Raw genomic sequence first — 143,180 nt, 5'->3', positions numbered from 1 at the left:
ATGCCTGTAATCCCAGGGGTGCAGGAGACTGAGGCAGATCATGAGTTCAAATCCAGCCTCAGCAATGACAAGGCACTAAGCAACTCAGTGAGACCCCATCTCTAAATAAAATAAAAATAGGGTTGGGGGCTGTGGCTCAGTGGTCAAGTGCCCGAGTTCAATCCCCAGTATCAAAAAAAAAAAAAAAAGAAAGAAAGAAAGAAAAGTAAAAGAGGCTTAAAGGCTGGGTGTGGTGGTGCATGCCTGTAATCCCAGCAGCACAGGTGGATTGCCAGTTTGAAGCCAGTCTCAGCAACTTATCAAGAACCTGTCTCTGAATAAAATATAAAAAGGGCCAGGGATGTGGCTCAGTGTTTTCAAGCACCCCTGAGTTCAATCCTCACTACCCAACCCCCAAAAAATACAGGGTTAAACAAAGCAGCATTATCATTTCACTACCACCTCTTTGACCCTGAACAGCTTTGGGACGTTTCTGAAAGCTAATCAGGTCTCAAAGTGGAAACGTTTTGGTGGGTAAAGCGTAGAAGAGTCAACTCTGCAAGGTCCCTTCTTATTAGAGTTTATCTGCATTGTGCTGTTCTTTTTGTGTTGTTCTTCCCTATGAAGTCCTCATCTTCCTCCTTCTAGGTAAGGACTAATAAAACAGTAGTGAAAATAAAATATTCAGCAGTCAGGAAGAAACTTGAAGGATAGTAATGAAAAGGAGGGTAAAAGAACAAAACCTGAAAATTTGCTTCAAAACTTCTTCCTGAATAGTTTGGGTTTCTAGATCTTACAGTAAATAGCTTGCTGGTCTCATTAGATCTCTAGGGTATCCTCCCTGTGGGTCAAGCAAACCACTTTACACAAACCATCTGCCTGGTGAATCTGCCAGGGGTAAAACACTGATATAACTGAGATTGCTTGCATAGTAATACATAATCTCTACCCTCAGCTAGCATGTCCCATTCCACATGTGTAGAATGACATCTCTTTACATTCCCTGGTGTCAAACCTGCCACTTCCTTGATGAATTCTCGGAGTAGGGCTGAGAGAGAAATGTCTTATCCTGCCTATTATTTATAGATCTCAATACCATGATGTTTTTTTGTGTGTGTATGTATTTTTTCAGAACTGGGGATTGAACTCAGGGCCTCAAACATGCTACCACTGAGTTACATCCTCAGCCCTTCTTTTGTAAAGTTTTAACTGACACACAAACCTAAGTCACACTGGAGCAAATTTAGGAAAGAAAACACTAGTGTTTTGTATTGATCACAAAGCATTCAACTAAGTTCATGAGCAAAGAATCCAGATAGCTAACATTTATGACCTCATTAGTTAAATGAAAATATATCAAATGTCATTTTATACATAAAAAAAATTAAGTCTCTCACCTCAAAAAGCCCCTGGGCAGTATTTTTTTTATTAAATATAGGGCTGCCTATGTAGATCTCTGTATTACTTAAATAGTATGCATTTTTGTGGAAAAAAAAAATGAAGATATTTCCATTTTTATTTTGAAAAGATACATAGAAGAGCCCAAAGGAAGTATCTCCAAAGGAGAATATGCCAGAGACCACCAAATTCCCAAATCCATGTCTAAGTATCAAAATTTCTGAGATCAATAATTAAATATTTGCTTTAAACTGTCCACAAAGGAAAAGGGAAAAACAGCACAATTTCTCTAGGATACCAGGATGGAAACAGCTTGATCTGGCTCAATGTGAATGTGGCTATTTTCCTGTATTGTGCTGGGGAAAAGAGCAAAATTTGATTAAAAAAATGGAAATAAAATTATAATCTTGGATTGTTAATTCAATTTGTATTAACCATGCTGGACTCAGTGGCATACACCTTTATTCCTAGTAATTCGGGAGGCTGAGACAGGAGAATCAAAAATTCAAAGCCAGCCTCAGCAACTTAGTAAAACCTTAAGTCACTTAGCAAGACTGTGTCTCAAAAAAAAAAAAAAAAAAAAGGCTGGGGATGTAACTCAGTGATAAAGTACCCCTGAGTTCAATCCCAGTATCAACAAACAAAACAATTTGTACTAACCACTCATTCTTTGAAACTGTTTTCTTTCCCTCCAATCCAGAAATATAGCTTTGATAACTTTTCTTCATTAGCTGGGAAGATCCAAATGCTTGAGTTAAGAATTCTATTATTGGGCTGGGGAGATAGCTCAGTTGGTAGAGAGTTTGCCTTGCAAGTACGGCCCTGGGTTCAATCCCCAGCACCGCGCAAAAAAAGAAAAAAAAAAAAGAATTCTATTATTGATGATATATAATGGGGGTGGGGGGTGAAAGAATGGAGGAACTTTAGATTACATAGAGGGAGGCAGGGTATGAAAAACGGTGGAATGAGTCAGACATTACCCTATGGACATATATGATTACACGAATGGTATGAATCTACATCGCGCACAACCATAGAAACAAAAAGATGTACCCCATTTGTGTACAGTGAATCAAAATGCAGTCTGTAAAAATAAAAAATAAAAAAAAAGAATGCTATTACTCCTTAATCCATTAATAGGCTTGCTGTAATACAAACATTGTAGTATTTTTGGGTGAAAAGTTTAGGATTTTTCGGGAAATCCCTGTGATTTACCAACTAAGTTATAAATAACAAAGCATAAAAGAAGCAGATGACTTCCCTGTAACTTAGGAGAGATGCTATGCTACAGCCAACAGGTGACTTTCACTGCTCTGTGAATACTCTATTTATTTGACTGTTTTCTTTGCGGTGGAACTCAAAAGCTGGGGCCAATTTTAGAATTATATTTTTTCTCTTAGAAAGGACATTCATATCCAAAGAATGAAATTCTTTCTCATTACTAAAATGTGGCCTGCAATTATATTTATCTTCAGACCACACTTCCCTTCCATTAGCCAAGGTGCAATTTGTATGTCACAGACACGTCCAGCACTTTAAGTCTACAGTGCACCTACAAAAGGATTTAATCCTGAAAATCCTGCTCAGTAATTCCAAAACCAATATAAAACATACATTATGAAGTTGAACCAAAATATCATTTAACATTTAATAATTGTAAATATATTTATTACAATTTACAGGTTAAGTTATATACACAAATATAATTTTAGCTATATAAAATCCCAACAACTGGTTACATTTAAATCACTGAAGAGCCAATTTAAAAGTCTTCTAGTCCCTTAATGTCACCTTCCTTAAATTATAAAAAAATAAAATCTGAGTTTTGATTTCAAGTTACAGAGGAGGTGGTGTTACTATCACATTTCATCACTCAGAAGTGGAAATTTTACCTGTCTGTACAAAGCCTTTCACATGCTACATTTACACGGAAAGCACCATTACAAGACTTTAATGTATAAAATGTTCACTTAAAACCTCCCAGGATTTTAAGAGTGGGGGAAGGGCTTATTTACTTTACCTTCTAGGATTGGGATGAAACTGACTTCAATTTTTTTCTCTTCCAGGTCAATATTAAAATGATCCCTCCTGAAGGAGAGCAAATGGGAGAATTCTTAACCAAGCTCTTGCTCATTGGATAGTGAGGGCACAATCCCAAGGAAACAATTTTCCAAAGTCCAATGAATGTAAAGATGTTCCATTATTTCAAATATGCAGAATGCTAGATTTCAGAAACATAAAACACAACCAAGTCGCTGAACAATATGCTTCAGTCAAAAGAATGTCTGCATTGTCACGAAGTCTAGGCAAATGTGCCTGCTTCCCAACTGACAGCTAGTGCCTGACTCTAGCCTGTTTTCATGGCATTATACTGGACTCTGTAATTGCATCCCCCATGGTCACAATTAAAATGGACTGTTACAAATACACAGAATAAGGGCTCTGCAAAAATGGGACCAACATTTATGGTGATGCACTCTCAGTGTGTGTATGAATGAATATGTAAGTACCAACACTGGAGCCAGCTTGGAGCAAACCAGACAGAAATAAATCAATGACCAAGTAGATTATAAACTGAGGTAGTAACCCTGTAAGCACTTCTGTTGAAAGTTCATCCCCACACTGAAGTAAGTTCAAAATTAAGTGATCTTCTGTTCCACTTAGGTTTTTCCATTACCTGTGGTGGGAGGCACATGGCAGAAAAATAGACCCTTTGAGAGTTGGTTAATATTCCTCCAGCCTAACAGATGCGCACCATGTAAAGTCAACCAATCAATGCAAAGACTTCAAAAGTCAACTTAGGCTAAAGATATTAAACTTTCTAGATGTTAAATCTACAGTTTATGCTTTCATAAAAGTACAGGCCTAACCACTGCTTCTCTCATTATTAAAATAGAAAATAATAAATGTGGATATGACCTAAAGTTTGTATTTCATACTTCAAACTTGAAAATTCAAACTGCCCAATCCAAGTTTACAGGTCACCCTGACAGGTTTTTAAAGTGACAGTGCTGAGGCATGATATTAACACTGGTTTTCTGTTGAGAGCATAATATACAACAAAACCAAATTACTCTGAGATGTCTCCTACCTTCCTCCTAAGAAAATTCTCAGCTTTTAAGCTTAAAAAATAAATTCCTGCGATGGGATTATTACTTTCTAGAGCATTTTACAATTCCTACCTGTTGAATGATACAAAGAATCACATTCAACTGGGAACTACAATAACACATTCAGAAACCTCTCCAAAGAACAGTTTGCACAGAAATCAAATATATTAGAGGTTAAAATTTGGCAGAAAGATGCAGCTTTCCCAAAGTAGCAGAGAGTACCACATGTGCATGTTTTGTGGTAGTCCCTGGAAATATATTAAGTAGAACTTTATGGAGAAAAAAAAATCCACCACGCATTTTCCACCAGTCATTTTTAAAGGAGGAAGGAGAATGGAAAAAAGATAAAGTACTTTTTAAAAAAAGACAATGTACTTTTAAGTTGATTATATATACAAGATTATTTTTTTACTGTAAGGCAGACAGGCCAAATCACTGAAATAAAAAAGTACAGAAAAACATAAAAGCCCATTAATTTCAGATGAGGGTGAAAAATATAAGAAAGAGCCCAAAGTATTGTGATGAGCATACAAAATTTAAACTAGAACTAAAAATGGACTTTAAAGCCCTATAAATATTGTTTCCCAAGAAATTAAGTTCTGAAAGTGCAAAATTACAATTTAAAGGTCCCCTTTTCACCTCAAGCAAAGGATGTTAAAAACACATTCAACTATATCAAAAAAGGGAAGATTAAAAAAAAAAAAAAAAATCACACATCCTTCACTCTCAGGGCTGACTTAAACCTGCACATTCTAAGTGGGATATGTTGGGAAAAAAATTTTTTTAAGTCAAAAGACAGCTGCCAGTATTTGTTTTAAAAAGAAACCTCTCAACTAAGAGGTAGTGTATACTAGGCTACAGGCTGTCAGCTCATCTTAACTTTGCTCAGAAACATTAAGTCCTTAGAAGCACATTTCCTGGAGTCTATTAAACATTCTTTCTCTGTGCTCAAATGTCAAGCAATATCCAATAGCATCTTCTGTTTCTTGAATTCGTTTCTGGAATCTGCATCCATCCCTTGCAAGTTCTTCCCAAGGTCCTTTGCGATCCTCATCACCACTTATATAATACTCAGTAACTTCTTCAAGGAAGGTTACCTATAAAGACAAAGAATAATTTTAATAACTCTCTAGGATCTTAAAATCAGCATTGAGGGCAACAGCCCTTTATGCTACTTCTTTCTTAACGCCAAATACCTTAAAGGAATCTTTGTTTCCAAATATACCTGAAGTTAAAAAAGGATCTAAGTAAATGGTGTTTGGACAAAACAGTGAACAAATGCCCTGAAATTTTCCAATGTCTTTCATATAACTACACACACATATACAGTCTCCCCAACCTCAGTCCTTGGCTTTTGGTGTCAAGAAAATAAATCCAAACGGTGAATGAAATTTTTCTGCTATTAATTCCTGCTGTTCTTTAATCCTTAGGGATACACTGTGATATTCTTCCCCCAAAATGACAACATATTTTAGAAAATAACCACTATATCCCTGGAAGTCAATGTTTTTATCATAGCAAAGGCTTTAACAATATTTTTATTTCTACTTTTCCTTTTTCCTTATTTAAAAAAAAAAATCACTTTTTGGTGCTTATCAATTTTTGAATTATCAGTATTTGTATTACTTTTGTAATCAGAATACTGAAAATTAGTAAACAAAATACAACAAAATTAGTACTTTTACTAGTACTAATTACTAAATTACTATGAGAGACTTCGTAGTTGAGATTTTTAAAAACTCTCTTTGTATTCAGTATGTTATCACTGTATTTGCAGGCTGGGTATCCCTTACCCAAAACATTTGGAACCAGAGATGTTTCAGATTTCAGAATTTTGGGATTCTGGAATATTTACATAAAATAAAATTTTACATAAAATTTTATGAAATCCAAAAGATTCCAAACTCCATAGTTTCTGAGTATGATGTTAGCATTCCAAAGTTTTAGATTTTGAATTTTCAGATTAGGGAGGCACAACCTGTACATGAAATTGTATTATAATATACATGATGACGCGTAGTAAGTAACAGTCCCCACTCATTATTAGTAATTTCTATTTAATCTCCACTTAATTTTTAATAAGTTTCTTTTGGGGCTGTGGTGCAGCTCAGTGGTAGAGCACTTGTCTATTGTGCACCAAGGCCCTCCCTTCCTTTGATCCCCAGTACCACAAAATAAATAAATAAAAAGTCAAATGGCATTGTAATGCCTGGTCCTATGTGTATGACATGATTTAAAAAAAAAAAAAAAAAAAGTTTCTTTTTCAGATAGCAAACTCTAGGGCTGGAGAGAGAGCTCAGTTGGTAAAGTGCTTCCCTTACAAGTATAGGGCCCTGGGTTTGATCCCTAGCATCACAAAAAAAAAAAAAAAAAAAAGCAAACCTAAAGATAAATACTTGCTTTAAAGTATAGTTTAACAGTTACATCAGCTAGTCCCACTGAGGACGCTACTTTCATTTCCTTTACATCAGGCCGAGGAATGCCCTCGAGGACAATTAGTTATATGTAACACCTTACTAGTTATTGCATTCTTGTCTATTCATTCATTGTGTCACTAAGTTAAATAATAACAAGTATTTATATAATGTCTAGCATACTCCAGGCTCTTTTCAAAGAACTTCATAATTATAATCTCATTTAATTTCCACATCAACCCTATGTTGTACGGACTATTATCATCCCCATTGTACAAATAAAAAGAGAAGTGAACTAACATGTCCAAATCCGATCACACAGCAGTTAAGTGGTGTAATCAGATTCAAACAGTCTGGCTCCACAGTCTGCACTATATTTTGCCAGTATAAAAGGTATTTTAAACTCTTAGATCTGAAGGCCATCATTAGGCACTATCCTAATTGTAATGCTTTAGAGTCAGGCACTAGCTATTATTGCCATATACCTAAAGAATGGCAAGGAGTCAAAAACTGTTAAATAATTTTATCATATTTAGACAACCTTTTTAAATTTTTTTAAATGTTGATAGATCTTTATTTTATTCATTTATTTATATGCGGTGCTGATAACGAACCCAGTGCCTCACACGTGCAAGGCAAGTGATCTACCACTGAGCTATAGCTGCAGCCCCAAGACATAATCTTTTATAAGTTTTGCATCTAGTTAATATTGACTGTCTCACATCCATTTACTCATTTAATTTTACTCAAGCTAAAATGAGATATGAGATGGATTGGAGCCATTCAAAGGCAAGGCAATGAATTATGAGTTTTATTTAATAATCTCAAAATCTTGCAAAAAATTGGACTCATTCTTAGCCTGCAGGAGACCTTGGGTTGGGTTCCTAGCACCACAAAAACAATAAATCTTCCAATACTTGCAAACATTTATTATCACCATCACATAACTAAGTAGATCAAGGCCTTGAAAGTCAAGTAACTTCCCAGGTCTGGCTGTCTCCCAAATCTCCTGGCCCTAAGCCACTCAGGAGTGGAGCACACAGGTCTCCAGATGCAGAGTTCTCATTCCACTGCCCCACTCTGTTGCTTTCTTTTGCAGTGCTGGGGATCCAACTTAGCCTCACACGTGCCAGGCAAATTGCTCTACCACTGAGCCACATCCCCAGCACCCGCACCCGCCACTTTATTTCTTGTCTATTGGCTCTAAATAGTTCATTTTTGTCAGAGGGGCCTTGGAAGAATAAAGAAAGGACCTTTTATCATGTCATTTACCAAGTATGAACTCAAATTTTATTTTAGAGGTACTAAGGATTGAACCCAGGGGTACTCTACCACTGTGCTACTACATCCCCAGCCCTTTATACTTATTTGCAATCCTCCTGCATCAGCCTCCCAAGTTTACTGGAATTACAGACAGTGCCACTGGACCTGGATAAAATTTAACTTTTAACATGACTTACTCTGCTTCTGCAAATGAAGACATAAGATTACTACCATTTAAAGATATTTTCAGCTGAGCACGGTGGCACATGCCTGTAATCCCAGTGGCTCCGGAGGCTGAGGCGGAAGGATTGCGAATTCAAGGCCAGCCTCGTCAATTTAGCAAGGCCCTAAGCAATTTAGTGAGACGAAAGTCATTGCTAATTAGTATTTCATTCTTAAGAAAAAAGGCAGTATCATTTCCTGTATTTTTTTTTTGGGGGGGGCAGGGGTACTAGGGATTGAACTCAAGGGCACTCAACCACTGAGCCATATCCCCAGCCCTATTTTGTTTTATTTATAGACAGGGTCTCACTAAGTTGCTTAGAGCCTCAGACATTGCTGAGGCTGATTTTGAACTCCAGATCCTCCTGGGCTGCTGGGTCATTTCCTGTATTGTTTTTAACTGTCAATCAAAACCATGTAACATCAAAAAGTTTGATACTGAAATTAGTGTTTTCTTTTGTTGCAAACGACCAGAATAGATACATCTACCTGACTTGCTACTGATATCATCCCTTTGGGCGCTAATGGACAGGCATGAAAACACTGTTGTCATGCAAACAAAATACCACATATAAACCCATTTTAAACCTCTATGGCTGTATTAGGGCCTTCTCAATTTCTAGAAAAATTTAATCACATATACATAAGGTTTAATATTTCTGTTCCCTAAAAGAGTAAAAAGTTGGAAGTTTGTAGGCGAAGAGTCCAGAACCATCAATCAAAATGAAAATAGTGTTTGCCTGATACCAACTAGATACTGCATCTTCCTTTTGAACAGAAACAGTCCTCTACACAGGAGTGGAAGTGGGGTCATTTGAAAATTTCTCACTCCAAGGCTATGAGCTTAGAGGCCTTCCTCAAAAACATGTACAAATATGTCTAAAAAAATAAGTCATGCTGCTACATTTACCTATATCAAAACCAAATAAATTATGAGATGATAAAAGAAACAAACCTTTTTTCTTTTGATATGCATGTGTCTTTCTCCAGAAGGAACCGCACGCTGTCTCAAGTCTGGACATTCTTCTTGGCCCCCCAATAGTTGCACCTTACAAGAAAGTAAGGTGTGACACTCAGAAATGGCCACCATAGACTCGGATGGGCTCTCGGGATCGTGACAGCCTTTCCATTTTTTCCCTGATGTTCGAAAAGGAGCCTTAAAATTTAAAAGGTTGTAGGGATCATCAGAATTACAGAAAGAGTTCCACAGTTGCAGGCTTTCTGCCTCATCTGCACTAGATTCCCAGTCATCTTCCTCCCCAGAATTAGGGTCAGAGGTCTCCGGAAGGACTTCAGACTGGGGAGAATTCCCTACATCACACTTGTCAGACCAATCCCTCCTTGAATCAGAATGGTCTCCAGGAACAATTCTAGCAGCAGTCTGAAGTGTTGCTGTAAAGTTTTGGGGATTATAAGGATCTACACTGTAGAAAGAGTTCCAAAGGTGAAGCCCTTCAGAATCTTGTTCAAAGTCTGATTCTGACAGTGAGCCATCACTATCAAAACCATCATCCTCAGCTTCCTCGTCCCAGTCCTCCCCTTCTGAATCAGAACTTGTTTCCAGATCACTGGATGCACCTCCCAAAATGTAATCTATCAATTTGTTACTACAAGCTGGTCTGGCAGAAACGGGAAGGTCATCTTCTATATCTGAGGAGTCAACCACACTGATCTGGTCCTCTTCAGGCTCTCTCCCCTCAGGTATCTCACAAGATGGACAGCTTCCAGAAGGGCCTTGTTTTTCCAAACCAAGTGGAACCTCTTTAGTCAACAATTCTATCTTTCCCTCAGTGGGCTCCTGGGTTCCAGGAATGGCTCCCTTAAAGGGAACAGGCTGTGTTGGGTCATCCGCGCAATGGTTCCGATCTATTCGGAGAAGGCTGTGTTCCTCCTCCAGGCTGTGGTAGCCATTATCTTGGTCAGGGGTGGGTAACTCTTGGCCTTTGCTAGCTTGCTGAAGGAACTCCAGCCGTTTCATACGAAGATGCTGGATTTCAGGCAAGCCTTCTCTAGACAGAGGTGAGCAACCCTGCCACGAGGCTGCAGAGATCTCCGCACGCAATGGCTGGGGACGACACCGGTCCTCAGAAAGGCAGCTGCTCTCCGGGGTCAGTGCCTGGAAATTAACCAGCTCGCCATTTCCAGGGCTGTTCTGATAGTTGAGCTCTAGCCGGGGAAGGCAGTCCAAGTAGGTGGGGTTCAGCACATAGGCGACGACGTTCAAACTGCCTAAGCGCTGAATGTTTAGAGGCCCGGAGGACGAAGAGCCAAGTTCCCGGTCAGAAAACAGACGGGCTTGAAGGCTACTCGGCAACAGCTCCACTCCCCAAAGCTGCTGCTCCTGGAGAAACGCGAGTGGTGCAGGGTCCAAAGTCTTTCCCTCGGCTTTAAGTTCCAATTCTAGGTCTGAGGATGAGCACTGCCAGAGGATCCCCTCCTCGAGCCAATCAAGGGGACTGGCAACCGAGCTGTCCAGCGGGTCAAGCCTTAGCGAACTCAAAGATTTCTGCACTTCGGGGGCGGCTGTTTCCTCCCGTCCCCTCAAGGCTCTCAGGACGCTGTAGCCTCCGGCGAAATCTAGCCATCTGGTGGGAATCATGCCACTGAAAAGCTGGATCCAAATCAGCAACTTCTGCAGCAAGGTGGGGAGCGGTGCAAGGAGCTGGGAAAGCAGCTTCGCCCAGTAGCCGGTCCGAGCCGCGGGCTGGGAAGAGGAAGGCAGTGTGGGGTCCCCGGAGTTTGCAGGAGCAGAGTGTACCGGGAACTTGGAAAAGCCTGCTTGCGAACGCCGAAGCAAGAAGGGCAGCCGGAACCAGGAGCCCGCCCGAGGGGCCGCCCGTTTCCGCGACCCGTGTGTCGCCGGCTCCATCTTCTTTTTCGTGGCAGTCTCTCGGGTAGGACGGCGGGGTTCAGCCGCGGCGGGCCGGATGGGTTTCGGAAGGAGGCCTAGACAGACTTAGCCTCGCCCAGCGGCGGAGTTGGTGCTCCAGGCCGATCCCAGCGCCAGGAGAAGAGCCACAGAGGGCAGCGGCTTCGGCAACGAGCGGCACACCACAGAGCAGAGCGGCCCGCGCAGGAGGCGACGACTGAGGCGACATCCATCCTGGCGGGAAGGAGGCGTCCTAGTCCGCGCGAGGCCTCTCCACCATAGATAGGGGCCCTCCCGCGGCGGCGACTTTCTCGAAGACACGGATCGGTGTAGAGCCCCGGAGCAGCGCGACAACGGAAGGGCTAGGCAGGCTGGCCGGAGTGGGTGGAAGCGAAGCCCAAGATGGCCGCAGGGCCGGCGCCGGACAGCCAGAAGCCACCGGATGAGACGAAGGACGGCCGGCGTCTACGCCACCAGCCCCATACCGCCCGACGTCATTTGCAGAGCCCTGGGGGCGGGCCTTTGCTCACACTTCCGCGTGGCCGCGGATTGGTCTCGCCAGAGTTCCCTGTCGGCTTCCTTACTCCGTAAAGCAGCTCGCACGCGGGAGGTTGCATCAGCCTGGCGCAGGCTGTACGCATGCGCAGCGAGTCGCCGCGGTCTCCTAGGAGACCGCGCCCTCCGCTCTCTAGGTTAAAGGCTAGGGTTCGCAGAGGTCGGTGAGTTTCAAGATAACCCAGGAATTCTCCGGGGCCTTTTCATGCACCCGGCACACGTAGGCGTGTACACACTCGTTCTAGACTTAGCTATATTGGGAATCCAGTATTGTTGAGTGCTGATTACCATCACCCCCAGATCTCGGTGCATGAGTTGGGCAATGTTGTATAAATACAGGTTTGGTGCTGAGTCGCAAATCATCCAGAGTGAATAATAGAAGTGAAAAATGACTCAATGCATTCCTGTCCCCTTCGCTTCACGGTTTCTAAGTCTTATGTAATGTTGCCTGGAATCTAGGTTTGAGGTCTTTCAGCTTCCAGCTGACCTCTATACCCCTCACAGATGAAAACTCAGGTGTCTTCCTATTGGACTATCATTATAGTGCAAACTGAACTCAGAGGCGGGAAGAGACTTGGTCCCCAAAACTCTTTACTCTTTTTTGCCTCCCAACATGTAACATGTTCAATTCATATTTACTTCCTGAACAACCAGAAGTGCAGTGTACAACACCCAATGTAGGGAGCACAGGTGATCACTATCCTTTGAAAAAAAGTTGGCTGGCTGGTAATTTTAGATACTGTATTTGATTCTCTCTTGTGAGTTTGGTCTCGGTTCATTTCCTTATTTCTGCTAAAACTTTTTTTTTTTTTTTTAAACAGGGGATTGAATCCAAGTGTGCTTAATCACTGAGCTACATCCCCAGCCCTTTTTTTATTTTATTTTGAGACAGGGTCTTCCTAAGTTGCTTAGAGTCTGACTAAATTGCTGAAGTTGGCTTGAACTTGGAATCCTCTGGCCTCAGCTGCTGGGATTGTAGGAGTACCCCGCTGCTAAAATGTTTTGATAGCCCTGAAGTCGGTGGCAATTACAGAGGGGGATAGTAGTTATGAGAACTAGGGACTGCAGAAAGATCTTTTGCCTGCCTAGAGAAGTTCAGCTCCTCCTCCTGCTGAAACCCTGTGTTTTGAGATGAAACTAAATTCCCCACTTCGACAGTTTCCTCTGGGTTTTTTTCTCACAAGAACAGCAGGATTCGTTTAAGCAAGAAGAGATAGAACTCTCCCCCATTGCAGGAGGGGGCCATAGCAGGAAAACCCATTTTGGTGTACCAGTTTAGGAGTTTATATATGGTTCTGGGTAGAGCATGGAGCAAAATGTATGTAAAAGAGGCATTGAAAAAGTATAAAGGCCTGGGGTGGTGGCGCAGGCCTGTAGTCCCAGTGGCTCAGGAGGCCGAGGCAGGAGGATTGTGAGTTCAAAGCCAGCCGCAGCAGCTTAGCAAGGCGCTAAGTGACTCAGCAAGACCCTGTCTCTAAATAAATTATTAAAAAGGGCTGGGAATGTGGCTCAGTGGTTAAGTGCCTCTGGGTTCAATCCCTAGTATAAAAAAAAAGTATCAAAGCTGTTGCTTCCTTTACATCCAGATTCACCCCCACCTTCCCTTTTCTATCTCTGGGACAAAGGAGTTGACTGGAGGTGTTCCCACAGGTGAGCCTCAAGGGCTTTTGTATTTGAACTAGGCCTTGATGTTGCTTAAGATCCTGTCTACGGGTTAGCCTCCTGGTGTGGTTCCTGTGTTTGAATAAGACTGACCATTGATATTTTTTCTTCTTCACTGCTTTGTTAGGCCTTTTGAAAGAACAGCTGCTTCTTTCTAGGAAGCCAAGAGATACTCAATTTCTATTGTTTACCCCTTATTATTATTATATCTGAAAATATCTAGTTTCTCAATTCTAAGAATTTTAGAAAAATGTATCAACAATAGGTGTCAGTTTACATAATAGAAAAGCAATCCAAGCATGCAAATTAATCATGGGCAACCTCAGTGCCTTTAGTTGTAAAGTGGGGCTAATACTGTAATTCAGTGGGTTGGTGAGAGAACTGCATTCTGGTGTTCTACTTTACAATCGTCAATTGTTTCCCATTGCCTACAGAATAAAGACTCCATTCAGCCTGTCCTTCCAGGGTCCTCTCCCAGCCTCCTCTTCCCCTTCTTTTCTTCCTGCATGTTATGCTCTAGAACACTGGCTTCATCAGTTCTCCTGATTTCATGTCTTTCCTGGAGCTCTCTCTGAGCCAGAAAAGCTCTCACCTTGTTGTCTTATACCTACTCATGTTCAAGGTCCAATTTGTATGTCAATATCTGCTTACAGCCTTTGCAGATCTTCTCTGATTGAGTTTGTTGATCCCTCCCAGCTCTTACATTATTATACTTTTTAAGAGAACCTAACACATTACATCCCTGTAAATGTTCATTCCTGCTGGTCCCTGAGCTCCTTGAAGGCTGTATGCTAATCCCTCGCACAGTGGTTCCCAAAGTATGGTGTAGGCACCCTGAGGCTCTTGTTTGGCAGTCCTTTCAGGGGATCCTTAATAGATCAAAAATATTTTCATAATAATTCTAAGCTTTTATTTTCCTTCCTTATTCTCATTTTCTCATAAGCATATAATGAAGTCTACAGGATACACAATATGTGATCTGGCAACAGATTAAATGTAAAAGCAGCTAGATATGGAATTCCTGCTGTTTTATATTAAACCAGATGGTAAAGACATTTGGAAAAAAGCACAACAATGCCACTCTTCCCAATAAACTTTTTTGTTTGAAAAATAATTTTTCATTAAAAATGTTACTTGGGGGCTGGGGATATAGCTCAGTTGGTAGAGTGCCTGCCTCGCATGCACAGGGCCCTGGGTTCAATCCTCAGCACCACAAAAAAAAAAAAAAAATGTTACTCGGCCTGGGGTTGTGGCTCAGTGGTAGAGCACTTGCCTCATATGTGTGAGGCACTGGGTTCATTTCTCAGCACTGCATATAAATAAATGAATAAAAGGTTCATCAATGACTAAAAAAATTTTTTTAAATGTTACTTATGTTAACATGTAGTGGGTTTTTCATTTTTTATTTACTTATTTACTATGGTACTGGGGTTTGAACTCAGTGTTCTACCACTGAGCAACACTCCCAGTTCTTTTTCACTTTTTAAAAAATTTGAGACTGGGCCTTGCTAAATTGCTGAGGCTGGCCTCAAACTTTGATTCTCCTGCCTCAGCCTCCCAAGTAGCTAGGATTACAGTTGCATGCCATCATGACTGGCTGGTTTATTATCTTTAAATTCCTCAGTTTTGAGTTCCAAATTAGCAAATATAGATAGATATAGTCCACATAAAGAAAGTTCCTTGGGGTCTTCAATAATTTTTAAGAATGAAGTACTAGCTGGGTGCAGAGGTACATGCCTGTAATCCCAGCAGCTAGGGAAGCTAAGCCAGGAGTTTTGCAAGTTCAATCCAGCCTCAGCAATTTGGCAAGGTCTTAAGCAACTCAGCAAGACCTTGTCTCTAAATAAAATAGAAAAGGGCTGGGGATGTGGCTCAGTGGTTAAACACTTCTGGGTTCAATCCCTGATAGCAAAATGAATGATGAATAAATAAAAATAACTGGTCTAATAACTGGTCTTTGACTAGCACAAAATAAGTTCCCAGTAATTGTTTAATAAATGGAAGAGAAATACTTTATTTATTAATTTACTTATGTGGTACTAGGGATTCAACCCTGGGATGCTTTACTACTGAGTCACATTCCCAGCCCTTTTAAAATTTTTATATTAAGCCCAGGTCTCACTAAATTGCCCAGGCTGGCCTTAAACTTGCAATCCTCCTGCCTCAGCCTCCTGAGTGGGTGTGCTTACAGGAGTGCGCCACCATGCCGTCAGGGGTGGTAATTTGAATTACAGTCTCTGATTCTCCAGGGACAGGAGCACCCCTGAGCCAAAGCACCAGTGAGACTGTCCAGTTGCTATGGTGATGCCCTGTTCAAAGGAGGTTCCTTGTCATAGGACTCAGTCTTGATCCTGAATTTGGACACCAGGTGCCAGGGGTAGAGAATTATGAGCACAAGATGATAATTATAATTGGGCCACTAGTCTTTGACCTTGGTCCTGCTTGCTTTGAAGAAACTTTCTCACAAAAAACCCTTTTGATGTTAAAACCTGTATAATAAACATGCCAAACTAGCTTTCTCTGTGTGTCTGCTTGTCTTTTCAAATCCCCCCATCACCCTGTTTCTGAATTAATTGTCATGTAGGTTGCAGCAATGCCTTGGGAGAAATACTTTAAAATAGTAGTAATCTTCCTTATAACCAAGATTCTTAAATTCCACTCTCAACTTTTTCATGAAGTGACACCACATGGCCTTAAAAAAATTTCTTAAAATTTTATTGAATGGGCTTCCTCTTCCTCGTTAGTCACTGTCTTCCTTACCTTGGAAGTTGTTCTAGAAGGAAAAATGCAATCATAAAGCATTTGAGGGCCATGTGAATTGGTTGCTTTGCCTTCCCTGTCTCCCTGGAAGATGAAGAGTGAATCAGCCTCTCTGCCTGCTGTCAGCTGCAGGGTGAGGGAAGGCGGCTCTGTGTAGAGATAACAACGTGTTGCCATGGCTGTGTGCAAGCTGGTGAAGACAAGAAGTCCTTGCACTGGCAAGCTGACTGGCACTTTGGCAGAAGATCATTAAAAACCTCAGTTCATTGTGTTTATTTAAAAGATTTTGCCCGGCCTGAGGTAAAAGGTATGTAGCTTTTGAGTATTTTTTCAGAGTTGGCACCACCTCCAAAGTCTGATTTCCAAGTATCCTACACTTTGGCTACCACCTCCTCTTTCTGACTCATTTGCTCCGATCCCTATTCAGCTACTTAACCCCTCAGAGACCACAGACCATTGCCATTGCCACTTTTTTTGTAATCCATATTTGATCCAGTATTAAAACTAACTCCCTGCAAAGTCCTTTCTCTCTCTTGCCCCTCTCCTACTCCAACATTCTTCTCTGGCAAAATTCCAACCCATCTGGGCACCATGGCACACACCGATTGCAAGTTCAAAGCCAGCCTCAGCAACTTAGTGAGACCCTGTCTCTAAATAAAATACATAAAAGGGCTGGGAATGTGACTCAGAGAATAAGCACCCTTGAGTTCAATCCCCGATACCAAAAAAAAAAAAAAAAAAAAAAAATCCAACCCACCACCAAACCAACTACCCAGTCATTCTGCACTTACATTCATACAGTGAATCATTGTTGGAGAAAATCACTCAAGCATGCTGACCAATGCACTTCCCACTATGATCACTAATCCCATGAATGCCAGCCACTCCTACTATAGTTCCCTAGAAGCTCTGCTTCGCCCACACTCTGAGACTGTTTCCCAGTGCCTTATTCTTCAGATTTCCAGCATCCTCCACAAACACACATTCCCAGTTTACAATTCTGCCTCATACTCTGTTGAGAAAATAGACCCAAATATAACCATCTCATCTTTCCCTGGCAAATCCACCTGCATCTGGACCCAAATACACTGTCTTCAATTTCTTTTATTTTTTTAAGTTGTTGATGAGCCTCTATTGTTATTTATTTATTTATTTATATGCAGTGCTGAGAATCAAACCCAGTGCCTCACACATGCCAGGCAAGTGCTCTACCACTGAGCGACAAGCCCAGCCCATACACTGCCTTCAATTTCATCACAAACCAAGAATCTTCCTGAATCTTAGCCCTTCATTTCTACTCAAGGAATCCTGGACTCTGTCATCCCTTCTTTCTGGGAAAGCTTCTCTTTCCCTAATAGATCATTTATATTAATATAGCTTAATATCACCTATCTTAAAACACCCTCCCAGGTATATGCCCCTCCCAGTTTCTGCACCACTTCCACTAACTTTCACAGAGTTGTCTGTGCTCACAGGCTCCACTTTGTCCTCACCTGTTCTCTCTTCAACCTACCTGCTGTTGCTTTCACCCCTGCTACTCATCTGAGCAGCTCTTGTCAAGGCCACCAAAAACATTTTGCTGTGTCCAATGTCTTGATTGTTAGACAACGAATTGTGCCCCCCAAAAGATATTAAAACCCTAATCAGTACTTCTGAATGTGGCTTTATTTGGAAATAAGTTCTTTGCATGTAATGAAGTTAAGTTGCAGTAGTTAGCGGGGGGTCCTAATCCAACATGATGGTATTCTCATTAAAAGGAGAAATGACATTAGTTGCTTGCATGCACATAAGGAGAATGCCTCTGAAGTCCAAGATCAGGGTAATGTATCTCTAAGCTAAGGAATATCAAAGATTGCCAGCAAATAACCAGAAACTAGGAGAAAGACCTGGATCCGATTCTGAATCAGGAGAAACAAACCCAGCTGACCCCTTGACCTTGGGACTTACAGCCTCCAGAGCTGTGAGACAAATTTCTGTTTGAAATCCACTCAGTTTGTGGTGCTTTGGTAAGGCAGCCCTGGGAAACTGCCCGTACTTCTTCAGTTTTCCCACGATGCCACTCACCTGGTTTTCCTATAATTTCAGTGACTGCTCTTCCTCTGAATGTTGGCCTAAGTCCATCCTGTTTTCCTGGCTTCTCAAACCTGAGTGATATTGTCCAGTTCCATGGAATTAAATGTGACCTACGTTCTGATGAGTTCCTTATCTGAACTTCAGACAACTCTCCCTAGGACTTCTGATTCAGTTCTACTACTTCTCGAGCTGGGAATCTATTAGGCATCTCAAACTTACCATGATTAAAACAAAGGTCTTGATTGGGCTTTTCCATGTTAATTTGAAGCCCCTACCTGCTGTACTGTTGAACTGGACTCCCAGCCCCAGGCTCATCCTGACTCCACTTTTCCTTTCAGAAATTGAACCCAGGGTACCAGAACCTGTTCTCAGACTTAGGCAAGCACTCTAACTCTGTGCCACACCCTCAGTCCCACAATGATGTCTTAAAGTGTTAAACTGGGCCTGGCTGTGGCTATACCTGTAATCCCTGCTACTCAGGAGGCTGAGGCAGGATTGCAATTTCAAGGTTAACCCTGGCAATTTAGGGAGACACTGCCTCAAAAAAAAAACAAAAAGAGTTGAGGATGTAACTCAGTTGTAGAAGTACTTACCCAGCATGCTCCTGGGTTCAATCTCCAGTACTACAAAAAGAAAAGTAAATTAGAACACTGTTAACCCTTTCTCAAAACCCAGCAATGGCATCCCCAGTGCACTGGGGTAAAGTCCAGAGGAGTGGTAATTGACTTTATTTTTTTTGTTTGTTCTTTTTTAGATACACATGACAGTAGTGTGTATTTTGACAGTATCATGCACATATGGAGTATAACTTGTAACCTCTAATTAGAATCCCATTCTTGTGGTTGTACATAATGTGGTGTTTCACTGGTCGTGTATTCACATAGGACAGTTATGTCCAACTCTTTCTATTGTTTCCTATTCCCTTCCTTCTCCCTTCCCTTCATTCCCCTTTGTCTAATCAATTGAACTTTTTTTTTGGTGGGGAGGTGTATACTGGGGATTGAACTCAGGGGCACTCAACCACTGAGCCACATCCCCAGCCCTATTTCGTATTTTATTTAGAGAAAGGGTCTCACTGAATTGCTTGCCACTTCACTTTTGCTGAGGCTGGCTTTGAACTTGCGATCCTCTTGCCTCAGCCACTGTAATCTGAGCCACTCAGATTACAGGCGTGCACCATCATGCTCCGCTAATCCAGTGAAATTCTATTCTTCCCTCCCCCTGACCTTATTGTGAGTTAGCATCTGCCTATCAGAGAAAACATTTGGCCTTTGGTTTTTTGGTACTGGTTTACTTCACTTAGCCTGATGTCTCAATGTCTCAAGTTCCATCCATCTACCTCCATCCATCTACCAGCAAATGACATAATTTTTTTTTTTTTTTTTTTTTTTTTTTTTTTTTTTTTTTTTGCGGTGCTGGGGATTGAACCCAGGGCCTTATGCTTGCAAGGCAAGCACTATGACATAATTTCTTAATCTTTGTGGTTGAGTAATATTCCATTGTGTATATCTACCACATTTTCTTTATCCATTCATCTGTTGAAGGGCACCTAGGTTGGTTCCATAGCTCCCCTATTGTGCTTTGAGCTGCTATAAACATCAATGTGGCTGTGTCACTACAGTATGCTGATTAAGTCCTTTGGGTATATACTGAGAAGTGGGATAACTGGGTCAAATGGTGGTTCCATTCCAAGTTTTCTAAGGAATCACCATACTGCTTTCCATAGTATTTGCACTAGTTTGCATTCCCACCAGTAATGTATGAGTATACCTTTCCCCCCACATTCTCAACGCTTATTGTTGCTTGTATTCTTGATACTTGTCATTCTGACTGGAGTGGAATGAAATCCCAGTGTAGTTTTATTTTGCATTTCTCTAATTGCTAGAGATGTTGAATGTATTTTCAAATATTTGTTGGCCAATCATATTTCTTCTGTAAAGTACCTGTTCAGTTCCTTTGCCTATTTATTGATTGGGTTATTTGTTTTTTTGAGTTCTTTATATATACTGGAGATTAGTGCTCTATCTGAGGTGAGACTTTAAAACTCAGTTCAAATATCTCCTTTGTGAAGCCCCCTCTGTCCACCCCCACCCTTTCCCACTCTGCCCATCCACACTGATAGTATTATAATTGCAGTTGTCCCCTGGGCATGGGGTGGGTTTTTGTTCCAGAACCCCCTGCAGGTACCAAAATCCCTGCATGCGCAAGTCCCTTTTATAAGATGGCCTAGGATTTGCCCATAACCTACACACATACTTTTAACTCATCGCTAGATTACTTATATTGCCTAACAGTGTAAATGTTAAGTAAACAATTGTTACACTGCATAGTTTAGGGAATGCTGACCAAAAAAAAAAAAAAGGATGTACTCATTCAATTGAGATGCACTTTTTTTTTTTTTTTTTGCAAGTATTTTTTATCCTTGGTTGATTGAACCTGCAGATGCAGAACCCAGTGCGGACCCATGTTTCCATGGCTGCCTCCCTTGCTACACTGAGTTCCTTGAGGACAGGATCCACACCTTTGTCATCTGAGTAGCCACGGTGGCCTGACACCTCACCTGCCCCAGAGGGCCATCAGTGTGGTCTGCATGATCAGATACCTCAGACAAGTCCCAGCTGCCACAATTACCTATCCACTTAAAAATGCTACTTTTTTTTTTTTTTTTTAAACCTTTGAAATCCAATCTAGTTTTCTCCTCCAAATCCCAACAAGTTGGGTGACTTCATTTTCACTCCCTCTTTGAAGTGAGGAAACCTGGCCCCCTGGGCTTCTTGTGTTTCTCCTCTCCCCAGCAACCCCTTTTTCCCACTCCCAGCTCTTCAACCACTCCTCCCTCTGGAGGTTCAGATTTCTACCCCATTTGGCCGAGAAATATCCTTAACTAAGACTCTTGCCAGACTCAAGTTTTAACTTTTAAAAGATCCACAGGGACTTGTCCAGAACAGCAGTAACACCTCAAAAGCACTTAGAAAATATAACAGGTAACATTTCTACTGTTTACTGCTAAAAAATCCCTTGGAAACTCCACAAAATTCCCCAGCATGAAATAAGACTCCTCACTGGAGAGTTTTAACAACTTCTGGGTAGAATGTTTGAACAAGGGTTACACCTCCTGCACCCTCCATCTGGGGCTTCACTTCTGAGCTAGATTCTGCTCTAACAGCTTGACAGTTACCAGGTCCGCCCAAGAGGTTCCGTTTCTTTTATAAAATGGAGTTGGTTAACCAGCACTAGACAATAAATTTTTTTTTCTTTTTTTTTTGAGTACTGGAGATTGAATCCAGGGGTGCTCTACCACTGAGCCACATCCCTAGCCCTTGTTTTATTTTTTCATTTTGACATAGGTTCTTACTACTTTGTCTAGGCTGGCCTCCAACTTGGGATCTTCCTGTCCCAGCCTCCAGAGTTGCTGGAATTAATAGGCACTAATAGGCACATGCTACTGGCCCACCTGTAAACTTCTTAAAATTCAAAGAATTGTTTTATTTCTGTAACCCCAGCTGCGGATCTGATACCGGAACCAGTGTACAATTCCAGAAGCATCCTCACACTATGTTCTTTGTGAGTGACGGCATGCCACTAGGTAGCACCAGTAAGTACAGAGAGTAAATGTTTGCTGACAGAATTTATGAGCCAAAGCTACTTCCCGAAGTGGCTGTATTAAAAAAAAAAAAAAAAAAAAAAAAAAAAAAATGACATCATGTATATCAAAGCACTTTGAAAACCATCAATTACATCAACTTGAGGGTTTGCATTTCATATTGCCTTGGAGGGGTAGCATAAGGTTCAGAGTCAAACAAACCTGGGTTCAAATTCCAGTTCCAAGACTGACTGGCTGTGTGCCTGGAAGCAAGTTTCTTAATCTCTCCGACCTTCAGTTTCCTCATCTGAAAGATGGGGATAATCATGCCTATCTGATGAAGCACTTCTGAGGCTAGATTCAGCTGACAATGTAAAAATGCCTACAGCAGTGAGCCAGGGCATGGAGGTCACCCTGTGTAAAACCACTATCATTATTCTTCATCTTGTACATCAGATACTTTAATCTAAACAGTTACACATCAATGTTTAAAATGGTAGCTTTGTTTTTCTCAAATGTCATTTATTAGAAAATACAATTCCAGAGAAAGTAGAAGATATAAGGGGTTTGGGAAGTGGGTACAGTACACAGACCTCTTTAAGTCAGGAGCATAGAGTCAAAATAAAATGTGCTACGGGCAAAAAGCCAGTAACATTTATGGTCCATACATCTGGAATAGTTCTACCCCTTCCCCTCCCCCAGTCCATCTCCGCAGCCAGCTTTATCCCTGGCTTTTAAAATGTAAAGCAAAGATTGAAAGTTCCTTGCTGTCCTGTGGCCTCAATGAATGGAGGAGCTTCTTTCTCAGCAAGGGAATGAGTCAGAAAAAAGGGGGACTTTCTGACCTTTGGAGTTGGGGAGGAAGCAGGTAGGGGACAGTTTACAGAATGTCCTCTTTAACTCCTTTTCCCAATCATGGGACACATCCAGCCACATGTGGTTTAAAAAATTAGTATCCAATTCAGTCTCTCCCTCTTTTCTCTTTTTGAAGGAAGACAATCTTTTGGAGAGGAACACAACAGTGAATTTGAAATCCATCTGTTAGGGAATAAAGAGTATGAAGAGGTAAGAGCCCCAGGGTCCCTCCCAGCTCCCGAGCTCAGCTCCAGGGTAACAACCACTGAGCCTCCTGAGCAAGGAAAACCACTGGGAGTAACAAGGGTGTTGACCCCGCCCATGACCCTTCGCTTCAGAGTGGACATCCCTTTGGCTCAAGACTAGGTAGGTTTATGGCCCCACAGAACGAGGGAAATTCTTAGAAAATGGGACAGAAATGGATTTGGGGAGAGAAGCAGCACAACTGGAGAAGTGGCGGGAGATGGGGAACGCTTTCCAGAAACTAAGCAGTGGGCAGCAACACTGGCATCTGCCACTGGAGGCCTCGACCTGCGGCCAGAACACCCTGCGGTGAAATGAGACCTAGGGGTCGGGCAGCATTCTGTCCCACCAGAAAAGAGGGGGAAACCTATGGGGAAGTGCCCCCAGCGTATTCACAGGGACCCCATGGCCCACAGAAGGGCCAAGAGAGTAGAGGGGTGGGGGAAAAGACAGTATTCAGGCCAAGTCCTAACAGAGAAGGGGAGATGCGGAAACTCCCTCCCCCTACAGAGCTTGGGTCCCTGAAAGCAGGTCCTTGGTGGGACCCCATTCGGAAGGCCCTTCCTTACACATGTAGGTATCGCGTCGCTCTCCTTTGGAGGCAAAATCAGAACTGCCCAGTGGCGCAGGCCTCAGTCCAGCATGGGCTGACCTCCCTGTCTCCCTCCAACCTGCCCTCAGACAGGGGGGGCTCTGACTGAGACCCACTGGGCCCCTCCTCAAATAATTCCTATAGCTAGAAAAAAACAACCCAAAAGTCCTAGGGAAAAGTCCAATAAGAACCTTAGTCATACAAAAGTCCCAACAGTCTTCCCCTCTTGCCTTCTGAGGCATATGTACGTCCCTTCTTGCAAAAGCTTCCTGTCCCAGTTAGGACAACATTACTATTTCATTTTTTAAAAATAAAAATAAAGATATCCACCCACCCTCCCTTCAAATGCTACTTCATACAGCCCACCCCACACACACCCCAAACCAGGCATTGCTCCCTTGACACAAGGGAAACTTAAAACTTTGCTGCAACCTCACAGCTTCCAAGGGGCTGCTCAGCACAACCAACTCAAGTTCAGTCTGTAGAGGAAGGGGCGGCCGAGAGCACCTGACTCTCCCTGCCTCCTCTCACGGAGGCCAGGTCCACAGAGGACCCTGCCCCTTCCTGAGTTAAACGGCAGAGCAGGGGAGAGTCCACTGCCCCAGATCCAGTCACCAGCTGGAGGTCCTGGGCTGTGGCTCTGATGGGCTCACAAGGTCCCGTGACCTCGAGACCCCAGAGCGAACCAGCCGGTCTTCTCCTGGGCCAGGTCGAGCTCCCGCAGGCGGATGTGCACCTCCCCAAGGAGGACGTTCTCCCAGAAGCCTTGCTCGCTCAGCACGCTCAGCTGGAGCTCCCGCTGCTGCAGGTCTCCCTTGGGGATCCCATCGTATACCAGCTGCAAACACAGACATTGAGGGGAGGGGCGGGTGGTGAGAGAGGGAAGGTGCAGAGGCCACAGGGGACAGGGAGGTGTGCAGGTCCCTGTGGTGTGATCTGGCTGTGGCTAAGACCACTTTATCTCTCCCCAACCAGCAGAGCCCAGGGGAATACAGGAAGCACCTGAGAACTCTGTTCTCTGTTCAGAGGTCAAGCAGGTGAGGACTTTTTATTAGGGTCACTGTTTATTTTCCACATGGGACCCGCTGGCTCCTGCCCCCCACAGGATAGGGCTCAGACCGCAGTTCTGGAATCCCAACCCTAAGGGTCAGAGGCTACTTAGGTAAAGGGACAGATGGCAAATATTTCTAGGTTTTACAAGCATAGTCTGGCAAAACTACTCAAGCCTGCCCTTGCTAGGTGAAAGCAGTCACAGGCCATGCCTAAATCACCACGTGTGGCATGTCCCAATGCAACTTTCTTTTTAGGAACAGGTGTAGTTTGCCAAACCCTGCCCAGTTCCACCACGTCCCCTACGCACCATCTCATTGTAGGTAGGGTTGCAGGTTTTCCTGGCCACTTTGGTTTTCCTTTTGGTGGTTTTCTGAGGGTCAGGAAGGAGGTAAATCTTCACATAGGGATCAGGGTCATTCCCATCCTGAAGCTGTTGCTATAATTGAATAATAATAATAATAATAAAAGATGAAGATTCTTACAGTCTCTTCCTCACAATGCCTCTGAGAACACCCTGGTTCAGACTCTCCTCTCCACATCTGGCTCCTGCAATGCACACCTAATTTGTTTGTCTGCTTCCCAGTTCACACCATTCTGATCAAAATATCTGCTGTGACCCTGTTAGGTATCTTACTAAAACATCAGTCAGAAAGGAGTGCTGAGGGCATCCCATAAAGTGGTCTGTTTTGAATTTGAGCCATCAGGTCCACTCCTCTCCCCCAGGCATCTTTTTGTCATGCTATTTTGTCATTTGGTCCATTTAACCCCTAGGAGGTGGAGCTATGAGTCAGAGAGATTAAGTTCCCTTGTTCAAGGTCAGCCAACTAGTGATTCACCCATATTAATCCTTTGTGTGTGTGCTGGGGATGGAACCCATAGCATGCTAAGCAATGTACTCCACCAATGAGATATACACCATCTGCCAAACTTGGTCCCTTTACAGCTTAGGTCTGATCATGTCACATCTCTGCCTGAAGCCCTCCAGCAACTCCCAACTCATTCAAGGCAGAAGTCAGAGTCCTGGTGCCCAGGACCAGCCCACCATGCCCTCTCCAACCTCACCGTCTGCGCCTCTGCCCTCTGCTGCACCAGCTCCAGCCACAGGGCCCTTGCAGTTCCTGACCCATTCCGCAGGCTCCCACTCCCCGGAGCATTCCTCTCTCAGGTGGGACCCCCTCTTCACCTTTGCTAGGCTCCTTCCTCCTCACGAGGCCTTCCCTGACCACTCTGTATAAACGCCACTCTCCTCGCCCTGTGCCAGATTCCTCCGCTGCTCTATTCCTTGCCTAGCTCTTACCTCCATCTTACATGCCGTATATTTCACTTGTCTTTTCATCTGTCCACCTTTTCCAATGAGATTGTAAGTTCCCTGAAAGCAGGATTTTGTCCGGTTTTCTCCTGGATCCCAAGCTAATGTGTGAGTGCCTGGTGTACAGCAGGCACCAGACGTTCATTTGTTGAACAAACGAATGAACAAAGGCATGAAAGTGGAAGCGAGGTTCCTCTGACTCCAAAGCTCGTGCTCCTCGCTCTTTGTCCTCTGCCCCAACCTACACAGAATACCCAATGTGGGGGGCAGCACACGGCAAGTATTCAATAAAGGCTCCCCTTCTCTTCCATCATGATGCTCTTAAAATCTGTACCATGTAATGGACTGACAGATCTGGCTCCATGAGAATGTTACAGGCCAGACTCTAAGGGAAATGACTAAACAGACTCCATTTTGCTCCAAGATTCCATGTTATGTAGGAAATAAGCTTCTCCATGGGAAAACCCTGCCTCTGTGCCCATCATCAGTTACTTGGTGTGACATGTTAAATAATATACAATGGCAATTCCTATGTAGTAAAGAATTGCTCTCTTTTGATTCCTATTGCTCCTAAACAATGTACCACGTGAACAGTGATTGTGTGGATGTTAGTAACCATTCTTTAGTTTGTACCTAGGTAAGGGTCATTCTGACCCACTTCCCCCTCTGTCGATGATCTTATGATGTTAATGTGTAATTTCGGATCATAGCAACAGACACTTAAGATTGATGTGATTTTTGGTATAAGAACCCCTACAACCCTGTGGTCGGGGTTGTTCTCCCAATAGTCATTTTTTGGGGCATTGTGTGAGACAGTCAGCTGGCCAGCTTAATAAAGACTCTGAAATTTGGACTTCTCAGTGGTGATCGGTCTGTTTTTAAGTTGCGCCCCATAACAACCAAAAATTTAATAACTCTATACTGCCTTGAGTCTGCTCAAAGGACGTCAGTCAAGTGGCTGCCTTATTGCTACAATGAGGTAACAAGCCCCTCGGACCTCTCCTTTATAATAATCATAATACTCCAAAAGGTAAGTGCTCTCCATGCATTATCTCATTTAATCCCCAAAGCAGCCCTGTGAGGTAGGTACTAACATTATCCTCCTTATAATGAGGCTGAGTACTTAGGATACTGCCAAAGACCACAGCTTGTAAGCCCCTGGGTCTTGACTTGCCTGGTCATGCTATAGGGCTAGCATGGGCAGGCCCCGTGGGGGAAGCTTAGTAAACTTCTGTGGTTACTCTCATGACACGGTGGCAGAAGAGGTCTGAGTCCTCTTAAAAATAATACCAGAAGAAAGATAAAGAACCAAATGAGGGCTGTGTGTGCACTTACCAAGCCCCGAATATGCATCACCATGATGAAGAGTTTGTTGTTCTTGTAGGAGATGGACAGCTTCACCTCCCCTCCCACCTTCCCAACAGGCCGGGCCCATGTGCCATCTGCAGGGACAAAGGAAACTTTGGTCAACAGGCCAGCCGTGTCTCTGACTGGTGCCAGGGAGGTGTTTCTACTTTCTTTTTGAACCCCCTGTGCTGGTCCTTCCATGACTAGGAAGGGGATTAACACTGTGTTATTGGTATCTAGAACATGATTTAGAGGGTGGGATAGGTCTACCAAACCCAGGAGCGTAATTACTAACTGAATATCCAACCTCTGGGGAACCTGATCAAGGAGCTGTGGCCCCACAGCCCGAGTTCGAAACCAGATTTCCTAACCATCAAGAACAGGAACAGGAGACGAGCCAAGGAAGAGGTGGGACAGAAGATGTGACCCTTTGGTGGTTCTGAGGGGTTGACAGGAAGGTCTCAGGGCAGGTACTGTACCTGAGGTCTTAGGGGCTGGGCTGGTGCCTGCAGCCTTCTCATCCCGGGGCAGGGGGTGGAAGAAGGTGTACACCAGATCACACTGGAATGGAATCAGAAAACACCGCCATTCTTCAGTAAGATAATGGCCCCGTAAAAAAAGAAAGACTGTTCCAAATTAAGAGATTTATGAAACTTAACAACCAAATGCACTACACAGTTCTTGTTTGGGCGATGGTTCAAATAAACCAAATGTAAAAAGAGTTTGGGAAGTGACAGGGAAATTTTGAACAGGACTATGTATTGGATGATGTAATGACACTATAGTTATGTAAGAATATATTTTTGCTTTTTAGAGATGCAAAGTAAGTATCATGATGTCTATAATTTGTTTTAAATACTTCATAAAAATAGATGAAGCAAGTATGGCAAAATACTGTTTAGGAATGGGTACATAGGCACTAAATATATTGTTCCTCTACTTTTCTGTATGTTTGAAAGCTTTCATACTAAAATGGTTTTGAAAAGGAAAAAAAGAAGCCAAGCACAACGTAATCCCAGCTACACAGGAGGCTGAGGCAGGGGGACTGCAGGTTCAAGGCCAGCTTTAGCTACCTGGTGAGACCTGGTCTCAAAATTAAAAAACAAAACAAAAACAAACAACAAACAACAACAGCAAAAACAAAAACACTTAAAAAGGACTGGGAAATGTGGCTTTGTGGTAGCGCAATCCTGGGTTCAGACCCCAGCAGTGTAGGGGTGGAGGGAGGAGAAAGAGAAAGAAAGATGGAAAGCAAGGTCACTTGAGGTCAGAATCAGTGTGTTCTTTTCTACACCTGCTTCTTTCATCGACAGTCACACCACTCAAACACAGATGCTTGAGTTAGCCTGGGATAAGAGTGTGATCTTGTTCTGGAGAATGTTCTCCAACTAGGGGAAACAAAAAAACAAAACAAAAAAATCTTAAAGACATGAAAATGACCATTTGAGCATTAAGAGTGGAAAAAAATGGAAATACTCTAAGTTTTCAAAAGGCAAAAGGTTTGAGATATGGAACTGCCGGTCAGTGTACTAATTTGGTACAGATATTTAAAGGCGTGGCATATGCTTACCACAAATGCTAAGGGAAGAAAGTCTAAGAATATAGGTTTATATTTAAGCTATGACCATCATCAAACTGTAAAATTCATGCTTGCATATAGATACATAGGAAGGAAACATGGAAAGCCAAGATAGAGATTTATTGGAGAAATGGGATTCCCAAATTGTAATGTACAAAGCCGCTCCCCCACCCTTTCTGATGCAGCCATTTCCCCGCCTCCCAACTACTGTCAGTCTGTGAACATCCTAGCTAGCTATTGGTTCATCAGTCAGCTTGCAAGTATCCTTCTCCGTCATTGGTCCCAGGAGCCCAGCAGGATTCCTAAAGATAGCTTCACCACCATCTCTTCTCACTTGCTTTTCTTCCTCCTCGCTTTCCACTCTCTCTCGCGCGGGCCCTTTCTCTTTCCTTTCTCTTTTCCTCTGATTTTCTCTCTTACCCTGCAGGGAGACACTCTGTTTGCTTAATAAATTCCCTTATGTGATTTCCTGTGTCCTGCGTGGTTTTGTGGGATTTCCTTACACAAATGACCACATTAGGGCCATTATAATATCATGCGTTAAAAAAAAAAAAAAAAAAAAATCCGGATGCTGGTTGTGGTTCAGTGGTACAGCACTTGCCTGGCATATGTGAGGTCCTGGGTTTGATCCTCAGCCCCACATATCAATAAGTAAAATAAAGGTCCATTGTCAACTAAAAAAATATTTTAAAAAATCTGGGTGGAGATTTATATAAAATCAACCTGCTTAAAATTCTCCTTTTCCTTAAGAGGAACCTCCCTCTCCGCCTTCACAAGTTCTGATCAGTGCAGACACTCTGGGGTCCCAAATGCTGTTGTCTCTGTGCGCCAGGTTGCAGTAACTGTTTTCGGTTTTTGGCACCAGGGATTGAACCTTGGGGTGCTTATCCCCCTCAGTGACTGTGTGTGTGTGTGTGTGTGTGTGTGTGTGTGTGTGTGTGTGTGTGTGTGTGTGTGTGTGATTGAACTCAGGGCCTTGTGCTTGTAAGGCAAGCACTCTACCAACTGAGCTATCTCCCCAGCCCCTCAGTGACGTTTTTATTTACTTGTTTGCGTGCATGACACTGGGAGGCTGGACAGCCTCCTTCTCTGTCCCCCATGGACCCATGCTGTTCTCTGCAGACCCAGGCCACTGGTTAATCCTCCAGCGGACCTTGGAGAGCCAAGTCCCCTGCCTGACTCCCCAGAATGGAGATTCTCCTGCTCCCTCCCACACCCAGCCTCGTGCAGGTGACAGCCGGGATGCAGGAGGCAGGCAGACCCACCTCGGCCACCTCAGGGGCTGCATGGATCAAGTGCCAGATGTAGCCGTTTAACTCCTCCCTCCGTCGCTCTGCCACAGCCTCTCCCCGGGATCGGCCAATCACGAAGCGACTCGGGAAGCTGTCGAGGCAGGGTGGGCAGCAGCAAAGATGCGGAAAGAAAATGAGGCAGCGGGCATTTTCGATTTTATCTGCATTTCTAGTCAGCTCCCGGCAGCTTCCTGTCCCAGGAATCCTCACTCCACTTGACTCCACGCTGGTTCCCAGGTCTGTGCCCAGGTCTGATGCATTCACAGCGCACACTCACAAGGACCCCAAACAATACCAAATTGTTGGCAGAGTCCCATGGCTCCTCAAAAGTGCCCCTGGGGCTTTGGAGCCTCCATTCAGTGTAAAAATGCATTTGAAAAATGAACTGAAGTAATTTTTTTTTTAAATAATGGGAAAACATACACAGCATAAAATTGACCTATCTTTACAATTCCTGGTATGAAGCACATTCACAATGTTGCACAACCATCACCACCAACTCCAGAAGTCTTTTCATCTGGCAAAGCCAGAAACACACCCATTAAACAATACTGCCTCAACTACCATTCTGTTATGTCTTTGTGAATCTGACCAGTCTAGATAACTCAGACAAGTAGAATCACACAGTTTTAATTTGTGACTGGCTTATTTCATTTAGCATAATGTCTTCAAAGTTCACTCGCGTTGAGTTACCTTCTGCAATGTCTTTCCCTTTCAATGCTGAATAATATTTCATTGCCTGTATATACCAAACTTTGTCCATTTGAAAAATGGTCTAACTCTTTCATCGGCTGGAAACTCTGAAACATCTTTAGATTTAAATAAGTCCCCCTGCCTTTGCTGGTGGGCCCAAGCTTACTTTCAAAGTTAGAGCAAGACTGCTGGAGGGTCAGGAGAGCTTGGCCAGCAGGGGGAGCACTTGTTACCAAACCCAATACCAGGCCAAGTAAAAAGCAGGGAGATGGGTATTCCTGCCAATCCCATGCCAGCATCCCTCTGTGCAGGGAGTTAAGGGGAATGTACCTGGGCAAGAGGGAAGAAGGGAAGAGCAGCCGCAGCTTATTGTGTAATTCCTGGAACTCCTCAAAAGTCCGCTGGATGTAAGTGGCCTCATGCGCATTTTCCCGCATCACCTTTACCACGTATATCTGCAAAGTTCCAAATCTTAGAGTCAGTGTGTCAGACCCTCTGCATCCAGAGAAGAGGGTAGGTAAGGGAAAGGAAGGGTGTACGTGTTGGGGAGTGCACTCTCCAGAAGGAAGAGGGCAAGAGAGCCTCCAATGGAGACAAAGACAACAGAGCACACGCAGGAACCTGAAAGCAAAGATTTCCTGCACATGTTTCTCAGAACCCTTGACTCCGAGGGAATTCCCATCCAGTTTACTTCTCTAATTCCAGTAGGTCACTCAAGCAAGGAAAAAGGAAGGGATCGTTCCCAGCATAGGAGGCTCAGTGAAGTCCACTGCCTGGGTGTGAAAATTCGGAATCCCAATGAACCTGGGTCAGTGGGGAGCAGCACAGGGTCAGAGGAGAAAACACTTACATAGCCCTTGTTGGGGTGGAAGATCTTCTCATGCCGGCAGAGAAAAACATCACTGATGCGACCGGAGCTCTTAAGAGTGTGTGTTCGTGGGGCAAAGGAAAGGGTCAGTCGGTCATCTGAGCCCGTGAACTTCATCTGAGCCAGGTTATGGATGAAAAAATTGAGCTTTGTGGCTACACTGCCCAGGCTGGACTCAATCAACCTGTTGGTGCATGAAGATAGGAAGAAAAGGACATGACCTTGGAAGCAAGTCCCCTCTGCCACGACAGAGCTATCAAAGGAATATTCCCTGACTCCTGAGATTAACAGCCATATCAAACCCCTCTCCCTATGGAGTATCCTCATGGAGCACGTAACTGACACACAACTATCTCATGCTGTATATTCATGTGAACCCTAGGATCTTATTTTCCCTCCCTGGTGACCTGAGCCAAAGACAGCCACACCAAGGCAGGAAGGAATTAGGAAGAATACTGTAGGGTCACCTTGTAAGTGTCAAGATTTAGTACAAAGGGACCTCACCAAGAGAATCCAGAGATTTCAATTTGAAAGTGAGGTCCCATGAAGGGGGAAGGGTCTAACCCAGAGAACTACAAACTGTTACAAACCCCCTTTCACACATGCCCCGTGCAGTCTTTGGCTGAGACCTGGTGAGAATGCAGGGAAGAGTGGTGACAGTATCCCACAATACAGGTTGGTACTAAAAAGCAGATAGACACCGAGGCTGGAGACAAGCAATTTGCTGACATCAGAGGTCAACCTGGGAGATCCAACTCTAGGCTCTGCCACCTGAGCCTTTCCCATTTCTCTAGCCTGCTCCTGCCAACCAGGCAGCCTGGGGGTGACGCAGGGTGGGCAGCACTGGTGTGAGCAGGGCATTACCTAGTGAAGTAGGTGGTGGCATTGGCCTCTGTGTCCTGAGGCCTCAGGGCATCATACACATACTTGAGGTCCTCCAGGTCTGAGAGCTCAGGGATCCCACAGGACAGCATCTAAGAGAGGAGGAGAGGGGGTGTCTGTAACAACAGAGAAGTCTTGCTTCTTCCCAACCCCTTGGCAAGATTTTCTATAGCTAGGCTCTCTGTTCCTTCTAGAGTGCAGAAGACAGATGCTGTGGGCAGTGGCTTGAGGGCCACAGGAAATAAGGGACCAAAACGGGTCAAATATCATTGTCCCCAAGCGTAGGTCCCTGCCTTTATCTAGGGCAGACAGGAGCTCAACTGGGGCTCAGAGAAGTGGATCTCCAAGAATTCTTTGAAACAAGCCAGGGCAGTCTTAAAGCTGGCACCAGGTCATAAGGTTTTCAGAAAGAGGTGGAACTCCTCACCAGGCCCAGAAGGTTGAGGAAGAGGTGGGTATGCTTGCGAATGAGGTTGTAGGCTTGGCAGCAAAGGTCAACAAAATCATGGAAGCGGCTGGAAGGCTTGTCACCCCCGTTGATGACATACGCCATATCCGAGGTGAAGACAAAAGGGGCACGGTCCCTGGGCCAAGGGGAACATACAGGCAGAAGGTCAACGTGGAGGAGGAAGCCCACCTGTGGGCTGCATTGGGGGATGGTCTCCCTCATCCCAAGTACGAACCTGGTTAGATGGGCTCTTTCTTTCTTTGCTCCTACCTTAATCTTAAAAGATCCCAAAGACAGATGACCCACATCCTCCACTGGCTCCTTATCCGTGAGCTAGCAATATTTTTCTCCTGGTTATCTAATTATGTTCCCTTTTTCTGAATTTGGGCTCATTTCCCTTTGCTCAGTCCTCAGTGAGGGGAGAGAACAGGTCCCCACCATCTTCTGCAAGGACCTGACCTCATTATGAGTCTTCGCTTCTCCAAAGCTGTTCAGCCCAGGGACATGCTCTGAAGCCCTAACCCTTCTATCACAGGCTGATGTCCACCTCTGAACCATTCCTGCTGACCTCCCTGCCCTTCGCACATGACATACATATGTGGCTTCAGGAGACCACTTACCGCTTGATGTTGCCGAACATCTGGGCATGGCCCAGGAAACGGCCAAAATCTATGTGGAACATGTGACCAGTGGTCTTCAGCATGATGTTGTCATTATGTCGGTCACAGATGCCCAAGACATATGTGGCCACACAGCAGCCAGCACAGGAATAGATGAAATTCTCCACAGCCTGGAACAACGAAGGCAGGGGAGAAGAGAGGACATGAAGCTGGCTTCAGGGGACTTTGGGGTCACAGCCAGACTGAATTCAGCCAGCCCTGGCCTCCATCTCTTATGAACCCCAACAGCACCTCATAACTGCTTGTTTGCCCTTTATTGCACATTAACACAAACAAGTGCACACCCCCACCCCCAGAACCAACTCCATGGAAGCTGGAGGAGATGTTAGGTCTGTGTGCCTGAACTTCAACTTCTTTGGGAGATAGGTTGGAAAGACAGGACTGGTCCAAAAGCCCTAACTTAATCAGCCCAGACTGGGGAGAACTTAATGGACAGAAAGACTGACATTTACAACGTTTCCAATGAGTCACCATGACCCTAACTCAAGCACTGCTACCGAGGAAGCAGACTTAAGGGTGCCTTCCTGACCCTGCACAGGATTCTTCTATCCTTCCTGCACCAAATAAAACCCCCTTCATAGAGCTCTAGGTAACAGCTAAACGCCTAATTAAAGTCACTGCACTCCAAAGAGCTGAGGCAGCTTCACACTTCTAAGGAGGGTTTTACACTTGAAAATCAGACCTCCCTAGTTTGTAAAATGTGTTGGAGATATTTTTGAATTTAAAGAAGAAGGGGGGAGGGGGAGAAGAAGGGGGTAGTGAGGGATTGGGTCTGTCTTATTTTATCTAGTTGATACTTGTCCCCTAATCTTTTTTTTGTGTGTGTGGTGCTGAGGATTGAATCCAAGACCTCACACATGTTAGTCAAGCACTCTACCACTGAGCTACATCCCCAGCCCATTTTTTTTTTTTTAAATTTTGAGTTAGGGTCTCATTAAGTTGTGGACACTAGCCTTGAACTTGCCATCCTCCTGCCTCAACCTCCCTGGTAGCTGGAACCCTTATCTATCCTTGGAGAAAGTAAAAATACGAGGAATCCTTTTTGTGAGGTTTGAAGAATTCCCAAGACCTCAAGGAAAACTTATAGCAGAACATAAGAGCCAGCTAGGAAGGTACAAAATTGAGAACGAGAGAAAAAATTGTCATAACCAACTAGGAATGTATGGAATTAGGAAGGAGAGACAGCTTGCCAGACAAAGAAGACCCGCCCTCACTGCCTCCCTTTGCAAATTCCCACTTGTCCTTCAAGGACCCTCTTTGAGACCCACATCTTTCCAGACCTCCCCAGCTCACACTGGATGCTCCCCCTCTGAGCCCCTCCAGACTCACTGCCACCACTGTTCACTCATTGCTTTCTAACCTCTTCCCAAATTTAGGGATCTGATCTCCCAACAGCTTCTAGGCTGTTCCACAAGACCCACTCTTAAGCCAGCTACTCAACCCACCCCTTTCCAGCTACTTGTCCAATTACAACCAGATGACTAATCCACTGGAGACTAAGAATAGAAAGTTTGTAAAGACATCACAGAACTCATCTTCAGGAAGAAAAAGACCATTTCTAAGAAAGGAAAATCTATGAATGAAAAGAAAGCATTCAAGAAGGAGTATAACCCCTTCACTCCCAGTCTTGACCTTCATCTCCGTTAATCTCTCCCTGTCACAGGAGTCCTTTTTACCTTAAAGACTGCTGGTTTACCAAAGAGCTGTGTGTTCTCGGGTTAATGACTAAACTCTTACTCCCTAAGTTGGGCAGGATGCTGCTGGCTCACTGGCAAAAAATGTCACTCGTGATTCAAAAGATTCTCTTGTAGGATACGGGGTGCTCTGGCTGAGTCAAGAGAAAAGCATTTCTCATTCTTTTTCTACTGGAAGTTACCATCAGAAACGACCAGAGCTGTTCTACCAAAAAGGCTTCGAGAGCCAAGAAGCTACCTTTGAAAGGCTGAGATGAAACGTTAACATGCAAGGTTAGTGTCTGTGTGAGTGTCTGGCTGCTGCACACACTTTCGTCGAATTTATTGCGACTCTTTAGTACACTGGCATGGAGTTATTATAATTCTAGCACCTTGCATGGAGCCTTTTCATGGTGGGTGTTCAACACCTGAAAATCCGTGTTAACATAAACAGCATATGGGGTAGCATGAGTGTCAGATGGGAAGGCCGGTGGATGAGGAGGAGGGAGGGCTGGATCACAAGGGGCTGTGGGCAGGGCGGTGCATGTCGGCTATGCCACACGGGAGCCCTGGAAGAACTCAGAGCAAAGGAGTGGGGTGAACAGGCCTGCACCCCTGAGAAATCAAGCAGAGGATGGTGACAGAAGGAGAGGCATTCTAGGGGTTCCAGGGACAGATAGCAAACTGCCGGACAAAAGCGATGGTAGGGAGATGGAACCAAGAGGACACATGGTGAGAGAACAGGAGGGAGAGTCAGCAGGGCTGGGTGCAGCAGAGGCGAGGCAGAGGGAAGCCCAGGAAGTCCAGGGCTCTGACTTGGGCGACTGCACAGTCCTACTGTTTACTGATAAGAAACACAAAAAGCAGGCTTCGGGAGGCAAAGCAGAGATAGAAAGTTCAGTTTTGCCCACCCTGATTTGAGGTGTGTGAGAGATACAAGTGGAAAAGTACAGCCAGCCAGTTCCTGCACAGTATAAAGCCGGAGGAGGAAAGAGGGGTAGAGAGGTGCTGTGAAAGTCATCAGCACGGGGTGGGAGGAGAAGGAAGAGGATGAGCTGGCACAAGAAGATGTACAGAGAGCCCGCACGCCAAGGATTAACCCTGGGGACGCAAACACTCAGGGCCACTTAAGATCATCTAATTACACATCCACTAAACAACATTCTGGTTATAATTTGGCTGCCCACGTGAGTCTTCCCTCGGGACTAAAATGCATCGATCAATGTAAATTAGTATTTGGATTCCCTCGAGGTGAAATTTATATAAATTAGCATTCAGACATTCTTTTTTTTTTTTTTGGTACCAGGGATTGCACCCAGGGCCACTTAGCCAGGGCACATCCCCTGCCTTTTTAAAAATTTTCACATAGGGTCTCAATATGTAGACCAGGATGGCCTCAAACTTGGGATCCTCCTGTCTCAGCTTCCTGAGTAGATGGAATTACAGGCATGCCCAGCCCAAAGTTCCCATTCTAATCTAATCTTTCATCTAATCAGGAATTAGGCAAGCCTCTTTTTTAGCCTCTGATCTCATACTTAACCTCCGTCCTGGTTTCAAGTTACAGCCTGCACAAACAGCTCTCCACAACTGGAAGAAGTGAGTCTCAATTCGCATCCATGAAAAGAACGTGTTGGATTAAAGTGATCTCTACAGTTTCTTCCACCCAACTCTTGTCCTGGTACAGTATCATAGAGGCCCTCTGAGAGCGCAAGAGGAACCAACCAGAACCCACGATTAGGAGGCACACGCAGGTCTTCAAAAGCCGGCCCTGCTCATCCAAGACTCACTGCCAGGGGGATCTCAGGAAGGTTTCCCAGGCCAATACCAGGCCATTTTCTCAGTCTGTCCACAACAGTCACTTTGACCTATCACAGGATATTCAGAGGCAACCGTTCACTGAGAGAGAGTACCTCCTTCAGCAACAAAACCGAGCTGTCTTGTCTACGCATATGCAGCTCTTGCAATAATAGAGCCACATGCCAATCAGGCACACCTACCCCAGCTTCGGACCGAAAGGCTCCCAAATCTACCTTCTCATACTCATCCTCTCCAGGGTTGTGTTTCTGCAGCCAGTCTGCCAAGGGCCGGTCCTTAAAGGAGCCGGTCACCCCATGCTCCACTTGGATCTTGCGTAGGGTCTCGGCATTAGGAATCATCTCCACCATGCCTGTGAGAGAAGCAATTAGGATCAGGCTCAGAGCACAGTGAAGGGAGAGGCGCAGTAGGGAGAGGCTGTGCTGTGTGCTTCCCTCCAGGTGATGCACCAGGGCCTTTGGACAAAGTCTGCTTAGGAGGCAAGCATGACGGAAGAAAGGAAGGTCACTCCCCAAAACTCCCACTTCAGACCATGACGTGGCTGCTGCTCCTTTTACTATGGAAATCTTCAAATGAATATAAGAATAAAAAGAATGGTTTTCTCAATTCATAAGTAATCATCATCCAGCTTCAAAACATACCAACATTTTGCTAATCTTGTTTTGCCTATTTCACCCATGCAAATAGGTTCCCCACTTCCTACCACCTGGGCCGGAGTACTTTAAAGCAAGTCCCAGGTATATCATTTCATTCACAAATATTTCAAGTACAATTATCAAGGACACCATCCCAATGCTATTGTTCTCATCCAAAAAAATGAATGATTTAATTTAAAATCTCATCTAACCCAGTCTGAACTCAAATTTTCTTCAGTGGTCTCAAACAAAACAAAACAAAACAAAACAAAAAACAACAAAAAACTTCTTAATAGTTGGCTTGTTTAAATCAGGATCCAAAAAGTCTATGCCACATGTTAAGTTGTTATGTCCCCAAGTCTATTTTATTTTGTAACAGTCTCTCTCCCCCGCCTTCTGTTTTCATGCCGCTCCACAGCTTTTACTGAGAAAATCTTGACCTTCTCATTTTCCTGGAGACGTACACGAGAGCGAGCAGAAGGGCAGTAAGCCAAGGGGTCCCCTCCACACCATCTGCTTCCCCCACTCCCTCTCCCAGCTCACCTCTCCCTCGGCCAGTGGAGAAGCAACGGAAAATGACCATGCGCATATCCAGCCCCTCCTGGACCCAGATCTTGCTCATGATGCGAATCATCTGCAGGGTGAGCATGTCCTGGCGAAGGTCATCCCCACACTGGAGAGAGGAAGAGAAAGACCCAAACCCATCTCTTCCATATGCCCCCAACCCCTGGCCTCCAGGTTCCAGATCTCCCAGGGGTCCAAACTACAGTGACAGGGAGAAATTGTCCACTTCAGCCTGCATCTCTGACCTGCTCACTCCACACCAGGTCAAGAAGCAGAGAGGGCCAGTAACCATCCCAGTTTTCCCAGGTGGCATATCCACTCTTCCCTCCATACCACATCCCCATCTGAATTGGGTTCAGGTTCCTCTTCCATATGCAGCCCTCCCGATCATCAGGACTTTTTAAAACTTGAAAGTTCATCCCAGATTTGGAAAAAGCACACAACAAATATATATTATAATCTACAAAATACATGAGCATTTTTTTGGTGTGCGTGTGTAGTGCTAGGGACTGAACTTGGGGGGACCTTGCCCATGCTAGGAACAGGTTCTACCACAGAGCTCCTTCCCCAGCCCCACTCCCATATTCTATCTTCCTCACTTGTCTATCCACTCTGAGATGATCATTTACTTCGCAGAGTCTTGTAGGTAGCATTTAGAAGGAAATGTAGAGTTTGTCTCATCCAATCTGCACCTGATATGTTAATTTCTTCCTTTGGTCCTGGGGGGAACCCAGGAGTGCTTTACCACTGAGCCACATCCCCAGTCCTTTTTATTTTTTATTTTGAGACAGGGTCTTGCTAAATTGCTAAGGCTGGCCTCAAACTTGTGATCCTCCTGCCTCAGCTTCCCAAGTCACTGGGATTATGGGCTGTGCCCAGTTATTGATTTCTTCTTTTATATCCTTGCCACATGGTCATTCATTCTCTGCTTGAATAACCCCAGAGACCAGCAGATCATCACCTGACCCATTCCATTGTCAGGGTAGCTCAGCCTCTTTGAAAGTCTTCTGTATACTGAGCTGAGCTATCAGATACCTCTCCACCTCCTAACATTTTATTCTTAGCCCTCTGGGGTTTTGCAGAATTCATCTAAATCCTTTTAGACCTGATAGTCTTTCCTATATTAAAAAGGTAGCACGCACGGTAGGCTGGGGATGTGGTTCAGCAGCAGAGCACTTGCCTGGCAGGCTCAAGGCCCTGGGTTCCATCCCCAGCAACACGCACACAGAGGCAGCAGGGAACATAGGAATGGAGGGAAGAAAACCGTTCAGGGTCACTCCTGCCACGACGGGGCTCCCTCCGTCTCTCCCACTTTCACCCCATCAGGCCTGAGGAAAGTATCCTCACCTTGAAGATGACACGGATGTTCTCACCCAGTGGATCCACATTTTGGAAGGCAAGCTTGAGGGGGACTGCATTGGAGTTGAAGTAGGAACAGTCCTGCATGGTAGAGAGGGCAGGGTGGTCCATGCACAGGAAGGAACATGGCCTCTCCCCACTGGATCTAGATGCTGCCCACCCTCCTGCTGTTAGCACCCCCAAGACCTGCTTGCTCATTGTTTCTTCCAGATTTCTCAAGAGCCCCGATCCCTTCCCCGTCTCCTCGCTGCCCTGGTCTCATTCAGCTTGTTAGGACCTCCCCATCTCACCACTTCCTTTCATTCTGCACACAACCTCCTAGTTTCCTGACTTCTCAGAAGTCCCACATCACATCAACACCTCAGTTTACTCCTCTGTAAAATGGGGCCTACACAGTATGACTTCACTAGAGTCGAAAGGGTGAAATGCAGAACAGCACCAGGCAACAGGTGTCAGAAAATGACAGCTGACAGCTACTGCCATCATTGCCTCCCCCAACTTTATCCCCAACACCACTGGGGAGAGACACTGACCCAGCTCACCCAAGTCTGTCACAGGGAACAGCTGCCAGGCCCACCCACATTAGGGTTAGGAAGATAGGAAGAGGCCACGGATCCTTCCTTCCTCCTCTCTCTCCAGAACTGGGTCAGCGAGGACCTCCTCTCCACTGAGCCCTCCCCACTCTGACAGCCCTAAACCCACCAGTCACTCACCCTGGGCACGATTCCCTTCACCAGCAGACTGGGGCTGAGCGGCAGGCGGCATGAGCCATTGAGGGCAAAGAACTGCTTCACCTCCTCCAGGCCAGTGCGGAGGATTCCCTGGCAGGGAGCAGGGGAGGTGAGGGTGAGGTAAGGCGAGGGGCCCACAGGCTCCACACAGAGCTAGGTCTCTACCGGGGTGGGTGCTAGTGATACGCCTGAGAAGTATGGACGACGTCTGGGAGACCCACAGGAAGCAAGACCACCCTACTACGTTCTGGCCTGGCTCAGTGCATGAGCAGCAAGTCCAAATATCTCCCCAGGCAAGGCAGACAGAGGGACAGTGTGAAATAGGCCACAAAACCGAGAAGGCAGGTGAAATCACAAACGGGAAGTACTGCCCAGACCTTACCAAGAAAGGCTAACAGTGTAGACTTTAATATAAACAGCTCCCAATTTTTAAATGTCAGCCACCAGGAATGCTGCTGGCCTAATACAGTGCCTTCATGTAAACAGAGGAATGAGCCCTCAGGCACCCTTTCCAGCCCTGAGCACGGCTCACAGCATAGTGAACAAAGGATGAGTGGATTTCAGCCCTCGCTTGCCCCTGTGGCTGCTCTTGTGCAGAGAACAACTTACACACTGTGCTTAGTCTCTGAGGCAAACAGTCAAATAAAAATTTCAATATTTTGCAAGGAAAAAAAACCATATTGGTTTGTGGCCTGGGGATTATAGACAGGGTCACCTCCTTCTAGCTCCTAAATCAGACTTGGTCAAGTGCCCTCCTGCTGCTCAGAAAGCTTAAAAGTAAACTACTGACCACAGAAGCTCCAGACCAGAAATGGAGACAGGCAGAGACAGCCCTGCCCACTCACCTGCCTAGCGGATGGGGCGGCCTCCCGGACCTGCTGGGCCAGCTTGGCCAGGGCATTTACAAGCCAGCACTGGCGGTTAAACTCCTCCCTCAGCCCCTTGCCACAGCAGCACAACAGGGCTGCCAGCAGATACTGGTAGCGGATGCTGAACTGAGAGTCCTTGAGACCATCCTTCAGCAACCTGCAAGGAAGGGAGGTGGGGAGTCAGGCTGCTCAAGGGATCACAGGCAATGCATAGAGGAAACGGGATCAGACCCTGATCCAACTCCCCAGAAAACCCACCCTACAGCCCGGAGGGAAAATACACTCTGAATGCTCTGCTCACCCAGAGGTGCTCATCCAGGACACTCTGCCTGAGTAGAGATCAAAGCCCCCTGTAATTTGTCTCTCTGCCACGGGTGGGAGTTACACAGGGGTGAACTGAGATCGCCCTGAGGAAAGATGCTAGTCCAAGGCCATAGGGTAGCTCAGCCACATTCTGGAACCCAGATCACTCAGCTCCCCACCCCTACATGCCTAGGGGTAAAATACTCCTACAAGAAAGCATGTCTACCTCCCCCGTTTCTGCACTCGCTTTTACCAGAAGAAGTAGTGAGTCACTCTCAGGTCAGAGACAGCTCGTTTCAGGAGGAAGCGCACCAGAGGGCTGTCCAGGTAGCACTCATACTTCAGGGCCTGCTCCGAAGAAAGCGAAGCAAGGCTTTATTAACTGCCTGAAATGTGGAGGCCCTTGGTTCTACGGGGCAGACTGCAGGCTGACTTGGGGTCTTAGGGACCAGACTATGAGAACCAGAGGGAAGGCCAGTCCATCTACCTGCACCAGCTGCGGCAGGTAGTCAAGCAGCTCAGCATCCGAGAGCGAGCCGATCCACTGGACGGCCATCCGGCGCACCTCCTGATCCGGGAAGCTGCAAAACAGAGCCCAGTACCTTGACAACCCAGTTGCAGGCTCTGTGGCAAAGGTGTGAGCCAAGCACCTTCACACCAAAGGCAACGTCTCCCAGGATCTGCCAAAGCCACTGGAAGAATTAGCACCTTCTCTGGAAAGCAATCCTTGGGAATGGCACTCCCCATGATCAGAGTCTACTGTGGGCCATGGAGGGGCAGGAGAATGGTCACACTCATTCTTTGGGTGATTTAAAGAAAATGGGGGCTGGGGAGATGGCTCAGTTGGTAGAGTGCTTGCCTTGCAAGCACAGGGCCCTGGGTTCGATTCCCCAGCACTAAAAAAAAAAAAGAAAAGAAAAAAGAAAATGGGAGACAAAGCCCTTTACCCTGCTCCCCAAGATCTCTTCCATAAGTTCCCATCACTGAAGAGCCCTCCTGTGGGTTAAAGCATTATTTTGTCTTGGTAACATCCTTTAATGCAATATTTGCCAGGCAAATAACAGAACTGTAGAATTTTATGTGAGCTAATACTTGGTGTTGTCTGGAATTCGTTTCAAAGAGATTAACAAAACCATTGTCTCAAAAAGTCCTGAAGACAGGTCAGAGAACAGGTACATCTTGGCTACTGAGAATAGTAAGAAATAAAACAAGAAGCCTAGATACCACCTAAGAAAGACGGTCCAGGGTTCTGAGACTTGGATTCTTTTGTCCCTAGAGAAGCCTTCAAGGGAAAGAAGGAAAAACTGACATAGAAATAAGCAACAAGGGTTAAGCTACGAGGCCCAAGCATTTGCCAAAGCTCTGCCAATGTACGGGTGAAGGGGGAGCATTGCCTTATATGTAAATATTGACTCAAATTAAAAAACAGAACATTGAGCTCTAGTCGTGCTAGAGTATTTAGAGGGGAATTTAATGATGTCTGAAATTTGCTTCAAAATGCATAAAAAATAAGATGGATTGACGAATAGAAGGATGGACAGATATACTATAAAGCACACAGAGCAAATGCCAATGAAAGAATCCAGGTGGTAGGCACATGGGGGTTGACTGGACAATTTTCAATTTTGTCATATGTTTAGAAAATGTTTATAATAAACATTGGGGGGAAATGAGACAAAGCAAAAGTCAAAAAAGAGAAGTGGAAAAGCCCTGACTATCCACGCGAACTTCACCATCTTCCCAGGGTGGCCGGGTCTGCTTGGGGTCAGGACGAGGGTGCTTCAACTCACGTGGCATGCAGGAGCCCCAGGGCATCCTGGTGGTTCATGTGGGTCCACTGCTTCAGGAGCGCATAGATGTCGGGCAGGCAAGCCCACTCCCAGCTGGGGGCGCTGGCGAGCACCAGCGGCAGCGAGCTCACCTCCGAGTGGCAGTAATATCGCTTCTCCCACAGGCGCTTCTTGTCAGCATCAGTGAGCCTGGGTTGGGAGGAGGTCGGGGAGGGAAAAGGAGGGAAAGGGGCAGAGTCAGCCAAAAGGCGGGAACGTCCATACACCGCCATTCAGGGGTTCCCCAACTTTGCTGCACATTATAGTCACCTGAGGGGCTTGATGACTTTCCTGTGCCCAGGTCATACCCAAAGCCAATGAAGTCAAAATGTCTGAGCAAGCCAGGCATCAGATATTTTTTAAAAGATCACCAGGTGATTTCACTGTGAAGCAAAGTTTGGGAAGCAGGGTCCAAATCTCATCTTTGATGCTGACTCAGGGTCGTCTCAGGTGCCGACCCAATGAATGGGCCTAGGGCACCAAACCTGCCTCCCTTCCTGGAGATGTGGTGAGGGCACCACTCCCAAGTAGAGCCACCAGAGGGCAGTGGACCCCATGTGTCAGGGTCTGGGCATCTGGGCCTCCTGGGGCCTCCTGGGCCAGCTGTCAGATTTACAGGTCTTGCAACTAATTGGGCCTTGCCTGAGCTCAGGTGTCTAATGGGAGAAAGGAGCCGAGGGGTTAATGAAGTGAGGGGTCAGCAGAGGGGTGGGGGCAGGGGAGGTCTGTGTCACTCAGCTACTTTGGCACCCTGGGTGGACATGAGCAAGAGAGGTAGATGGGGGAGCAGGTAGGTGGGAAGCTCAACCCCACCAGCTGCTCTAGTGTGACCCCTCTTTCTTCCATTCTGGTGAACATGTCAGCCCCAAGGATGGGATCAGCCTGGACTCATTTACCCCAAGAGCTGTAAGCGTGCCTTGACACCTGATCCTTTTTGGAAAGTGACAGGGCCAGAAAATTGCAAAGGCTATGTTGTAGAAGGGCAGGAGGCAGACAGGGAGGTGAGACCAGCAGCCCCTTAGACCACGTGGCAGCAGCTTCTGTGGGGGAGGGGTGTGTGTGCAAAGCTCTGGTCCCCTTGGCAGCTGTGCCCAGGCCACACCCGAGTGGGCAAGGGCATTCTCAGACCTCATTTCCTAACCTCTCCACGCTTCCCAGCGTCAGCTCACAGGGGAAGGTCTGCAGGCTGCCACCACTTTCTGCCTAGGTGGCAATCCTGCCCTGTCCTACCTCCACTCCCAAAGCAGGACAGGGACCAGGTGCTGCCAAGTTAAGAGGTCAGATAAAACATGACAGACTTAGCAGGAAGCCTGAGCCACAAGTGGGGGTGTCCTGGGCCTCACCAGTGTAGGGACTCCTTCTGCATGATGTCCTTAAGCTTGCGTTGGTCTTCTTCCCGGAGGCTGCCAAACTCATAGCGGGGGCTGAACTTGTCTCCAGTGGGGCTGGTGAATTTGATGTCAAAAGCCGAGGTGGGGAAGTCAATCTGGAAGATAAGACTAGAAAAGTGAAGAAGGGGAAGGCAGCCACCTCCCTGGGTCCTCCCTCTCACAGCCCATCCTTCCTTTTCCTTGGGTTTCTTTGTAAAATAACCCAGTTGAACTTGGTGATCACCAAAGTCCCTCCCAGCTGTAACTTTCAACAAAACATAAAAGAAAATGGAGGGAAAATGAGCAGGGGAGGAAGAAGTTGGGCTGAGAGGTTCCTGGGTGAGGTGTTGAGCCTCAACCCAGAACTCCCAGCAGGTGCCACTGGCAGCATCCGAGCAGAGCCTGGGGGCCCTGAGAGGGGTCCTGGAGGCACTGGGCCTGCTGGAAGCTGAGATCACACGCTGGGTGGGAATTCTACCAATTCTAGGGCCTGTGACACTAGGTCCTATGTCACCAGGTGTCCTCCTAAAGTGGCTATCAGCGCTGAGTGAGCCAGTTCTCCAAAAGAGTTATTTCTATTTTCCTCTATTTGACAAATGTTTACTGAGCCCTGATATGGTGCTGGGACCCAAGTGCAAAGTAATGACAAAGAGACAAAAAACCCCTGACTCTGTCCACTCTCTATCTTTCTATTTCATTCTCTGTCAACTGTGATTTTCCCAATTCCATACCAAAGCACCTCATGATCACAAGAAAGGGGAGCTGGGAATGAGTAACTGGACCTAGGATCTGACCAGCTTCCCTCACCAGAACAGGTCCACCCGCAAAAGCACTGAGTGACTAGCAGGGCTGGGCTTCCCCTAGGCCCCAAGACGAGATGGCTCTGATTCGATGGCATTTAGAAGCATGAGGGTTCAACACAGGGACTGAGGAGCTGAGGCCTGGATGGGGAAGGTCTCAGACCCCACCTTCAGGCTCCCTGAAATCAAAGTTGACCGCCAGGAGATGGGAGGCAGAAACCACAGCGCTCAGCCTCCAACCACCTTCGCCCAGTGGCTTCCGTCACATCATCACCCTGTGCCAAGTTCTAGCACCTTTTACTGTCCCAACCTAAACTCAAGGGAAAATGGAGCTGACTCTGGGGTTGTCCGACGGGGGGAAGGTAGGGCTGGGGTCTCACCTGCAGGATGACACTATCTGGCTGGTGGAAATTAGGTGCACTCCAACGGGCACTGGGGTTTTCCTGTGTTGCTGGCCACAAGCCCAGAAGCTTCCGGCCACAGGTCAGGACTCTAATGGGGAAGGGAGGAGGGTGAGATGAGCCAACAAACTCACAGGCTAAATAGATGGCTTCCCTTCTGCTCCCCAATTCAAAAATCTGCCCTCGCTATTGGAAGCCACCATCTAACTCCCCTCCCGCCTTCCGCTCCACAGCCTAAGGCCTCTTTCTTCCTCCAAATCCAGAAAAGTTTGCCCCTCCAGGAGGCCCCCTGAGCTGACTACTCCCTGGCCTGGGTGACCTGGTGGCAGGAATGCCTTCGTAAGACAGGACTAGGCCAGATGACCTCTGAGGTCCTTCTAGTAATAAGACCAGGTGACATGTTACTGAAGCATTGCTTTCCCATGCTGCCCTCCCCACTACCTGCTGGTCCTGTGCCACCAGTCCTGTCTAATGCCTCTTGGTTACATCAACAATCTTGGTCACTATTTCTGTGTTTTGGCCCTTCCACCCGGGATGGGACCAGTATGCTCCACACAGCCCACTCTCTTGAGGGACCCTGGCTAGTGCAGCAGCCAGACCCCTTCCTCCCTTTCCCCTCCCTCCCAAACCAAGAAGCTGCTACCCTGGGGTTCACGTACTGCCTGAAGTTGAACAGCGGGGTCGTGACCCAGCCCAGGGCTTCAGGTACCCTCCGCTGCTTATTGGTCTCTGAGGAGCTCCCAGGTGGGGGGATGGGCAGAGCATAGAGAGTGGCACACAGTAGGGTCTCCCGAGGCAGCCGGTTCACCTGCACTGGGAAGCAGATCCTAGGAAGGACAGGAGACCAAATCAAGAGGCTTCAAGGGACAGGTAGCCTGGGAAGTAAGTAGAGGCAGAGAAGTCTGCCTCCCTCTGAGAGTGTCAGAGGTGTGTTCCCGGATGTCAGGGGGCAGCCTTCTTGAAGAACCAGGACCGGTCCCAAACTATGTAAAACCTCCACTAGATGTTCCCAGGAGCACAGTATGGTGTCTCTGGGGCCAGTAGACACGGCCAGCAGAGCGAGACAAACATCCCCTGACTTTAAGACTATGCCTGGTACCCTGACAGAACTTAGCTGGAGCCACCTCAGAGTCCAGCCTCCTTCCCTCGATGCAGGACTGTTGTGGAGGGTCAGCAGAGCTGCTCCTGTGTCCTCTTTTTCCATTTGACAGTCCCCATCCCTCCCCCTCGTCCCCCTTCTGACAGCCAGAAGCACCATGTTCTCTGCCCTCAGTTCACTCAGTTCACCCTCCCCCACAGCCTTCCCACCTGTCTGTGTCCCTTCTCCTAGCTCCAGGGTCACCCAATGTTTTGTTTTGTTTGTTTTTCCTCTCATCTCAAACAAGCTCAAAGTCAAAGGAATAAAAAGAAGGGGCTTCTCAAAGTCCCCAAATGGTCAGAGTGTCAACTGGCAGGGACAAAAGGAAAGAACTGAGACGCGTGAGCCCACCCCTCTATGGACCCAGATGTCCCCTCCTGGGCAGCTCTGCCTGGGTCACACCCCGCCACTCCCTGCATGCTCAGGATGAAGAGCTGAAGCTGGGGGGAGCCATGGAAAGAGGGAGGACCCGCCATACCTTTCCAGGAAGCTATTCCTGGGCCAAAGTCCACACTGCCACACCCTCCTGGCTGCCCAGGCCCAGCAATTTTCACACCCTGAGAGCACAGACGCAGGGGGCCACCCCCAAGGTCAGCAATTTCAGATAAAACAGCTTCCCTGCACCCGTAGTCCCTTGCGGCGCTCCTCCAGGGCAGTCTCCACCTAGGTGAGGTACTGCTCCTGCCTGTCGCCACAGACTGGCACAGCACCGCTGCGTCCCAGCTGCTGCTACCCTGGGGGCCCCACAGCTATAATTAGGGCCCCTCCAGCAGCCAGAGAACATGCCAGGCCAGGGTTTGGCTGGAAGTGACAGAGCACGGGCCTATTTTGAGAGTTAGCTGATCCCTGTACTGCCGCAATGGGAGATAGAACCGGCTGACCCAATGCACAAGGAGAGGGAGCTGGTCCCCAGTTCTTTCTTTCCACCCAAGAAGGAAGAAGTTTCCAGCATGGTGTCTTAAGGAAAAGGGGAATGAAGAGGGTTTCTTGCTGAGACCTTGGCACTAGAAGCAACCAAGGCATCCTATTGCTCAGTCCTCGATATTATCTGGTATGCTAAAACCTGCCCCAGGACATTAGCCCAGGGTAGCTCAGGAACACTACTTTGTCACTGTAGACCTGAACTTCCTCCCTGCCTGAGAACCCCTCTTCTGCCTGCCACCATTCCTCAACATCCCATCACCAGAACTGCCTCCTCCAGGGAGGACTCCTGGAATGTTCTGGCAGGTTCTAGTCCTGGGTCACTTAACTTATACCTCTGCCCCCCCAGTGTCTTCATCAGGGAAGAAGGGACAGCAGCTTCACTGGTGTGATGTGAGCACATACTCTGTACTTCTTGCTATGTGACACTGTAGTCACTGCTCTGAAACTAGGCTACATAGATACAGTTTCCATGCACAAATACCTACATGTGTCAATCACTTTATCAGTCACCTGGAACAGAGAAACTGGAACTGAGAGGGCCCCCCAGCTGAGAAGACCGAAAAGAAGAAGATAGCACTTGCTCTGCATTGGGCACTGAGCCAAGTATTTTACTTACAGTGTTCTAACTGCTCCTTCGACAACCCTGTAGGGGAGGCCCTATTGTCATCCCCATTCTCGGGTTAATGGCTGCCCAGGATGGCAAGAAAGGACGGTGGGTCAAGCCTGTGCTCTGAACCCCACAGTAGCGGTGCCTCCTCCTAAGTGCCGTGGTCTTGACTAAGAAGGGTTGGCAGGTATCAGCTGGAACATCTGGATGTGCAGTGCTGAGATCATGCCCCCCACAAGCCCGAAGCCCACAGACTGGCCCTTTGGATTCAAGGTGGAGATCTCAGATCAGGAACCCAAAGAGACCCACCGGACAAACTGGGCTGCTCCTCTATTTCTGATTCTGTGTGGGAAAAGTATCTAAAGTCAATTTCTTGGTCGTCCTGAGTCAGAACACTGTGTAGCACCCCTCCCCTGGACAAGAGCAGTAACTAAGGCCAGAGAAATCCCCAGGGAATAGTGAAACCCAGGGGCCATTTAACAGTGATCCTCTGTCTCCAAGGAGTCTGTCCTGCCTTGACAGTTGTCTGAGTCACCAGCAACTGCACAGTTACTGCTCTAAGAATTACTTAAGTGCGGGGTTGGGGTTGTAGTTCAGTGTTAGAGCACTTGCCTAGCACAAGTGAAGCCCTGGGTTCAATCCCCAGCACTGCATAAAAATAAATATATAAAATACTACAGTGTGTCCATCTACAACTAAAAAAAGAAAAAAAAATTGTTGCAGTGTGAAGGACAGGACAGGAGAGAGGGTCTATCTGCCCAGTTGTCCATCAGTAAAATGACCCACCCCCCCAGTACGGGCAGACTCTGTCTACCTATTTGGGCATCTTCAGACTCCCCAAAGACCCTCCTCTGTCTCTTTAATCTGCACTCCAAATACTTAAGTTGCATTTGCTGCTCTGCAAATAAGGACCCAGACATAGTCAGTCTGGGGAAGTGAAGCTGGGGGCTGCAAACAAGAGGCTTTCTGACCATCTGGAGGGGGAATAGAGACAGCACAGACAAGGCTCAGGCAGGCCACACCTGCAATGCCCCCCACCGTTCAAGGCCCCCTCACCTCTATTCTCTCCCCGCTTTGCTTGCTTGACACCCACCCTCCTGACATTAACTTATAGTTAATAAATGGTGATTAGTACTATCTTGTATTTGTGGTTTCATATTTATGACCTGCTTATCTCACTTCAGTGCTGCAACTGTCTTCAAATTAAGCAAATGTCCCCATTTCTCATTATGAGAAACTGAGGCACAGAGGAACTGGAGAGAATGTAGGATTAGAGACGGAACTGGAACCAGAACCTTATTCCATGGCTCCGTGTCATTTCTCTAGCCAACCTCCCTTCTCTCCCTGTAAGGGACAAAGTTCAAGACCTCTGGCCGTTTTCTGGCCCCTATCCCCACCTCCCAGTACTAGGAATTGACCCCCAGGGCACTCTACCACTGAGCCACATCCCCAGCTCTTTATTGTTTTATTTTGAGACAGGGTCTCATTAAGTTGCTGAGGCTATCCTGAAACTTATGACCCTTCCGCCTCGCCTCCCAAGGACCTGGGACTACAGGTGTACACCACCACACTCAGCTACCACCTGCCTATTCTAAGGGAATTCTGGGAAGAAGGGAGAGGATGAGAATCCCTGAGACTAGTTAAACTCTTTAAGAGAGACAAGATCAAAACAACGAAGCATTATAAATTAACAACTAATATTTATATGGTCCTTTATAGATTACCAAGAGATTTTATGGGTACTTTTCACTGGATCCTCCTAACAACATGAGAGGTAGAAATTATACAGGTCCCCATTTAAGAGTTAAAGAAGTACAGACTCCAGAGGTTGAATGACCTGTCTGGTTAGGGCTAGCAAGGGAGCCTGGTTTAACCCAGGCATTGGTCCCCAGTCTGAGTCTATTCATTGGCTCTGGAGCATTCTCAGGGATGAGCAGAACCACAGGGGCCCCGGGGGAGGGCTTACTGCTGGTCCCAGATGATGAGGTGGAAGAGATACTTGGAAAAGTGAGCTCTTCGGGTCTGTAGTGGGCTGCACAGTTCCTTGCCGCCATGGCTGAGGGAGCAGGAGAGGTAGAAATCTTCATAGCTACAAAAGACAGGGAGGAAGTCAAGCCGCAAAACCCACTCAGTCACCCAAACCTTTGCATCCCCTTCATGCCAAACTCCACTTCTTCTAGTAGAAATGTTCTGTCTCTGGAAACTAAAACATGGGTCAGGAGAAGACAACCAAGCATTGTTTAAGGAAGCATGCTCAGAGAGAAGCAACTCAGTCTCAATCCCTCTGCTGATATCAGGATCCAGGCTGAGCATTGAGCTTTTCCTTCCTTTAATGGGAACGACCATCCAGCCTCCTCTTCACGGTCAGCTTCAGTCCAGCATGTGCCGGAACACATGCATGTGTATGTTCGTGTGTGTGTGCGCGCGCGCGCACATGCGCATGCACAAGAAAGCGGGTGGGGGAGGAAAACGACATATGCCGCCATGAATGCCAACACATGGGGGTCCCTGTGGCTCCTGACAGGTGCCTGACAGAAGAGGTCAGAGAAGGCCCTGGTTTCCCAGGCTGCCTCCTTTGTTCTCTGCCAATCGCCCAGAGGAATACATTAAGTGAGGAACAAAGGGAGAAGGCGAAGGGAAGAGAGGGGGAAGGGGCCGGTAAGAGTGGGGTGGGGCCAAATGCCTATTCCCCCAGGCCTTGGATGCTGGGGACCCAGTGGAGGAGCTAAGGATTACCAAATGAACGTCTCCTCCACCCACCCACCCCTGCAGGCCTAAGGAACCCCAGACAAAGGGTTATCCCCCACCTCCCCGCCCCTCCCATTGTGCCTCTGCAGGGGAGTGCAGTCATTGGCCTGGGGCACGCACTCTATCTGGGAACTGGCCATCTGTCGCATGTCTCCCTCAGCTGGCCTTGGATCTGGAGGGGGCAGGGATGCCGAGGCAGACAGCACCAAGAGGGAAGGAATGGCAGGTGCTTCTCCATCTCCTAGAGGACCTTCTCTCTCAGCGACGTCCCAGCCTGGATTCCCCTCAGTCTCTTGGCTCACCCCTCAGCCCTGTTGTACCACAATGCCACACATGCTAAGACTGAGGTGTAATGCAAGGTCACAGGAAGAAGGGGAGAAGCCAATAGGAAGTTAAGCTCAGGTAGACTCTCTAGAGGCTATTGAACACCGACTCACCTGGTAGCCCAGGTGATGGGGATGCGGTGGGTGGCATAGACAGTGAAGGCCAGGGCCCCAGAGAAATGGCAGGCCTCCTGGACTAGATCGTGCTTGCGACTCCCAGGCACTGCCGTCTGGAAGTCGGCGTTGAACGTATTGCAGTAAAGCTCCACCAGGTCCAAGATGGCCGCTGTCAGGGCTTCCACGACCTTCTCTATGAAAGGAAGGGGTCAGGAAGAAATTCATGAGGCCTCAGCAAGCACCATCTTGTCATCATGACACTGCCCAGAATGGACTAGTCTAGAATAGTGGTCCCCAAATGCCAGTCTCTTTCTAAGTGCCGTGACAAAGCATGGGGACCAGGGTTGTAGCTCAGTGGCAGAGCACATGCCTAGCATGTGTGAGGCACTGGGTTTGATTCTCAGCACCACATTAAAAAAAAAATAATAATAAGTTATAAAAAATACAACAACATTATAAAAAAAGAAAGGAAGGAAGGAAGGGAGGGAGGGAGGGGAAAAGAGCAGGAAGGTGTCCTGAGCTTTTCATTAAGAAATGTTACTTAGTTTCAAACATGGTCCTTATTTTTACATATTACTACTTATAATATTGTAAGTAGTTTTCCTTTTAGCAAATGATAGTACTGAGAAATTGTCAGTTATTTCAAAAAAGTCATTTCTCATCAGGGCTGTAGCTCAGCAGTAAAGCACTTGTCTAGCATGTGCAAGACCCTGGGTTTGATTCCTGGCATGTGGAGAAGAAAAATGCTGGTAATTCTGTTTTGGTCCCCCAAATACTTTCTGGGACATTTTATTCATCCATGAAACCTAAAAGACTGGGAATCCCTGTATGAATTCCAGCAATATGGCTTTTAGGGCAAAGTTCTACATAGATGTCTTAATGGGGAAATCCTGGAGAAAGCCTAGTGAAAAATCCTTTCTCACTCTCCCAAAGGCCTGTTCTAAATTGGAAATGTAGGGGCTGTGAGCTGCCTGGAGAAGAATCACAGCCTACATACGTGGGAGCTTTCCCATCTGGGTGGGAGGTGGCTGGGCTTCACCACCCCCACGCCCACACTTATACCACCTCATCACCCCTTCCAGGGACACCACAGGAATGACTAGCAACAATAATGAGAAAATGATTTGTGGAAAGCAATGTGGGCTCCAGCTGTGTCCACACCTCACAGGGAAACACACACACACACACACACACACACACACACACACACACACGAGCAGGCCAAGCTTGGCCACATTAATCAAGGAGACAGAGCTGGCAGCTTCTAGCTGCTCCTACTGGACAAAGAGGGACAGCAGTCCCCTTACCTCGGTTTTCCCTCACAGCCAAGATGCTGGGATCCTGTTGGGTAAAGAGAAGAGGGAGTGAACTTCAGGACCGTGGCCTTCTTTCATCACAGCTGGAAAAAGGGCTTTCCACAGCTACACTCATCTGGGCCAGGCTGGGCTGAAATGTGAGAAGCAGAGACTCCCCAGGGAGGATGGAGTAATGGTTTCTACCAGAGCTGCATGATGGACAGAGTGAGCTGATGGGGATAAAAATGGTCATCGCATCCACCCTAATGAGAAGCCCAACCCTCAGGCCACTCGGCTGAGGATCACGGTGCCTATGTTGCTGGCCCCATCTGCCTAGCACACAGCCCCCACCGTGGCATCACAGAGCCCCTGGCTCTTGGGACATTCTGCTTTGGGTTTGGTTTTGTACCCTGAAGGATAAGCAAACCATGAGGCAACGCCTGGGTGGTTGTGAATAGGCTTTACTGGCCAGCGCTTGCACGATCTGTCCTGGGTGCAGGCCCTGGCTCACCCTCATCCTTGGGAAGAGGGGATGCACTCAGAGTCCATTTTCCAAGAACTCTTGTGTTTGAACTGCTTAAAAGATAGAGGTATCGAGAAAAGCCTTTCCAGCAACCAGCAACACAGTAGCCTAGGAACATTCCTCTCCCACTTCCCCTTGCCCACAAATGCCCTAGGCCTCTTTACCTTCTGGATTTTGGGCTGCATGCGGGAGGCACAGGGGGGCAGCTGGTTGAGAGCGCTGGTGATCTCCGGGGTTTCCACAGCAGCCAGGGCATTGCAGATGGCCTTGACAGACTGGACCACCCTGTCAGCCTTCAGTGGGAAGTCCCCCTGCAGGAGGCCACACTGTGAGGCTGGCCGGCTCTGCTCTCACACTGGTGGCCCCCAATTATCCCCCTTCCCACTCCATCTTTAAAGGAATGAGTCGGGAAGTGTAGGGGATAATGACTCTAAGGAAGAATTAGTGGAATCCATGCTTCATTTTCAAACATCCAGCATCAGCAAACGAACGGGTGTTAAATGAGCCAGGCCCATACACCTGACCCAGTCCCCCAACCTCCTCTCACTCCCAGCCTCAGCCATCTGCCTAAAATCAATCTGTAGGGCAGAGCAAGGAGACCAGAGAGCCGGTGCAGGGCTCCTTGCTCACCTTCTGATTTCTCATAACTCAGTACAGAACCTCCAGGCAAACCCACCCCACTCCCACAGACAGCCCACGCTCATACCTCCCCCTGCACTTGGCTCCCGCAGTTTCCTCATGTGGAATTCCCTCTCCTGTCTGGCCCTGATTAATTATGTCCATTTAAATTAGGGGCCAGACAAAATCCTACCAGCTCCTTGACTGGGGCTGCCCTGGCAGTGGCCCTCTCCAGCACGCTCCAGGGGCCCCTCCTCAACTCCTTGCTGTCCTCTTCCAGCTACCTGCTCTTGCTTTTTTCTAATCACTCGAGCTCTCCAAAGGCCAAGAAAATTCTTACACTTTTCTACCCCTAGCAACTGCCAGCACAGGGTCAGAATCTCGTTGCCAGAAGCCACTAGTGAAGGGATGCTGGCAGTGGGTACAGGGTAAGCTCGATACAAGCTCCCCAAGCTCCTGCTCCCCAGAAGGGAAGAATCCACGATGCTAACCGAATCAATGAGGCAAGAGTTGTATTTATTTGATTTTGGGGATTGAATCCAAGGGCACTTTACCACTAAGGATCCCCAGCTTCTCTCCACCCCCTCACACTTCTTTTTCTTTCTGACTTGAGATAGAGATAGGGTCACTGAGTTGCTGAGGGCCTCTCTAAATTGCTCAGGCTGGCTTTGAACCTGTGATCCTCCTGCCTCCTGCTGATATTACAGGCGTGCACCTCCATGCTCAGCGGGAAGGGTTGTTTTTGAAGGTCACTTCGAAACAGTTTGCCTTTAGCTTCCTGTCATTTAGGCAAATGTTTATTCTCATAATTCTGAGGCGTAAGGTTCCACAGCAGTCCAGGTGCAAAGGGCTCTGGGCCCTCTGTACATCTGGGACCCTCCACCTCCTGAGGGCTTTCTACCTGTGACACCAGCTGAACAAAATCTTGCAAGCCAGAGTTTCCTGGGCACTGCTGGTAGGATGTACACTCCAGGGCACATTCAAGTGTGGCACTGGGGAGACAATGCTAGGTCCCTTTGCTTGGAGATGTCCTACTCCAGAGATAGGGATCGACACACACTTCCTGCCCTACTTCTTCTACTCGGGAGCAGAACCCCTTTCTACATGCTTGCCAAGCTGCTCAGCAGCCAGTAGTGATCTTGGCTGGCCTGTGAGCTAGGGGGATGGAAAGTACTCTGCCTGTAAGTTTTCAGTTCTACCTAGATGCCTGATGGTGCTGGCTGGTCCCGGGAAGCCTGGGGAAGAGGAAGAGGAGCTTCCAGCAGCTCCTCCTGGGCCAGCCCCAGCACGTGTACTCACATCAGCCAGCAGGAAGGCATCCACCTCATTGTGGTAAGTGTCAAACAGAAGACTCAGGGCCTGCCTGGGAGTTGGGGGCAGAGAAAAATCACAGGAGAGGTCACAAAAGACCCAGTGCTCTGGGAGACCCTCCTTCCCTTCCTCTCTTCTGCTCAGGGATCAGGCGTTGACATCAAGGGTTCCCATTCTTTCCATGTCCCATGAAGATGGAAGGAGTGAGTCCTTTCTGCGTCACCAACTCTTGCCTAGAGAATGATGGCCAAGTACTAGAAGAAGGAGATGAGACACGGCCTGGAGTGGGGACCTTCCCAGACAACTCCTGACATCCATAAATATTCCTTAGCCCCAGCAGAAGGCCAGGCAAGTAGGTCTGTTGGAACCCTCACAGTCCCTGTTTGGGCGACACTCAGATGCAGCCTCCTTCCCTCGGGGGTCCCGCACTCACCTGCTGATGGTCTGTTTGACTGGCCTCTCTTGCAGATGGATGAGGTAGTTCAAGGTGGAGGGGCTCTGGTCATCGTTCACCTGTGTCACAGCGCGCTGCTCAGCAGGGGTGATGCCCTCATCTCAGCACTCCCACTCCACCCTCCAACCCGCTCCGCAGCACCTCTCCACCTCCCCTGCTGTGCACCCATCAACCACTCCCACACGAACCGTCCTGGCCAGGTCACTGCGCACAGCCTTCTGTTCCATCAGCTGTAGCCGGATGTCAACGTCAAATTTGCGGCAGTACTGGATATACTCATGGCTGCCCAAGGCATGTTTGCTGGTGGGGCAGGGGGACAGGACCATTAGCACCCACAGAGATACATACCTTAGCCTTGGGGAGAACCAGGAAGAAACCGGAGGAGTCGAATGGGTCTAGGACCTGTGTTGTGGGCCCTACCCTGGGTTCCTGGAAAATGTCATGGTGGAGACTGGGGGAAGGCACAGAGATCTATCTAAACAACCCTTGAGCTGTACAAATACGGACCGTCTCAGATATTTAGTACCTGTGTTTTATCACTGGTTCATTCCCAGGGTGGGAATTGCTTCAGAGAGTAGGGGACAGAGGGGTATCTCAGGGGACAGCTGTTTACACCCCATTCTCTTAGCTTCAGTGCAGGGGACAACCAAGGGAGATAAGCTGTGCCCAGGCTCTGGTGTCCCCACCCTCTTTCTATGTTAACCGAGGCTGAGGCCAAACAAAGCAAATCCACCACAATTCCAGCCTTGTTATTCTCACCCAAGTTGATTCTCCCTTCCTCTGGGGGTCCCACCTGATTGCAAATCATCAGGGGCTTCCTAAAAGGTGTGTGCTATTCACAATGCTCAAGCACCCCTTGGGAGATCCCCCACCCCGCCCAGTTTAGAGAAGGCGGCCTAGGGAGCCCCTCTGGGACCCAGCCTCTTCCTTACTTCCAAATCACACCTTAATCAGAAAGGAAACCCACAAGAAGGGGCAGAGGAAAGAGGGAGTCCCACCTCCAGGCCAACACTGCAGGCTGGGCCAGGTCTCAGCAGCTGGGTAACAGAAGCCGGAAACGGACTTCCTTCCTCAGCAGAGCTGGGAATCTAGGCCAGAAATGGAGGGGAGGGGGAAGGAGGGGAGGGGAGGGGAGCAAAAGGGAGGGGAATGTGCAGAAGCCAGTGGAGGTACAGGATTGGAGGCCAGTCCAGATCAACTAGGACTTGGGGGATTCTCCACATCCTGAGGGGCCTGGCCTCCAATCTGGGGCCCAACCTGCTAAGACTGAAGGGCAGCCAAAGCCCGGGGGCAGGGCCTGGCGGGAGTGTCTAGGAGGAAGGAAGAGTGTGTTGGGGGTGGGGGAGGCGGCAGGAAACCCAACCCTCCCCTAGGACTGTCTCAAGGTTCTTATCTGAGAGCAGCCTGCATCCTGGATGAACACTCCTCAATGCCCCAAGATCAGCTCCTCCTGCCAGGCATGGAGTAGGAATCTTGCGGGGTTCCTTGTTCCTTGGGAGTTAGCAATTTTCTGAAACTCCAGTGGGTCCTTTCCACCCCTATTGCAGGGCAGTTGCCTTATGTCAGGAGCCTGGGGCTAGGCCAAGAACTTTAATGTGGGGAAAGAGAAGGCTCCGGGACCTGGTCTCCTGGGGCCTGCTTGACCTTCTCTGTGGAAGGCCTTTCTTTGGGTGCATTTAAGGCAGAGTGGAAGGGATGTGACTGGAGGACCACTGACCCTGTCCTACCTCGTTGGTAACATTCTATTTGGGTCTTGGCAGAAAGGCAGAACCTGATAGTTCCTACTACCTCTGGACTCAGGGGCTCCAGGACTAGGGGTGCTGCAAGGAAAATTGTGGGATATGTCTCACACGGAGCCCTGGTAAGTTCTCTCTTTGGGCTGATCCTTTCCTGCTGGTATTTACTGACTGCTCATTGGGTCCTTCTCATATTTAACTCATCATTTTTTTCAGGGAGGTGTTGGGTGATGCCGTGGATGGAACCCAAGGTCTCATGCATGCTAGGCAAGTGCTCTACCACTGAGCTACACCCCCAACCCAAGCCTCACCATTCTTTACCAAAGACACTAAGTATCAGATTTCACACCTACTTCATAGCAAAATTCAAACTGGTATAACCGTGTTCCCAGCAGTCCACTGTGCCCACTATGGCCCTTGTGCCCTCCAGCAGTACAGGGTGCCTAGGGCTTCTCTCTCTCAACACCATGAGCTTAGGACCCTATTATTACCTCTAGGGGAAATAGGGATGGAAGTAAGGATCACATGGCATTCGGATCACATGGGATTCAAACCACGTTTATATGTGTCCCTGGAGTTGTAGGGCCTGTCCCTTTCCTTTCCCTCAGTCTCCAGATGAGGATGCAGAGGCCAGTAAGGACCCCACATTATCCCTAAAGTTGAAATCTTGGCTGGGCACAATGGTGCATGTCTGTAATCCCAGCAGCTCGGGAGGCTGAGGCAGGAGAATCACGAGTTCAAAGCCAGTCTCAGCAATGGTGAGGCGCTAAGCTACTCAGTGAGACCCTGTCTCTAAATAAAATCCAAAATAGGGCTATGTGGCTCAGTGGTCGAGTGCCCCTGAGTTCAATCCCCAGTACCAAAAAAAAAAAAAAAAAAGAATCTTCAGTCCTGACTGCCAGTTCTATGGTCTAGTCATGGGTGACCATCCCTCCATCCTGCACCTAGACTTGCATGCAAGAGAGAAAGAGTGAGTGGCAGTAACCCGCAGGCTCTTCGATGGAAGGAGTGTGGCTCTCATCTTTCTCTACTCCCAAGGCCTGCTTCTTCTAAGTGGCTGGAAATGCTGGGCAGTAGCCAACCTGATCTGTCTGCTGCCACACAACTGTACCCACCAGGGATGGGAACCTTGCCTCTACCTTCCCTCCACCCCAGCCCTCCAGAGCCCTGGGGCAGCGGAAAGGGGGCTGCCTCAGCTGGTCCACATCACACTTTCCAGGGAGGCAGCCTTTTGCAGAGGGCACTGGCTAAAGAGGAGCTGGAAGCCAGCCTTTGGGAGGAGGACAACGCGCTACATGGGCCAGCGGGGCCAAGGCGTGTTGGCAGGGGAAGGGGAAGACAGCAACTGTAATTTCTCCCCTAGGTTCTGGGAGGGCACTTCCGCCCAGTCCTGCTACCCTCCGCTGTGAAGACACCACACATCCTCTAGAGAGGAGAAACCACCCTCCCCACAGTACACACATCTCTGCAAGCAGAAGTCTGCAAGCAGATAGGACTCGACTTTGCCTAATCCCAGCTCCAAGCTCTTTCCACAGCAGATCTGGCTCAGGATCCAGCCAGCGCTGCTGGAGCCCAGAGCTCCTGGGGAAAGTGCAACGTGGCCTGCCGGGAGTGTGCCCAGAGAGCAGGAGTCCTGACTGCAAGGAGGGGGCGGAGCTGCCAGTGCGGAGTCCAGCATCCCCCCTCCCAAGCCCTAAGCGCGATCCTCCAGAAGGCAGGTGCTGCCTCCACCCATAAGCCCCTGCCCCCATTCACTCACTTCTGCAGGAACTCCTCCAGCCCACAGGGCTTTAGCACAAAATCCCCCACGTCCACTTCCCTCAGTTCATCATGGGTGTAACACAGGGTCTGGTAGATGAGCAAGTCTACTGTGGAGGAACCTGTAAAGGGTGGGGTGGGTGGAGCAACAAGGGTAGGCAAGGGGCAAGCAGGGCTCAGCCCCTAACCCGAACTCCTGTCCCCAGCTAAGCCCTCGCTAGCATCACTGACAGCCAGATAATGCAGGCAAACAAACAGCCTGGGGTTTGGGAAAGTGGCCCTGAGCCAGGCTCTTCCCCACTGCCCTTCATTCCCATGGGCCACAAGGTGAGGTGGGATGGAGAACAAAGGTTCATAACTACAGTCCAAACCATGGCTACTCCCGCCCCACTTCACATGCCCTTCCTGACTGACTTACAGTTGCAGGTAAAAGTGAGAGGCTCCCGGAGGCTGTCGCACAACACCGTCACCTTCAGGTTGACCTCATCCCCAAGGTGTTCTGGGCTTGGGGTTACAGCGCTCCAGACATATCCGGTGAGGGAGTAGTCTCGGATGTCAGAGCCAGATCGAAGGCTGTGCAGGAAGAGGGAGAAGGACCCTTGCTGTGCCACAAGAGAGCAGTCGACAAGAGATTTGTGGAAACCCTCCTGGCCTGAGGTCCAAGGGTCCCTCTGTCCCCCCTCAGCCTAGTCCTCTGGTTGGGAGGCCAGATTGGGACAGTGGGAGGCAGCTCTGGGAAACTGCTCTTCATTCTCTGCTACAGTTGCAAAATGTTTCCCACAGTGGAACAGTAGAGAAAGTTCCAAATGACAAAGCTTTCCATACTAAGTTTAACAGAAAACTTTTACAGAATCCATTTCCTTTCTTTTTCAGTTCAAAAGAACACTCTTATCTTTACCTGGGGTGCATCTGCTCCTAAGGGCAACCGAGGGCCAGAGCCTAAAGTGGTGAGGATGATCAGACTGTCAGATGAATTTCAGGAATTTTAATAAGAATATGAGGCTTCTAAGATTTCAAAAACCCTGTAGACACCTGATATAGGAGGCATGCCATAGCTATGAATTGAGGCTCTTCTTCCTTCTAAAGTAAGTCCAGTAATGGGTGACCTCCTCCCCAGCCCCCACAGTCCTCCAGACCCCAGCCCGTTCTTTAACTCTTACATATCCAACATGTGGCAGAACGCAGCAACTTCCTCATCTCTCTCCTCTGAGACTTCAAACAACTCGTGGCCGTTGGCAACAGTATGGTGCCGGGAGACCACCTTGAAGGAAAGAGCAGCCCACTCAGTGCCCTTCCGCCATAGCACCCCCTCCCTGAAGGGACGCCCACATCTAAACCAGGCTCTAGGGGTAAAGACTTTCTGGCTATTCAATACACTGAAAGGCAGAAGAAGATGTACAAGCAATCAACAAACATATGAAAAAATGCTCAACATCTCTAGTAATAAGAGAAATGCAAATCAAAACTACCCTAAGATTTCATCTCACCCCAATTAGAACAGCGATTATCAAGAACACAAGCAACAATAGGTGTTGGCGAGGATGTGGGGAAAAAGGTACACTCATACATTGCTGGTGGGGCTGCAAATTAGTGCAGCCACTCTGGAAAGCATTATGGAGATTCCTCAGAAAGCTTGGAATGGAAGCACCATTTGACCCAGCTATCCCACTCCTTGGCCTATACCCAAAGGACTTAAAATCAGCATACTACAGAGATACAGCCACATTAACGTTCATAGCTGCTCAATTCACCATAGCCAGACTATGGAACCAACCTAGATGCCCTTCAGTTGATGAATGGATAAAGAAACTGTGGCATATATATACAGTGGAATATTACTCCGCCATGAAGAATGATAAAATTATGGCATTTGCAAGTAAATGGATGAAATTGGAGAATATCATGCTAAGTGAGATAAGCCAATCTCAAAAAACTAAAGGACGAATGATCTCGCTGATAAGCAGATGAGGACATATAATGGGGGGTAGGAGGGGTTAGCGTTAGGGTTAGGTTTAGGTTTAGGGTTAGGGATAAGGAGGGTGGTAAGAATGGAGGAAGGAAGGACTGTATAGAGGGAAAAGAGGGGTGGGAGGGGCGGGGGGAAAGGAAAAAAATAACAGAATGAATCAAACAACATTGCCCTATGTAAATTTATGATTTTTAATAAAAAAAAAAAAAAAAAAAAAAAAGCCCAAGAAGGGCAGGATTTCTTCTCAATCAGTGAAATAATCCAAAGGTTGTTAGTGAGTAAATTGACTGTGCTAGTTCAAGGTTTTAAAAAAATGTGCATGCAAATAAAACAATATCAATCTAAGTGAAAAAAAAAATACACTGAAAGGGGCACAAGAAAACATAGAAAATCCAGAAATACATTTGTCTGTCATCCTAGGAGACCAACAGCCAAATTAGAAAAGAGGAGTTGAAGTTTGGGTTGAATATGAAGTGGGGTGCAGTGGACAAGAGGCCAGACTAGCTTTGTGATAGGAAAGTCTCTGACCAGCTCAGGACAGCCAGGTGGGCCCTGTGGGGCCGTGGGCAAGAGTTTTCTGGGGGAGGCTTTCACAGGTGGGTGGGAGCTGAAGCAGGTGGCCATTTATCCCAGTCCCTCCACTGAGGCCAGGGCAGACAGGTGTTCCAGATGGTCCCAGGAAGGCTTGCCCCTGGGCAAAAAGCTTTGACACCCCAGAGGTGCAAAGGGAGACAGAACCAGAGCCCTTCGATAGAGAGGATGACTCAGACACATGTGCCTTCTCAGTGAGTGCTATTTGAGGAAGAAAGTGTCAAAGCAGAGGTCTGGACAGAAAAGAACCTAGGAGAAGGCTTGGCTCCCTCCTGCTGGCTCCGGAGCCTGCTGGTTCTGAAGGGCTGGAACTTGGACAGCCTGCCCTGGTTGGCCCACTTCCGGTCCCAGAGCATGGTGCAGTGCTGGCGTGGTCAGACAAGGCCCCAAACTGTCTCCCACCCCAGAGCTGCTCTCAGTCACCCAGGAGGGGCTTAAAGAAGCCCTCAAATGAGCCTCAGGGAGGAGAAAGTATGGGGAAAGCTGGGGCTGACAGGTTGCTGCCTGACAGGCCTGCCCAGGGTGGGTGGCCATACCAGAGAATGAGGCTTGGGCTCCAAGGAGTCCCAGGCTGCTGAGGGAAAGGCAGCAGGTTCTAACAGCTGCTTCCAGGGCGGGGCCTGATGCTCTGGTCTGCGCACCCCACACTCTACGCACCTCTCATCTCTTGCCCTCCCAGTGGCTGTTCTCATGTCCTCCCTGTCCCTGGGGGCAGATGGCAGCAACAGAGCTCCTCATTTGAATATCTGACTGTTTCCTCTGGGTGACCCTCTCAGCCTCCTTGCTCCCCTGGGTGGGTGGGTGTGTGGGGTGGGGGACACAGAGGAGAGGGCAGCAGTAGAGGCAGTTGCCATGTGAGGCCCTGGCTCTGCCAAGTGCATGCCTGTGTCCCGGGTCAAAACAATAGAACCACTGTCAGGAATTAACCCACAAAAGAGAGAGAGAGAGAGTCGGCGGGGAGGAGAAGGCAGGAGAGGGAGAGGGACAGAACAGAATGGCTACTGAAGGCCATTTTCATGTCCTTTCCGTACCACTCACTGGCACTGTAAGAAAACAAAAGCCACTTACGTTTGCCCGGCTGGCAGGCCTTGGTGCCATCGCCCGATGCTGGCTGGGGGAGTCTGCCAGGCAGAGGCTGGCAGCGGGGGTACCAGGCTGGCATTTGGAGTCAGCCATTTCCAGAGATGGCTCAGCAGGCCTGGGACAGGGAGGGTCCCTTCGGCTGGAAGCCCGGCGAAGGCGGGGCGGGGGTACGGGCCGAGGGCCCAAGGGGTCCCCCCTCCCGGCCGGCTGAGCCCCTGCCCCAAGCTGAGGCGGGGAGGACCAAGACCGCATTTCCCCTCAGAAGTGGCAAGAGACGTTTGCTCTGCCCTTGCTTCTTCAAGGAGCCTCCAGCCGGGGCCCCTCTTAGAGCTCTGATGACACTCAGGGTGGGGGAAGGGGGAAGAAGCGAGGGAGGCAGGAGGGAGGACAGAGGTGACCACCTCCCAGGGAGGCCTGACCCAGCAGGCCCAGCTCTGAGCAAGGAACAGGAATCTCCTAGTCCCTAAAAATAGCGGGAGCAGCCCCACCTCTCAGAGCAGGGCCTTTAAAAAGCCCTGAGCTCTGGAGTAGTGGCTTATCCCCGGAGCTGATCCTGCTTTTGGGGGGACTCTCAGCAGAGGAAGGAAGGACCACGTAGCTCTTCAGAATTGGGATGGATCCCAAAGGCTGGGCGTGAGGTGGGAAAGCCCCAGTGCCCTTAGACAATGGCTAAGGAGGAAACGGGGATGGAATGAGGTGGAATGATAAGCTGCTACAGAAGTCGTCAGCTGTGGGGGAGACTCGACCCCTGTGGCCAGGGTTGGCAAGGGCCAAGGGTGACACACAAAGCAGGTTTTAGGTCCCACCCACAGAGATGCTGTGGACATTTCTCTCAGCCAGAAACAGAACAAAACTGCCCTGAAAACCACCTGGGGTGAAATGGAGATGCTTTGCTGCTTTATACTACATATTGATGCAAGTCAAATTACTGTCATGATTCTATTTTTTCTAAATATTTCCATTGGGAAAAGAGTGGATACAGATGGGGTGCAGTGAAGGCCACACACAATATGTGACTATACTTGGTACAACGAACTGTACACTTAAGAATGGTTAAGATGATGGGCGGGGGATAGAGCTCAGTTGGTGGAGTGCTTGCCTCACAAGCACGAGTCCGTGGGTTCAAATCCCAGCCCCCCCCCAACACAAAATTGGTTAAGATGATACATTTTATGCCCTGTAGTTCTTACCACAACTAAAAGGATGCAAGTGTGTGTGGGGGGCGGGCAGCGGAGGGAGGGAAGGAGAGAGAAAGGGAGAGGGAGAAAGAAGAGAAGAAGGTGGGGGCTTTGGGACGGGGAGACCCGGATTGAATGCCAGCCAGCTCTGCCATGTCTTGTTGAATGTTTTTGGCTATCAGGCAGGGTCATTGTGGACATCTGGATCGGGGTCTGGTATTCAGTGAACACTAAACAAGCGGCTGATATTGTGAATGATCCTCATGGCAGCACAGTGCTTGGCAGAGTAGGGCCTCAGGAAAGGGAAGCAACTTGCTTAAGTCCACAGGGCCATTCATCCAGAGTCAATGATGAATCCCCTAACTCCCGATATAGTCCTAACATCATGAAGTCAGCACGTGCCAGGAACCAGGATTCCAAAACTCCTGCCCCCAAAAGGGCTCTTTTGGCCAAGACACATGAAACTTGGTCCTAAGAAAGAACTATATCTTTACTGGCGCCCTTCTCCTGCCCCTGCACCCCCACAATCAAGCCAACCTGACCTCCCTCTACCAGAGCCCAGACTCTGAATGGCAGAAGAGGGGAGGAGAGGACTAAAGGGTGAGTACTTGGCAGATTTGAATTTGGAAGAGCAAAGAAGAAAGAGGGACGGGTCCTTGTTTCTGAATGACATGGGAAAAGGGGGAGAGAAGAAATACAATAAGGTCCTCACCGGAGCAGCAGAAATCCGACGGTTCTTGCCAGGTGTCGCATTCTTTCGGTTGGCATAGCGGGAGGCATAGGTTCGGGGAGGCACCTGAGGGGGCATGGTCTTGCTCCGGGCCACAGGCTTTCCAGGGGTGTCTTTGCTGAAATCCAGGGGCCCTCGGCCTTCCTTCCAGTCCCGGGTGGCATCCCGCAGCATCTCCGCATCATAGGTTGACTTCAAGTTGAGCCTCGTAATTGTGTCATTGATACCATCATAATCCACGGACCCCAACAGGCGCCCCTGCCCCCCACCGCCGGGCAACTCTTCCTCTTCCAGGATCTGCTGCCCCAACAGTTTGTTTGGGGGTTGTTCCACCAAAGAAAAAGTGTTGATGTCATTGGGTTGAGAGATTTTGGAGGATGAGGGGGACCCCTTTCTGGGAGGCAGTGGAGGGGTATCCCAGATAGAGACTCGGGGAGGCAGAGGAGGTGGGGACAGTTTCTTGCAAGAGCCTTCTATGTTCCCTGGTCCTGGGGACAAAGAGAGCCCCCTATCTGAACCATCAAAAATGTAGAGATAGTCTCCAGACAGTGAGCCTTTGGGCCAGGGATCGGGGCCAGGCTGGGGGCCCTGGGAGGTAGAGTAGTTGGGCGGCTCTTCCTGTGGGGAGAGCGAGTTATAATTGAGGGTAGGATCAGAGCCAGAGAGACCGCGTAAGAGCTTGAGGTCACTCCGCCGTCCTGCGGGCTTGTTGTAGAGGTCTAAGACAGGCTCGTCCCAGCTGATGAGAGAAGGTTCCAGGTTCTGCTTGGCCCTGCTCTCCTCCTTGTCGTGCCGGAGCCGGGACAGAGCGTCATACTCCATCTGCAGGGCTTCAGCCATGGCCAGTTCTTTGCGGCTGATCCCCACCGACTCCAGGGACTTCCAGTGCTCCCCATTGCCCTGAGTCGAAGACATGGTGAGGATGGGGGCACGGGACAGAAGGAAGTTTTCTACTTCCTGCCCAAGTCAGGACTGCAGGGCTGGAGCATGGTGTCCGGATACCTGCAGATGAGGAGTAAAAACATCATTCGGTCACAGAGAGATTTATCAGTAGCCTGCTGTAGGTGACATAATCTGGGTTCGTGCTCGTTTCTTCAGTGCCTACAACAGATGGGAAACAGAGATGGAGATACCAGGATAACTTCATCTATTATATCCATCCACCCACTCGCCCATCTAGACATGTCTGCATCTCTGGTCACCAACTCCTGTCTTCATCTCTCTCCTGTGTGCCCCAGGGAAAGAGAGGTGCCTTTCATCGGGCAAGTAGAAAAGTTTAAAGGGGACAACTCTCAGGTGGATATGGTGGCTCATGCCTATAATCCCAGTGACTCAGGAGGCTGAAACAGGAGGATTGCCAATTAGAGGCCAAACTGGCAACTCAGAACCTGTCTCAAAATTTAAAAAAAATTTAAAAAAATAAATAAATAAAAAGGGCTGGGGATATAGCTCAGAGGTAGATTACCTTTTGATCTCCAGAATTGCAAAAATAAAAAATAAAAAGACGACAACTCTCTAGAGATGTTTGATGGCACAATGGCAGAGCACTTGCCTAGGATGCATGAGGCCCTGGGTTTGATTCCCTGCACTACAAACTACTGCTACTTATCCAAGAAATTGAAAGCATATATCCACACAGATTTGTATACAGATATTCACCAAAGCCTTATTTGTAATACTCCCAAACTGGACATGACCCAAATGTCCATTAATAGGAGAACAATTTTTTAAAAATGTGGTATGATGTTGGGCTAGGGTTGTAGCTCAGTGGTAGAGTGCTTGCCTAGTATGTGTGAGGCGCTGGGTTCAATTCTCAGCACCACATATAAAAAAGTTAATTAAATAAAGATCCATCAACAACTAAAAAAATATTTTTAAAAGTGTGGTATGTCTACATATTTACAACTGACTACTACTCAGCAATGAAAAGGAATCAATTACTGATAAATGCAAACACGGGATGAAACACAAATGAACTATGCTAAATAAAAGAAACCAGATGGAAGAGTAGGATTCCATTTACATACAATGCTGGAAAACCCAAACTGATCCACAGTGACAAACAGCAGAGTAGTGGAGATCTAGGGAAGGGGCAGAAGGGGAATCTTTTGGGGGTGATGGATATGTTTGTTATCTTGATCAGGGTGATGGTCCCACCAACATATTCCTCTGTCAAAACTTATAAAATTCTGCACTTCAGATATGTGTAGTTTAATCTATGTCAAATTTACCTCAATAAAGTTATAAATGAAAAATACAACAGAGCCCTATTCAACAGACCTTAAAATTACTCAGATTGCAAGAGGATCCTCTCCCAAGTACACCAAAATGTGCAATAAAACAAAAACTAGCCAATAGGTGACACCTAGGCACCTGAGGGAGTACAGGTGTACCAAATATTGATCCTCTTGGCCCCCAGGAAGCCAGACGGGACCAGCTGCCTCTTGCTGCCCTCCCCATTTACTCCAGACTTGGCAACTTCTGCCTCCGTAGAAACCACAGCAAGAAAGAAGGTGAGAAGGACTGAGCAAATGATTGTGATGACAGGGTTGTCTGCCCAGCTGTTCTCCACTCAACTGTACACAGGAGAAACGGGAACTTCTGGGAACTTTTGCAAACTACTAATACCCCACACTCTCAAGAGATCCTGATTTAACTGGTCTGTGGTACGGTAATGATGTCTGTTAAAACTCCCTAGGAACTGGGCACAGTGTTGCATATCTGTAATCCCAGTGGCTCAGGAGGCCGAGGCAGGAGGATCAAGAGTTCAAAGCCAGCCTTAGCAACTTAGCGAGGCCCTAAGCAACTTGGAGAGACCCTGCCTCTAAATAAACATATAAAAAAGGGCTGGGGATGTGGCTCAGTGGTTCAGTGCCTCTGGGTTCAATCCCCACAGCCAAAAACAAACAAAGAAAAACCTAACGTCCTCCTGCCTTACTGAAAGATTATTTTAATGGCCCCAGTTTTCCATCTGAAGGTGGTGTCTAAGGGAATCCTTAACACTCTGCTTGTTCCAGCTCAGGGCTGAAAATATGCATTCCCTGGGTTTAAAGACTTATGCTCAGCCCTACTATGAGTATTTTTCTATTCTCTCCTATCTGAAAAGCACTAGGACTCCTTTTCCTGGGACCAGCTTCTCCGGTCTAGAAGCCAAGTTCTGACTATCTCCATCTGCTCATCCTTTTGAATTTCAAACAGCCAGACTCTTTAAGATTCTCTGTGGATAAAAGGTAACTGTAAGAAGATAAGGATGGTGGAGAAACTCAACAGGCACAGAAATGAGCAGAGAACTGTGCCCTGTCCACTATCTCCATCTGCTCATCCAACTCCTTTTGAATTTCAAACAGCCAGACTCTTTAAGATCCTCTGTGGATAAAAGGTAACTGTAAGAAGATATGGATGGTGGAGAAACTCAACAGGCAGAGAAATGAGCAGAGAACTGTGCCCTGTCCAGGCGAGTCCAACTTTGGGGACTGCATGCCAGGTGCAGTGGCTGTCATAGTCACTGAGCCAGCCATGGCCAAGGACCCTGGCCTGTGCCTAGCAGATGCCCCAGGATCCTGGGAGAGCACCTTGGGCAAAAGGAGACTACTGTCCTAACTTACTTTGATTTTTTTTTTTTTTTTCTAACTTACTTTGAATTGAAGGGAACTTGCCACTCAAGAAGCAGTCTGAACCACTTTCCTGTTGATGTTTTTAACGTTCTAGTCCTGAGGAATAAAGTTTCATATGCTGTCACCCTGTGGGTGAAGCAGTACAATGGAATGAACATTTTTTTTTTAAATCATTTTGAAAAAACCTGAACTTCACTGCTACTGGTGCCAGGAGTTAGAAGTAACTACTCCACACTCACTCCCCAACCCAACAACAAACAGGTCTGTGGTTCAGTCTGCTATAGACTAGAATCTTCTTAGGAGTTTGTTTTCTTTTCTCTTTTGGTACTGGGAAATAGAACTCAGGTGCGTTTACCACTGAGCCACATCCCCGGACCTTCTTAAATTTTATTTAGAAACAGGGTCTCGCTAAGTTGCTGAGACTAGCTTTGAACTTGTGATCTCAAGTTTGAAGCCAGCTTGGGCAATTTAGGGAGTCCCTGTCTCAAAATAAAAAGGGCTGGGGGGCTGGGATGTGACTCGGTGGTGCAGAGCATGAAGCCCTGGGTTCACTCCCCAGCACCACACACATAAACAGTACAAGTAATAATAATAACAACAATAATAAAATAAAATGTGGCTCAGTGGTAGATCACTTGCTTCTCTTCCAACTCCCGTGTGTCCCACGTTTGCACCCAGCCTCCCTTTCATCCCTCTGGCCTCAGGGTTCCTACTGAGGCACAACCCTCTTGTGCTCATGCGCCAACCACTTGATCTCCTTCAGGACGATGTTCCTGGATTTCCCCTTGCTTTCCTGTCCTTCCACCTCTTGTCCTTAATGTGGTTTTGCTCTTCAGCACATCAATAGGCCTCTTCCAGTCTTAAGAACAGAAAGAGGGATGGAGAGACGGCTCAGTTGGTAGAGTGCTTGCCTTACAAGCACGAGGCCCTGGGTTCAATCCCCGGCACCGCAAAAAAAAAAAAAAAAAAAAAAAAAAAAAAAAACCAGAAAGAAACTTACAACCTACATGCCTTCCCTTGCTCTTTGGCCCTCTCTGCCCTCTACCCTTCTCACCATACTTCACCAGAGAGCAGCAACCCCTGATGTTCCCAAATTCTGCCTTCCTACACTCTTTAACTGACTGTAATCTGGCATCTGCCCCCAACATTCACTAAAACCTCTCCAGCGACAATGCCCAGGCTGCCTGGCTCAGCAGGCATTTCCCTCTGCCCAGACGTCACGGCGGCACTTGGCTCTGCAGGCCATTCCCTTCCCCCTGGCTTTTTACAATGCCATTTTCTTTCTCACTCTTTGCCTCCATCTTTGTCCTCCTCTCCCTCTTCCCAGTCCCGAAATGCTGGTGTGGGCCCACGTTTCCATTCACCACCCTCGTTACGGCTGGCCCCTCTGCTCAGGCAGTTTCATTGATTCCTGCTTCCTATTCCCACCACTCACATGTTGCTGACTCTGAATGTGTATCCCTCCTTCAAGTTCAGCTGCCCACCTGCATCTCAAAATCCAAAGGGCAAACCTTCTTTCCTCCCTACCCTGCTCCTCCCTGCTGACTCCCACTGAATGGCACCACTCCATCACCCAAGCAGGAAACTAGTGTCCTCCCTCCTTCCAACCTCTTCAGTACCTCCCTGAGCTAGTGCTCCCTTCCATCCTAACTGGGCTGTCGTAATTCAAACCCTTATCTTAATTCAAGCCCTTATCATCTCTCCCTTGGGCTGTACAATAGCCTCCTGAAGGTCCTCTTCTTAATCTTCCCATCTCCAAGGCTTTCTCCACAGAGCAGCCTAAGGGCTTTCTGAAGTGTAAATTTGATCATCTCACTCCCAACTCTTCAATGGCTCTCTGTTTGACTCCTCCACAAAGCCTTTATCATATGTCCCCATCTCCCGCTCATCTCCAACCATTCATCACTGTGTATCTGATCCCTCTGTGATGTGGTTCAAGTGCTAACCCTTAAGCTTGGCTGCCTTTCCTAGACCCATTTGCCTGTCTGACTCTAACTCACCCCTCTGAGACTTTGCTCAGATATCATGGTAAGAAGTCTTCTCTGAACTCCGAGATTGGACCTCGCTCTCTCTGCTCCCAACTGCCACCTGTACATATTCCAAACATAGTCTTAAAATATTTTATTCAAAATCACATGTTTAGGGATCTGTCACCCCTACTAAGCTCCTCAAGTTCCCAATCTGCCTTACTTTCACTGCCAGAAACCTCTGCCCTTACATTCCAGTTCAGGCAGTGAGAAATTTTCAATACGGAGGGCTGACCAGGACACAGGTGGTGTCTTTCCTCAGAGTCCTTCAAACAGAGGACTGGGTTTCAAATGTAACAGGGCTGGGTATGGCACCCGTAAGCAGGTGCACAGGTGGACGAGAAAACCCCAAGCAGTGCCTTTCAGCTCTGAGATTCTTTGACTCAGACCTACTGATTCCCTGAAGTGAAATTTCTCAGAGGACTCCAAAGTCATAGAAAATGGAAGGAAAAGCCCCAGGGGTGATCCAAGCACCTGAAGCTTTCCCCAGACACAGGAAAGGGGAGCTACCCTCTGTAGCCACCATCCCCTTGGCTCTGGCTCACGCAGGGAAGGAAGCCCAGTCTGCTGCTGACAGATGTCACACCAGGGGCCAACCTGGCAGCTGCTCCTTCCTAAAGGCTCACACTCATACTGAGAGAGTGGGATGCGGTGAGGAGACAGGACAAACAGCATCCCCTGCAGGACCACGAGAGCCACCTCCAAAGTGAAGTGAAGAGTTCAGAGACCAGCAGCGAGGCAGAGGGGAAATCCAGAGAGGGAAAAGGAAAGGAGGCAGCAACCAGTTCCAATGACCTTGAGACGAGCGAGTTGACTTCCTCTAAGAACTCAAGCCACAAATTTCATTTTCGGGGAGTGGGAGCCAAATATTTTAGGAATCAGGTCTCCTATTTCCTGCCTCCTCCCTTCCCCAATTTAGTTTCTTTCACAGCAGCCTCTACTGGGTTGACACGTTGAAAACTGCTCTAGTCCCTTGGTCCTCAAGGGCTACTAGGGATTCCATTTAAAAAAAGAAAAAAAAAAAAAATATATATATATATATGCATATATATATATGTGTGTGTGTGTTTGTGTGTGTGTGTGTATATATATATACACATATATGTATATATACAAATATATGTGTGTGTGTGTGTGTGTGTGTGTGTGTGTGTGTATATGGACATGTAGGTCTCAGGAAAGAGGGAAGAGTGAGTGAGGGCCTGTGTCTTTTTATTCCATAGCCCATTTCCAGGAAGAGGTGTCTGAGGCTAGCACTGGTGTCACACAACTCCAAGAGCATGCAACACCTTGTGTTTTGTATTGGTGGCACCTCAGCAAAGGAACTAAGTGAACAGCACCCCCTGGAGTTGTGCACACTGACAGCCCTGTGTTCTCCTCCAGGATCCATCTTCAAGAGCACATGGAAATGATCAGAAAGGTCAGTTTCCCTTTCCCACCCGCATGTGCTAATGTGCGCTCTCTCTGCTTCACCTCACAGAACACTGTACCTCTAAATACTCGTTCTCCTATATAAACACGATGCCCTCAGCACACCAGCAAAACTTCACATCGACACAGCAACATGATCAAGGGTATAGCCCACACTTGAATGACTACAATTGTCATCTGGGAAATTTTTCAAATACGTCAATTCCTGGCCCCTCCCTGGGAGGCTCTGATTCAGTAGGGTGAATCCCTGGACTCCTTTGCTTCCAAAGCCCCTCAGGTGATTCAGACATGCAGCCAGATTCCAACCCACAGATAAGGGTTTCAGAATCCTTAGGAAGACAAGAAAGAACTGAACAGAGGGGGACATGCTTACGGGCAAGCAGGTCGGTGCCGGGTCTAAGCAGCACCAGACACCAAACTTGATCTACAGAGCTGCCCACAGATGGCTGGGGACTGGGAGGGAGAAAATGGGGTCAGGGCAGAGCCACACAATGGTTCAGAGTCAATGTGGGGGAGAAAGGGAGAAGGCCCTCCCTCCCTACGAGCTGGCTCTGTTCGGAACCACTGCCAAGGAGGGAGGGCCCAGGGCACCACTGAAGCCGTGGCAGAGAAGCTTCCTGCTCTCTTGCTAGAGGGCACCATGCAGGGTTGTTGTGCTGGGGACTGGGAGAACCTATAGGATCTGGATCATCGCCCCACATCCTGAGCCATAAAACCAGATCCCAAAAGGTGTTGAGAATCAGCATATCTAAATCCTAGAAGTATTCAGGTGACTGGCACAATTCCAGGGAGCTCAGAATCTAGCAAAGATGGGGCTGGGGGTGTACCTCAGTGGCAGAGGGCTTGCCTGGCACGTGTGAGGCACTGGGTTCAATTCTCAGCACTGCATAAAAATAAATAAATAAAATAAAGGTACTGTGTCCATCTACAACTTAAAAAAAAAAAAAAAGAACCTATCAAAGGTGACAGACACAAATATAAATAGTTCAATCCTTGTTTGGGGTATAAAACTGGGAGGCACTGCATGTCTTGGCCCATCTCCAATGGGCAAAGGAAATAGACAGCTCTCAAGCAAGACAGTGAAAATAAAGAGTCTCAAGCCCCTGGGGCCTTGGGCATGCCAAGTCTTTAGTAGTTTTTAGACAGGGCATGCCAACTCTTTAGTAATTTCTAGATAGGGAAGAGAACTCAGTCTTTGGACTGCCCTAGAAAGGGCCCCTTGGCACCTCCCCTCAGGACAGTCCAGGGGATTAGAGGGCACAAGGACTTAACCCCTTTGGCTTCTAGATTTTTCTCTTCAGAGAGGACCTCTGTCTCTATCCATCCCCCAACACCTACAATTACCACACCCAAATCCTGCAGACTTCGCCAGCCCCACACCTCATGACACACCGGCTGCCTGCTCCAGTTGTCCTTCCCCAGCTCCAGGTCTGTCAGTGATATCAACACGTCCTGCACCAGGAACCGCCCTCCTCCAGCAGGAAGCATATCAATAACGTCAAGCAGGCCAGCTCTGTTCTCCAACAGATGTGCATCTGACCCCCGCTTCCTTATTTAAGGAATGGTCTCAGCCAGGCGTGGTGGTACACATCTGTAACCCCAGTGGCTCAGGAGGCTAGAACAGGAGGAGCCAAGTTCAAAGCCAGGCTCAGCAACTTAGCAAGACCCTGTCTAAAAATAAAAAATAAAAAGGGCTGGGGAAGTGGCTCAATCTTTAAGTGCCCCTGAGCTCAATCCCTGGTACCAAAAAAAACACAAGAAAACAAAAACTCACCGTCTCATACAGCTCTCTATATGTGTCTTGACTCAGTCCATTACTGAAGCACATGTACCAACGAGGGCTATTTTCTAGCCTATGTTCCCTCTGAGCAGTTCTCCTTTAGTTCCAAATATGAGGACACGGAAAATAGCTGCTGTGTTTTCTTCCTACTCATTCATTCCCTCTCTAGCATCCCCTTAGCCAAGCTGAAGCATCCCCGCATAATTCACCATTTCCTACCAGGACTTACTCTCCATCTCTCATTCCCTGGGTGTATCCTAGACTCTCCACTAGCTTGAAGTTAAAGTAGACTCAAGAGCTGAAGAAGAAGCCAGGCGTGGTGATACATGCCTATAATCCCAGCAGCTCAGGAGGCTGAGGCAGGAGGATTGCAAGCTCAAAGTCAACCTCAGCAACTTAGTGAGACCTTAAGCAACTCAGCAAGATCCTGTCTCTAAATAAAAAATACAAAAGGCTGAGGATATGGCTCAGCGGTTAAGTGCCCTGGGTTCAATCCCTGGTACTAAAAAAAAGTTTAAGATGAGGCTTTCTAGGATCTAGAGGAGCAAAGGAACAGGTGTTGGAAGCCTGTGGGACATGGTTAGAGGTAGCCAGGTTTGCATGCACTGCTAGCTTCCATTTGGACCCAAAGACCCCATCCCAGCTCAGAAACTCCTACCACACCGCTGCAGATTCTGGGCTCTGTGTATGAAGACAGACAGGGATGGAAGAGGTGAGGCAGGTCCTGGCTCCTCTCAGAATATTCCTTCCTCTAGAGCCTACGATTCAGACCACAAGGCCAGGACCTGGAGCTGGCAATCGGCTGAATGGAACGTTTGGCAAGGGAGAAGAAAAGCCTTGGCAGCATGTGGATTTCTAGCCCAGGAACCATCGCGGGAGCCGGCACGGCCTCTTCTCCTCTGTCGGGTCCACACCTTCTTCTCTCACGTGCCTCTCTTCCCTTACCCACCACAGCCTCAAGAACCTGCCCTTCTCCTTCCGCAGCACAGGTATTACAAAGGACTCCGCCACTTCCTCTGCCCTCCAGAGAAAGGGGACGGGGCAGGATGTTGTTGAGGACAAGGAACGATCCCAGCATAATCTCCCCTTACCAACCGTGACCTCTAGCACGGGGCCTCCTGAGTATCATCACAGGCAACTTTCACACGTTGGAAGAGCAACACCTTGGAACCCTGGTCTCTCTAAAAGTACCATGGGTGCTGTGCAGTACAGAGGCTGAGGCCCCTCCTCTGGAGGCAGACATAGAAAATGAGAAGTCTGGGGTTCAGGACGTGGGAGCTGACTTCAGCTCCTCCCTCCCCCATCTGCTATCCTTCTCCTCAGCTTGGCTTCAGCACACCATTTGCTTCCTGCAAACTGAGACCTCCTGCAAAGCTCAGATTGTCACCTGTCACCTCCAGCCTAGGTTCAGTTTCTTAGGCTCCTGCTCTATGGAATCCAGTTCTCCAGGATTCCTGCCAGGGTGGGGAAAACTCCCCAGAGAGGCCAGCCCATGAAAGACTCCATAAAGCAGGTCACAGCTGTTCCCCTCCAGCCAGGGCAGCAAAATGAGGACAAAACAGACTAACAAGGCCCTGTTCTGCCCGGAGGACTCCCCTGAGGGAAGAGACGAGAGGAAGCGTGAAACTCCTCCACCCCAGCTCAGGACATCTCAAGTCCTTGTGCACTGGCTGGGCTGACCCACCCGTGTCTGCACAGAGCAGAGAAGCAGTACTGAAGGCTGCCTTGATCAGGGCCAAACCCCTGGGCAAGCAGATGAGGATGAATGGCAGAGTAATTGCAGAGGACAGGACTCACCAGAAGACACCAAATAATGCCAGTAAGACCATACCTTGGAAGAAAGACATCTCTGCTGGGAGCCGACCCTCTGTTTTTTATAGAGTGTCTCCAATTCATTCGGTTATAATAATTCCTTGAGAGTTTTCTTTTTGGTAGGAACTCTCTCAGAAAGCTCTCCTCTGAATGATAAATCCTCCTTTCTGTGACAGATGAGGAGAAATGAGGCCCAAAGGGAGGAAGTACCTTTGCCCTGGGTCTCACACTGGAGCCACTGCAGAGTTGGGAAGGACTCACAGACCTGGTATGGCGGGCTACCATGGCGCTGAAACCCAGAAACAAACTCAGCCCCAGTCTTGGGCTCTCCCTTCATGACTACCAGATTGCCAGAGCCTTGGGATCAAGAGGACCCAAGAGATGGCACCCAGAATGATCAAGCACACAGAGTAGGGAAGGTGGCCAGCAGCTCCCCGGGGGACTCTCTGGGGTGCCACTGGAGGCCTGGGCGTGAGAGCCAGTGGGCAGGAATAGGCTGTGTGTGGGCGGTGGGCTGCCAGCAGCTGACTACCACCTGCTCTGCTCTGAGGAGGGCCAAAGGAAGTCAAGCAGAACAAGGCCGAGAGGGCTGAGCCAGCCAGCCATGGCAACCAGCTGAGGTGCCAACCAGCCCCCACACCACGCCAGAAGCAAGCTCTTCCCCTCCCTCTGGGCAGGGAAGCTCTGAACCGCATGCCCTCCCAAGCCTTGCCTACTGTGCCTCTGCCACCACGGCATTCCTAAACCAGCAGTGTAGACATGTGGGCTAATCATAGAGCAGAATGTCTTCAATTAATGCTAACTCCCCACACTGACACAATCTCTGAGACTACAGTCATTCTCTGGAACCCAGAACCTTGAGAATCACCCAAGCTGAGCATGCTCCCCAATACCACTACCTCTCCACTCACACCCCCACACCTTTCTCCCACACACCCTACATATACTCCTCATAACCCCCACTCCATACTTACCCACACTTTTCAGACCCTCCCCCATACACACCTATACCGCACACCACCCCACAATCCCCGTGCCTCCCACCTTCTCAACCCTACACCTCACACACCTTTCCACACACCCCACGCTCCCCATCCCATCTTGCTACATACTCTCCACCCATCACCCTACACAAACATCCCCCAACTTCCTCCCTCCCTCAAGGGCTCCCTGAGGAGAAGAGAAAAAGCTGGCTTAGACCCCATGAGGTCATGTTCCTAGTGTCAGTGGCCAGAAGTCTCAGGAAAGTAGAGGGAAGGTTGAACCCGGAAGAAAAAGAAAAACAGGACCTCTCCATTCTGGGGACAGTTCTGGCCCTTCATCAAGCAGACTCTTCCTTGTTTGCATTCCAGCAGGCCCAGCCCTCCAGCCCAGGGCAGGCCCTACAGCCAGGAAAGCACTCTGGGAGACAGACCGCCAGGCAGCGAGATTCACACAGTTTCACAAGGGCCTTTTCCCAAATGCCTCCAGGTCTCTGGCAGGCCCAGGGATGGCCAGTTATTTCCCAAGTCAGATAGGTGTGTAAAAGTCCTGGGGTCCCCACGGACTAGGGTGGGACAGGAAAGGGGAATCAGCTTGCAAGCAGCCACTGTCTTTTATAGACTGCCACCGGACACCCAGATACTAATTCACACAGGGGTGTCAGAGTCCAAGGTGTGAATCCTTCCCAGGAACATCTGCCTTTGTCATGGGAAAGCAGGGAGCTGACACTCCAAACTCCATGCCTTCTGTTCCCACTAAAGAAAATTGAAAGTCAGACACCAAAAGTCATGCAAGAGAACTTTATTATAAGTGAAAGTAGAGTAAAAAGCAAAGTGAGCTCAAGCAGAGAGCACTCTCAAGAGAGAGAGAGGGCCAGCAGAGAATGACAAAGGAGACAAGGCTGTCCCCAGGTTGATTACTGTTCAATGTTCAGCAGGAGAGCTGGGGACCACCTTCTGTACTCTTTGCCAATCAGGTGTTCAACTCCTCCTTCACGTCAGGTGGTGGAGTTTTTGACTTTAGTTGCTCCTCTCCGGAATTGTAGTAGTGGCCACCTACTTAGGGAACTTCATCTACAAGCCAATCCCGTGTTAATGTGGGCACTGGGGTCAACAGTTGGTCAGAAGTTATTTGTGTGCCTGGGCTACTAAAGAAATCTTCCTTCCCAGGCAATGGGAGACACCTAAAGTCTCAATTCCTAACTCCACATCAACCTCAGTAGACCCTGTCAAGAGTTAGTCCTATTAATACAAATAGCTCCCTTGCTCTTGTTTGTTTTCTACAGATTAACTGTCACCATTTGATTTCTTAAGATAGCTTAAAAAAGGACCCTAGAGTAATTTAAAGAACACTTGTGATCTTACCATGCATTTCACTATTTATTGCTTGCTACTACTAAACACCTTTAAGAAGCAAAGTCTGAGGAGGGTAGTGTCCACCCCAGCACACTCTGGGAGGAAGGTTCCATTAAGAGGTAGGAGGACTGATCTGTAATATAAGCCTCTCTATTCTCTGCTCCTGAGCCAGGAATCTCTTGCCCTTCTCTAGAGCGGTTCCCCCAACACTGCCCACCTGGCAATCTGCCCCTTTGAGTCAGTGATTCCTTCAACCCTGGCTTTGGTTATTATTAGCCTAGCCCAATCCAAGTAGCTACCAGCCTTCCCTAGTAGCCATGCAGTTCCAAGCTGGAAGCCTCCATTCTTCCTGGTAGCAGCCCAGAAAGCTATCCTGCTCTAGGGTCAGCCAAGGACACTGAACTTGGAGGGCTGACCAAGGATGCTACTTTTCTCAGGTCAGTGGAGAAACACCATAAGGGGCACAGGGCCCTAAGAGAGACTGGGAAGTGAGCCTCTCCTGACAGCCTCTCAGAGTTCTAGAACTCCCAAAACCACAGCGAGGGAATGACCAGAAGGGGACTGGGGAGTCGGGGCAGCAGGCAGGGCCCAGCCATGGGGTTCCAGTCAGGGATCCCCAGCTCAGCCCTGGACAGGTGGCAGTGGTAGGTTTTGATTTCTCCTCAGTCCCTCATCTGCATGCACAAGGGTGTGGTCTGTCCCCTCCTATTTCCCATTCACAAGGGACCCTCAGGCCTCCGGGCCTGGCAGCTGCACACACCTTCCCTTCCTCCTGCTTGCTCTTGGTCCTCTTTCCATCCCAACCCAGCATCCTCAGAAGCCTCCCCAGCTACCCTTTCCGATCTCTCTCATTCTCTTACTTTCAGTGTCTCCTTAACGCTCTGCTGCTCTGTGCCACGCTGACTTAAAATAGTAGCCCCGGCTGGTGTCTGGGGGACCAGAGCAACACCTTGCCTCAGAGAGTGTTAAAGCAACTGTTTTGCATCGCTATGCATGGAGAAGTCACAAAGATTTTCAAAGAAGAAACTGACTTTGGTGGGGAGGGCAGAGTAGAGCAAGAAATCACACAGAGGCCCTGATGCCTTTCTTTGATCTCCTATCCTCCAATTTGCACAGGAAGGTCCCAGAGGAGACAGAGGTCTCCCTAAGAGCCCAAGTCTACACTGGGCAAAGAGAGGTACTCAGCAGAGGAGGTGCCCACCTGACAGAGCATAGCACACTCATCTTCCACTCTCCCGCAGGACCGCAACAGTCAGAGGCCTTTCTCAGCATGGAGTAGCTGACGCTTGCAGCTGATAAGTGTAGCAGGGTGTGACTGTATGGGCAGGCACCCAGGAGCCAATGACCCATAGGAGCTAGGGTGAAAGGCCTCTACAACACATGTAAATGCCATCCAAAGTCTATACTTTGCACATTGCAAATTAATAGCTACAAGGACACGCTCACTGCCATGACTGCAGTGAGGATATAACACTGTTTAGGCGGGAGAACAGGGTTAAATGGATATGACCGTCACAGAAATGGAAGGAAGCAAACAGGCCTTTTATTTCCTCTGGTACTTTGTGCCAGGTATTGTCTTACTTAATCCCCACAACAGTCCTTAAATGTGAATATTATTATCCTTATTTTATGGATGAGGAAACTAGAAAACAGGAAAAGGATTGAGTAATTTGCCCAAGGTCATGCAACCTGGAAATGATAGAATCAGGAGTTAAACAGAAGCTTGTGTGAGCTCAACATTCATCATCTTCTTCCCCTCCTGACACAGAAATCCAGGCACATCACATTTGACCAATCCTCTCCCTCCGTATCCCAGAGCACTTCGCTTCCCTGGGTCGCTCAGAAAAGAAAGAAAAAAAAAGAAACGAGGCACCAAAACAAACAAGACAAAACATGCTTTGCAGATAAGAAAAATAATGACCAGAGGGGGAAAATGACTTTTCTGAGTTCACACAGCTGGTCAGAGGCAGAGGTGGGAGCCGGTGGGGTCCAGGCATTTGGATTCCCATTCTAGTGCTCTTTCTCCTGAGACATCTCAAGTCTCTCCCTCCCATTCTTAAAACCCTGTGGAGAAGGTAATCCCCGCCCTTCCTCTTCTAACCTCTCTTAAATTGGTCCGTTCCTTTCCAAGCTTTGATTACTTTCATTACAAGAAACTATTTATATAAAGCACATATCGGCCAGGCGTGGTGGCACACACCTAGAATTCCAGTGACTCAGGAAGCTGAAGCAGCAGGTTCCAAGTTCAAGGTCAGGTTGGCAACTTATTGAGACCTTGCCTCGAAATAAAAAATAAAAAAGGCTGGGGCATGGCACAGTGGCACACACCTGTAATCCCAGTGGCTCAGGAGCTTGAGGCAGGAGGATTACAAATTCCAGATTAGCTTCACCAATTTAGTGAGGCCCTAAATAACTAGTGAGACTCTGTCTCAAATTAAAGGGGTGTAGCACAGTGGTAAAGCACCCTTGGCTTTAATTCCCCAGGACCCCCCCACACACACACACAGCACATATAGGGTACAAAAGAATTATTATTCCTCTATTTCCAATTACTCTCTTACCTGAAAAATTATTTTCTTGGGCACCCCCCCCAAAAAAAATATATATATATAATTCCTCTCATACCTAAATCATTGAGATGCCCCTTACCTAGTCTGTCTCCCCTGCCCACTCCAAGAAAGTATATGCTCTCTATTGCCAAGGGTCTCCCAAGAGTCTCCGATCATGTCCTCCCTCTGATGAGAACACTTGTTTCTCCTCTTCCTTTTCAGATACTCAAGATGCTCCAGGGCTGGGGAGATAGCTCAGTTGGTAGAGTGCTCGCCTTGCAAGCACACGGCCCTGAGTTCAATCCCCAGCACGCAAAAAAAAAAAAAAAAAAAAAAAGATGATTCAGTGGAGTTTCAGTCCAGTTCCCAGCATGTCCCCCTAAAAGCCAATAACCACTCCTCATCCTCCAGAGCCCCAAGTGTTCCTACAAACTTCCACCCATGCTGGTGTACCACGCTCTGCCGTCTACAAAGACTCACTCTGAGACCACTGCCTTGGGCTCATCAGCTTTGTCTCTTTGGAACAGCTCCAAACTGTTTAATGTGTCCTACTGCATTTGGATGCTATTTTGTCTTATCCCTTTGAGTGATTAGAATAAAAACAATAACTTTTATTTGTAATTACAAAGCTCTTTCATAGACATTAGCCCACTAATCGTAAGAATAAAGATTCACATGAGGCACTGGGTTCCATCCTCAGCATCACATAATAATAAGTGAAATAAAGGTATTGTGTCCATCTATAACTATATATATATATGTAAAGATTTTATATATATATATATACATATATATATATATAAAGATTACCTCTTATTTATCTTGGATTCCCATTCTGCTTAGGTTACTTTTTTTTTTTTTTTTTTAATTAAATGCTGCCTAAGTTATACTAACTCTCAGAGAACCAGATCACTCATTGCTCACCTTCATGAGGGATTCATCCATTCACCTGCATTTTGCAGGAATACAATGTGGTCAAGGACCACAATGGATTCAAGGTGGTACCCCTAAATTTAGCACGAACCTACTAAAGAGGGATGATAAAATAGTAACAATCATCAGCTACTGAGCCCTTAATTAACTCATTTCATTTTTACAGGATTTTTTTTTTTTTTTTTTTTTTGCCTTCCAGGACTATTATTTCCCCCACCTTACTTATGAGGAAACTGGAGTATAGATATGTATTTTTTCTTTTGCAGCACTAGGGATTGAACCCAGGGCCTCTCACATGCTAGGCAGGTGCTCTATGACTGAACTACATTCCCAGCCCTGAAGCACAGATAAATAGAGTGACTTTCCCAAGCCCATTTAGCTTGTAAGTGGTGGAGCCCAGTTCTGAACCCAAGTGATCTGTCTCCACAGCTATCCTCTTACTATTAGGGAACTTACACTGTCACTTATACATTTGATGAATGGATGAATGTAAGAATGAATGGACACAGGCACTGAAGATGTTTTTGTTCAATGAAAACCACTAAAAACAGTGATGCCCGCCTATAATCCCAGTAACCTGGGAAGCTGAGGAAATAGGACCACTAGTTCAAGGCCAGCCTTAGCAACTCAGTCAAAACCTATCTTAAAATAACAAAGGCTAGTGGTGTAGCTAACCGATGGTTCAACCCCTAGTACTATTTAAATATAATAATAATAATAACAACAACAAAACCCCCCCACTAGCCATAATTAATTTTTATCTCCATCCTATATTATCTATGGGTATACAGCAAGTGTCTTCAAACCTTCCTTGGGTTCAGTCAAAGTTTATCTCTAAATAATTCCCTGACCTACCAGGGTAGAATCCCTGTAAGTAAATAAAGAAAATTGGTTTAAGTCATTCTTAGTGAACTAAATTTTCTCAGAACATAAACTCCAGGAAGACAAGGATTTTATCTAACTCCTTCGCTGCTGTGTACTTAGAAGAATGTCAGTGTGCATTCACATCCAAATTCCTAATGGTTGAATGAATGAATACAAATAAATTGCAAACTCCTTCAGTGGCTCCGGCCAGATTCAACTACTCAGGGCTCACCTCTTTCACCACACACTTCATTCATTCCCCATCTTGACCCAGTTCCCACTTATTGTTCAGATCTCAGTTAACATTTAATTTCCTCCCCAAAATCTGACCACCCCAGATGCCCTACTCATGAGTTCACAGGCATCCAACATCTTCCCCAGAACAGCCTATTTACTTGCCTGTACTCTGCACTCAAAGGTAAGTTCTGGGTTGTCTGCTATTGTCACTGGAATATCAAGTCAGGAGCTTGGGTGTAGCTGTGTGCTAGAGCACTTGCCTATCAAGCATGAGGCCCTGGATTCAATTTCTAGCACAGCAAACACAAAAACAAAAACGAAAAACAACCAGTTGGGCATGGTGGCACACGCCTGTAATCCCAGTGGCTAGGGAGGCTGAGGCAGGAGGATCACAAATTCAAAGCCAGTCTCAGCAATTTAGCAAGACCCTTTCTCAAAAAAATAAATAAATAAAAGAACTGGGGATGTAGTTCAGTGGTTAAACACCCCGGGCCAATCCCCAGTACACACACACACACACACACACATATATATATATATGTAATTTGTAATTGATAAATCATAATCATGTACATTTGTGGGGCATCTATTATTGTCTCTTAATTTAAAGTCTCTTAATTTAAAGTCTGCCTTCTTAAGGTCTAGAGTAGAAATCTCACATCCCTGGCTTCAATGTTCTTGGGAACATATTGTCTTCTTCCAAGTTCCCACTGCATCCAATTTGCAGGCAATCTCTCCTTTCTTTTTTTTTTTTTTTTTTTTTTTTTTTTTTTTGTGGTGCTGGGGATTGAACTCAGGGCCTTGTGCTTGCAAGGCAAGCACTCTACCAACTGAGCTATCTCCCCAGCCCACAATCTCTCCTTTCTTGGTCAGGATTAAATCTACGCTCTTGGCACTCCAACTCACTTCGACTTCCTTTCCACTCTGGAAGACGTACAGCACAGCAAGTCAAGAATGTGACAGATGCTCTGCCTTCAGAAAGTCGGGCTCTTGGGAGATGTCAAAAGTTGAGGGCTCCCTGGACTCTAAGAGGAGTTTGTGAATAGTGGCAAGGAGAACTCCTACATATTTCTTCCACCTGGCAAGGCAAACCAGTGTTTCAGAATGGTACTTCACCCTCTTTTCCTTCACCCTCATGTCTTTTAGTGCATTGCAATCAGAGAGAGAGAAAGAGACAGACAGACAGACAGACAGACTTGGCTGGAGAGAAGGCTTCCACTCGGGGAAGAACCACACATGTGCAGCAGCTTTCATTTCTGACACCCACCCCCACGGTGGGCAGGTTACAGGGAGAGGAGGAGATGAAACAGTCTAGCCTCCAGCACAGACTCTCTCCCCTTCCCCCAGCACAGAGACCACAGACAAAGGTGCAAAGCATAGCAAGAACTGACAAAAAGAAAAGAAGGCAATGCCCCGGGGAAATCTGTGGGGACACAATACTTAGTCTTACAGACTGTTAACACTAGCTTAGGGTTGGCTAGTGGTAACAGAGAAAGGCCTGGGGCTGGGGTGGAGGCCCTGGGTTCAATCCCCAGCCCTGAGGGTGGAAAATGGAAAGGAAGGCCCAGGAAGAAAGGAGGTAAAGCAAGGTTTTGAGGAAGGTATGGCGGAAGGAGTGACAGAATTAAGGTGGAAGGATGGCTTCCAAACAGGTAAAAGATCTTTGACTTCTTTGAAATATGATGCCTAGGTGAGGCCCCAAAAAGGGAGTTCTCAGGAAGAAGAAGAAAGAATTGCCAGAGATTCCTCAATCTCGCCTACGGTGAACTGAGGAACAAGCTCAAGGTCCAGCAGAGCTGGAATGGTATCCCTGGGAATGTGGAGAGCCACTTCTCAAGAAGGTCATCTCCAAGATCTTTTCCAATTCTAATGCTTTATGTAATCGTAGAATCATCCCTGAGGTTCCACGGTATAGGACAGAGGCAAAATAAAGCAGATATGAAAATACCGAAATAAGAAACCTACCTCAATTTTCCCAGGGCCAAGTCCCAAACCTTCTACCAGAGTTGCCCAGCAGAGAGCAAAATTATTTGATCTGATTGTCCCAAAAGGCCTGGGGATATAGCTCAGTCGGTAGAGTGCTTGCCGAGCATGCACAAGGCCCTAGGTTCAACCCCCAGCCTGATTATCCCAAGTCTTCTCCTTCCAGGAACGGAGGGGATGGAAATAATGGGAGGGAAAAAAGGGGGGAAAGCAGGTAAGGCAGGAACCCAAAGGAGTCTCATACATGTGCCTCAACCCCAAACAATCAGGAATTGATGAGGTGCTCAGCTGGGCAGGGACTAGGTAGGGAAAACTCATCCTCCTGAGCCTCTGTCCTGGAGAAGTGTATTATCTAAGGTAGGTCCCAGGCTGATGGCATCTTAGGGACATTCAAGGAGTCCACTACAAAAGAATTCTGCAACTCTACGGCCTCTGTCCATTCTAAGACCCAGTATCTGTGATAGTGACATTGTGGCTATGAGCACAGTGGTATGCAGAGAGCCTGCCTGCTGCAAATCCCACCTCTGTCATTTCCTAGTTGGCTGACATCCGTGTTAGCTGTCATATTATTCGCCAGCTCAGCATTACCCTGTCCATAGGCAGTAGCCAGGCTTTGGGAAGTATCTGTCTCTTCCCAGTTCCCTACTAACATTAAGGAGCTTTATTTTCTCTCCCAGTTTCCATCCTACCTCTATTTTAAGAGAAGGAACGAATAATTACCTTCATATTGTCGTATCACTCTTCCCTTAACCAAAAAGGAAAGGCTCTGGAACATTCCCTACTCCATAACCTTTCCATTCCACCCCATCAGCACTCATGACTGCTCTTCCTCCCTTATGATGAATGCTAGACCCAGGATGAGTAACAGATATTTATAATACAGGACTCTGCAGTTTTCAGAGAGCTTTTTTTCCCACATTTTTTATTGGTGTATTATAGTCGCATATACTGATGGGTACATAGTCGTACATGCACACAACACACAATATACTAAAGTGTTTGCACATACACTTTCATTTGGTTCATGGTAAGCAGTGTATTTTATCCTTAAGCCATAGGAACCCCCCCACACACCGATTTTATAAATATTGCAAACTAAATCTAAGGTTTACAGATGGCCCGTGCTCACACAGCTATGAAGTAAGTCACACCAAGACTCAAAACTGAGCTTCCTAACACTGTTTTCTCTACTACTCCAATCCACACTATGATATCCAAATTCACATTCTGGGAACATGAAGAACTCGAAGTTTATGGTCAGCGACAAACCTCCAAAAGGAACATAGACCCTCCCTCAGTTCTCTCCCTGCTGGCAAAGACAGGTCTTCAAGGCTAGAAGCCCACAGACAAGAGACATCCATAAACACAGGCCTACGTGGGGTAGAGATACCACAGAGGGGATCAAAGTCTCACAAAGGTGAGCACAACTTAGTCTGGTGGAGCACAGCTAAGTCATGGCAATGACCACAAGCATTTCAGACCACTAGGAAAGCCCAATGGAGCACCCCCAAAATGCTCAGGGCCTTAGATAAACTGACCCCAGCCCAAATCCCTCCTTCACCCATACTTTCAGGGGAGAGGAAAATGGACAAGTGGCTTTCCTGCCAGGCCTGACAGCTTGATGGGATTCAGACATACACACCCATGCACACTCAGCAGTAAGCTCAGAGTCATGGAAATCAAACCTTAAGCTCACCCAAAAGCCAAAGGAGAAGCAGCCACAGCCTGGGTCCAGGGCTCCGGCTCAGAGCCACTGTCTCCTCAGGCGCTGGCTGCCAGGAAGAGCTATAAAATGTGCCTCGACTTAATTTTTCCATGGACACAACCCCAGATGGGACTGCCAGGCTCTGGAGGAGCTGAGATTCTAAAGGCTCATCACCCAGGGATCCATAGCTGTAGCTGGGGAGAGGAAGAGTATTTTGGGATCAGGGTTGCCACCCTCGTGGGCCATTTTTCTTTCTAATATCTTTCTAAGGCCTAGTGCAGCAATAAAGTAAGTTTTCATTCAGGCCTGATTCAGGGTTGGAATTCAGTGCAAATTGCTTACATCTGCTTGGCCATGTCCCAGACAGCCAGGTAGTTTAGAGAAAGGAGGGGCAGTGGGGGCCCACTTCTGGGAGCAGAAATAAATGTGTGCCAAAGAATCTCGGGTGTTGTGCTAGGACCAGCCAGCCCAGGGTACACAACTCCCCAACCCGGTTGACCAAAAAAAAAAAAAAAAATCATCAAGACAATGGAGATTTCATCCCAAGCATGCCTGATGGGACTGGGGCAGGGAAGCCACAAAGACCTCAAAAGATGGTGTTGGAGGTAGAGGTTGGCTTGGAGGAGCAAGTGCCATGGCTGATTCCTCCAGTGTAACACACACACACACACACACACACACACACACACAGCAACCTTGGCCAGCTAGGGTGTGTGCACTAACCTCACACATTTGGTAACCTCTTTCCACAACCCAGAAGTCTGCCAAGCCCCTAGGCTCCCCACCCCACCCCACCCCACCCCAGCTTAGCAGCCTTGCCTGGGCTTCCTGCTACGATTGCGCCCCAACATCAAAGCCACCTCTGTCGGAAGCTGAGGAAGGAGAAACAAGAACAGGCCAGGAGAGCAGTGCCTTTCCCGAGGGCCAGGAACTCAGGCCTGAGGGTCCCTTTCCCTTTTCCAAGCTTTCTGTCTCCTTTTGCTGCAGTATCCTTATAAGGGAGAAGGCAATTCTTCCCTTCGCCTGGTTAAAAAATGTATATACTGCCCAGGCTAGACTCTGACTTTTCACCCACTGCACGGGAAGGCACAACCTGCATCGCCCCCACTCCGGGACAGGTTTTTCTTTTCTCATCTTAAACAAACAAACAAACAAACCCCCAAACCATTGGCTGGTTCGGATCGCCCTGCAGTCAGGAGCTAGGAAGTGTGTTCAGAGAGCAGGGGTGGGCCGGGGACTTGGGCCGCGAGGTCGCGAAGCTGCAGGCGCGCGGTGGGGTTGGGGTAGCAACCTGCGGGGCGCCGAGGGGGAGCTGGGGCTGCAGGGCGTCCCCGGCGCCGAATCGGCGCTCCCATTGTTGCACCTCGACTGTTGCCATGTTGGAGCGGAGCCCCTTGACCTCAGCTGCCTCGACTCGGGGGCGCTCTGCAGACCCCGTGGCGCTGCTCCCGATGGGTGCATGTCCTACCTGCGCTCGCTGCGGGCTTTGCTGCAACACCCGACGGGTCCTGGGCTCGGCGATGTGGTCTGCCCGGGCTCGGCGCCTCCCCGGCTGGCTCTGCGGCTCCAGGCGTCCTTTGCACCAGCGCGATGTGGGGTGGCCGGCCGCACGCCGCCTCCTCCCGGTCGGCTAGCCTCTCCCGCCTCGCGCGGGCTCTGGGGTCCCCAGCGCAGGGGACAGGCAGTGAAGGGTGCAAACACCAGCCTGGAGTGGGGAGTGCTCTCGGCCGAGAGCGTGCGCGACCTGGCAGTCAGGCAACCCCGGGTGAGACAAAAGCGGGAGCAGCGGGCGAGAGGGGAGAAGCCATCTCCCGGACAGCCGGCGCACTGCACGGCGACGCGAGGCTCGGCCAGACCCTGCCTGGACAGGCAGCCGGCGGCCGCCCGCTCCAGCCGCAGCGCCGAATCGCCGCGAGCTGGAGGGCGGGGCGCGGCGGGAACCCCGGCCGCCCCCTGTCCCCTCCCTCTCCTTCCGCCCTCCGTGCCAGTGCGTGGGGGAAGAGAAACGCGCTGGCGTCAAGTTGTGCTCTGCAAACCCAAGAGCGCAGATTTCCACTTCTCACTTGAGTGAGGGTTTTTGCACATGGTCGTTACTTTTCCCTGCTGGAACCGGTTGGCTTTGGGTCAGATGAAAGCAGCCAGATCAATCACCCGGCTGGAATTGACACAGTGTGGAGGTTCAGTTATCTGAGGATTTTCTCCCATAAATTTGCTAGTGATTCCCGAGAGCACCTTGTGGGTGGGGGTGCAGGTGCGGGGAGCTGTCTCCCCTCTTTACACAGCCTCATTCCTTTTTCCACTCGCCCAAGTGGGTTTTCCAACCTGAGGGCGGAGGGGAGGCAGCGGACCCTCCAACTCAACTAGGGCAGGGGAGAAAATTTCCACTTTAGGGGTCCTAAATTTTGATCCTGAATACCCTTCTTTGAGCAGTGGTCTCAAGCATTTTCCTAAAGGCTCCACCCGATAGCAGGTTAGCTCCTCTTGCATTTGGCTTGCATAATAACTGCTCTGTAGTCTTCAAGTGCTCTTCTTGTTCTCCCCTTCTGCCTTCCTTTCTTCTTCCTCACACTATGAAGATCAACAGCTGGTTCTCAGCCTCCCTCCTCTGCATCCCATCGGGTGTCCAGGTCTCAAACCACCAGCCTCCTTTAGATGCCCAGAGCTCCCCAGCCAAGGCTGCCATGGAAACTGCTGCCAAGCCTCCCCTTGCCTCACCTCAAGGAAATATTTTCAAGATGCTACCATTCCAGTCTGTCTTTGGGCTCACTAGAGTTTAAAAATTTTTTAAAAGATCTTTTTAAAAAAGTGTGGAGCATTTAATAGTTTTCTCATTAATATGAAACTTTGCAGCAAACCCAAACAGGGTTCTCCAGGAGACAATGGAGGTCATCCTAAAATCGTAAGAGTTCTAGACTAGGAAGACTGTCTAGATCCCAAAAAGTAGATAACCATCTGAAAGCAAATGAAAGAGAATACAAAAAGAAAAAGAAAGGGAGACAGACCTCAAGGGATCAGCCATGCTTTTTTAAGCAATGGAGGGGTACATTTCCAAGGGGAAAATGGCTACAGGCTACAACAAGGATCTGAGTTTTATAGGGTTTAGCAGGACCAGGTCATGGGAGGAGCTGACCAGTTATTTTTGGCAATTCGGACAGGTAAAGGAGAACGTAACAGGTCAGATTCCTGAGCTCCCTTTTTCCCTGAGGGTTTTGTAAGTCTCCATTTACTTCACTATCTATAGGGAAGGGACTTTGAATAATTAGAGGAAGTCCTACATAAGGTAGAATAAAGCAGTATAAAAGGTGAGTTTGTGTTTTTGAAGGATTTGGGGGATGTTGCTTTGTTCTCATTAAATCTGGGGAATGAATGCAAAGGACTCAATTGCAGGCAGCACAGGATAAGACAATAGGAAGAGAAACCCCCAAAAGAAAAGACCTAGCATTGTGTGTCTCTATCTCTATCTCGGACTGTGTGACCTTGGGTAGTCCACTTCACCCTCTGAACATCAACAATAACTTCAAGGGTGTGGTGCGAAGCACATGCTTAAGCATGTGCTTATGCCCTAGGTTCAACTCCCAGCACCAACCAATTAACAACATTGACTCCACCAACCACTTAGGGTTGTGAACTTAGAGGAGAGAATGCAAGGGAAACTTCTGATAATGGTAGGCACATATGTTTGTGATGTTAACAGGGGTTCACTTGATGCTTTTATTATATCCCTTGTGGCTTTGAAACTTACATTTTTTTTTTCCATTTTCCCAACCTTCTTCTCCCTGACCTTCTCTTCTCTGATCTTCTTCTCCCTGATCTCTCCTCTCTAGTCTCATTTTCTCTGAATCACCTCTCTAAAAGTTCCTGCTGATGGGAGAATCACAGCCTTTGGGACAGGAGTCCCGTGTTTCTCCTTTGTTAGCTAAGCAATAAACCTTCTTTTTCCTTTTTCTCAAAACTGCGTCCTCATTATTGGATTGGCATCAGGGACAGGGACTGAACTTTGGCAACAATGCTATTCCTGATCCTCAAGAGCCACGGAGGATAGACACATCTGTTCATCCACCCACTCACTTATTTGCCACTTGTTCACAACACACAGGTCATTCTGATCAGGTTAAGCTAGCAGCCTGAGAGAACAGAGATGTAGCAGCCATCAGTGGCTCCATGCTGGAGTGAAAGGTCTAAAATGGAAAATGGGAGGTAGGCCTGAGTAGCTGGGGGGACCAGATCAAAGGCTTTATATATGTATTCTGGAAAAGAGAAAAAGTTGGTATAGAGAAGCCCACGCATGTCAAAAAACTGAATGGGTTGGTTATTTTGTTTGTTTTGGTACCAGGGATTGAATCCAGGGGTGATAGCCACTGAGCCACATCCCAGACCTTTTTTATATTTTATTTAGAGACAGGGTCTTGCTAAATTGCTCAGAAACTCACTAAGTTGCTGAGATTGGCTTTGAACTTGTGATCCTCCTGCCTCGGTCTCCCAAGTCACTGGGATTACAAGGGTGCGCCACTGTGCCCAGCTAAGGTTTAGATTTTATAGATGACAGAGAACCTGGGTGTAGACAAATGAGGCTGCGGAGTGATGTAACCAGAAAAAAAGACTTCCTGGCATAGCAGAGAGGATTTGGAAGAGGCACTGCTTGCCTTCCCTTTGTCCCTGCAGATCCTCTTTGTCCTCTGACTTCCTGGTAGGGGTTGGCCAATGGGAAGCCCTACAGGAGACGGGGTGGGGAAAAGTCAGGGAGGTCTGGACGTTTATTCTTCGGGATCCTTATCTCTAGGGTCACTGTGGGCTGGCTACTACCCTTAACCAAAGATGTTAGCTCCCATCAGATGGTCCTTGCCCCCTCTTGAACTCCCTTCCTTTGACTTTTCAGGATTGGATGTGGAAATGTTGCTTTGCTCCTGGCCCAGTGTACTGTGTGGTACTCCCCGGGGGCTTTTCTGTATATTGCCCACATTTTGTAAATTATCCTTCCCTCCCTCCCTCCCTCCCTCCCTTCTTTCCTTCTTTCTTTCCTGCAATACTGGGGGTGAACCCAAACCTCTCACATGCCAGAGGAGTGCTCTACCACTGAGTTATACCCCCAACCCTCTTTATTTTTTTAAGTTCTCCCCAGATTCCCTCTCAAATTGGAGTGTGCTATTTGCTTCTGACCAGGACCTGATATTGGTCAGGAATACAGACTAGGAGCTCAACAAAGAGACCATGGCTACATTTTGACTCTGAGATCAGTGAATCAGAACCGTGACAGAGAGATGAAAGGGATCAGACAGATAAAAGAGAGAGGATGTCAAATCAATGATATTTAACAATGTATTGAATGTAGGGAATTAGGGAGGGGGAGGAATCTTGAATCACTCCCTTCTGCATGCCTAGGAATTGATTGGTGGAGGTGCCATTCCCTAGGTTAGGGGCTGTTAGGCAGGGCCTACGTGTTGGGGAAGCAATCGAGTTTAATTTTGAACAGTCTGTGTTTGAAGTGCTTGTGAAATGCCTACTTAGTGATGTCTAGTCGACCAAGGACTTAATAAAAATAGAGATGCAGAAAGTGGTATCAATGTTGGACTCCAGGTTACAGGAGGTCAGTGAAATGGGCATATGGTATATAGGAATTGGCATATAGAAGAAGGGAGAGGCCTATAAAGGAAATCCAAAAGAAACAACTGAAGGGGTAGGAGAAAAAATGGAGACCAGAGTGTCAAAATCTTGGATGGAAAAGCTTGTCAGGAGAGAGTGAAAGGATAGCACAAGGCAGAAGGGACATCTAGGGGGACGGGGCTGGAAAACACCCTTAAGAATGGCAAGAAAGTCACTCTGGTACCCATGGAGTGGGAGCGGTGGGTTAAACCAGGTTCTAGTGGCTTAAAGATTGAGAGAGACACACTCTTTCTAGAAGTGTAGCAACAAAAGTGAAGAAATATGAGAGACAGTGGATAGAGGGAAATGCAGGATTAGGGGAGTGTTTTTTTGTTGTTGTTTTCTGTTTTTTTTTTTTTTTTTTAAGCAGGGATTGAGCCCAAGGGCACTTAACCACTAAGCCACATGCCCAGCTCTTTTTTTAAATATTTCATTTAGAGGCCTCTCTAAGTTGCTGAGGCTGACTTTGAACTCCTGATCCTCCTGCCTCAGCCTCCTAAGCTGCTGTTTTTGTTTTTGTTTTTGTTTCTAAGCTAGGAATTAAACATGTTCCATATGTTGAGAGAGAAGACCAAGGACAGGGAAAGAGAAAGAGAGGTGATGAATGAAAATGTCCCAGAGAGAATAGATGGAAGAGGCCTGGGGTATCTTTGAGAGAAGGGTACAATATAAGCAGTTGCATTTGTAGATTAGTCAACAAAAAACTAGGTGGTTAGAACACTGATAGTCTGAGCAATCTGCTGAGGACGAGGGGTTCAAGATGGGTTGAGGGCTTAAGAAAAATGGTTAAAGGCTAAAATGGTTATAGAAAGGAATAAGAGGGCAGGGGGTATAGCTCAGTGACACAGCATGAACAACCCTGGGTTCAGTCCCTGGTGTTCACACGTGTGCACACACAAACACACACGCAAAAGTCACAGAAAGTAATGAGAGCAGTAGCTCCTTAGAATGAGATTGGCAGAACTGAGGATATAGCCAGCATTGTATATTCTAACGTGACAATGCTACGATATGAATGTTTCCCTCATTTTCTTCTGCAGAGTGTTCTACACCTGGAGCTCTGGTGTAGGATGTTAGGTCAGTGTTAGGGTTTGCAAGATAACTACAGTGGAAGGATAAAGAAAGAGGGGTGGGGCGTGGTGGTGCCTGCAGGCATCCCAGCAACTCTGAGAGGCTTAGGCACGAGGATGGCAATTTCAAGGCCAGCCTCAGTAATTTAGCGAGACCCTGTCTCCAAATATAAAAAGGGCTGGGAATGTGGCTCAGTGGGTAAGCCAGTGTATTCAGGGTTCAATCCCTGGTACAAAAAAAAAAAAATCCTGACAAAAGAGAAGATGCCCAAGGAGGAAAATAAGGAACGACTGAATCTTAAAGAAGGAGAAGTAAAGGGAGCTACTGTAGTCTTATTCCCTCTCCAATATTTTCTCCAGCACAAATATCTGCTTCCCTTGCTTAAAATCAGCTAGGATATAGGCATTGGATTTTTTACTTTAGTGTTTAATCTTCTGTATTTACTGTGCTCAATAAAATTTTGTCAAATGAATAAGTGAATTGCTCCTTATAAAAAAGTCTTTGAAACCTTTCATAATTGGCCCTTGCTTTTCATTCTAGCTTCAGAGGACAAGGACTTTGTCTTTTTCATCTTTGAGGTCCCAGAACAGGACCAGCCACATAGTATTCAATAGACGTGTGTTGAATGAATAACCTCTCAGTCCAGTACAAACTTACTCTCTGACCTTACCAAACTTGCAGTTCCTAGAACACACAATATTCTCACCCAGGGGCCTTCTACAAGCTTTTCCCCCTGTCTGGAAAGGGTCTCCTATCTACACTCCCCATCTCTAGACTTTTCCCTTTAGGGGGTTGCCTCTCTACATGGTAGGTGGAATAATGCTCCCCACAAAGGAAGAAATCTCCACTTCCCCCTCCCTGAAACCTGTGAGTGCATTATCTCACAAAGTGAAAAGGATTTTGCCGATGGGATTAAAGTAAGGATCCAGAGATCCAAAGATTATCCTGGATTATCAAGGTGAACACAATTTAATTGCTTCAGTCCTTAAAAGTGGAGAATTTCTCCCAGCTGAAGTCAGAGGGAGATGTAATGATGGCAGAATTGCTAGAAAAATACAATGCACTTGGCTTTTGAGTTGTGGGGTGGAGGTCCTGAGCAGATGGATGTGAATAGAGATGGAAAAAGGCAAGGAACAGGAGGAACAAGTTCTCCCCTAGAGTCTACAGAAGCAACACAGCCCTCCTGCCTGTCTTTTATCTCAGTGGGATCCATGGGACTTCTGACCTACAGAATGTAAGATAATAAATTTGGGTGCTTTAATCCACTAAATTTGTGATAATTGTTACAGCAGCAATAACACACTAATACATTCTATAATTGGTTCTTCAGGAAACTTCCCTACAGTGCCTCTGAAGAGTGTCTACATATACCTGAGAGCCGCTTAGATTGTATCACTGATCACAGGGTGTTGTAATTGCTTATCTACTTTTTTTTTCTCAGTTGGGGAAGGAACAGAAGAAGAGGGCAACTATACTAGAAGTTCCCTAAGGGCCCGAAAATCTCTACTGTATTTGCCTGTGAATTTCTGTGCCTAATTCATTGCCTGATTCAAATCTATCTCTCAGTACATATGTGGTATTTGAAGACCTAGATCTATGTCACAGGAAGAAAGACAGCTACTGAGTCAGATGATGCAGAGTTGAAAGTTTAAGATTTCCATGGTGCCAGGCATGCTAACACATGCCTATAATCTCAGCTCCTTGGGAGGCTGAGCAGGAGGACCACAACTTAAGGGCTAGCCTGGAAAATTTAGCAAGACCCAGTCTCAAAATAAAAAAAATTAAAAAGGGCTTGGAATGTAGCTCATTGGTAGAGGCCCTCTGGGTTCAATCCCCAGTACCATCAAAACAAAACAATCAAACAAACGAACAAAAAAAATCCCACAAAACAAAAAAACAAACAAACCCTCTCAAATGTAGAACCTGTGGGTTTAGCCTGCCCTCTAGTGGGGAAAATTAGGACCAACCTTTATGTAAAGTGAGAAGCCTGAAATACAACCGGAAGAGTTGATGCTAAATAGGCTACAAGATGTACTTAGGGTGGTGTTTTTAATACATCATAGGCGAAGCACCTTTCTTCCATGCTACCCTAGGCAGACTTTTCAATGTTAACAAGCCAAATGCTCAATAGCTCACCACTACTTAGTTAAAATGATTTTTCATAGCCTAATAAAAGCTGGTCAACGGTCTCCAATTTGGCTCTACCTCTCTCTACCTCCCTGCACTCTGGCCAGATTATCATTTGCCATCTCTTACACGGACCTTGCACCCTTCGTGTTCCCTTTAGATTTACTGTTTTCCTTCCCACTAAGCCTGGCTCTAACTCTCAGCTACAGAAATAGTAGGTAGCCAATAAGTAACATATTGATTAATCAAGCCCATTTAGTCTATTTAACTTTTTCTTTTTCCTTTTTATTGGTGCATTATAATTATTAGTCTATTTAATTTTTAACAGATGGCTTTATTATCCGAAGTAAAAAAAAATATGATGTAAAAGACCTTTGGGTAGGAAAAAAATTTGAAGGCCCCTTTATTTATTCTTGCCCCACTAAGCCAGCCTGGACAGACACCATTTCATTTCCTTGAGAATGTGGAGGTATGACATCCTGGCACATGCCTGTAATCTGAGCTACTGAGGAGGCTGAGGCAGGAGGAATCAGCCTGGGTAATTAACAATACTCTGTCTCAAAATTAAAAAAAAAAAAAAGACTGGGGATGTAACTTAGAGGTAGAGTGCTTACCCAGCATATGTAAGGATGTAAGGCCCTGGGTTCATCCTCAGAATTATTCCCACCAAAAAAAAAAAAAAAAAAAAAAAAAAAAGGAGGTATAATTCATTTCCAGATATCATTTGAAGAAACAGCCAGAAGATTTCCTTGTCTAACATAGCTGTTGATTGTTTAGCTCACTCTAATTTCTTCCACAAGACTCTGACAGCTTGATCATGTGGTTTCCTTATTGGAAACTGAAGTCCCTTACGTTTTATAAGCCCTCAACTCTTTCCATTCTCATCTCCTGCCATTTCAAACCTTGAATTTTTTTGCATTTATTACTTTATATTAAAAATTGTTCACTTTTGTGTCTGCCTTCCTTCCTAGACTGTTAGCAGGGTCCATGACCTATTCATATCCCACTCCAGAGCTAGCGCAGGGCTTAAGACATAATAAATGATCAATAAATGTTTCTTGCATTAAATCTCTACTTCTTGGTACCTGAGCTTGCTCTTTGTGATCTTATTCACAGCAGAAAAAATAACAGACTGGTAAGACTTTAGACTTAGAAGGTATCTTAGAGGTAATCTAATCAATTTCCCTCATTTTATACACATGGAAACTTAGGCCTATTCAGAATAACACAATTTGTTGGTCTTTGTTCTAAAAGAACCAGACAATTCTAGGAAAGAAAAATTCCTTCCAGTGAGGCTGGGCTATTTTGTTGTTCATTGTGTTCAGAAGTCTCAAGTTCCCAGAAGCAAAAATGAATTCCCTTATCAGTCTTTGAAATTCCACAATTCTGTGTTCCACACCCTGTGTGTCAGTACTGATGAACCGATTTTTAGAAAAACTAGGCAGATCTGGAGATTTTTATTCTTAATACTTCACGTTGCTCCCTCTGGTACATACAAATATATACTACTTTGGAGGGATTCATCTTGTAAGCCTATCTTAAAAACTGATAGTAGAGTGAAACAGACATTATTACCTCATGTTCATGTATGACTGCATGTCTAATATGATCCTGCAATATGTATAATCAGAAAAACGAGATTACACTCCATTTATGTATGATCTATTAAAATGTATAAGTGTATCCCACTGTTATGTACAACTAATTAGAACAAATAAAATTTAAAAATTAAAAAAAAATTGAAGTAAATGTAAAAACAACAACACCAACAAAACCCCCTGCAACTTGCCTGAAAGGGAAGAAAATAAAAACTCAATCAAAATCTACAATAAAATTCTAAACTCCCTTTCCTGCAATCTAAATTCAGACTCATCTTTCTGCAGTCACTTCTATTTTTCTGTGATACTAACTCCTCTGCCTCAAATGTGTTTTTCCTTCTTTTGTACTGAGGAATGCTTATTTAGCAGCTGCATCCTGGGGTGAATGGAAGTGTTGTTTGTCATTAATGGGAAAAATGTGGTAACCTGGTTCAATAACTAAAATTATGAGGCTGTAACAGGAGAGTAATAGAAGAGAGGAAAAGTGTAATAAAAACAGGTCGTAATCCTTTCGTGAAGTTTGAATATTTACCTTATTTTCTGTTTTCCTGTAATTTGCTATCATTAATTTTATTTTAGAGAGTTCATTATGTATTGGCAATTTATCAGACATGAAACAATCTCGAAGAACACATGCCTAAGTAAAAGGGGTAAAAAAAAATTTTTTTTTCTTTTTCATTCTGCTAAAGAGGAAAAAAAAAAACAAAAACCAAAAACCAAAACAAAACAAAACAAAAAAAGCAACCAAAAAAACCTCGTAACTATTATATCAAGTAAACAGAAGAGCAGGCCGACCACAGGGCGCCCGGATAGCTCAGTCGGTAGAGCATCAGACTTTTAATCTGAGGGTCCAGGGTTCAAGTCCCTGTTCGGGCGTTTGTATCTTTTGTTACAGATTACCTATTGTGTTAGCATACCATATTGCTATCTTACTTACATTTTTAATTGAATAGACTAGGTGAATGTACTCTTAAGGCGGAAAAAGAAATAGATGACTGGGAAATAATGTCTCATGTTGAGTATCGAAGTTTTATACGCTGACTCCGAGCAAGGAGACTTTTTCCGGATTGCTAGGAAGAGGCAAGAGAAGGGTTAAAACGAAATCCTCCGTGTTCTCACAACAAAAGAGTAATACGTATGTGGGATATTGGATACATTAATAAATTTAATCGAAATACGATTTTTATTTGTCAGTATAAGCCAAAAGCCGAAGCGCCCGAACAGGGACTTGAACCCTGGACCCTCAGATTAAAAGTCTGATGCTCTACCGACTGAGCTATCCGGGCTCTCGTGAGTGAGAGTGCTTCTGAGCTCACTTACATAAGAAGAAGCAGTCTTGCGTCCCGCTGTGTTTTACAAAACCGCTGTAACCTCCAAAACCGAGATTTATGTGCAGAAGAAAAGCAGAAGAACCAAATTCTTCACCTTTCACCAGCATTACCAGCGAATTCAGAACTGCAAGATGTGTATGTGTCTAATACACATACACTGATCTCTAATGTAAATGAGGTCTCACTTTTAAAGAGCTGCAGGGACTTGGGTCCTCGTTTACCCTTGATAACAGGGTGGATCAGTGCTAACATCCCCCAAAGAGAAGAAAAAAGTCTGACGGAGAATACAAACCTGCTGTTCTGAAACTATTGGATTGAACTGTGCATTATAAAGTGGGAGAAGGGAGGGATGGCGAGGTTGTCCTGTAGGTCGCCTGAAGGCATCCAGGTAATTTCTCCGGGTGCAAACCCCAGAGGAGGTCACCAGCAGACACACTGGGGTTAGAAGCACGACTAAGAAGCAGAGGAGCTGGACACGTAGCGGGGGTTTGCACTGATCTTGACGTTGGAAACGCTTACCTTTTGCAACCATCGGTAATTTGAGCACAACTCTCTGCTATGGAGCTGGTTGAGAATTAACCACAGGAGAGTTGAGAATGGGACACTAAAGGATCTTTGTTAACTGACGGTGCTTTCCCTCAATTCCATCTTTAACTGGGGAGTGATTGCTTTGGTCCAGCAATGCCACTTCTAGGAATTGGTCCTAAAGAAATAATTAGGGACATAAAAAAGATCTGACTACAGGAACCATAACTGATCATGGCATTTTTATTGGAAACGACATAAATAACTACATAAATTATGGCATAGCCTTAATATGGAATGTTATGCAGTCATTAATATAAAATATAGAAGAAAACAACTTGGGAAAATTGAAAAATAATCATTGTTAGAATGTAGTTCAAATTGGTGACTTTTTTTTCCCTCCTTTTTTCAAGAGAATCTCTCTCTCTCTCTCTCTCTCTCTATATATATATATATATATATTCTTTTTTTCTTTCAAAAACTGAAAGGATAAATGCTTCTACAAAGTTTGAATTTTGAAGGTAGGTGTGCCTAATTTGAATCCTAACTGCCATTGTGTAATCTTGAATAAGCTGCTTCTCTGAGTCTCAGGACACTAGGATAATCATGAGAATTAAATAAGATAGTATATATAAATTGTTTATAACTGGTCTGACACTTAATAAGTATACATGAGGTTACATCAAGACTTAATGGCACTTTAAGAAAAAAAGACTTAATGGCAAGGATGTAACAATAACAAGGCTATATGGATTCTGCTTTTTTACCGTTAGTGACACTGTCCACCTTTAACAAAGGCTTAACAAATTAGATTGGAGTGGAGGGAGATGTAGTCATAAAACTTGACAAAATTAATTTCAGGCAAAAGGAAGAACTTTATCCTTTAAGTAGTGGGGCATTATTAAAAGTTTATCACATTGTTTCCCACTCAAATGAGCACACAACAGATTTGTATCATTCATGTTATATTAAAAACAATAACAATGGCTATCATATTAAATATTCTCTATTATAAAAATCACATCCAAATTCTACCCCAAACTAATGTAGAATGGTTTCTAAAGCTGACTGTTTAGATGGGACACTGAATCATGAAATTAGGACTCTTACAAGACTGCCTTTTCTTTGCTCAGAACCTTTTATTCTTCCTTACTACATGTTGAGAAACATTAAATTTTTATGGCAGTCCTTATAGTAACTTTTGAATATACTGGCATTCAAAATCCTCCATAATCTAGCCCCAGCCTATTCTGTTAGCATTGTATACTAGCACCATCTAATAGAAATATAATACAAGTCACATATGTAGTTAACAACAAACAGGTGAAATTAATTCTAATAACATTTTATTCAACATGCTATCTAAAATTGTATCCTTAGAACATGTAATCAATATAAAATATTACCAACGAGATATTTTACATTATTGTCTTCGGAGTCCTTGACATCTGGTATATATTTTATATTATAGCACATCTCAGTTTGGACTCACCACATTTCAACTCGCATGTGGCCAGTAGCTACTATATTAGTGTGATTCAATATTATGATAATCTTATACACAACAACCAAAATTTCAGTTAAAGTGGACTCTTCTCAGTCTGTCTTCTAATCCCTCCTTTTTTCTTTCCCCATTACTTATGCTATGTCTCTTTTTCAAATGCCTTCTCCCATCTCTGTCTCTTGAAATTCTAACTTATTTATTTACTTAAAATTTTACCAAAAATGGAACCCAAGGGTGCTTAACCACTGAGCCACATCCTTGACTGACCCTTTTTATTTTTTTATTTAGAGACAGTGTCTTCCCAGGTTGCTTAGGGCCTCCCTAAATTGCTGAGGCTGGCTTTGAACTTGTGATCTTTCTGCCTCAGCCTCCAAACTGCTGGGATTACAGGCATGTGCCACCGAGCCCGGCTCCTACTAATTTTGTTAAGCCTCCACTCCAGTTATAGTTCTTTTCCAAAATTTTCAGTAATAATGTTAAATAAGAAGAAATGATTAATTCAAAAGGTATAAACTTATGTTCAGTTTATAGATTCAGTAATAGAGCCATAACATTTATCATTGAAACTGAAAAATAAAATTGGAATACTATGTTACAACATGTACAAAAATCGATTTTAAATAAGTTAATGACCTAAATGGGAAAAGCAGATCTTTGGAACTTTTAGAAAGAAAATATATGACCCAGACAGGGAAGAATCACTTTAAAAATGTATCTAAAAATTACAAAACAAAGAAAATTACTAATAAATTTTACTTCATTAGAAATTTCTGTTCATCAAAAGACATTTAAATAGTAAAAACAAGCTACATTTGTAAAGATGGTATTTGTAATACATATTACCAAGGATTAGTATCCAGGCTACATAAAAACTCATATAGATTAATAAGATAAAGACAATCTAATAGAGATGTGGACAAAATAATTAGGCGATTCCTAGATGAGGAAACTTGTCAATAATTATGGAAAAAATGCTCAGTTATAGTAATCATAGACATATAAAATAAACCATTATGGGAAATCATTTCACGGGAGAAATCATTTCATATCTACCAGGTTTTTTTTTTTTTTTTTTTTTTAATAATCTGAAAATGCTGATGATTGGCAAAGGTGTGGAGCAACAGAATTTTAATACACTTGTGCCCGGATTGTATATTTCTACAATTACTTTGGAGAACACATTGGCATAATAGAGTGAACAATATGCATACGGTCTATGACCCGATTATTCTCTTTACTGTGCACATGGAGACAAATTAGGGAGTGTCACCAGCAGAATTGTTTGTAACAACAGAAAATCGTAAACACCTAAATATTCCTCCTCCTCCTCCTCCTCCTCTCCCTCCTCCTCCTCCTCCTCTTCCTCCTCCTCTTCTTCAGTGCTGGGGATCTCATCTAGGGCATATGATCACACCTCATGCTAGGTCAGCACTCCACCACTACATATATCCCAGTCCTTAAATATGAAAAGAGGAAATGAATTAAAAAAAATGTGATGCAGTCAGGCTATAATGGCACATGCCTATAGTCCCAGCTACTAGAGAAGCAGAGGAAAAAAGTTAAAAGGTTAAAAGTTCATGACCAGCCTGGACAACATTCACAATTTAATATCACTGAACTTCACAATAATGAGCAAAAATGTAATTTGTAAGCTGGGTGTGATGGTGCACACCTGAAATCCCAGAGACTGGGATGACAAAGCAGGAGGATTGCAAACTGAAGGCCAGCCTCAGGAATTTAGCAAGACACTCAGCAACTTAGTGAGACCCTGCCTAAAAATAAAAAAAAAAAATAAAAAGGACAAGGAAAAAAAAAGAATTAGGACTGTAGCTCAGTAGTCAAGCTTTTCTGGGATCAATTTCCAGTGTCAAAGGGGCAGGTGGGGGAGAACAATACTGGAAGATGAATGATTAATCAAAAATCATTGTCAGTCATCATGGAAAAAGTTCTTCTTCTTCTTCTTCTTCTTTTTTTTTTTTTTGGTATCGGGGATTGAATTTAGGGGCACTCAACCACTGAGCCACATCCCCAGCCCTTTTTTATATTTTATTTAGAGAGAAGGTCTCACTGAGTTGCGTAGTGCTTTGATGTTGCTGAGGCTGGCTTTGAACTTGCAATCCTCCTGCCTCAGCCTCCTGAGCAGCTGGGATAACAGTCGTTCTTAACCATAAATATTCAACGTATTTATCAAGTCTTTATTCTCTTTTACATTTATATTCTTTTTACTGTCTAGAAGTAGAGCAAGGTGTAATTTGCAAATTAAGGAAGGTTATCGCCTTGTTTTCTTTTGCATGGGCATGCATCTATCTAGGGAGCCACGTTTAAATAGAACAAACAAGTGCTTTGTCCAGAAGATAGCGATCAGTGTGGCCGGGAGACTCTTAAGTAATGTAAAAAAAGAAAATAGTTATAAGACTTAGAGGGCTTTATCCTGCAGAGAAAAAAGAGAGAGGGTTGGAGTTAGCAATTGGTAGCTGTTCATATTGGAAACAAGAAAGCCTTAATCTGTTCTCCAAAGGACTGAGCTACAACTAAAGAAATTGCAAGGCAAAATATTTCAGTTCAGAACACCCTCCAAATCTCAGGATCATCCTGAAATAAATGAAATGAGGGCCGGGCCCACGCCTATAATCCCAGCCACTTCCAAGGCTGAGGCGTGAGGATCACAAATTCCAGGCCAGCCTTGGCAATTTAGCGAGACCCCGTCTCAGAAAATAAAAAGGCCTGGGGATGTGGCTCTGCGATAAAGCACCCCTGGGTTCTATCTCCAGTACAAAGAGGGGAGTGAATGCGAGAAGAAAGAAAGAAAAAAAAAAAAGAAATTAGGAATGGAGGGGTAATGCCCCCCTTCTGGAGGCGGCAGAAGTCGAAGACAGTCAGCCTGCGGGCCTTGCTGAAAGCGCTTCTTTGGCTTTGGGAGAGATCACACTAGATGATCTGGTTGTGTGATCCAAGCAAGCGCCCTTTCACTATTCTTGGCACCTCTCTTTTAGCACTTGCCACATAACTTGCAGTTAATCTCCCCCAATTAGCGACAACACTGGATGCTGTCTTCCCTCTCCCGCCAACCCTGGGGCGTAAGGACTAGCGATTGGCAAGGAAGCGTATGTAATTTTCGGACGAGGCGAGGCCTCCTGATTCTGTTCCTAAACTCCGTCCCTTCCCTGTGTTTTGATCTCCTATGATCCTTCTGTGACTACCACAAGATCCTACGAGTTCCCCCAAATGTTTTCTCTCGCAACCTCAACTTTCAGTCGCCCAGGTGCGTTACTCTCTCCCCGGGCTAGGATCTACTCTATGGTAGAGAGTTCAGCCTTTCTAGCTCTTAAAGTCCTCCAGTTGCCCCATCTATGGTTTCCGGAGGCCTCACCGGAAGTTCTCGTAGGAGATGGGGTTAGGAGGACGGAAGTTGCGCCCTCATTCCTCGCCGTTTCAAAATGCTGCCGAGGCCCTAGGACCTGCGACTGCCACCCCTCCCCCCCGGGTTCCGAGGGGGAGCGACTCATGGGGCGACCGTAAGGTGTGGCTCTCGGGTTTTGTCTGCGGGGTGCCGGGAGGTCTGGAGCAGGAGGTGGGAGCCGGGAGCTGGTCTCGGTGCGGGCGGGCAGTTCTGCGGGCCTTGGAGCGCGGGAGCGGGCAGAGGAACTTGAGGCGTGGGTGGCGGCGCTGAACCGTCGCGCCGGGCGGAAGGAAGGCTGGTGGGGGAAGGGTTGTGGGACGAGGGCCCGCTGAAGAGAAAATGGAGGCGGCGGGAGGCCGACAGAAACCTAAAACTCAAGTAGCCCAGTTGCAGAGCTGAACCCGACGCAGGATCTGAGGAATACCGGGATGCTCTGGAGGAAAGCGGAGGGAGAGAGGGAGACGGGGAAAATGAGGTTGGCGTGGCTTAAGGTTTAATCGTCGTAGACTGCCAATCTTCTGCCTCGTTTGAATGCTTGTTTGAAAAATGCTCGTTAGGGGGCCACACCCGGGCTAAGCGAAACCATATCATGGGGTGGGGCTCCGGGGTGTGGACCCGAGAGTACAACCCGGTGGCCATTACACTTTCTGAAGTTTGAAAACGAGTTGCTCTTCATCAGGACAGATGTTAGGAATCACGAAGCCTAAGGACGGTGGCACGCGGAACTGTGTGTGTCAGAGATACTTGGAATTTTTTAGGTATTAAGTGTTAGGACATGTCAGTTCAGAAGTATTCTCCCTCATACTTTCCTAATATGAAACCGTGTTTTAGTTTACAAGTATTTATTTCACCGTACTGGTCAGGATCACAAGTCCTTTTTTATTCTTTTAATTTTTTTTAGTTGTAGATGGACACAATACCTTTATTTTATTTATTCATTTTTTATGCGGAGCTGAGAATTGAACCTCACCCTCGCTAGGGAAGCGCTTTACCACTGAGCCACAACGCCAGCCCCAGCATCACAAGTCCTAAAAGTGCAGAATACACAAGTGTGTGAAGTTAGTTAGCAGTCCAACATTCCTAACCCAGCCCCCCAGGCTAGCTAATGTTAACTGCTTGATGTATTATCCTTTCTGACTGTACTCTTACATTTTTAAACCATAGGGTAACCATTTTGTATGTGTTTCCTGCACTTCCAGTTTTTCAGATATCATGGACTGCTTTCTATAAATATATAAAATTCTTTCTTTTAAAGACTTGCATAGGGGGCTGGGGAGATAGATCAGTCTCGGTAGAGTGCTTGCCTTGTAAGCACAAGGCCCTGGGTTCCATCCCCAGCACCCAAAAAAAAAAAAAAGACTTGCATAGTATTGTGCTATAGTGTTGTACAACAGTTTCTTTAACCAGATTCCCATTGATGTATTTTTAAGTTATTTCCTGGCTTCTTGTTTTGCAGATTTTGTTGGAGTGTACTTTAGCATCACTTTTCATCTTTTAATCATCTGGCTAGTAGTTTCTTTTTTAAAAGAAAAAAAATTTAAAGGAAAAATTGTTTTCATTCTCATATGCCAGTTGAAAGGGTTGAAAACTGGTATTTAATAGAAGTCCTACAGCTTTAAAGAATTGATAAGAATGATCAGTTCTGCTTCCATCTGATAAATTTTTATTTTACTCTTAAAATCATACTTATCTTTTAAGGTAGACATTTTAAAATGAGTTATATAGGAATCTCTTGGACAAAATATAGGGTGGAAACCACTCTTTTATCATCACTGAGATAAATAAAACTTATAGCTCTATCTGATTTCATTCTAGTAGGGACACAGATGAAAAAATAATAAGTGGGGTTTTTTGGTTGTTCTTTTTATTTGGTGCTAGTATTGAACACAAGGTTTTGCATATTCTCTACCACTGAGCTACATCCTCACCCCAAGTAAGTGTTTTAATAGAGGTGCTTTGACATCTTTAGCTTCCCTTGGGAATTCAGAATAACTTTGACTAAGGAAGTGACTTTTGACCTAGGTGGAAGAATGAGTAAGAATATTTGAGTCTTGGAAAAAGCAAAAGGACAAGCACTAAGACTGTGAGTTTCAAATTTTAACCAATACACCCAGTGAAAAATAAATTTTATATTGTTACCTGCTACACATAAACAGTAATAGGTAATAGGGTAAGAGTTGTGGCTTCTGCAGCCAAAGTGCTTATACTTCATGATTTGGGGCATGTTATCTTCCTCTTTGCTTCAGTTCCCTTTTCTGCAGTTGAGGGCAGTACTGTCTACCTCTTCGCATCTCCCTAAGGAGTAAATGCGTTATTTTATGTGAAGCGCTTTAAAGAGTGCATGACACAAAAGTGCTTAAATGTTGGCTTTAGAGGGTGGTGGTACTGTGAATTGAACCTAGGGTACTTTACCACTGAGTTACACCTCCACCCCTTTTTATATTCATTTTTCAGGCGGTCATGGTGATGCATGCCTGTATTCCCATCTACTTGGGTGACTGAGGCAGGAGGATCACAAGTTTGAGGCCAGCCTGGACAACTTAGCAAGATCATGTCTCAAAAACAAAAACAAAAACAAATGACTGGGGGGCGGGGGTAAGAGAAGAATGGAGGAACTTTGGATTACATAGAGGGAAATGAGAGGGGGGAGGGGGCGGGGGGTATGAAAGATGGTGGCCCTGTGTAAGTGCATGGTTACATGAGTGGTGTGAATCTAGGTCATGTACACACCATAAAAATAAAAAGTTGTACCCCATTTGTATACAATGAATCGAAATGCAGTCTGTAAAAATAAAACAAGACAAATGACGGGATGTAGCTCAGCAGTAGAGTGCCCCTGGGTTCAATCCCCAGTTCCACAAAAACAAAACAAAAAAAACAACCTATTTTATTTTTTTTTATTTTTTGGGTACTGGAGATTGAACCCAGGAGTGCTTGCCTACTGAGCCAGATCCCCAGCCCTTTTTATTTTTTATTTTGAGATGGTCTTGCTGAGTTGCAAGGACTTTGCTAAATTGCTGAGGTTGGTTTCAAACTTGCCATTGTCCTACCTCAGCCTCGGGAGTCACTTGGATCATGGTTGTGCACCACTATGCCCGGCATGCTTCTTTCTTTTTTTTTTTTCCCCTACTAAGTATTGAACCCAGGGGCACTTATCCAGTGAGCCACTTTTGTGGTCCATGCTTTTTTCTTTTTTGATTTTTATTTTGAGACAGGGTCTCTCTCATTAAGTTGCCCAAGCTGGCTCAAAACTGCAGTTTTTCTCCCTCTGCTTCCCAAGTAGCTGGGATTACAGGCATGTTCAGCAAGTGTTGGCTGCTTGGAATAACAGAAACAGGTTCCATGGTATAAAATTTTACTTTGTTAAGCACTGTTTTATTTTCTATTCATTAATTCTGGGGGAGTGGTTAGGCCTATTGGGGTACAACTTAGTCTGAAAAGTCAATGCTAAAAACTCTGAGAGGTGAGTGGTAAAGGAGCTAGTCAAATTCAGGAAACAGATTGCCATCATAATGGTGTTGAGTGGTAGAAGTGGAGACTTGGAGAATACCAAGATGGAATGGAAAGTAAGTTGAAAACCAGTCAAGAAAGCTTGTAACCAGGTGCAGTGATGCAAACTTGTATCCCCAGCTGCCTGGGAGGCTGAGGCAGGAGAATCTTGAGTTCAAAGCCAGTCTCAGGGCTGGGGAGATAGCCTTAAGGCCCTGGGTTCGATCCCCAGCACCGGGGGAAAAAAAAAAAAAAAAGCCAGCCTCAGCAAGAGCCAGGTACTAAGCAACTCAGTGAGATCTTGTCTCTAAATAAAATACAAAATAGTGTTGGAGATCTGGCTCAGGGGTTGAGTGCCCCTGAGTTCAATCCCTGGTATCAAAAAAAAACAAAAAACAAAAAACAAAAAAAAACCATAACCTATTCAAAGCAATATTGTTTTCTGTTTCTTCCATCATTGTTATTTGGAAATGCTGGAGATCAAACCCAGGGCCTTGCATGTGCTAGGCAGATCCTCTACTAAGCTACACCCCTTTCCCATTTCCTTCCTTTTTTACCACTGAACCACATCACCAGTCCTTTTAATTTTTTATTTGTAGACAATGTCTTTTTTTTTTTTTTTAAATATATATATTTTTTAGTTGTGGGTGGACACAATACCTTTATTTTATTTTTATGTAGTGCTGAGGATCGAACCCAGTTCCTCACCCATGCTAGGTGAGCGTTCTACCACTGAGCCACAACCTCAGCCCCTGTAGACAATGTCTTTCTAAGTTGCTCAGGCTGGCCTCGAACTTGAGTTCCTCCTGCCTCATCCTCCTGAGCTGCTAGAATTTAAAGGCGTGTGCCACCATACCTGAATAGGTTTTTGTTTTTTCAGTCTCTGAACAATTCCTCAGAATCTACTTCAACCTTCCCTCTACAGAGCTCAGGTTCTACAGTATTTTCTACATGCTGGATTTGACTGATGGTCTCCGTTCAGTACCGTTTACTTATTTTTCCACCCTCTATTTCCTTACAAACTTGTAGTTAGTAGCTCGATCTAGATTTGAATTCTTTGTGTTTTTTTGGTCAAGAATACTTACTAGCCAGGTTTGATGGTGCATGCCTATATTCTCAATGTCTCCGGAGACTGAGGCAGGAGGATTACAAATTCAAAGCCAGTGTCAGCAACTCATTGAGACCCTATTTCTAAATAAAATATAAAAGGGACTGGGGATGTGGCTCAGTGGTTCAGTGCCCCTGGGTTCAATCCCCGGTACCAAAACAGACAAACAAAAAAGAATATATACTTACTAGGTGGTGTTGATTGCTTGACATCAGGAAGAACATGATGTGAGAAATGACCTTTTTAGTGATAAGATTGGGGTGGGTCAGGTGATCTGTTTGCTCCAACCTTGTATTGATGACTGTTGAGGTGACATTTAACCTGAAACTTGAAGGTTTAGGATGAGTCAGTGTTGCACAGAACTCACAGTGTTCCAGACGAAGGAACTATGTGTTCAAACCCCAGAAACAGGAAGCAAAGACTGAGAAATGGAGAAATCATTTTGGCTAAGGTACAATGAACGAAAGGGAAGAACAGTACAAGGTAAGACTAGGGGCTAGACCATGTTTATCTTTCCAGCAGTAGCAAGCTAGTAAGCAGGGCCCAGATGCTGCTATAGAATCTGCCTACCTGCCCCCAGGGGTGGGTGCTAGGGATTGAAACCAGGGGCACTTTTCTTTTTTAATTTTGAGACAGGGTCTCACTGGGTTGTCAGAGATCTCACTAAATTTCTAACACTGGCCTTGAACTTGCAATCCTCCTGCCCTAGCCTCCCCAGTCACTGGGATTATAGGCATATGCATGACTAGCTACCTGAATTTTTTTTTTTTTTTTTTTTTTTAATGCTGGGGATCAAACCCAGGAGCACTTAAGCACTGAGCCACATCCCCAGCACGTGGAGGGGAGGGACACTTTTTAAACTTTTTTTTAGTTGTAGATGGACACAATAGCTTTATTTTACTTGTTTTTATGTGGTGCTGAGGATTAAACCTAGTGCCTTATATTTGCAAGGCAAGCACTCCACCACTGATCTATAGCCCCAGCCCCCCAGCCCTTTTTTTGTATTTTATTTAGAGGGAAAGTCCCACTGAGTTGCTTAGGCCAGCTTTGAACTCAAAATCCTCCTGCTTTGGCCTCCTGTTGGGATTATGGGCTGATCCACCATGCCCGTCTGGCTACTGAGTTTTTTAAGTCTCTGTTTTCTCTTTAAAAAGTGGGTAAAGGTACTTAACCCTGTTGTATTCAAAAGGGATTTCAAGTGGAAAAGGGACAATCTTGCTTTTAGTTCTAAAGCTCACCAGCTCACCACTGTCTTCATTTCTTATGTATGTCCTTGGTATGGTCTTTGCTCATTCTTTCCAGTATTTTCCCATTTTAAAATCCTTTCTCTCTTATCTCTTTTATGCCATTTGGCCTCTGCATGGCAGTCAAAATTAATTTCTTTTTTTTTTTTTTGCAGTACTGGGGATCGAACTCAGGGCCTTGTGCTTGCCTTGCAAGCACTCTACCAGCTGAGCTATCTCCCCAGCCCCAAAATTAATTTCTTATGCTCTGAAGTTCCTTGGTTCTTGAATTAGTTATCTTTTTAATGGCCCAACACTTTCTACCAGGTGTTATAGTAATGTAAGAAACCGTCACTGTGGTTTAAATTCTTCAAAACTGCCAAGAAATCTTTTCCTGTTCCCACCTCAGTGCTGAACTAGAATGACTGCTGGCTCCCTTCCCCAGAGTCATCCCTTGAAGAACTATAAAGGGAAAATATTGTGAGAAGTAATGGGTGATGGGGGCTGTTTTGAACTGATGGGAAGGGAGGACTGGCCTGAAATAAGTGTCAGAAAGTCAAGACTGTGTGAGAGTAAAACTATGGGGAAAGGGAACTGTGGGAATACTGCTCCTGTATCTTTCCTGCTTCATTACCTTGGAGTTACCTTTTTCCACACCCATGTCAGAGATTTCTCGTTCAGTTCCCCTCAGGTATAAATCAGAGTTACAGGAACCCATGCTTGTGAGGAGTTGAGAAAAAAAAAACTGAAGTCAGGTGGTGTTTAGCTTCAGTCAGTCTCTTCTTTGTCCCTTGTCCTTAGGTCTTGATAAATTCCTGTGATCATGCTTCTGTCCTTGGGGAACAAAGAGTGAAACTCTGAAGAGTGATTGCATGGATTCTGGTTTGGGGCTTTCTATTTCAGGCTCATTTCTTTTCTCTAGTTTATTGGGGCTGATGAGGAGCTGGAGTCTGGATTTCCCCCTTGTGCTTTGCTTGTTTGAGTATCTGATCTCCAAGAAAATACAGTTGAAGGATACAGATATTTTAAGAGCAAATTTGTAGACTTATTTGGAACAGAAACATTAGGACAGATGGATGAAAAATTTAAAGTTAGCAACTGATAGTCATCCTAGAAGAAATGAGGGAAGATGCTAACAACTTGAAATTATAGTAAGCAGGGACTGAGAAACAAAATAATAGGCATGAAGAATACAGTGGTTCTATTATACACGGGATGCATAACAGAATGGATACAACTGAGAAATCAAAGTCACAGTAAGGAAAAAGAATAGAAAAAGCAGAGATGGAGTAGATGATTTAATAGAAGTCCTAGAGAAATAAAATGGAAATGCTTGGAGAACTAATGGAATAATTCCTTCAGAATTAAAAAAATTGTGAAAGCTTGATTCTTTAAAATGCTGAAGATGAGAAATCAGGAAAACCTACTTCTAGGTGAGTCAAATTAAGTCCTAGCTTAATAGTCAAATTAAGATCAAAGCAAAAGAGAAGTACTGGAATTTCAGAACAGATCACTTACAGGGGAGCAAAATATCAAAGTTTTTAGCAGTATGACTAAATGCAAGAAGACTTAAAAAGAGTTTTCACAGTACTGAAGCAACCTAGAGTTCTGTAGCCAACCATGTTCATTTAAGTAGGAAATGAAGTATTCTCAGGGCCAGTAAATCCCAGTGACTCTGGAGGCTGAGGCAGGAAGATCCTGGGTTAAGAACCAGCCTCAATAATTCACTGAGGCCCTGCCTCAGAATAAAAGAGGACTGGAAATGTGGCTCAGTGGTTAAGTGCCCAAAAAAAACTCACACATATGAGGTTTTGAAAGTTCTGCTGGCTGTATTAAAGACAGTACTAGAAGAAGCATTGAGAAATTCGAACTCAGGAATCATTACAAGAGACATGAAGCAAAGGGGATTAGATCACTTTGTATTGTTTATTGTCTTAAAGGCTGGGGAGGGGGGGATAATATATCCCAGAATCTGAAGTCCAGATTATACAGTGCTAAAGTACTTATTAGCAGAGAGAAAACATTTTTTTAAAAGGTAAGTACATATTTAAAAGCAAAGATAGGACAAACTGGAATGCAGAATTATGATACAAATAGATCCACATATATTAGTTACAACAGATTTACTAAACTCACCAATTAAAGAATAAAAGTTTACAAGAAAAGTTTATAAAATCCCGCATTCTAGATATATGCTTTTTGCAAGAGGCATACCGAAAGTTCATAAGGACATGTAAACATTGGAAGTAAAAATTTGGGAAAAGACATACCTGGAAACACTAACCAAAGAAGTTGATGTGATCATACTGATAAGATTGAAAAAATACCTCAAGACAGAACATCTTAACAGAGATGGAAAGAATCAGTATGTAATGATAATGAGTACATTAATGACAGCTCACCAAGAATAAAATTTTAAGCATGTATACCTCTGATTAAAAGTCTTTTAGTGGACAAATGGAATATCATTATAGTTGAGAGTTTTTATTGCTTTTCTGTTATTTGTAGCAAGGGTATGTGAGATTTTTACCAATAAGCTTAACCTAATGAGCATAGAATTTTGCAGGCATTTGTTACAGAATACATCATCTCCTAGGCTGGGATGAAAGTCTTTATAATTTCAGAGATAGGTTTCATGCTCTAGATGATCTCTCATCACACTGCAGCTAAATCAGAAGTGTACCTCAAAAACATAAATAGGAAAAATACAATATGCAGAGGCTTATCACTGTAACTCGTGGGTTTAGAAAATTGTGATAAGAAATTTAGAATGAGAAACCTGTGGACTGAAGTAAAAATAATTCCAAGATGGGCACAGTGGTACACTTCTGTAGTCCGAGCTACCTGGAATTTTGAGTAGAGAGGATCACTTGAGTTCACAAGTTGGAGACCAGCCTGGGTGACATAGTAAGACCATGTCTCAAATAAATAAAATTCTGGGGGGTGGATAATTTTAGTCTTAAGTATTCAGGTTATAAAAGAAAGAATAAGCTAAGTAGGTAATTCAGAAATCAAGAAATGATCAGAAGAAATTTGAGGAAAGAAGAAGGTAGAGAAAATCAAAGCCAATATTTTTTTGGACTTAAAGCGGACAATCTTTAACAAGATTGGTCAAGAGAAGAGAGGTACAATTAACTAGGTCATGAAATGCACACAAAGACAAAAGTGGAAGAAGAGCCAGAGTGGCACAAGTGTGTAATTCCAGCAACTCAGGAGGCTGAGGCTGAGGCTGAGGCAGGAGGATTGCAAGTTTGAGGCCACTTAGCAAGATCCTTAGCAACTTGGGCTCTACCTCAAAAAAAGGACGGGATGTAACTCATTGGTGAAGTAAAAGACTTTAAAACCTCAACAAAATATTAACAAATTCATGCTAATAGTATACATAAAAATCAAGTTTTTTTTTCAGATATACATGGGTTTATTATAAGAAATCCATAAATGAAACAATTTCACATTGATGGATTAAAAGAAAAAGTATCAGAACATTTAAAAAAAATTTATGAAGTTTTAAAACTGACATGAAACCAAAAGTTATGGATACCATGTAATGTTTTGATATATGTATACATTATATAATGTTTAAATGAGATTAAACATTTACTCTTTTGTCACTTCTCTGGTGAAAACATTTAAAATCCTTTTGTATTTTTTTTTTTTCCAGTACTGGGGAATGAACCCAGGGGCACTTGGTAAATTATGCACTGACCCAATGGTATGTGGTAAATTATGTACATACACTTCACCATAATAAAAAATAAAATATAAATGAACTAGGGTGACATGTCAGTAGGAATTAAATTTTCCCCCCTTTATGAAACTGGGGATTGATGTAATTTACCACTGAGTTCCATCCCCAGCCCTTTTTATTTTTTATTTTGGGACAGGGTCTTATAAGTTTCTTAGGCTGGTTTTGTATTTGTGATCTTGTCTCAACCTCCCATGTAGTTGGGATTATAGGTATGTGCCATCGTACTGGGCAGGGATTAGTCTATTCTAGTGAAACAGTAATTTCTTAATTACATATAGCATCCCGCTTTTTTAAAAGAGCAACTAAACTAAAAATACATACTTTTTAGGAATCCTTTTGATTCAGTAAATTGCTAAAGCATGAGAATGAAAAGAGGATTCAGGGTGATTGTTGCCCTGAGGTTGGGGAATGGAATGGGGATATATATTATGGTTAAATATAGGTTGTTGTCACAGTCCTAGTTCATTGGATACTTATTGCATTATTAAAAATAATAAAGCAAAAATGGACCATACATGGATGATGAACATATATGAAATGGGCCATAGATGGAGTTAGGTTTTGAATGAAAGGGTTGTGATTAATTCTGTATAAAATTACTGCTGAGCAGGGCTTGCTCTGTTAGTTTGAAATCTTGATTCCAGGAACTTACTAATTCTGTGATTTTGGGCAGATAACATCTCTATGCTTCTCTTGTCTCATCTGCAAAATGAAAATAATAGTACCTACATCTTAGGGCTTTTTAGCTATTAAAGGAGTTTATGTATGTGCCTGAGTCTGCCATTTGTTTGAATTATCTAATGCTATGTCATAAATCATCCAAAACGTAGTTAAAACAATGATTTTATTTAATTTTCATGTTTTTGTTGGATGATAGGCCGAGTTGAAAAGACTGGTGGTCTCACTTGGGGTCTGTCACGCAGGTTTTGTCAGGTGGCAGTGGGCTGGAAGATGTGGTGTTTTGGGAGGTATGGCTACAAGTTTGGGTTCAGCTGGACAACTGGGCTTTTACCTCTCCATGTGTTTTTGTGTCTGTGTGTGTTTGTAATAAAGTAGCAGATTTTAGGGACCTCTATGAGCACCACAAAATGAAGCAACCAGGCCTGGAATTACTTCATTTTCATCCACTGTATTCTATTGATTTACGTAAGTTAAAAGATCCATTAGGTGGGTTCTTTGGAGAGGCCATTTTTGAAAAATGCCTGCACTCTTATTATTAATGTTTCCATCCACAATGTTGCTCTACAGTCTATATAGTTGTCAGCTTTAAGTTCTGTGAATACACACACACACACACACACTTCTCCCCCAGTGCTGGGAATTGACTCAGGACGTGGCACATACTAACACTGGGTATATGTTAATGAACAAACATATAAATCTCTGCCCACTTAGAGCTTATGTTCTGCATGGTAAATTAAAATGTATAGTATATTGATTTGTACTAAGGATGGAGAAAAACAAAGCAGGAGAGGAGACAAGGGAATTTAGGGGTTGGGAGTTGCACTTATTAAAAATGGTTGGTCACTGGGAGACCTCATGGACAGACTGACACTTAAGCAAAGACAAAAGGAGGATAGGAACTAAAGGACAGGGAAAGTCGGAAAACTTTCAGGATGCATGATATTATGCACACTTACACGTGTATGTATGTGTATGTAAATTTTTAAAAAATTTAATCTGAGTTTCCTGGCATACAGTTTCAGTGATACTTGGAATTTCCAAAGTGATAAATGTCATTTTGTATGCTAACAAGTTGACCTATGACTGGCAGCCCCTAGGTAGCTAAGGGATGGAGGCTGGTCACCTGAAAAACTAAGGCAGTATTACTGTTGGGACTTTCAGCCCCACCCTGCAGTCTTTGGGGGAGGGGAGGAGGGCTGAAGGTTAAATTGATCACCAACAGCCATTGATGCCTATGATATGCCAATCACGTATATGTAATGAAGCCTATATAAAAGCCCAAAAGGATAATTTTGATAGCCGAGGTTTCTGAAGGATTGTGTGCTTCTTACCCTTTCCCACATACCTTGCCCTTTGCTTCTCCATCTGATGCTAATCGGTATCCTTTGTAATAAATCAGTAGGTGTGGTCTCCCTAGTACTCTTAACGAATTAATTGACCCTGAGTAGTGGGTTGTGGGAATCCTGATTTATAGCTAGTCAGTTGGAAGCACAGGTAAAACAAGCTGCAGCTTTTGATTAGCATTGGCAGTGAGGGGCAGTCTGGTGGGATTGAGCCTTCAGTCTGTGGAATCTGACACTCTCCAGGTAAAATTAGGAGATACCCAGTTGGGTCTGCTGCAAAATTGGTTAGTTACTGATGGGCCCAAATCCCCATAATTGGTGCCTGGAAGTCATGGAAGTCTGTATTGACTGTTGAGGGAGAATATAGGAGAGACTGAGTTTGTTATTCATATATCTCCTGATGCAATTAAGAGAGATTTGGATTAGATGAATATAGTAATGGAAATAGTGAGAGGTGATTAGATTTTGGATATATTCTGAAGATAAAGCTTTATTTATTTATGGGCTGGGTGTGGAGTGTAAGAGGAGTCAAGAATGGCTTTGAGAGTTATTGACCTAAACATCTAGAAGTTAGAGTTGCCATTTATTGACATAGGGAAGACTATAGGACTGGCTGGTTTGAGGGGATCACAATTGGTTTTATATTTGTAAGATTTGAAATACAAATTAAAAGCCAACTTTAAAGATTTAAGTTGTGCTTATATCCTATTTGACTTCCTGTTTTGTAACAAGGGAAGCTAATGGGGCAAGGAGGAATTTATACTTTGTTATAGTTTAGCTTTCTCCGAAGAATAGGGAATTTTGTTAGCTTCAGCCAGTGCATTTGTTTATTTTTCTAGGTTCCTTTCACCCTTTCCTTGATATGACTTTTAAGTCACAAATTTCACTAATTGAGTGTCATCTATTTATAAAAAACCTGAAGGTAAACTCAAGCAGTTTATGCAGTTTATTTAAAATTTTATTTTCTTCCTCTATAGTTTTTTTTTAAGAAGTAGAGTATGAATAACTTAAAATGTTATTTCAATTCCTGTTGCATTTTTTTCTGATGATATATGTCCATTTTGGTTTAACCCATTTTTAAGTGTTTAGTGGCTTTGCTTTTTTTTTTTTAGATATAGACAGACACAATTCCTTTATTATATTTATTTTTATGTGATGCTGAGGATCGAACCCAGTGTCCCATGCATGCTAGGCAAGCAAGGGCTCTGCCGCTGACCCACAATTGCAGCCCCAGCTATACTCTTTTTATGTTTGGTACATTCAAAAGCTGTTTTAACTGATACTAAAAATGTTGCTTCTCACTTTTGTTTGGTTCCTTGTAGAGACATGTTCCAACATGTTCCTGAGGTTTTCCTTGAAATGCACTTGAAATCTTACCTTGGTAATTCTCCAGTTTTACTTCTGTTTTCTAGAGAGGGTCTTGAGCACCTCCCCAAGAAGAGGAGCTGATATCCTCTGGGGAAGTGATGATTGTGAATGACTTTTCAGCTGAAACAATTTGCTCATTAACATCAGTATGGAGGTTGGAGCATACCCAAACCTGTGTCTGTTTCAGGCATCACCTGAGGAAGACATAGATGGTTCTTAGTCTCTGTTAAACTCTTTTAAGTTTTTGTAGGATCTGAACTAGAAAGTGATTAGAAGGTATGGAGAACATCAGCATGAGTATTTTGCGTTCATGTAGAATGCTCTGATATTGGTGTTATATGTGTCTTTATTTTTACTTCTTTCGACTTTTTTTTTTAATACTAAAGACAGTTTTCTATATATACATTTCTTTTTAGTTTTATCAACAAACTGCAGTATCTTCAGAGTCAAAATGACATCATATTCCACCTCTGCCCAGTGTTCAGCATCTGACAGTGCTTGCAGAATCTCTCCAGAACGAATCAGTAAGGTAAATCATTATTGGTCATTCCTGTTTTTATTTAAATTTGTAGGAAATTGAATCGAGGAACATAGCTGTATTCACTGACTAGGATTTATACAGAATAGATTGTACATTATTAGGTGGTAAGTGTCTTCCAGAGTTTGTTTAAAAAGAAAAAGTATTTAAGGAAATTTTCTTGTTCCACAGGATTTCAGACCAATCTAATGGAAATGTAAATAGCAAATTTATTTCATGTTTACACAGGTACGACCAAAATTGCCACTTTTGAAGATTCTGCAGGCGGCAGGTGCACAAGGTGAAATGTTCACTGTTAAAGAGGTAAGCCATCAATGAAAATTCTCAGTTTTTAAGAACAGTTGAATAGTATAAACCAGCAAATAGTTCTGAAATCAGAGATGAGAAAGAGTTGTACTCTGAGGTACTAGAGGGAGGTGACTTTAATTGTTTTAATGACTGTTAAGTTGAACTTTGTATTTTCTTTAGAATTCAGATTGAAGTATCTAATAAGCTTAACCATGAATTCATTGATCTCAGTTAAAATGCAAAACATGTACAAATTTTAAAAAATGACACTATGATTTACAAGATATGCTACTTAGGCAGGAATGTGTTGCAATTGTGTTTCCGTTATCAATGTGTCAGATGCTCTTCTGAGAACCGAGTTATTTTAAACATTTACACATTTAAATAACTTATTTAACTTCTGAAGTTTTTTTAGAAACAAAGACAAATTGAATTTCTTAAGTGGAAAAGACTTGATATTAAAATGTTAAACTATTTGCATTTAAAGGGTAGATATCTAACTTTTCCTAAAGAGAGAAAATAAAATCTTGAACTTTTTTTTTCCTTGAAAACTCCCCATGCTATACTCCTGAAATATTTTATGCCTCTCAAAGAAATGAATCTGGAGGCATTTCAGATCTTTATATAATATCCGTATTTCCTTCATTTTATTTTTTGCAGTTCTGGGGATTGAATGAACCCAAAGCCTTGTTGATGCTAGAAAAGTGCTGTACCACTGAGCTCTATTCCCAACCCCTTCATTATTTTAAATTAAGTGTGTTGTTTTGCATTGTATCTTTAGAATCCTTATATGTAAGACTTAACTACCAACTGTTATTAATGTCTGAATTTTTTTATCATTAAAGTTGTTAGGACAAATTATGCCATCTTCTTCATTTGTAAATCAGGGTTGCCTATGTTTATATAAGCTTTTTTAAAATTTTTTTTTAGTTGTTGATGGACCTTTATTTTATTTTTGATATTACTGAGACTCGAACCCAGTGCCTCATGCATGCTAGGCAAGCCCTCTACCACTGAGCTACAACCCCAGCCCACATCATAAGCTTTTATGAACCATGACCCTACCTTGTCCCTAAAGGGGAGTTTTCTGGTTTTTTATTGTTAAATCATGGTTCTCAGTGTATGCATTGAGGTAGATGATATAATGAGAGTGTTATATGTAAATTTAGAGTAGTGTTTTAGGAGATCCTATTTTATATACTTAGTTTATTTTTTCCTGAAAATTGGATGAACATAAAGAACTTCTCTTGTAGGTGCTTTTCTCCATCTTATTGTCCCCTAATAGGTTAGATGTGAGATCTCAGCTAATCCATTAATATATATTTGGAAGTATTATTAGGAGCATCATTGCTCCAATATGGTAAGAATAGTTTTAGGAAAATTCTATGCAGATATTTAATAATTCTTAAAAAATTGGGGTATAAAGTAAAGATAGCTGCTTTAAGTCTGTCTGTGATCTGTAAAAAAATTATGTAAAAAAATTTTCGTTTTCAAATCTATCTTTAGAAAATATTTCTTTTCAGTAGATTTCATTAGTTTTCTTTATCATAAAATGCAGACAGGTCAATTGACAAAATGTTCTAACCTGGATGACATAATAAAAGTTATACGAAATGCTCCACTGCATTTTAAAGGGTAATTTTTAAGTTTTGAATCATGAACTTACTCTTTTCCATTTTGTGAACTCTGTGGGGAAAAATAAATAACGTAAAATAAATATGTATTTATTTGTTAAATACCTAGATTCTATTTTGTGCAGATATAGTGCTTGATAGTTTATTAAACATTGTGCATTTGCCAAAAAGAAAAAAGTGAACATATATCTGAAACCTAGTTATTTATATGCCTATGGGCTTAGAAAATATTTTTATGGCTCTGGCAGATTTAAAGCTTACTGCTTTTAATAATAGAACACACCCCTTCATTTGGACTAGTGAGAATATTAAGTAGAGTCATCACTTTTTTCACTGTCATTTCAGCACATTTCTGTGCTAAAAAGTCTGGATCTATTGATGCCCAGGATAATGAGTGGACGAACCTTGTAGTTGGGAACTGTCCCCCTTTTTATACTGTCAGTGCACTGACAGTCTTGTAAATGTGTTCTCTCTTTCTCTAGCAAACTAGCAGTTGGACAGATCATTTCATGATATTTTATTCCCACGCAGGTAATGCACTATCTAGGCCAGTATATAATGGTGAAGCAGCTTTATGATCAACAGGAGCAGCATATGGTATATTGTGGTGGAGATCTTTTGGGAGAACTACTGGGACGTCAAAGCTTCTCTGTGAAAGATCCAAGGTAGAAAGAGTTAGGGATTGTGTATCTTTTTGAGTATTTATGTCTGTCTACTTAATCTCCTTAGGTTATTAATGGTTATTCCTTTACTCAACAGATATATAAGCGTTGGCATATGTTTGCTAGGCACTGGAATATAGTAGTGAGCAACAGAGTCTGATTTTTAGAACTTAAAAAGAATAGATGTTCTTTTCCCTCTTAATCAAATAATCACACCAATACATGGTAAAACTGTGCTACAAATATGCTACAGAAAAGAGGTACATGAAGCTAGAAGTGTGAAATTTAGAATATTAGGGTTTTCCGGAGGAGGTGACATTTGAGCTGAGAGCCAGTGGGCACTGTCCTTTAGAGGGCTTTAGTTGAAGGAGAGCTTCAGATTGGGTATTGTGCAGGTAGGAGGGAGTTTGATGTAGCTAGGTTAGGATTTTGTGAAGTAATTATTAGAGATAGGAGGAGAGATGAGCGGATCAAAGAAATGTAGAATTGCAGGACAATTTGAGGTTGATAGTGAGCCTAGTCAGAATCATAGAACTAAGATGACCTGTGTTTGACTTTCTCATTTGCATGGGGTGTATTGCATTAGGTCAAGCTGGTTGGTCAGCCATTGAGAAACCAGTGTTCTCTTTTCTTTGTAGCTTAGTAATGACTACTTTCTTTTAGCTCATTTTTTTATATTGGTAAGACTTTCCTCCACCCTCACCCCCCAATTAAATGTAAAACTCAATTCCTAAAAGAAAAGAATACTTTCTAAAGGAAATATCCCCACTTGGGTAACTGGTAGCTAATGACAGTATGAATTGAGCCAGGTGTTTTTGTTTGTGCTTTGTTTTTGGCTTGAACCCAGAGTCACTTGACCACTGAGCTACATCCCCAGTCTTTTTAATTTTTTATTTTGAGACAGGGTCTTGCTTAGGGCCTTGCTAAGTAGCTGAGTCTGGCCTCGGACTTGGAATCCTCCTGCCTCAGCCTCTTAAGTCACTGGGATTACAGGTGTATGCTACTGCATCTGGAAACGAATCAGTTTTTTAATGGGGGCATAGCACAAGAGCCTGGGCATTTACATCATAATATTTAAGATTGATTATTTATATGTGTATTTTAAAAAAATATTTTTAATTATAGATGGAACAGTACCTTTATTTTTGTGGTGCTAAGGATTGAGCCCAGTGCCTCACATGTGCTAGGCAAGTGTCTTACCACAGCTACAATCCCAGCCCCTAAGATTGATTTTTTTTAAAAAGCAGTTCTGGGAAAAGGATTCCATCTCTCAGTACTTAATAGTGGAAGCTGGGAGATAACATATCAGAGATACATTTAATATATAATGGAAAACCACTGATACGACCAGCATCTTCACAGTGGCATTTAGGGTTATTAATTTTTTATTATATCTCTTTTACAGCCCTCTATATGATATGCTAAGAAAGAATCTTATCACTTTAACCACTGCCACTACAGGTATGTCACATATTTCTTAAGTCTATATTATAGCTTTGAGTTTAAGGGGGCAAATGATGGAAAGCAAGAATGGAAATAGAAATGGAGTGCAGTCTTTGGTATGACTGGGAGGGATATATACTGTCATACAGAATGTTATTACTATGTTTTTAAACTTTTCACTGAAAAATTTCAAACACACTGAAAATAGGCAGATACCTACATAGACTTAGCAGTTGTGAACATTTTGTCATGTTTACTTTATTTAGACATAACTTTTAAAAATCTCTAACAGATAAGGACATTTCCTTCAAACATGGATACATCATTATTATACCCAACAGAATAATTATTCCATAATCCCATTTAATAAGCTAGTTATTGTTTTATTTCCACCATTATCTGAAAATTTTTATATTTTTAAAAATTTAATTTTTATTTCTGCTAGGAATCAAACCCAGAGTCTCCCAACCCTGGTAGGCAAACATTCTACCATTGAGCTATATACCCAACACTCAAAATACCTTTTATTTTTGGCTTGTTCAAATCAGGATTCAAACAAAGTTCACACATTACATTTGGTTGATATATATAACTATATTTGTTTAATTCATAAAACTTAAACCTCCTTTTTTTGTGTGTGTTTGGCTTGATTTTAATTAATAACTTTATTTAATACCAACTTTTTAAAAAAATTTACATGTGTGTTCATAAGGTACATGTATTTGGGGTACAGTGTATTTTGTCACATGTATACAATATGCAGTGATCAAATCAGTACATATCAAACATTTATCATTTCTTTGTGTTGAAAGTATTAAAAATTCTCTCTTCTGTTTTTGAAATATATAATAAATTATTAATTGTAGTCACCCCTACTGTGGTATAGAACACTTCTTTTGTCATCATGTCATTTATTTGTTGAAGAAATGGATCATTTGTCCTGTAGAATTTCCCACATTCAGGAGTTGGAGATTGTATCCTTATGAATGTTTAACTTGTTTCTTTAGCCACCCTGTTTTTCCTGTGCTAGTAGTGCTTGAATAGATTCAAGTTTAAATTTCTTTGGCATGAGACCTTCATAGGTGGTGCTTTGTACTGTCATTTGATTATATCATTCATGTAAGGTCTGCGTGACTCTTACAGTCATGTTAAGATTCTGTGCACCTTAGGTGTTGTCAGTCTGATCCATCTATTGTAAAGGTCCCCCAGAACCATCCACCTAATGATTTTAGTAATCTGTTTTCTGAATGTCAATTTGTTTAACCCTTTGCTTGATTCTAGACCTTTTAAATACTGCCCTTTGAATTTATTAGATGTGTTCAGGAAACTGGCTGCTTTGGAGTCTGAAGACTCCAAAGTAGTGATATGATAGAGATAGGTAAATAAATAGGATACAGCTTGAATGTAACCCTATCATTTCCAAATAATGAAAACTTCCCCCCTCCACTCCTACATGAAGCCATTTTGTCAGCTTGAAATGTAACCCTATCATTTCCAAATAATGAAAACTTCCCCTCTCCACTCCTACATGAAGCCATTTTGTGATTTAGATTGTAGGTAACATTGCTCTTTGAAGAAAGCTCAAATTATGTAATCTCTTTAGATTGGCTGTGTTTGCTGAAGTAAATAGATTGGAAATAATCAATTCCTAATAAAGATTTATTCCTAAAGTCCAGGAAAGAGGGTTTGCTGTCATTGAAATGTGATTTTGAACTTTTTTTTTGGCGGTGCTGGGTATTGAACCTAGGGCCTTGTGCTTGACAGGCAAGCACTCTACCAACTGAGCTGTATCCCCAGCCTTACATGGACTTTTGAAGCCTGTTTGTTTCATTGAGCCATTTGTCCACTTCACCCATTTAGAGATGTAGGTCTAAGTTTCTGTCTGAGAAGCCTTGCAAGTGATAGGGCAATTTTATTGAAAATCAGCGATTTGTGAAATAATGTTCCTTCCCTGTTACAGTCATTAATGCTTGAAATATACAGAGGATTTAAAAATTTCTAACCTACTTTTTCAGTAAGTTTTTTTTCTCATTGATCTAGTTTCTGAAATGTGGAGTGAGTATAATTCTCTTTTTCCGTTTTTTTCTTGTACTTTCTCTGCAGAATTTAATATGTCATATATCACAAAAATTATTCCTTCAGCTAACACTTCAATTTATCAACCATGTGAGGAAGGTCTAGAGTTAAAGAAACAATGTTTTTTAAAATTTTTTAATTTTTTATTTTATTTTTTTAAGAATGAGTGATTTGCCTAGTATTAGACTTCACTGGTAAATGAATTCTAACACACTGATTCTTTCTCTACCCATTGTGCCACACATTGACGTCTCTTTAACCTTTGCCTATAACAGAATTTGAACCCCCCCACCTCCATCCTTTTTTATTTTTTATTTTTTTTGGACACATTTTCTTTCCCCTGAACATTAATTTAAAACATTTTTTATTCCTTATTTAACTTGTCATTTTGAAAAAATTCCAGACTTTATTAATTGCGAAAGTATGATACAGGGTTATCATATACTCTACCCAGATTCTCCAAATGGCAATATCTTCTGTAACTGTAGTGCAATAATCAAAACCAGGAAATTGCCCCGCACGTCACTTTGATTGATTATCTGCTCGGATTTGCCCTTGTATTAGTGCTTGTCGTTGGCCATCTCTGTTGATTTTCATAAATTTGCATGTGTTTTATTTGAAAGGACAAATAAGTGCTTTCCATATAACTATCTACACCTTTGCTAATGGGTTAGGTTGGACCTTTATTTTGATGGTGAAGGGAATGCCATTATATATAAAATGAAAGTGTTTTTTTTTTTTTTTTGGCAGGGGGTGGGGGGTGCTGGGGAACTGAACCCAGGGCTACTCTACCAACTGAGCTATATCCCCAACCTGAAGGTGGTTCTTTTTTAAGTTTCCCCAAGTATTCTAATACAATGAAATAGATACGACAAAACTGTTCATTTTTGTAGTACTGGAGATCGAAAACTATTTATTTAAAAAATTTCTTTTTACATTGTGACTTTCCTAGATTTTTTTTGTTTCTTTGTGTTTTTGCTTATAATTGTTTTAGCCTAAGCAAGGTTGAAAGGCTATTAGTATAAATGACAATAATAGAATTGCTTTATAAGACCTGTTTCACTTGCATTGTATGTTAATCATACAAATTGCTTTGAGGACCACTTGTAGTCAGTAAAATGCTGTCTCTGAACTTTTTGCCACTTAGCTTATATAAAAATACTTCAAGAAATAATGTTCTTTAAATTATAGTTTTGAAGATGTTTGCTTTGTGCAAAACAGCTGAATTATCGGACCAGTTGTAGAATCTGGATTTCTTTTTTCCTCTGGCAGTCTGTTAGATGAGGATGATATTTTCTGTAAATATCTTATCTCTGGACCTGGTAGTGACTGATGAACTTTATTGACTTATTTGGGTGCATTTCCATTAGATAACAGCTTCATATAATGGATGATTCAGATCTACATTCTCTTTTCTGTAGCCAAGTTTTTTTATCTTGTATTCGGCTTGAGAAATTTGTAAGTTCTTGGAATACATTTCTGTCTTAGGCTAATACAATATCTAAGAATTTCTCTCTTCTAGAATAATTTTTTCTTTTTCTTTTTTTTTTTTTTAAGTAGCCTTGAGAATACCTTCTGTCTGCTTTCTCTTCTTTCTTAGGAAATGTTTGTAGTAACTGGGGAAAATAAGTATTTGTGAAAAAATCAGATCTATATTCAGATGATAGAAATTTAAATCAAAAGTCATCATTGACACAATTATAGGTTTGCTTGGAGATTCTGTTGCCTTAAAAGCAAGTAGGAGGAAGTTCAGATTTTCAGATTTTATATTCTAACTCTTAAAAAACAAATTAAATTTAAAAAGATTTTATTTAGATGTTGATAAACATTTTATTTTATTTATATGTGGTGCTGAGAATCAAATCCAGTGCCTCACACATGCTAGGCAAGTGCTCTACCACTGAGCCACAACTCCAGGCCAAATTAAATTTTAAAAACCAATCTTTGATGCTGTTTGAAGTTAGGCAAATTTGGTGGTAAAGGAAGCAATGATAAAAATACTCTTATTGTTTGGGGCCACTTTTCATATAAAAAATCGAAAACTTGCCATTTTAGTAATTATTCACTTCTCCCCAGATTATATTTTGGTATTATTTTGAACGTGGCCTATCTTGGTCTTTGTTATTTTTATTTTTCTTATTGGTAAATGGTGTGAGTTTCCAGTATCCAGGGCCTTGTGCATGCTAGGCCAGCACTCTACCACTGAACTATAGTTTAGTGATTTTATACATTTTATTTAGAAGTGAGGTCTTAGTAAGTTGCCCAGGCTGACCTCAAACTTAGAATTCTCCAGCCTCAGCCTGGCCTTAGCCTTGTGAGTAGCTGGGATTATAGGCCTGTAGCACCATGCCAGGCTGGTCTTTGTCATTTTTATCAGTGCTGATTTTTCCTTTTTTTCTTTCAAAATGAGAGTCTTGTCCTGCTTTAGGGTTGTTTGCTGAGGTCCTTTTTGTGTGGAAAGAATGGTTATTACCAGGGAAGGTTTTCCTTTTGTTTTACTTGCTATCCAGATGCTGCTCAGACTCTCGCTCTCGCACAGGATCACAGTATGGATATTCCAAGTCAAGACCAACTGAAGGTAAAATCACCACACGGTGACTTATTTTGTTGTACAGAGTGGCCCCTTCTCTGTACCTGTGGATCTTGGACTCCCAAGGCCTTTACCCAAATGTGGGAAGAATTTAATAAGAAAGGTCCTTGGGAGTTCATAGACCAGGGACAGAGTGAACCTTCTCTGTTCTGCCTATAACAGAGTTCCAGTCTCTGAATTTTTCTTTGGGATGTAGCACTTCTGATCTTCAGTTCTTCCAGTTGCATTGTCTTTGGGTTTGTGTGTGCCTGTGTGTTTGCGAGAGAGATTGTATATAATGTATATAGGTGTTTGAGAAAGCGGCTTTATTAAAATTTTAACAGGCTTGTTGCATTTAAGTTCATGTTAGGCCATTTCCTAAAGTTTCCTCAAACCTGGGGAAGTTTTAAAATCATACTGGTAAATGGTGAGAGTTTCACATACTTTCTGAAATATTGCCTAATTTTGTGGTAGGCTAGAGGCTTTATACAGATCATATATACTCTTAGTGTACAGATAAATACTCTTAAAAAACAGTTTTGATCTTTATGCAGAGGTCGTTGTCCCCTACCCCCAGGTTTGGGATTCTCCTAGCTTTGCTCATACTGGGTTGAAGAGAGTTGTGTTGCTTTACTTGATGACTGTTGTGAACTCTAGAGTTCTTGTGCATAACCCATTGTGTTGCACACACTGGTGAGCCAGAATGGAACTGCTACATCCCCTGGTTTTAGTCATTTCTACTATACTGATAGACATCTTTCCCTTCTTTCAGCAAAGTACAGAGGAAAGTTTTGGTTCCAGAAAAAGAACTGAAGAGGGTAATATTCCCACACTGCCTACCTCAGAGCATAAACGCAGAAATTCTAGAGGAGGTAAGTTTTGGATTAGGACTTACTTCTCCTGCCCCCTCCCCCTTTTTCTTTGGCAGAGGGTTAATTATTCTTTTAGAAAAGACATCTGGATATATTAAACACTAGCTGTAATTAGGACCATTATAGAAGCTTTAATATAGAGAATTCAAAAAGTAATGCATACGAAATAGGAGGGCATATGTTGTATTACTAATTCTTTCCTGAAAATCTTTTTTCAACCATTGTTAACTTTGAAGGTGGTCTAGTGCTCTTGCAGCAACCCAGGATTACTGGGATAGTGTAATACTGTCTGTTAGCTAGAATCTTGGAGAAGATTAGAAAATAGTTGCATATTGATTGGTTTGCTACTGATGAATTTTCTGCATACGTGAATTCATCTATCTTAGTACCCCCTATATATAACAGTGAGTAAAATAAGAGAACAATAAAATAAAAACAATTAGTTCAAGATACCATATGTAGTTTGTGTTGGAAATTTGGGAATCAATAGAATTTTCAGAGAGATCTACAGATAGGGCAAATTTTAAAGATTTTTTTTTTTTTTTTTAATGGTATTAGTAATCAAGCCCTGGGCTTCACACATGCAAGGCAAGTGCTGTTACCTGTTACACTGGAGCTAAACCCCAACCCAAGGACAGAATTTTTTATTTGTGGAAAGATTTCCATTTCCTTAACATAATAGAACTTGAATAGATGAGGATAATTTATATGACTTCATCTCAGGAATTTGACTTCTAATCATTTAATCAGTGAATAAATAGACAGTTGAAGTGTCCTTGGTCACAGATATGCCTATAGTAAGCAGGGTTGACTTAATTTGTAAATACATAAAGGTAACCTTATGTTCTGGCAGAGACCAATTTTTGCAGAAAATTCTTTCAACTACAGAGCTCAGCACATTTAAGTACCTATGATTGCCATCGGCAGGCCTAGTGCATTGGGTAGAGGTAGAAAAGAGTGAGAAAGCAGGCATAGAGTGAAATACAACAAAATTCTGGAGGATGGGAAAGAAAGGATTTCATGTCATAACAGCAAAGTTAACATTAGTAATTAACCTTGAGTGTGGTTCACATATACAACACAAGATCTTTTATGTGAAATAAATAGGCCTTAATATTTGTGATATTTCTGATTGCTTAATTCTAATAAAAGCCCACCAATCCAAAAAGGACATATGTATGTGTATATTTGGACAACTAGAGTTCAGCATTTATAACTGTTGTTATCTACCAAATCATATGAATTATTGAGAGTTGTCTCAGAGTATGTGATTCTGGTATGACTGCTTTCACTACCCTGTGATTGCCCATTTTGTTCTGTATACTTTGCTTTGATCTCATGGGATAGGCCACTGTGCTGTCAACCATTTGCAGTCCTGTAGGTTGGGCCATTACCAGGCACCATGGACTAGAACAAGTCATTGTTTAGTTATTACAGTGGTATGAATGTTTAAAATGCCAATAAGTGATCAGTTAGAAATCCTTTGATTTAGATTCCTTGATAAATGATCCTCTATTATCATTAATTACCAATAAAACTTTAAACAGAAAGCAATTTGGGTTCTGCCACTAAGACAAATAATTAATTTCTGGTTCTTATTAAGAATAGGAAATTCTCTTTACCAATCTTATAAAGATTTTTTTTAGTATTCTAAGGAGACTATGGGTTCTTAAGTGTTGTCTACATAGTTATTATTCTTTTTATTTAATTTCTATAGATGAAGACTTAATAAATTTAAGCCAAGATGAGACATCTAGGTTGGACCTTGGGTTTGAGGAGTGGGATGTAGCTGGCCTGCCTTGGTGGTTTTTAGGAAACTTGAGAAACAACTATACACCTAGAAGTAATGGCTCAACTGATTTACAGACAAATCAGGTAAATTTCATGTTTGAAAGGGAACTTTTTTTTTTTTTTTTGAAAGAGTAATATTTTTGGTTACTCTTTACCACACTTTGCATTCTCTAAGAATTCTTTTTCATTCCTTTGACTTTAAATACCATCTATATGTATATGATACCCACATTTATATCTCTAGCCCTGACCTCTCCACTAAATGCTCTAATTTCATATTGCACTCCCTACTTAACATCTCTACTTTTAGATCTGATACTTAGCATGAACTCTTAATTTCTTAGTTTTACCAAACTTTCCTGAGCCTTCCCTTTTTCATAATTCAACTATCTACACAATTATTCCTGCCAGACACAGGACATACTGATTTCTTTCTGTCATAGACCACATTCATGGTATTAGCTCTTTATCCAAAACATATCCAAAATCTCACTAACCACTTTTTACTACCCCATTGTCATAACATAGTTCAAGCCCCCTTTCTTCTTCATGCAGGTATTATAGCCACCTCATACCACAAATGTTTTTATTCTTGTTCATTTGAGAGTTAAAATTTTTTGAAGAATAAATTTTTGTCATTGACTGTACCAGTGATTGAACCCAGGGAGTACTTTACCACTGAACTACATCCCCAGTCCTTTTTATTTTATGTTGAGACAGGATCTTGCTAAGTTGCAGAGGCTGGCCTTGAACTTCTGATCCCCCTGTTTCAGCTTCCCAAGTCGCTGGGATTACAGGTGTGAACCACTGCACCTAACTCACAGTAAATGTTTTAAAGGATAGGTTACATCACTATTGCATTTATAATTCTTCAGTGGCTTCAGGAACCAAGTAGAATAAAATCTACAATCCTTTCCATAGCCATAACTGAGCTGTCCGGCCTGCCTCATCTGTCATTCTTCCTTGTTCACTGTGTATATTCCAGATATACCAGGCTTCTTTCTGACCCTGTAGCCCAAAATTCCTTTCTCCCTCAGGCAACATAAATTTGTTTTTTTCTCTTTCTGAGACAGCCTTCCCCCAAATCCTTCCATTTCCTTCTCATGATATAGGACTTGCCACAAATGGAATTTCCTTATAGTTATCCCTGGCCACCAAGGATGTCATGTTGCACACTTCCAATAGGATACATGTACTTTCTGTTTTGTAATTGTGAAGTTTTAAGTAGTGGCCCTGTAAAATCCACCCCTAATTAAAATAATCTCCTCAGCCTCTCTGATTCTTTACCTTAGTTTATATTCTCTATTGTACTTTTTACTTTGTAAAAATATATTATACTCTATTATATATTTATTTATTTATTGTCTGTTTGTTCTCACTGAAATGTAAGGCCAGGGCTTACATTCTGTTCCTTCACTTTGTACTCGGAATAGTGTCTGGCATGTAATAGGAATTTATTGAGTAGTTTTTGAATAAATGAATGGACATATAGCAGGGGCAAAATAATAGGTTAGGGTTACCATTAATATTTCTTCAGGAAGCAGTCATTTTCCATTAAAGGAAAGAATATGTCAGAAATAATGGAATGATTTCTCAAATCTCAGAGGGCCACTTGTGGAAACAGATGTCAAGAATGAATTCTATTTAGTTAAGTAACTTTGGGTCCTTACCTCTTAAGCTCTTCGATACTATTTGTTGAATATTATACCTGATGTCCTATTAAAATAGAGAATTCCTTGCCACATCAATTTGTTTATTCACAGTAGGTGCCAAGTAAATATGTGTTGAAGACATACACTTCTGTTGAGGAAAGGCAAGATGTTCTCTGGAGATGTAATGTGAAGATATTAAGTTTTTGGTTCATTTCTGTTCAACATTTCTGATAAGTACTGATAATAGAAGTTCATGTTTGTTTTTCTCTATTAGGATATAGGTACTGCCATTGTTTCAGATACTACAGATGATTTGTGGTTTTTAAATGAGTCAGTATCAGAGCAGTTAGGTGTTGGAATAAAAGTTGAAGCTGCTGATACTGAACAAGCAAGTGAAGAAGTAGGGAAAGTGAGTGACAAAAAGGTACGTTCTGGAAAAATTTAATGTTGATTGTTTTTATGTGTTCATCGCATGAGCTCTTCAGGTCTCTTATCTCTTTGTACAACAAATTCCTCACACAGTTCCCCCCTTTTTAGTTTTTGATGTGTCCCCATATCGAATTCTAAGATTCCTAATAAGTTAATCCTGAAGTCTGGGATAAGGTTTCATGGTGAAGCTCCTACTCCATTAGAAGCAATAAGCTACTCTTTTCTCTACTGCTAATCTAGTTTATCATTGTGAAGTTTTTTCTTCTAGAAATCCTGCTTTGCCTACCTTTATGTGTATCTATAAAGTATCAATAAAAAAATAAATGAATGAAAGGAAGACCAGTAGAGTAGAGGAAGAATAGGGAGAGGGAGAAGAGAGGGAAAGTTGTTGGGGGAGAGGGGGCACCACTGGGAACAAAAATGAAGTAAATTAAATCCCATGTATGGTTTTATCAAAATGAGCCCAACTATTACATATAACTATAATGCACAAAGAAAAAGAAATGCTGCTTTGCTAACAAAACAAACTTCTAAATTGTCTCAGCATTTTCTCCTATAGGAGAAAAATACTGGAAATATCTTAGAAATATTCATAGCTTTCATGAACATTTTATAACTAAATGGTGAGATAGAGAAATTTTCATAAGAGAAAAGAGGGGCATATAGGTGGTGTGAACACACCAAAATGAGGTGACACTGGCAGCATGCTTATTAAGTCTCACAAGAAATTGGACAGCAGATCTAGTGTCCAGCCCATGGAAGATTTTTAGTAAACATCCGTTAAATATGGGGGAGGTGGGGCAGAACCCAGGCGTAAATTCTGTCTCATTCATTTATGGGATTTTCATCAGACTTTGGTTGTTAGCTATAGATAGGTGCTTGGGTTTCTCCTAGACTAGTTCTAGACAATATTAAAAGGAATGCCATGGCTAGCATGAAAACACAATGACATTTGGAAACTTTTACATAGAGAGTTGGGCTTAAAATACTTGAACTTTTGTGAGAAAGTTGTTATATAGAGGTTCATAGATGTTTTCCTTATTATTTTTGTTTTATTTATTGGACCACAAAGCTAGGGTTTTAAGTTTAGAATTTTAAATTCCACATTTTAAAATTTAGAAGATATTCCCCACACATTTCTTTTGTCTCCTGGTCTATGGGCAGGTTTTTTGGTAAGGCAACCAGAATATCACATAACTAGTTTTACTCTTTTTTACCATTTGTTTTGTTTGCTTTTGGTACTGGGAATTGAACTGAGGCTGCTTTATCACTGAGCTACATTCCCAGTCCTTCCTTCCTTCCTGTCTGTCTGTCTATTTACTGAGAGATGGGGTGTTCCTAAGTTGCTGAGGCTGGCTTGAAATTGTGATCTTCCTGCCTCGGCCTCCCTTGTTGCTGGGATTAGGCATGTGCCACCAAGCTCAGCTTAATTTTATTCTTAAATGTGAAAAATAAATTTTTAATGGCTTCATTTTTCATTCTTTATGTATACCTAGATTCCCAAGATCAATTTCTGTGTTTGGTAATTGTAACTTTTCTACGCTGGTGTTATTTATTTTCTGTAGTTGTACATTTGGACACCTCCCTTCTGAATGTAGAAGATATTTGGCAACCCTTCTGGGGGCCTTTTCAATCATTTGTGCTACTAAATGTCAGCTGGGTGTGTGCTGAACCATGTTTTTGACCTTATATTTAAGCTATCTCCTTTTTAAGTGCTAGTGATGGAAGCAGAGTGTGAGTTTTAAATTGAAGCAATTTTGTCTTTTGCTTTCAGGTAATAGCCTCATCTATAACAGGTAAACCTTATTAATGAGATGTCTTTGCCTTCACAGATGATTGAAGTGGGGAAAAATGATGACCTTGAGGACTCTAAGTCCTTAAGTGATGATACTGATATAGAAGTTACCTCTGAGGTATGAATGTCCAGTAAAAGCTGTTTTGCACTGGCCACATCTTTAGATGATGTAATCCCAGTAGTACACATGTGTTGAAGAACACCTTTTTTCTGCCCTTTTTCTAGCCACATTTCCTTGTTGCTAAGAGATACTGGATTTTTCACTGTCTTCCCCCCCCCCCCCCCCCCCCCGCCCTGTGGTACCAGGGATTGAATCCAGGGGTGCTTTACTGCTGAGCTACATCCCCAACTTTTTATTTTGAGGTAGGTCTCACTTACTTGCCCTGGCTAGTCTTGAATTTGGAATTCTCCTGCCTTTGCTTCCTAAGTCCTTGGAATTAGAGGTGTGTGCCACTGCACCTGGCTCTTTACGTCTTGTTCGAGGTTTATTTGAATTTGAGAAGGGAAAAGGATCAAATCTCTCCCTAGTCTGGAAAGGATGACCTAAATTCCTCTGTGTTTCTGCCTTCAAAACTCTTGGGACATGGCATGGTGGAGATATAGTTAATTAAAGTACTCCTGTGTTACTTTTTCCCACTAATTATCATCTTTCTGTAATTTCACTTACAGACCTGTAGGCTATTTAAATTTCTTTGAAGAGTACAAAATAATTTTTTGTCATTGTTTTCTTAAAAAGAAGTAAATGGAAAAGAGTTTAGTTTCCACATAGATTAATATTGAGGGTTATTAAAGAAGGTTGGTATTAATCTCTTAGATAATAGGTATGGGTTTGTTACCAATTTACAAATTAACCCCTTATATACACATTTCTTTTCTCTTTTTTATGTTATTTCCCCATTTTCCTTGTAATGCCTCCTGTAGCTAACTCACTTTGGGAGAAAGGAAATGAGGGATGATTAAGTATGGGATTTTACATTTTACAGCTTGGAGACAGAAACTTCTGTAGGTTGTCCCTGGTGTCGATCCTCCCACTACTCCCTTTACACTGCTGTTGATCATTATGGTAGTTCTTTGAAGTTATCTGAATAACTAAATGATAAAGTATAACATACTGGTCTAGTAAGTTTTTTTTTTTTTTTTTTTTTTTTTTTTGTGATGCTGGGGATTGAACCCAGGGGCTTGTGCTTACAAGGCAAGCATTCTACCAACTGAGCTATATCCCCAGCCCTAGTAAGTGTTCTTTTTTTTTTTTTTTAAGTGTTCTTGACCATAATATAAATAGCAGAGATAAATGTTTTCGTCTTAATCAGACTTCAGTGACTGCTGGGCTCAGAAAACCTATTAAACAAATAGACTATATTTCATCAAATCAAGGATGCCATTGAATTTATTAAGCCCTATTATTTTAATTACTATTAAAGAAGAATAAGTAATGCCAGTTAAACTGTGGCATATCATTAGTTATGAATCCAAATCTTTATGAAATTCCTTTGAGTATTTATATAGCATTTCAGATGATATTGGAAGATCTTAAACTGGTGAGGGTGTTTTGTGGCTCTCTGGAGAATAACCCAGTTTAACAGATGGATGTGTCCCTGCTGCTCATTCTGGACAATTGAGTTATGACTTCTCAACTTGAAGTGCTTGGCCTTTGTCATGAAAGAAATCAAGTCTGCCAGTGTCAAATCATTGATCCTGTCAAAGCCAGGCAATTATCTACATTAACTACTCATGACTTGTTCCAGGTAGCTACCTTGGAATTAAGCAAGGCATTTAAAATTCATTGGGCTCTCGTGTCTCCTAATGTGTATAGGAGGAAAATTGCTTGACATTCAAGGACAAGAACCTTCATTTTTCAGAGGGTATGATTTAGGCATACAATTAGCTACCTGTGTTTCTGAGAGCAGTGAGAGAACATGAGTAAAATTGAGAAGTTTTCGAATCTCATTTTACTTGTAGCTTTCTCTTTGTCAAGTTCTATATTTGTTAATTAGTAGGAAAGAAAGACTTGTTCGTTTTTTTGTTGTTGTTGTTGTTTTTATTTCTTAGCTTCTTATTGGATAAAGAAGTGAATTGTGCATAGGAAAGTGACCTAAAAAAAGACAAGGAAAAGCAAATAATGTAAATTTTATCCAAACTGGATGGAAAGCCAAAATAATTAATTTATCCCCCCTCCCTTTTTTTGATGGTACTAAGAATTGAACCCAGGAGTGCTGTACTTCTGAGCAGCCCTTTTTATTTTGAAACAGGGTCTTGCTAAATTGCTCAGGCTGGCTTTGAACTTATGATCCTTCTGTCTCAGCCTCCTGAGTCACAGGGATTTCAGGTGTGAACCACGGCACCCAGATAATTTAACTTTGTTTTTTTCAATACCTATATTTTATTCATTTGTTTTTTATATGGTGCTAAGGATTGAACCCAGTGCCTCCCGTGTGCTGGGCAAGTGCTCAACCACTGCGCCACAATTCCAGCCCTAATTTAACTTTCTTAAAGTAGCTATATCAAATTTCGACTTGAAAATGGCAGTTTTGGGTATCATCAGTATAAAAACTTCCAAAGACTTTGATCCATATGGCTGTAGAATTTATTCAAATTCTAGACTGGACCCCTGGTGTGTTTTGACTTTCTGTCACTAACTTAGTGAGATGTTGAGAATTCAGCCTGCCTTCCCTTTTTCTTGGTGTCATACTTGCCACTGATTGAGTATTAATTGGCTGCATTTGTCTTTGTAGGATGAATGGCAGTGTACTGAGTGCAAGAAATTTAATTCTCCAAGCAAGAGGTACTGTTTTCGTTGCTGGGCCTTGAGGAAGGATTGGTATTCAGATTGTTCTAAATTAACACATTCTCTCTCCACATCTGATATCACTGCCATGCCTGAAAAGAAGGAAAATGAAGGAATTGATGTACCTGATTGTCGAAGAACTGTTTCAGCTCCAGTTGTTAGACCTAAAGATGTGTCTGTAAAGGAAGGAAATTCTAAACTTTTTAATCCCTGCAATTCAGTGGAATTCTTGGATTTGGCTCACAGTTCTGAAAGCCAAGAGACCATCTCAAGCATGGGAGAACAATCAGATAACCTTTCTGAGCAGAGAACAGATGTAGAAAATATGGAAGATTGCCAGAATATCTTGAAGCCATGTAGCTTGTGTGAGAAAAGACCACGAGATGGAAACATTATTCATGGAAGGACAAGCCATCTTACAACTTGTTTTCACTGCGCCAGAAGATTGAAGAAGGCTGGGGCTTCATGTCCTATTTGCAAGAAAGAGATTCAGTTGGTTATTAAGGTTTTTATAGCATAGCTGAATCAATAGCAGAGAAATATTAGGGGTACCAGGTCACACATCAAAATGTCAGTATTGACCATCTCTACTAAGTGTAGCCCATGTGTTCGTTTATGCGCCTAAACATCTGTGTTCTGGATTGGTTTTGCTTTGAAACTTGTATTGAACTTAAGACTGAGTATTTTAGATCTAGATGATCAGTTTGGGACTTCATTAACATGAAAATGATTCTCCCTCCAAAGATGAAGATCTGGGAGGGAACAATTACCAGCATAAACATAAACATTAATTCATTCATTCACTTAGCAAATTATTTGAAGATTAACCCTTTCTTTAATTTTATTCCTTGCCCTTCTATTATGTAATGTTATTCTGGTGTCAGAATCCAAGGTAGTTATTAGAAAAATAGTAGGACTAACTCTGAGAAAACAATCTTATTAGTCAAATTAGGAAGTGCTGTGGATCACTTTGTGTTGTAGTCAGGATGTCTGATACAGAGAAGTCAAAAGAAAATGTTTTTTGTTTTCTCTTTTTGTTTTGCAGTGCTGGGGTTTGAACCCAGAGCTTCAAGCATGCGCTCTGCCACTGGTTTTATAAAAGACAGGGTCTCACTGTGTTGAGTGACCCCCTTTTAGTTCTAAAAGAGATAGGATCTCACTGTGTTGCCCAGGCTGTGCTCCAACTCATGATCCTCCTGCCTCAGTCTCCTAAGTAGTTGGGTTTACAGGCATGTGCCACTGCACGTGACGTAAACTAGGTGTAATGGTTATCAAATGTTTTGCTAATAGCCCTAAAATAATTTTGAGAGAGTATATACATTTTTGCACATTTAAAAAAAATCTAGATATAGTTAACATAATGAAATATACCCTTTGAGTAATCACTCTAAACATGTTATAGGATACTCCTCTAACTGCAAAATATTTCCTTTCGAGACAATCCTTCAACCATTTCATTGTTTTCACCCTAGATAAGATTTCCTTTTGCACAATTTTAATATGACATCTCAATTTTTAAAATTTAAGTACTTAAAAAGGATATACCAGCTAGTATATGTATATTATATGTGTGCTTTAAAAATATTTTTATCAAAGTTTTGGGGCAGTGTAGATTAGCTGATTAAATTTATAGAAAAGTACCATCACTTAAACTGGCAAAGCCTGTTGTCATTTTAAAATTGATCAGCCAAATCAGATGAAACTTTTAGTCAGAAAATGTTGTGTGTATACACACACACACACACACACACACACACACACACACACACACATACATACATATACATCTCTGGCACAACCTTCTCAGTGATTAGATTTTAAAAAGAGAAGGCACAGAAGTTTTTAACCAAAGCTCCCCTTGCTTTGCTTTCTAGTATTCATTGTCTCTTAGGAGCCCTCCAGGTTTGGTTCTTTTTTTCCTTCCCCTTCTTTTTTTGGGTCTCTTTGTACCTTTGTAGTTGTTCATACCTGAGTGCAAAGACCTAAAGTAAGGTTGGCATGAGTGAAAGGATTAGGGAGTATGGCAGTTTTAAAAGGGAAGTAATTAAAGAAAAATGAATATCTCTAATTCTCTTGAGTCATCTTAGGTCACATCAATTTTAGGATAATACATGCAGAAATTGAAGATCTTCAAATTAATTTCCTTATCATCATACATGGTAAAATCTTGACATATCCATAGGGATATGAATACATCATTTTGAAAATGAACTTGGCCAAAAAAATCGCCTGGGTTGCTATTAAAATTGCCCAAATCCCTGGAGACTGATATCTGAGGTCTGGGCTATTTGAACAAACATTCCTGGAGGTGCTGATTCAGTTTTTCCACAGAGTACTCTTGTGGAAGCCTTGCCCCAGAAGGAGGGTTTTTCCTTCCTGTTCTTGTAGGTACCAAACAGAAAGTAGGCAGAACAAGATATCTTTATTATTATTAGTTTCTGGAATGGAAGTTTTCTTAAAGTGATTTGATTTTTAAGACTATAATACATTCGTGTATTCAGTCTCTCTTTGCACATGAAGCCAAATGATAAAGCTAGTGGTAGAGGGTTACTTAGAATCCAAGTTTCATGACTAGTAGATCTTTTAAAAGTATTAACTTTCCTTAACTATTTTAAAGGGTGATTCTTGTCAAATTTGGGACCAGTAATAATCTTAAAATATATATCTTCTAATAAATGGTTTTAGAGACTTTGATTTGCAGCCAAAATGAGACTTTAGAGAGAACAATGACTTTTAACACTTTGTTCCAAAAGAAAGACCTGGTAAATGTCAGGTTTAGCTAATCAGAAAACTGCTCCCACTAAGAGAATGAGTAAAGGTAACAGGACTCTGAACCATTTTCTCCAGTATTGCTTTTTCTTGGGAAATGAAGCCCAAGTCTGGCTCTCTCTAGGCATTTGAGTATGAGAATTTTCCCTCTAGGAAACAAAGCTATTCCTTTGAATTAAATGTTTTGTTAGAACATAGTGTTCTAAGATTTTAGAAAATTTCTTCTCTGTCCCTCCCCCATATTCACTTTGTAATAGTTTCATAGCTCTCAGTTCTCTTGGATTTTTGCCAAATGCTTTTTTGTAAGTTATAAATCAGAATTTGAGATCTGCAGTTGTGCCCTATAATTCCCTTACACAAATTTGCATTTTTTAATAAGACTTGGAAGACTTGAACATTTTGTTTATATATTTGTGATGCTAATTTTGGTACATCCATACCAAAGGCATACCACCTTGTGGCTACTCAGTTTTCTTTCTTTTTCTTCACTGTTCCCCCCATCCCCAACACTAAGTACATTGCCTAGGAGATCCAAGATATGTTTTTGTTTTGTGGTGCTAGGGGTCTGTGTTTGAGTCAGACTTGCTGTTTACCTGCAGAAAACTTTAAACCATTTTCTTAATCTATTTATGATTTTGTTCTTTTTTCTTTTTTGTCTCTGAAGCAAGGCATAGTTTGTGAAATCTTCAGAGTTAACCAACTCTAAGATAGACCCTTCGTCTTTTAGTTGTGATTATGGGGACATAGGCTCTGCTTTTCTGGAGACAGTACCAGTTTTCCCTTATTTTATCAGCATTCTACTTCTGGTTTGTCTCCTCTCTCCCTTTTCACTTTCATATATCTTCATTTGGACATTAAATTACATAGTTACTAATCTCGAATGTTAGGAAGGATTTTTTAAGATAGAAGTCATTGGAGTTCTGTATTTTCTGCATAATGCCATAAGACAGTAATGAAATCACAGCATCAGATTTTTTTTTCTATTTTTAATTTTCTTAGTTGTAGATGGACACAATGCCTTTATTTTATTTTTATGTGGTGCTGAGGATCAAACCCAGTGCCTCACAGATGTGAGATGAGTGCTGTACCACTGAGCCACAACCCCAGCCCAGCATCAGATTTTTTATTTTAGTGGTCATTTAAGTTAATATTTATGATCACGTTATCATGGACAAAAGGTTCAATGCAGAGATGATAATTATTAGAAAAACAATTTCTAGATTGTAGAAAGTCTCCTGTCTCTGTGACTTACTCCCCTTACATTGTTCTTAACAGTAGTTGGTATGCTTTTTTTTTTAGTGCTTAATGAGACTGAAAATTTAGGCTAAACCTTTAAACTGGTATTTCCATTTCTCCACAGTCCATCTAGGGACATCACATCATGTCATAGGCTGAAACGGTAGATCCAAGTTCAGCCAGACCAGCCTCCAAACTACTACAGACTTGTATAGTTTAAGAATTAGAGTCACTGCCATGTTTTTGTGATGATATTGGGGTTTATAATTTGTATATGTTTAGATGTATGTAGTGCTTTGTAGAATGTTACTTGGTTTGGATGAATTTATCTTTAAAGGTCAAGATTATTTGTAACAGTTTTTTGAGTATGTCAATGCAATGTTGGCTCCTTTGAAAAGTCATTAATGAGAAATGGGTGAATATTCTTGGGTTCTATAAAGCTATTGTATTGATACCTCTTGGTTCACTGTAGAAAGGAGGAAACTTGCTAACCACCTGTTTGGATTTTCTTCCCACAGTTATGTGAATTTCTGAAAGTATGTGGCTTTAGATACTGTGAATTTTTTGTTTTCCATTTAGCCCGCTATGTGCCTGAATTGTTCTGACTTACATCCTAAAGAATCATTTTGATGGTTCTTCCCATTCATGAGTATATAGGTACATGTACACACACACACCCTGTCAAGACTGATGCTGCCTTTGACTGTAGATAAAGAACTAACTGCATTTAAAATCTGCACTTCGAATATAAAGGAACCTGCAAAGTCTCCCTGTGCCAAAAGTACAATGTACAGTGTTTACAAATGCTTGGAATTTTGCACTGCCATAGGGAATGGTGAGGTTATTTTGCTGGATTTTCTGATTTTTGAGTAGATGAGCTGCAGTTTAGTGTAGGAGGGGAAATATGGAGAATTCTAAAGCTAAACTGGAAACAAGTATCTGAGACAGTTGTGAAAGTAGCTTCCTAGACCCAGTTTAGGGACAGTTTTTCCTTGCTTTGAGATGTCCTTTGTGATGGCAGAGCTCTCCTTATTATCATTGCTATATTCCTTTATAGACAACACCAATTCTCCCCTCCTGTGGGAGAACATGACATAGCTTATTTTGACTTCTTTTGATGTAATGAATGTGCAATTCCATGTAATGATGCTATTCCTGGTGAATGTGGCTTTGTTAAAGTTATCACAGTAACCCTACCTTTTAGATTTGCTGAATCTCTAATAGCCTTTTGAGTGACTGAAAACGTCAGAAATAGGTGTATCTGCAGAAAGAGGTGGTTTATATTTCTTGGTAGCCTATCTGAAATCCATGAAGCTGCCTTACTTGCAGGTTGTTGTCACTCATGTAAATGCCCTCATTAAGTGCCCTCTGGATTCAGAACTCCCAGGTGGTAGAACTCCCCATTTCTCCAGGTAGGAAGGTCAAGGGTACCTTAAGAGGGCCCAATAGTGTTATCAAGGCAATTCCTTTCTCAGAGCACTTCTGTAATTTGGCAAGTGCTTTATTGAAAATTGGCATTATCATTATGACACCTAAGAGTTATTGACACATTTAATTTTTTTATCCAAAGGCATTTTTGTTTTTTAAACAGTAACTACTTTATTAATAGACAATTCTACTTCCTCCCACCCTTTCTGTTGCTCTTCTGTCTTCTTAAAGTTATCTATTTTGGGGATGTTGCATTTATACCAGAGGCCTTCACATCGCTCTTGGATGGTTATAACTACAGTGTCTTTAGATGAGATTGCTGAGCAATGCTTGTATTATGGGGAGATGATGAGTTCTAGCAGTGAGGGAGGGAAGCCATGACACTAGAGCTCTTCACTAATATTAAGTAACAGTGGTAGTTGAGGTTTTCTTTTGTGTGATGTAATGACAGTCAGCTCCCGTATTCTTAGGGCATTGTCCCTGCTTCATGCAGGAAGATTATTCCTTTCCCCTGTAGTTTACCTTATTTTTCAATAAGAATCAAAATTTTTCCTTTGGTCCCTCCCGCCTTTCACCTTTTAAGACCAATAAGAAATGAATTGTCTCTTGGTTTCTTCAACACTTGGCACAGGAGTCATAATCAGCCTCTGAGTAGGACTTTTCTGTAGTTCATAGCTATGCACTACTCATTGCCTCTTGGTTACAGAGATTATCCCTCTGATTTGAGTCTCAGTTTTGAACCTCTTTAAGCTTCAGTTTTATTATTTGTAAGATGAGCACACACACACCTACCCTTTCTACCTCATGGTTTGTTCTGGGGATTAAGTGTGGGGGAGCACCTTCAAAACTTACTATTGCCTTGAAGAAGGTATGAGAAGTCATTATATTCTTGTTAGACCAAGCTCTGGGGTATATATTCAGAATACCTCATGTCCTGGAAGCTGAGCAAGAGTTCTCCTTCATGCCTGCCGAGCACAGCCTGTGTTGCTTACAAAAAACCCACACTTCTGGCTTCTGTCCTGTCCTTGATATGAGACTTGATTAGAAGAATTCTGTCACCTAGTGTCCTAAGAGAATCGTGTAAATTTGGATGGAAGATGCTATCCTGATAGAACTGCCTTGCTTTGGTCTTGATGTGCAAAAATTCTACATAAACTTGAGTAGGTGGCATAAAGTGCACTGCCAGTATACAGGGAACATGCAGCTTTCCAAATACTTCTAATCAGGTAGTCATAGTAGGAATAGCAAATGAGGTTTCATAAAGTAGGCGAAAAAGGCAATTTAAAGTAACCCAGAGTGGTAACCAGCTTGCTAAAAAAGGACTGAGGGAACCATTTTCATGTGTTCTTGCCTAGTTTTTATAAGCACCACTAAGTTAATAGCTCTCTCTTTTTGGTGTTTGCACTATATAATGCTTTCAATGCTTTTTGATTTTATTGTTTTTGACTTTTTTTTGGTATGTGTGTATATTAAAATATTTTTCATTTTCATTCTATGTTGTCATTATTGGAGAAATAAATAATTTTGTATAAGAGGTATGATTTGGAGAAGTTATTGGACTTAAAATCAGTAGTAACTTTTTTCTTTTTTTTTTTTTTCAGACTAACAAGCATGAGTTTATTGAAGGAATAGGACAAGGAAAAAGGGACACTCTCAAGGGAGAGAGTGAGTCCTCCCAGAAAGGAGAGTGCCTCCTCTCCACTCTACTTTTATTAGTGTCCCAGAGACATTTCCAGATAGTCCCACCCAGGTCCCCCTCTTAACTTTTGATTGACAGCTGGATGATTTCTGACTGTCAAGTCCCCAATGCCATAACAACTCTAAGTCCCTTTGACCCATGCTGACCAGTTCTCATTGAATTCTTTACTGTAAATTCTTAGAGATTTTATAATTAGGAGGAATTGTCTTTATCTCCCTGAGTTTCAAGACCTGGTCTGTGGAAAAGGTCACAAAAGTTTCCCTCTTTAGGGTAACTTGGGTTCTTCTTATCAATATTATTTCAGGCCCTTTTTTTTTTTCTCCTGCTGATAGCATGTATTTTGCTGACAAATGGGACATAGACTGTCCACTGAGACCAGGCAGAGATGTGAGTAATTTGCTTCTTGGAACAGAAAGCATGTAGAGGTCAGCACATTGAACCCACTTTATAGAATTATACCCTTAACCTCATGTTCACATCACACACATCCTTCTGTCCCCTATCATTTAGAAAGATGCAGTCCAGTTGAAGTCATGTTATGGTTTAGCATGGGCTGTCTTTACATGAACCCCACATTTACAGTCCAACATCAGTTTCACCAGAGAACTTGAGAGTAATGCCGATTCTCAAGCCAAACCCCAAATTTATGGTTTCAGACTCAGGGTGTCTTGGGAATTCTAATTTTCACAATACCTGCAAGTACGCACCTGGGGATGACCACCTATGTCCTGTTTTGGTCTCTTCTTCAAGAATACAATCTTTATCAAACTTTGAAAAAAACGTTTTGATGATGGTCTCACTGACTGACATTCCAGGCAGACAGATATCCAGGATTGGCCAGTTATAATCCAGGTAGAAAGACCCTAAGATCCGAGGGATTGGGCACCCAGTTCCCTTTTGCCC

The 143,180-nt window shown here is 44.0% G+C and overlaps 3 protein-coding genes and 1 long non-coding RNA gene across 19 annotated transcripts; 2 read left to right on the top strand and 2 right to left on the bottom strand.

Annotated features, from left to right (window-relative positions):
• Window positions 1–2,992: 2,992 nt before the first annotated feature.
• On the bottom strand, window positions 2,993–12,609 carry PPP1R15B (protein phosphatase 1 regulatory subunit 15B). Its single transcript, XM_079107466.1, has 2 exons — window positions 9,342–12,609; window positions 2,993–5,584 (listed from the first exon to the last, which is right to left on the bottom strand). The coding sequence occupies exons 1-2, from the start codon at window positions 11,253–11,255 to the stop codon at window positions 5,390–5,392; spliced, it is 2,109 nt and encodes a 702-aa protein (XP_078963592.1). The 5' UTR covers window positions 11,256–12,609; the 3' UTR covers window positions 2,993–5,389.
• A 9,384-nt stretch (window positions 12,610–21,993) lies between these two features.
• On the bottom strand, window positions 21,994–88,344 carry PIK3C2B (phosphatidylinositol-4-phosphate 3-kinase catalytic subunit type 2 beta). 4 transcript variants are annotated; one of them, XM_079107461.1, is made up of 33 exons: window positions 87,921–88,344; window positions 65,164–66,183; window positions 60,791–60,891; window positions 60,049–60,203; window positions 59,632–59,752; window positions 56,325–56,436; window positions 56,116–56,195; window positions 55,671–55,734; window positions 53,918–54,064; window positions 53,243–53,276; window positions 51,933–52,128; window positions 50,714–50,836; window positions 46,738–46,905; window positions 46,058–46,169; window positions 44,851–44,993; window positions 43,469–43,657; window positions 42,166–42,259; window positions 41,932–42,026; window positions 41,352–41,532; window positions 40,489–40,596; window positions 39,764–39,856; window positions 38,396–38,525; window positions 37,433–37,569; window positions 33,670–33,839; window positions 33,029–33,185; window positions 32,584–32,693; window positions 31,702–31,903; window positions 31,182–31,306; window positions 30,132–30,249; window positions 27,767–27,848; window positions 27,276–27,382; window positions 24,939–25,067; window positions 21,995–24,416 (listed from the first exon to the last, which is right to left on the bottom strand). In XM_079107461.1, exons 2-33 carry the CDS (start codon window positions 66,094–66,096, stop codon window positions 24,228–24,230), a joined length of 4,905 nt encoding a protein of 1,634 aa, XP_078963587.1. In that variant the 5' UTR covers window positions 66,097–66,183; window positions 87,921–88,344; the 3' UTR covers window positions 21,995–24,227. The 4 variants fall into 4 exon arrangements, with proteins under 4 accessions (XP_078963588.1, XP_078963590.1, XP_078963587.1 ...); XM_079107462.1 differs by lacking the exon at window positions 87,921–88,344 and having other exon boundaries at window positions 21,994–24,416; XM_079107464.1 differs by lacking the exons at window positions 65,164–66,183; window positions 87,921–88,344 and adding an exon at window positions 63,259–65,130 and having other exon boundaries at window positions 21,994–24,416.
• Window positions 88,345–103,085: 14,741 nt separating this feature from the next.
• MDM4 (MDM4 regulator of p53) lies at window positions 103,086–135,750 on the top strand. 13 transcript variants are annotated; one of them, XM_079107359.1, is made up of 12 exons: window positions 103,646–103,768; window positions 105,671–105,731; window positions 117,028–117,140; window positions 117,378–117,452; window positions 119,603–119,736; window positions 121,139–121,194; window positions 125,763–125,830; window positions 126,594–126,693; window positions 128,411–128,568; window positions 130,411–130,560; window positions 132,398–132,478; window positions 135,093–135,750. In XM_079107359.1, the coding sequence occupies exons 3-12, from the start codon at window positions 117,063–117,065 to the stop codon at window positions 135,663–135,665; spliced, it is 1,473 nt and encodes a 490-aa protein (XP_078963485.1). In that variant the 5' UTR covers window positions 103,646–103,768; window positions 105,671–105,731; window positions 117,028–117,062; the 3' UTR covers window positions 135,666–135,750. The 13 variants fall into 13 exon arrangements, 10 of the variants coding, with proteins under 10 accessions (XP_078963488.1, XP_078963489.1, XP_078963481.1 ...); XM_079107360.1 differs by lacking the exon at window positions 105,671–105,731 and having other exon boundaries at window positions 103,632–103,768; XM_079107354.1 differs by lacking the exon at window positions 105,671–105,731 and having other exon boundaries at window positions 103,646–103,763.
• A 377-nt stretch (window positions 135,751–136,127) lies between these two features.
• LOC306642017 lies at window positions 136,128–142,068 on the top strand. Its single transcript, XR_013758348.1, has 2 exons — window positions 136,128–140,482; window positions 140,571–142,068. It is a non-coding gene; the product is annotated as an uncharacterized lncRNA (long non-coding RNA).
• The last annotated feature ends 1,112 nt before the right edge of the window (window positions 142,069–143,180 follow it).

This window comes from Sciurus vulgaris (genome assembly GCF_902686455.1).
Source record: "Sciurus vulgaris genome assembly, chromosome: 12".
NCBI classification, from domain to species: Eukaryota; Metazoa; Chordata; class Mammalia; order Rodentia; family Sciuridae; genus Sciurus; species Sciurus vulgaris.
Note: the sequence above shows the minus strand (reverse complement) of the source record. Positions and strands in the feature narration are given on the sequence as shown.

Bases quoted from the DNA above. Each gene is read 5' to 3' on its own strand.
- PPP1R15B (XM_079107466.1), bottom strand. From the start codon at position 11,255: ATGGAGCCGGCGACACACGGGTCGCGGAAACGGGCGGCCCCTCGGGCG. The intron at 5,585-9,341 runs GTTTGTTTCTTT...TTGTCTTTATAG, and splicing joins TGCATATCAAAAGAAAAAAG to GTAACCTTCCTTGAAGAAGT.
- PIK3C2B (XM_079107461.1), bottom strand. From the start codon at position 66,096: ATGTCTTCGACTCAGGGCAATGGGGAGCACTGGAAGTCCCTGGAGTCG. The intron at 53,277-53,917 runs GTAAAGAGGCCT...TTTACCCAACAG, and splicing joins TGCAGCCCAAAATCCAGAAG to GATCCCAGCATCTTGGCTGT. The intron at 24,417-24,938 runs GTGCGTAGGGGA...CTGTGTTTGCAG, and splicing joins ACCCTACCTACAATGAGATG to CTGGTATACGATGGGATCCC.
- MDM4 (XM_079107360.1), top strand. From the start codon at position 117,063: ATGACATCATATTCCACCTCTGCCCAGTGTTCAGCATCTGACAGTGCT. The intron at 119,737-121,138 runs GTAGAAAGAGTT...TCTCTTTTACAG, and splicing joins TTCTCTGTGAAAGATCCAAG to CCCTCTATATGATATGCTAA. The intron at 132,479-135,092 runs GTATGAATGTCC...TTGTCTTTGTAG, and splicing joins ATATAGAAGTTACCTCTGAG to GATGAATGGCAGTGTACTGA.